This window comes from Cottoperca gobio, chromosome 15, assembly GCF_900634415.1.
Source record: "Cottoperca gobio chromosome 15, fCotGob3.1, whole genome shotgun sequence".
Classification (NCBI taxonomy): Eukaryota; Metazoa; Chordata; class Actinopteri; order Perciformes; family Bovichtidae; genus Cottoperca; species Cottoperca gobio.
The window spans coordinates 16403843-16548021 of NC_041369.1; the positions used below are offsets into that span (position 1 = coordinate 16403843).

General features: G+C 42.5%; 2 protein-coding genes across 6 annotated transcripts; one reads left to right on the forward strand and one right to left on the reverse strand.

Moving 5' to 3' along the window:
- Nucleotides 1-4805: 4805 nt before the first annotated feature.
- LOC115019850 (transcription factor COE3) lies at nt 4806-72397 on the forward strand. Of its 4 annotated transcripts, none has more exons than XM_029449507.1 (16): nt 4806-5669; nt 5958-6114; nt 6398-6461; nt 6755-6810; nt 8682-8755; nt 10471-10539; nt 44568-44649; nt 46729-46846; nt 51413-51543; nt 51713-51839; nt 62495-62583; nt 67596-67661; nt 67882-68053; nt 68453-68638; nt 69066-69233; nt 70480-72397. In XM_029449507.1, exons 1-16 carry the CDS (start codon nt 5539-5541, stop codon nt 70509-70511), a joined length of 1722 nt encoding a protein of 573 aa, XP_029305367.1. In that variant the 5' UTR covers nt 4806-5538; the 3' UTR covers nt 70512-72397. The 4 variants fall into 4 exon arrangements, with proteins under 4 accessions (XP_029305367.1, XP_029305366.1, XP_029305369.1 ...); XM_029449506.1 differs by having other exon boundaries at nt 4807-5669; nt 51410-51543; XM_029449509.1 differs by having other exon boundaries at nt 4807-5669; nt 69066-69155.
- Nucleotides 72398-80328: 7931 nt separating this feature from the next.
- On the reverse strand, nt 80329-100290 carry LOC115020073 (methylated-DNA--protein-cysteine methyltransferase). 2 transcript variants are annotated; one of them, XM_029449952.1, is made up of 5 exons: nt 100183-100290; nt 97634-97782; nt 88487-88647; nt 83909-84048; nt 80329-81204 (listed from the first exon to the last, which is right to left on the reverse strand). In XM_029449952.1, exons 2-5 carry the CDS (start codon nt 97768-97770, stop codon nt 81076-81078), a joined length of 567 nt encoding a protein of 188 aa, XP_029305812.1. In that variant the 5' UTR covers nt 97771-97782; nt 100183-100290; the 3' UTR covers nt 80329-81075. The 2 variants fall into 2 exon arrangements, with proteins under 2 accessions (XP_029305812.1, XP_029305814.1); XM_029449954.1 differs by having other exon boundaries at nt 97634-97779; nt 100183-100275.
- Between the last annotated feature and the right edge of the window lie 43889 nt (nt 100291-144179).

Consider the following 144179-nt stretch of genomic DNA (forward strand, 5'->3'; position numbering starts at 1 on the left):
ACTGGCTTGTACTCTAATTCATTTACTTCCTCTTTTCCACCTCTTTGTTGCAGCAAAAAGGTCCCTTGCCAGTAGCACTCCTCTGCAGGATCATACTGTACTCTAGCTGGCATGGATTATTTTTAGCTATTGCTGTGCAGCTTTCACCTTGACTCTCTACGTCTTGACATCATAATTAACATTTCTGTTAATAGTAACGCAGTTCAATATTAATAAGGATCTCGGACGAAAATCAAAATTCAGTTGTGGAGTGATTATGAATTGTACTGCATTGCTCATATATGCAAGAGACCTTGCCAATCACACTTTTTTTTTATCACCTTAAGGATGGCAATCCCTGTAGCAGTAAATTTGAGGCACTGATGCAACATTTAAAATATATGCATTTTTGATGTGAGTTACTTGAGAAGGGTTGGACTCCTGCAGGTGGGGCAGTATCACTAAAAGTTGGCAATAGCTCCATCACAGGGGTCAACAGGCAAATTAAAGTTCTCTTGAGTATTGAGGGAAAGGCTGCTGCCTGTGTGGTCATGCACATGGGCTCTAAAAAAAAACATGAAAAAAAAAAAACAAGGTTAAAGCTGATGCCTCCCGTTTTGGAAGCCACATTGCCCGATGCAACATGTGCCCATATCATACTTACTGATGAGATATTTAAATGACCTTTAAAGTCAGATTTTTGCAACCGTTTTTTTCTGAGTGCACTCAGTTTGGTATTAGGTCGCCTATATTAAAAGTTAATATGTTCCGATTTAGAGCTGAATAATCACATTTACCTCACTTCCATCAATGCCACTGAGAAATGTGAGGCGGCGTGATAACTTTTTTAAATAAGGAATTTTAGACAGGCCTATAAAAGCAATGATGGACACAATCAAGACGGGGCTGCATAAGAGCGAAGGTATGCTGGATATTTGGTCATGTGTATTTTGGTCTAAATTTCCAGGGGATATTTTAGATGTTAATAGCCCTGAAGTGGTCTCGGTTTCTTATTTAATTTCTCTCGCCTTCTTTAAATGTAATTCGCCCACAGACTGCGCCGCGAGGCTCTAAACCGCGCAGAAACTCTCTCATCATTTCCACAGCAGAATGGAAATGCAAATTGTGCGCACGGGCAATGCCCTTGACAGAACTCACCACTGCACACAATTAACATGAGCACTCTGACAGAAGTTAGTGACGAAATGTGAGGTCACACCAGCTGTGTGAGTGATAATGTGCTTGTGTTTTTATTTCAAACAGTCCTACATTAAACGCATCAAAAAAGATACACATGTGGACTGCATTGCCTACTTCTAATAATAATAGTAATAATAATAAAAACAATAATAAGGCTATAATAATAAAGATAATAATGTGGCTTGTGTGACAATTTAATTGTAATGATTTTTTTTACCGCGTGGAATACAATAAGGTTCCCTTCTTCTTAATATTTAGCTCTATAAATATGTATTTTTATTTAAATGTATTTGCTAGTTTTGTGGTCAGATTTTTTTTATATGTATTTCTCTCGCGTAATATTGTTTATTATTGGAGATAATTTGTTTTGAACATTAACAGCCATATTTTGGCCGCTCGTGAGGACGGGGAGGGGGTGTTAGATAAACCTATGTTGAGATTTAGCTATCTTGTCACTGAGGAACACAGCTGCCTCATATCGACACAATGATCTCAAGTGTAACCAACGAGGGGCGCTGTCCGTCTATCAGCTATTACTACTTGACACGAATAGCCTACATGATTGATCTCATCACTCTTGGCCATTTGTGTTTTACCCCTATAATTAAAAAATAACGTGCAAACTGTATTTTAATATGATATTTGAATATGTCATATCAAGTGTCGCACGTCCATTTATTAGGCCTATAACGTTGATAGCTTCTGGAAACAAAGTTTGCAAGGAGGCTGCCATTGTAATGAGGTATTAAGCATTTTATTAATTCAATTAAAAATATCTAATAATAATAATAAATATTATCTGATTTTCCCCACTTATGAGAAAAATCACAATACACAAGTATAAAAGTGCACTTTAAAAATAAAGTGATGTGACATTTAAAACAAAGACTGCACACCTCAGTACAGTAAATGTGATTTTTTTTGTTGCGCGGCATGTCACACAGGCTAAACCTAAATCAGTAAATAAATATAATATATTAAGTTTAACGACACAAAAAAGTATATGTCTAAACAATGGAATAATATTGAGTTGCTGTAAACAATAAGTGGGCTGACTGCCTATTTGTTCCATATGGAGTTTGGAGTGATGCGTAACTGTAGGCGTATTTGATTAATATTTAATCGAAAAAAAGATCACTTTAAAACAACCTCTGTGATAAAGCCGTGAGCGAACTTGCTTGGTGCGTGCTAATAAGATTTCTTTCTTCCCCCTTTTTTGCCAATCAATTCATTAGGAAACAATGCAGGTGAGCATAATGAAAGTGTTGTCCCAATAAAGTGCATCGATGGACAGCTGGGCAGCGGCCGGCTGATTGACTTTGCCTTGACATCTGGGAGGCCCGCTGGCCCCTGGCACGCGTATAGGCTGATGTCGCCATTTACATGCAAATTTAAGGAGATCATGAGGGCCTCGCCCCGTAAATTCACACAAAAAAGAAGACGTCACCCTCAATACGGGGGAGGCTCGTCCCGTCGAGACGGGAGGTCTTCGAAGTCACCGTGGACATTTTTATTGAGAGCCACGCGTCCCGAGGACTTTGGTTTTATATCAATGGTCAGGCCCAAATCTGTAGGGGTTCATTCATTGTGGCCACTGAATAGAAGAATGAGATAACAGCCCCCCGTGTCATCAACCGGTCATTTAAACGAGCATTCAGCCTGGTTCAATGCGGCCAAGATGCAGAGATGAGGCAAACAGTGTGCACTTGTTTCCCTGCGTCTCAACCCCCCACTTACCTCCTGCGTGCAGTTAAGAAATAAGCTTTTTTTTGTGTGTGAAAAATTTGAAAATGTGACTATGATCCTTTAATTCCACGCCTGTGCAAAGTTTTCATGCATGCAACGACTAAAACAAACGAGGATCAACATTTCTTTTATTTTGATGCTAACATTTCACCTAATGATGGAGAGCGCATTTTCCACGGTGTAAGCCCACCACGCAGATGATCCCACAGAATGAGCTGAGACGGATTCAGGCTCCGCGCCTCAGTGTGTGGAGCAGCTGACTCCCTCTCTCCACGTCCAGATGGCTCCTGCACACAGATTTGCATTCATTTTCCTCTAATATCTTCTGAAATAGCGGGGCAGCTGCATTTGTTGTCAAATACGGTTTAAAACTCCCTTTCAGGACAGCATCGTTACCTACGTGACGGGTGTGGAGATCCATTTTCCTTCTCCAGTCAACAGTATCAGATCTAAGAGGATTTGTCTCAAAGTCTCCTAATTTGATAATCAGATTTAAATCGCCTTGGTGCGTGTAATCAGGGGTTAAGTTCTAATAAGCGACTTGAAACTGCAACAAAAAAGCAGAGTGAGTTCTGTGCAAAAAAGATATTTGCAATCTCGGTAAAACAGACAAAACATTTACAACATGCGTCTCGGTTTGTTTCACTTAAGAGTAAAAAGATGTTCTTTAAAAAATAATTGCCCCTTTTGAGTTTTTCCTCATTTTTTTTCCTCACAAATTGAAACTTGGATTTCTCTTAAATAATAAAAAAAAATGTAGAAAATCCACACCCTCATTTTGTAACTGGGCAATTTGGCAATAGATTGTGTAGAGGTGAAAGCAACAGCTTATAATTCACTTATCTTTGGCAGCAGCTATTAACCCTCAGCACCAGCTAGATAGATTGCTCAGGATATAGCACACATCTCTCTTCCTCGCACCCTCCCCTCTCTCCCTCCATCCTCTCCTCCTTTTCACCACTAATGAACCGAATTGCTTGCTTGCCCCTCTCGGACAGAGTTGGACATGTAGGCAGTTGGCTCTTTAAAAATGATTAAGATGTTTCTGATTATTACTGATTTTACAAGACGTGCATGAAATAAAGAAGACACAAAACCATGGATTTCCTGAAGTTTGTTTAATGTCATGAGACACTGTGGCTCGGATTTTTAGCCCATAAAAAGAGGTCAGGAGATCTGACTTAATCTTCTGTAAATGGCACGGCGAAGTGATTGGTTTGTTTTCACATTAATAATATGGATGCTAAGAAACTCATTTTCAAACTTTGTTCATATGTCATGCTTACCGCAATAAATAAAGAAATCCTGTGCTCTGCCATACACAGCAAAACAATTGAAAGTCAATCATCTGTTGTTAAACATTCTCAATGAAAGGTTAATGTAAATTAATAGATTTATAATCATGTCTGATTCTCTGAAATCAGCGTTAGATTAATTACATTTTAATTGCAATAAAATAACCCGCAGCGTGGAGTTAAAAATGCACAATAGAAATATATCAGTTTTGTGAAGAAACATGATCTGCCATTATTGAAATATGATTTATGGCCTGTATTCATACCGCTTTTGAGATGCTTTCGATGAACAAACAATCTCATCAACTCAATTTGTAATAATAACAAATTTAATAGAATAAATATGTCAAATACTATTAATTTTAATCCAATATAATGCAACTAATCACGGAAATTGCAATCATCAGGCCAGCTAAAAATAATAAGCTATGAATCCTGATTTCCGAGTTATTATTATTTATATTTTTTCTCATTATGTGTGATGGTTACACCCGGTCGAATTTTCCATATCATTAAAAAAATCAAACTCACCACATATAGGGCCTAAGCAAGAGGAAAAGTGGAGCGAATGAGTGTTCTCAGGCTGCTGCACTATAGGGCTGTACCCGTACAGAGGAGCGCCACTGCTTGACAGGAACCGTCAGAGCTCCATATTTGGGCAAAGCCACGCCTCTTCAGCGTCATATTCTGACAGCGCCTCTCCCGTGGGTTTAGAGTTTTGGCTCCCGGGAAAGATTTCAGTCCTCGGGGAAAGAGGGCTTAGTTTTGCATGTTCCCATCCATCCTGCACGACGCGAAAGGGCCCCTTATCCACCTCTCCTGTGTACTAGGAACACCTCCACTGGTGATCAGCCTTTGCCTGTGTTTGTCTTGTGGAGAAGCAGCAGCACCTTTTCAGGAGTGGGTTTTTTATTCAACAAGAAGTCCTGAAGGTTTTGGATGCGGTGCTTCAGGGATGTGGGCACTTTGAGAGCAGCATCACCCACAAACACAAACAACTGCCATCGATTTTTCTGTGAATAGCACAAAAAAAAGAAAAAGAAAAAGAAAGAGGAACAATCGCAACACAAAAAAAATCTTGTCTATTGAACAATTCACTTTTCCAGTCTGTGGATACCGCTCTAACTAAGTACAGCACTTTGAGAATTGTTCACATCGGACGGACTGAAGAGGGAGGCAAGACCTGTGGACCGGGTTTTCCCTCGCAAGTGTGAATCGGCTCTCGTTACCTAAAAAAAAAAAACCCTAAAGGATAACACGCTTGGACGTTTATTTCTCTAATTTCGCAGGAGGCTCTTTTTCACGCAAATTGTCCTAAATGTTTGGAATTCAGGAAACTATACCGCGGGGTGGGACGACGATGAAGGAGGAACCGCTCGGTGGACTGAACTCGGTCCGCTCCTGGATGCACACAGCTGGGGTGGTGGATGCAAACACAGCCGCCCAAAGGTACGCATGCCAAAAGCATCTGATTTTTCTCACGCATTCCCTCCTCATCATATCGACCCCTCAATCCCCTGAATACTCTGTATCAATTACGGTCTCCCAATAAATGCCCCCCCTTCGGCTTTCCCTTCTTTCATTACATCAGATTATCCATTATTGTGACAAATCAAGAAATCTCCCCCGTACTCAAGCGTGCTTCTGCATCTCCAATGTTTCCATCAGCTTCTCCATCATCTAGTATCCCCGGTGTCCGGTGCTTAACCGACATGGTCTCTTGTTTTCTCCCCGCAGCGGTGTCGGCTTGGCACGGGCACATTATGAAAAGCAGCCCCCTTCCAACCTCAGAAAATCCAATTTTTTCCATTTCGTCCTGGCGCTGTATGACAGGCAGGGTCAGCCCGTGGAGATCGAAAGGACAGCTTTTGTGGACTTTGTGGAGAAAGATAAAGTAAGCGTTGTATTTTAGAAAATATGTGCACTCCTGTACATAATCAGCACATGTATCGAAATTATGTTATCTGAAATGGCAATGGGTTACTAAGGGGAAGTCACATGTCATATTGATTTAAAAAAAAAAAACTCAATTCGTTGATGACAGAGAGTCGTTTTAAGAACTAACGCTGTTTCTCTTCTTATGTACAGAAATTATACATATTTTTGTCAACGCACAGACAAGTGCTGGTGATGGGCATGTTGTTCTGTTGATTTTCACAAACTGTTATCTTCTGCAGGAACCAACCAGTGAAAAAACTAACAATGGGATACATTACAAACTACAGTTATTGTACAGCAATGGTGAGTTAAACTGTCTTTAATATTTTGCAAACACGTGCAAACATATCACATATGAGTTTGTCTGACTGCATGAAACCACATATAATAATAATAGTAATTGCTATTATTATTATTATTATGGTATTAATAATAAAAGCAGTCTGATATTTTTCTATAATTGTAATCACTGTCTGAACACTCCTTGTATTTTTTATTACATGTTGCTAAACTTATTTTTTTGAGGGCTTTGTTTTTTAAATGTATTGCCCACAATTCCTAATAACTCACAAGTGGTCTTCTTTTTGTCTCCCCAGGCGTCAGAACAGAACAGGATCTTTACATACGGTTAATCGATTCCATGACGAAGCAGGTAAGCTGCTGTTACACTTGTTTCTACGCACACAGTGCAAACCCTGCTCACATCCATGGTTCACTTGTGCAAAACCTTAACACGCCGTGCAAATTGTCACCCCTGAGATACATGCAGCACACAGTTTTACAAAAAAAATAAATACAAAAAATCTGCTTGCAAAATGGAAGTTGTGGCACAAAACAAAACAAAATTACCGGTGTAACAAGAAGAGACAGCTTCCATTTTAACTGTTTACGTTTTGCCATATCATATTGCAAGACTCCAAAGTCAATTTAACTCTGGCTGAGTTAGGCTTTTCTGTAGGCTCACATTAACATTTAAACACTACGTCTGCTCCATGTGATCTGATTTGACTTCTCCTGCAAAGAGTCAGTGGTGACCATATTTTAAAAAATAAAATAAAAAATGCGTCAGTTATTATAATTATAAATATAAATGTAAATATTTTTGCTGAGGATTGCATTTCACTTATCTTCCTCGCAAACATTTGAATGACTTTTAACCCAGAGCCCAACGCGCAAAGTGTATTTATTAAGTCTTAATGCACATTTCAAGCCAACGCAAAGATTTGTGAAGTTAATTATAATTTGGTGAATAAAATCAGACATTTTTATGTCAGCTCTCCACCTCGTATTTTGTTATTAAATCGAGGGTTTAGGTAGAGCCTTCTGAATAGAGCCGTGAAGCCTGGACCACTGCATGGTCACAGACTACATTCCTGTGCGAATGATCCGAGTCAATGACGCAGAACAAGCAATTTATGGATTTCTGTTTCTACAGCTGCAAACACAGCCATAAATCAAACCAATATAGATAATCGCCCGGTTCCTACAATATAAAAAAAAGAAAAAGAAAAAAAAATACATCAGGTCAAGTAGGACAGCTTTTAAAAGTGAGAGAGTGATGCGACCTGGTTCAGATATGTCACTTTTTCAAAGTCACTCTCTCATATTGGCCTCACGCGTGGCAGAAAAAAAAAAATCATGAAAAAAATTATTAATGGCATCAAAACACAAAGGAAATATCACGCGGTTATTTTAATTTTATTTTTTGTTATTTAAAAAAATATATATTTGGTCGATAATGTGGTGCTTTGCCTGCGTTTACACTTGGTGCCGGTTCAGTATACGAGGGAGTGAAGTGTCTATCCTTAGAAATGGAAGAAGGAGGGAGGGATCGAGGGAGGGAGAGAAGAGCGGCAGAACTGATAGCTCCACGCCATCTGTTTCAGCCAATGCTCAAAAATTACTCAACCGTACCGCCAGACACCGCTTTTTATCCACAGAAAGATCATTGTTAGCGGCTCAAAATAAACAACAGATTGCCCATTAACACTTTCCCCCAAATATCCCCAGATTATAAGCATATTGATGACACTTCTATTGGATCTCTCCTTATGAAAATCTCTCTGTCTGTCTCTCTTTCTCTGTCTGTCTCTCTGAGCCACAGGATATTGTCGAGATTAATAAAAAAGAAATACAATTTATTATTACTAGCATCTTAATCATTACCATTAATTTTATAATTAGATTTTTTTTTTATTGCTGCCACTAGAAACATTGTTCTTGAAATTCTTATTATTAGTTGTAGTTATTTTTGTAATTGTTTATTTAGGTTGATGTCATTGATGTTTATATTAATTAATATAATTTATAACACTGGGATATTGCTGTGATTATCTTAACCATATGCACTCTTCTAATATATTCTGCTGTCCTAAGATTATGTGTATTCATGCCCTGATTTATTTTATTAAGTGCAAAAATAGCAAACATGTTAGTCTAATTATTTGTGAATTTATGTGACTTAATATGTGTTTAAGAGATGACTGTGTTTTCACTTTATTTCCATCTCATTTCCTTCCAAAGGCCATAATTTATGAGGGTCAAGACAAGAATCCAGAAATGTGCAGAGTTCTTCTTACCCATGAAATTATGTGCAGGTAAGCATTATTTTTTGCTCTGTCCATTTTGCAGATCCAGGCAAAAAGTAATTCCCTCCCCTTCAATAAGTTTTGACACTCATGATGTGATGCAGCAATCCAGACTGTCCTGTGGTCCTTCAGCAACCTCAGAGAGAGCTGCTGTCATTTCTAACTTTGATATGCTGCGATTCAGCTTTGATATGAATATGAATATGACAGTGAAAATAACTGTCATTTTCAGTGACATGAAATTGAATGTACAAATAAACAGTCAGTGACACAGTGCAAAAGTTACATTTGCAAATCTTTTGCCATTATTTTTCTATCCTAAGAATTATATTTCATAATCAAAGCCTGCCAGAGACTATGTGTTTTCTGTTAAGTTATGCATAGGCGTTGCATGCCATGTATCAGTTTTTTTGTTTTTGTTTTTTTTTATTAAGCACAGAGTCAGTTCTCGGTTGATCTCACCTGTCAACAATGATCAGCAAGCCTTTTAGCCTCATTTAACCACATACATTTTAACCTCTCATATTGCGCTGCTATTCAGCGGTGTCATTGATACTAAAAGGAAAAACGCCTTTTGTTGTTATTGTTGAGCTCAGCATGAGCTTTGTGAACATTGAATTCGGATACTGTCGGTTAACCTCTCCTTTGTTGCACCGGTGCATTGTTCAAGTTTCTGGTTGAGAGCAAGTGCAGCATGAGAGCTGAGAATGATTTGTCTTTTTCCATGCATAAACTCATCACTCACGCTCAATTTATACATGCATCCATCACTTATTTGTGACACGTTGAATATGCTCATGCTCTAGAGGTAATATTTTTTTTGTCAAGAGGAAGTGCGATTTGCTGCTGAATAAAGAACTACTTTAACTGCTGCCTATTATCAGATAAGAAGATATACATAATAAGAACTTGTATAATAAGAATAATCTTTTGATATCTTATCTTATTATATCTTATTTTGGCATGTCATACATATAGTTTTTGAATTATATTTTTGCTGTAATACACTGCAGCGCCTTAGCGATAAAACACATCTTTATTACTGCTGCTAGGAAGTCATGTAAATCAGACATATTTAAATAACGTGCGGTTGACTGACAGTAGCTTTGCACAAAATCTTTGTTTTTCTTTCTGCACCATATGGTATAAATCAATCTTTATTCGCATACAGTATGTTTATATGTTTTCATTTCAAATGGAAGCTAGGATGATGTATTTGTTTATTTTTGCAGTTTTGATTCAAGTCCCAATCAAAGAAGTGAAAGGCAGCTAGCTATAGGCTTAGGGAGGAGATGGCTGAAACATGTGGTGGAAGATAGATTAGTGCTTTTGAGGCCATAATTGATAAATGCCCTGCAGAAATATTGGTTGAGGGTGGCACCTTGCATCTCCCTCAGAAATAGCAGCTTGGCAATTAGAGGTAAACAAAAGCTGAAGCTGTGAAAAGTGACTCCCCTGCCTCCTGGCCCAATCCCCACTCCCCTCCCCTCCAACACTAAGCCAAACAACACAACATGTTGTTTTCACCATTTTTATCAGCCATCAGCATCAATGGAATGGATAGATTGAGTGAAGGAAATCTCATGGCAATATTTCCTCCCCGATATCAAAACCACTCCTAGGCACTTAATAAATGTATGTGATTTTGTGTGCATTATTTATTTATTTTTATTTATTTAGCAAAGTATTGCTTGTTCTGAAACACACTGTCTATGTTCCTATAGCCGATGCTGTGACAAGAAAAGCTGTGGAAACAGGAACGAGACTCCATCAGATCCCGTGATCATTGACAGGTAGGGCTGTGTGCAGCTTCTTCTTCTTCTTCTTCTTCTTCTTCTTCTGTGTTTGTGAACGGAGAGCGAGTGAGTAAGTGAATGGGTGAGTGTCTGAGTGACTAAAATGGATGAGTGACTGAGTGGATGAGCAGGCACATGGATGAACAAATGAGTTCCCTCCCGGTGTGCCAGACGGCCCAGTTGGGCTGACTTGCATCTTACAGACCACAGTGTGGGAACTGTGGGTGATTCTGTGTGAGCGGCTGAGGGGCGTCTTTCCCAGGTACCTGTGCACCGAGGGGCGGTCACCACCTGGATAGGGTTTGTTCAATCACAGGTGGTTCAATCACTAGAGGATCATGCTGGGAATACACCTAATTAGCTTAGGCAACTTCACATTTATTTGGCTGGCTTCCCTTCTTTGTTTACGACAGTGATGCTTACACTGTCAATAGTTGTTTTTCATTGACTGTTTCCTTCTCTCAAGTTAGCTGTGAGCTAGATGCCGTTAAATTTTCGTTTTAGAAGGGATAAACATTTTATGTCTGCTGTCTTGTTCTGCACCTTCAGGGAAGTAACATCCGCCACATTTATAGTACCTTCATCACCTTCTAAAGAGGGAGAATAAATGGTTCTTCTTTCAGGCATTGACATTTTTCTCACACCGTGAAACTATATGTCCTGGTCATTGTGAATATGTTTCGGCAGTTTAGTGTATGTGTGTGTGTGTGTGGCGGCTACATGGGTGAGGTAGGGGGGTGTAGTTTAAGCGTCGATCTCAATGTAACTCTCACCACGTAGTAGGGAGAGACAGCAATGCTAATGTTTGACTAGCCGGAATCACTGTTTGCTTAGTGGAGAATGCCTGGTATCTGACAGAGGGGACAACTCTCTTATTAGTAATCAAATAGGGCTGAGCAGTTGTTGCTGCCACTCCACTCCAGCGGCTTCTCATGCATCAGGAAGTAGGAGCTGACTGCCCTGGGAGCCTGGATGGATTACCAGAGCTACTGCTGTCTGAACTCAAACTCACACAGACACACGTAGATTTACGCACAAACGAGGACACAAACACGACCTCCACACACAAGCATGCACATCCTCAGACGCACGCATGCTGCTTGTATATTTATGCTTGTATGCCTGACACAGTGCATACAAAAAAAAAAAAAAGTACTGAGGTGTTTAGGACAATGTCAGGATAGAGCTTTTGATAGCTGTATCTGATACCAAGCAGACTGCTTAATTCATCAGTCAAGTGCATTTGTAAGTGAATGGACGATAGTGCGAACATTAACATATAACTTGAGACGTCTACTTTGCTTAATTTCCGCTGCTTTCATGTTTGCTTTGTGTCGCTCTGCTGCCTTTTACTGCTTAGAGTTTCGCACACCATTGTTCTTCAATCTGCGGGACAAAACATGTAACATAAGTACAATAAGCAAAATGAATGCATGGAGAATTAAAGTCAAGAAAGAGGGGTGGGAAAAAAAAAGAACAGGGAAAAAAGAAGCGGATGGATATTGTAAGCTCAACTGGCTCAGGGAGGGCTCGGATTTTCATTGTGACGACTCTGAATAGGAGTAGAGTATCCCTTTCCTTGCACAATGAGCGGCTCTGTTGAAACACAAAAGCATATGTTCCTCATTAGACCCTCCCATTGTCTCCATGTCGTAACTATGAGCCCGTCAGCTCACCCTAACAGACCCACACAGGTTCCCAGTGACTTGCAGAGAGGGGTGCTTGTGAAAGGTTGCAGGGTTTAGCGTGAGTTACGGACATGGACAGAGCACACTGTAGACTCGCTACACAAGATTATTTACCGCAATTGCTTCACTATTCCCGACGTGCGTATGGATGAACTTTTAGTTAAAGCTTCCATGTTTTACAGCCATTTCTGTTACATCTGTCATTTTCTCATGCACATCATTACAGGCACCTGTGCTGCGGTCGCTGCTGGCAGAAACTGATTATTTCCAATTGAGTAGAACATAGTTGAGTGACATAAACCAAGTTTTGATTGTTGAATCAGGCATGTCTCATCTGTCTACAATTACAGTATTTAAACCGGCTAGCACTGCCACATTTCCGAGAGAAACAGTAGCATGGCCGAACCTTAAGAAACAGATTTGGAGTGAATCATTGATGGCGTTCATTCGCTGTAACATTTTCCCAGATGGTAAGAGGGGAAAGCGCACACAGCTAGCTGGCATCTAGCAAGACATTAACTGGCTTTCCCATGGATCTGGCATATCCAACGGAGTTTGGGAAACTTATCATTCCAAATGTGTCCTATTTTCCTGCGGTCAAGCCAGACATCTGTTTACCCTATTTTCTCTCAGAGTTTTGATACAGATTTTCACTTAGATTTTTGAAGAGGAAGGATTCTCTTAAAAAAAAGTTGGTTAGATATAGGCCCAACAGCTGTCACAAAGTTTCAGCACTGCTTGGTCTTTAAATATTTCAGCAGTTACATTTGATGCCTTTGCATTATTCATACTACTTTTTTGGATGAAGAAAGGGCTGTTTCTGTTGCATTTGTGTGAGTTTATGTGTCTTGTGATTCAAATTTCAACATCGGTTGGGAAAGTCAGTACATATTGTGCGCTGCAAAAAAAAAAGAAGAAAAAAAAAGGAAACCTACTGTGTTTCAAAAGTAGGAGAAATACTTTTCAAGAAAATGCAAAAATTCAAAGTTATTCGGAGCTTACATTAAATAAAAAGGAACAGTACATTTATCTCCTGAATAATCGTAGCACTTTTGCTATGACCGCATCGCTTCGCAGTTCGACATAATTATCTCTCCCTTTTATAAATCCAGCAGTGCTACAGATGTCACATTTATAAGTTAATGATGCCTTAAAGTAAGTGGGGGTGTAGGTTTATTCAGTCAGTAATTTGAGTCTTTAGAATTATAGTGATGAGGTACCCAATATCTGATTAGATGGTTTCCCCATTTACAGTGCATGTAGTGTAAAGCCAAACATAACTCAATTTGCGATGACTCTCCTGGTCCGGTATCTGTCTTCACTCTCTTGCATATTGACTTTGTCTTCTCTTGTGTAGAAGATTAGATACATTGTTGAGGCTTACACATGGATTTTGTAATAAGACAGCACATGTTGTTGAAAGAGGAGAGAAAATGACTCATTCTGCATGTCAGGGTTCAAAGGTCACATTTTACTCGAGATGCAGGGGCAATTTATGCAAGTGGAATTGAGACAGACGGAGAGAGAATGTGTTATCAATGTGTATTCTACCCATATATGAATTTTGGATTTAATGTATGTTCATACAGTTTAACATCTTGTGTCAATTTACGCTGCCATTCACAAACGGTTTCTGGACCAGAACTAAACATGTCAGCTCCATTTATTCCAGCGGCTACGGCACTCCCTTTCACTTCCTGTCACAAAGGTCAAAGAGCACTGACCTTTGGAGTGCAGCCCAGCCACTGAATAATTCATGACATTGACTTGTTTTTTCCCTTATTTTTTCCCCTTGTCTCTTTTTTTGGTCAGCACACATGGTTGTGCTGTGGGAGGCTTTTATTCATTTAGCTCATTTATAAAGGCCTCACCGCACCTGTTCGTGTGTTAATGTGATTAAATTTTGGCCTAATGTAAATTTTGCTTAGCTTTCCGTTATGTCCCTCATTAGTGAGCCTGTATTTTCTAAATGACTTTGCGTTATCGTTCATTTGTGGAACACCTACGAGGTCATTTCCCAGAGTGCACTTGACTTGTTGTCAAGTTGTTTACCAGAAACAAAAGACTGCAGCCTTAGAACGTCTCGCATGTGGTTCCCTCGGCCTTCTAAGAAACAAATCGGAAAATTTGTGTGCTCCCATCTGGTTTTTGCAAAACCGTGATTACCTCCAAAAGCTGAACAAATGCCAGTATTTATAAGGTCAGCCCTTTATGTGGAAATGTGATGTAAATGAGAATCAGCGAAAGGGGACATTAAACAAAATTAAATTCATTGTCTCCTTTAATGTCATTTACATTTTTGGCTAAGCCCTGGACTGTCAAAGAGGATTTCTAAAACCATTTTAATTGCACATCAGCATTGGAAAAGAGGGTGTGTTTTCACTGAGCGGCTGTCTTGATAACCTGCAAAGAGAAGTCTGTTCATGAAGTACCTAAATGGCTTGTTTTCACTGCATCTGTAGAGAGGCAATTAGGATGGCATTCGGTACGCAGTGTTAATCTAGCATTGTGCTTCTACCATCCATAATGAAAATAATGCAGTGGATGGGGGTCACTGTTGTTGTGATAGAGAGTTGATTGCTGCAGGTGTTCCTTCTGGATTCTTTTTACATTATACCATTGAGCCATGGGACCTGCACTGCGATGTGTTTTTAGGCGTCACAGTGAGTCATTTAAAGCTGTTAATGTGTGTAGGAAATGATCTCTTTCTATGTTTACACACGCATGCAAACACCTGCACACACCTTTTTATATGGCTTAACAATACATTCCATCTCAGCGTTTTATTTTATGGCTGTGTTTGGTGTAATTCATGTGACAGATGTGAGTTTTTTGATGCCCATTGAGAAATTGGAGAATAATCTGGCCACCCCTGCCTCAGTCGACATGACGTTTGAGTGAAGCCTGTCTCCTCCCGAGCCAGAGTAGGAAGAGCAGGAAGTGTTGAGAGCGAAAGCTGTACTTGGCAGCTTTCCTTTGGCTCGCACTTGCTGAAAAATGAAACCCAGACCCTCTCTGCAGACTCAGAGCCAGAACCTCTTTCCCAGTGCTCCAACATCCAGGATTGGGTAATACTGTTCACTAAGCAAAACATTACCTCAAATTATTCTCCCCCTGTTTTCTATTCCCTCCTCCCTCATGTCGGTTTTATCGCAGTTTGTAAATGTCAAGACACGTACAAAGACGCACAGTATAAATGATATTTTCCAAATTATGCTCACATGTTTGGGTTCACATGAGTGGCGGCTGAACGTAACGTGGTGCCTGACGTTCCCGAGGGAGACCCACCTCACTAGGGTAGGATTCCCCAGTGGCATCAGCTAATGGCAAGACTTGACAACAGCAGAGAAGCCGGGGGTGTTGTGTTTTACTAGCGCTGAGCAGGGGTGATGACTTTAACATGTGTGCACAGAAAGACCGAGATGTTTGTGTGGCTTGTGTGTGTGTGTGCACGCGTGTGTGTCCCTGCGCATGCATACGCTCGCATGCAATGTGTGCGTGTGTGCGCTGTGCTAAAGAGAGAGGTGTGCGGTACGAAAGAGTGGCGCGGGCCAACAGAGCGACGGATTCGGCTCCAGCTTGACGGCAGTGAAAGACGAAACATGGTTCCACATGTGTTGAGAAAGAGCAGTCCATCTGTCCATGGAGACAACCCCTCCCCCCTTTACCACCCCCTTCTCTTTCCTTCTCCTCTTCTCCTTCTCTTGCTCTCCTCTCCCCCCACTCTTTACTCCCCTGGTTCACTGCTGACAGAAACAAGGCCAGAGCTGGGGTGATGGGATGAATGCTGGGCCAAGAGCAACACTGGATGTTGTATATACACACAGTTACACACACAGAGAGACACACACACATGCACATGCTGAAAAGAAATAAGAAAATGTTATCAAAGATTTTTATTTTTTTTGCTCTATATGTTGTTAAAGTTTACTATCTTCAGTTGCATTCACTGACTTGGTTTAGCGCAGCGTTAATGTGATTTAAATCCGACTGTGGAGCAATGGAAGTGATTTATTTTGATATTATGAAAGAAAACAATCTATTAAGATTTATTCACTTCTCCCTGACACACTGCTGCAATAAGCCACCCTAGTGAAAATCTTACATTATTGAAATTAAATCTGAAGTAAATAAAACATGCCACTCTTTGTCAAATATTTAGCAGCTCTCCTTTATAATTAAACTTTGTAGCTGTTTTGAAGATGTTGTTTGGTTTCTTAAAGCATTAATGACGCAAGAGCTTTGTCAAACTGCTCCTGATTCTGTGAATCACATTTAGGTCACTCGAGTGTTATTTTAGCCATTTCTTCTCTTGAAAAAGGGTCTCCTTTCTTTCTCTTGGCATGTTCTCACTCCCATTCAATCCTTATTAGGTTTCCCCTAATTGTCAAACAAACTGTTGGGTCAACCTCAGTCGTATCTGGCCGTAAAACAGCACATTAGGCCCTAGTGAGGGATATATGTGGTATTTCATCGGAGACGGAGTAATGCTGGGGTTTTATGGTTAAGTACCAGTTCACGCCCACGCCATTTGTTTCGCATTAGAGTGGAGGTTTTGTAAATCAGATCAATATGTGCGCTGAGATGTGATTCCTTGTCGGGATCTCCCGAGTCGTTCTTTCCTCAAGTATTTTTCTTAGGGGACTGGTTGTCGATGCACACTCCTCCGCTCCCCCTCTCCTCGCCTCCCCTCCCATCCTTCCCTTTTCCCCTACCTCTCTTAGTCCCTCCCTCCATCTCCACCTCAATCTATTTCCATTTTCTGAATGTAGCAATTTGTAGTGTGACACAGGCAAGATTAGGATGGGAAGCAGTCTGAAGATTTCATCGGACATGGTCCTGCTCCCGCTGGTGTGAGGTCACAGGACAAAGATGGGGGAATTCAGGGATAGGGTCATCAGTTACCTCGGGGAAACGAGCTGGTCTGCTGGCTGCTCTGTTGGCCCCAGGGGTGCCTGGGATGTATCGGAGGAGAAGCCCCAGAGAAAGAGCCCTGAACCAGTGTCATTTATTAAAAGTGACAAGTTATTTCTAACTATAGCTCTGTTTTTATTGTTTTACAATGCTGCCATTTGGAACAGTGCCCCTCTCTTCAGGAATCACAAACAAGTGATGAATGAACGAGGTGACCTGCTTTTTAAACATATACACACATGCTCCATGCACTTTGGCCACACATGTGTGCCGTTAAAAAAATGATATTATGTATTTGGTTTCGGTGCTTGAATTAAATAAATGTGCAGGTTTAATAAAGATCGAGCGCATGATAAGTGTAATGAAAATATTTCACCATGCATCAGTTTTCTCCAGGACATTTGTTCAGTAAATTAATAACAGCTTACAGTATGAATCTCGAGCTGACCTCCGCATAATCAGAACCAGAAGGTCCACAGAACATGACCACACTGTGGCGTGTGTGTGTGTGTGTGTGTGTGTGTGTGTGTGTGTGTGTGTGTGTGTGCATCGGGAGTTTTAGTGGTCAACTCTGTTGCACTTCTTTATTTATTCTGGAGTTTCTTTATTATAAAAACACAACATTCATGCTAATAATGGAGTATTTATTCAATGTTTGACCGGCGCTCTTCATTTAGGGTCACTGAGGTACTCTGCTCCCCCTCTTTTTTTTTACTGCCTGCCCCAACTGCGTTAATGATATATGACAGAAATTTCCTTGAGCTGGTTCAGTGGCAAGAAAGGTCCTGGCTAGTCTATATCAATCCATCTGACTTATGTTCCCATGTCTTGAATTACCGCTTGATGGAAACCTGCTGCGGGCTTCTCTTGCCAATTGAAATCAGATCTCCTCCACAGCCTGGTGTGATATTGATCCATATTCAACACCCAGGCAGCCGATCGATCAGTATTGATTTACAATAAAAAACACTCCTCTGCTTGTTCAGCACTGCGATCGATACTTTAAAGCAAAGGGGGGAAAAATATTTAAAAAGAAGAAAAACAGGATTGTGCTTTTTACCATGCGGAGACCAGCTGGAATATATAAAAATGTGAGGAGATGTTTCATTTTCATTTGAGGAATATGAGTGTAAGTGACCAAACCTTGACCACACCGGCAACCAGAAACCATGTCCGCAGTGAACAATGATCCTGTCCCGCCATGTGAGACAGACCAATGAAAATGGTTTAATGGGATGACACTTCTATAAGGACTCATTTATTGAAGGAGGTGGGTCTGTTTCTGAATTAGTGGCACATCTGCACTGCAATGGGGAGTGCTAAAACTGTCATATCAAATCTATCCGAAAATTGAAATAGAATGCTAAAAGTGGTGGATCAAGCCCGAGCACTTTAGCTTGATTTCGGCGTGTTAACAGGATGACATGATTTCCTGTGGTTTTGATATTAATTTGTCTCGGTCTTTATCCCGCCCGCAAACGCACCCACACATGCCGGGCCTCTGCCTCCCACGCGGCCATCATTAGGGCCCTGTACAAACTGGAACAGACTAAGGCGACCAGTCAGCTCTAGTCCAGATCCACTTTTCTCCCTGTCACATCTTAGTCCTAATCTCTCGGACTTCCTCCTCTCTGCCAAATAACCGTTCCCATCCAGCAGGTCCCAGCATTGGCTTGGGCTGCCAGCATCTGAAAGTTATTATCCACAATCTCTGACATCCAGGAGTTTACAGTTATATAATGATGGGGAAAACCACATGTCCCCAGAGGCAGAGAACATTTTTGAGATGCCTCCCCATCTGTTTTGGGGGGGCTTCCCATTTTGGGGCCAAACTCAGAATGGCAAGCAGATTTTCTTTGGTAATTTTTATTTTCTACCACTGGAACACGCCAGTCTGGGAATCATTATATGGGGTGATAAAGCAAATCCAATTGGGTCAGGTTCCTCTCCACACAGTGCTGGTGGCACCAGCTCTCCCTGCCTCACTGCTCGTCCCTGACTGTGTAAGTGGTGGTTGTTTGTTTGTCCTAGAGAGGCTGGGCTGGGGGACTAATGCGAGCCCGGGGGCCAGCCAGGTCGGAGGCGACGGCAAACCCGAGCTGCCTGGTGTAGCAGTGCTCCCTCGCTGCTGGCTCGGCCTTGTTTGGACTGCAGCTCCGGTTTGCTTTCTTAGAGGGAAGCTGAGCCTCCGTAATCATTGAGCCTTTCGCTCGGGTGGGGAGCACAGCCGAGACCAGAGGGAGTGATGACATAGGTCCGCAGAGGCCTGGCCCGGTCCACCCCTGCTGCTCTTAGCATATTTATTTTCTCTTCTCATTGTAAGGTTTAAGTCACACCATATTATGTTCGGACCTTATGCACGTGCATAGGCACTCAGATGTGATGAGGTGCTTGGCGTAAAGCTGTAGGCTTTGTTTTTACTAATAACGCCGGGGATTAGTGACTTGCTGACCTCAGTGTAATCTTTATTAGTCTGTTAACCATATACTCTAGTTATGAAGCGGCCCTACCTGATGTGAGAGCAGTGACACAGAGTTAGACATGCAGTTCAGGACAACACAGAGGGGGAAACTAACCAAATGACATGCTGTTATTAAATCAATAGGTAACCGATTATGCTGCGTGTAGATGAAACTATGTTTCTGCTAAAGTGTTCCAAAATCTTACAGATTTGGATAATTTAAGGCCAACCAGCTTGCCCCCTGGGCACTCCTCAAAAATGTTTTATTCAACATCACCACTCTGTTCTGTTTTGTTACGTTATTGAAATGGGTTGTCGATTCGAATAGAGTCAACCTGGTGGGCCAATCTCATTGTAGCCAGTGGAGAGTGAAAGCCATCTCAGCAGCATAGCCTCACCAGAACACACACACAGAGATTGGACGAGGGGGGCAGTGAGAGCGAGAGTGCCTTCTCCAGATGGAGATCCCAGATATGGAGGAAAATGTCCGGGCCATTTTCCAGGGTTTCCATAATGGGAATCTACTCCTTGCTTGCTTATTAAGTTGTGCACACAAGGAGGAGTGAGGAGAGAGATGGAGAGGAGAGGAGATAAGGGCAGGCGAGGCGAGAGATGGACAACCTGCACGCCGTCACCTCTCTGTTGTAAGTGTCAAGCAGACCCTGTCGGAGAAATCACAGGTCATGTGGATAGATGATTGTCAAAGCACCACATTGATATAAGGGCTGTCTTTATTTCTTTGAGCCGCGGAGGAGCATGATAACATTTGTTTTTGTTTTCTGTTGGACAGAGAGAAAGTATGACGTTGAGGTCAGGGAGGTCGGCTCTAGGGGTCACAGGGTCACAGCCTTTTTGGTACCTGAGTAACCTCACATGGCTAAGCCATTTCTCAGGCTCTCTGAAATGATGGTAGGGTGTGGAGAGGAGGGGGTAGGTTGAAGGGGTGGCCAGGAGAGTGATCTATCAGCGGCAGCAGCAGACATGCAGACAGAATGGCAGCTACTGCAGCTAAACAGAGTGAGACAGATAGGCAGAAGTCTCTCATACGTAACACCAGGAGCTTTAAGACGACAACACTGAGTGTTATGGATGCTTGACATTGACCTCTTATACAGACATGGAGTATTTATCAAGGTTGTAGGACAATAGTGTATTTGTTTGTAAATTATTTAGTTCACTGGGTGAGATCCTACTTTCCTCAAATAACACTTGCCACTTTTGTAAAATAAGAACAATCTGTTTCTATTCTCCCTTTTGCGCACCTTGTTAGATGTTTTCGACAAGAATTTAGGTGATCATATTTTGAAGACTGTCAGTTCTATCAATTTGAATCTACTTTAAAAAGCGAAGAGGAAGAAAGCTCTGAAGCTTACGTTTCTCTCGAAGAGAAATATTTGTGTACAGATAGGCCTGTCATTCTGTGAAACAACATTCATGATTCTTTTATTGGTGCTCAGCCATCACCCCCTCTCTTCCTCTGTTGAAAAAAGGGTTAGTCTACAAAGTGGCTTTTTGCCGTTTGAGAGAAGTAAACTTCATCAGGTCGACGGCGAGGTGTGCTTCACATGTCACTCAGTCGAGCTCCCTCCTAATGAAATGCTGCATACAGATTTCTGCCCGCGGGCTCAGGGGGATAAGACCGTGGTAACAGAATGAAACAAACCCCTTCCCATTCCCTTCACTCACACACACAACCACGCGCACATGCAAAAGCATACACAGACAAACACACATTCACACAACTGCACACACACACATTTGCTGGAGAGCATCCATGTGAGGAGATCCAAATCTGCAATTTATTCAAATATTGATATTTCTACTTGTCAGGAGAAAGGTGCCTTGAAATTTCCTCTGAGTACTCCTGTCAAAAAAATAGCAGGAAATATGTCAGATAATTCATAAATGGAGTTCAGCGCTGCAAAGTCAGTTGGGAACAGCAAAAAATATATATGCTTGTCAATGAAGAATAGGAGCAATATTACAGAGCCTGCTGCTCATTCTTCCATCATGTCAAGCAAACAGCTTTTGCAGGCACATAAGTGTATGTATCAGTCTGTGTGTGTATTTGTGTATGTGCGTGTATATTTGTATATGTACATGTGTATGTATATTTATGCATGCGAATGTGTGTGTGCTTTGGCTATGTTGTGACTCCTACTTAGATGTGTTTGTTATCTTTTTCCATCAAGACACCCCATTTCCCATCTTGAGGGAGCCAATGGGAATGTGTCCTTTTTTTTTGCAGAGGTCCGTAACCGGACGCTGGTCTCCATGTGGTTTGAATTAGGGCCCCCGAAACTGTGAAGGACGCCTCGAATGACGTGAGGCACTTGCAGACCAAATTCCATTCTGCTGAATTGTGGAGAAAAGAGCTCTCCGGAATCCTCTGAGATTTTTTTGGCTCAGACCCGCCAGCGATTAAAACAGGGCGGAAACCAATAACTCAATGAATCATGGGGCAATGTCCCATGAAATCTCTCTACTGCTCTGTCACACCCTCATTCAAACCCAAATCGACTCAAACTCTGCTGATTAGTATGTTTTCCAAAGTGAAAAAAAGAAGAAAACATGAGACAAAAAAGTCTTGTTCTTTTCTCCTGTTTATTGAACAGAACTTTCAACACATGGGAGTGAAAAAGGCGCTCTCTCCTCTGCCTCCTCCCCATGTTAGTCACCTCCATTTTTGACAAAGTGTGGGCTTGCTGATGATGCATCGCTTGACCATGTTGTGCCAAGGCAAGACAGAATAGGACTCCACATATCTGCTGCGGTCATGTGATGCCATAGTTCATAGCTGTTGATGAGATGCAGTTTGGCACAGCTTGGGACCCATCTGGGAGATGCAGATACGCAGACAGGAGAAGTATTTTACAGCAATGCATCTGCGCGCTTGAAGAGCTATTTAGCATATGCTGCTATACGAGAGAATTTGCGTTGCTGTTGCCAGCTGCAGATTAGTCTTCATTTCTCCAAAATCCGACAGAACAGCTGATCCATGGTCGTAGTCGGCTAGCATTGACCAAATTAATTTTTTATGTTAATGCGGCGTGTTATTTCATATTTCACTGAATTACTTCTGCATTACGTTGAAACACTCTGTTAAAATAACACAAGAAAAACAAACTCTATTTCCAGTTTTTCTTGTATCAACAATAACAATGTCAAGCAGTGCAGTAATGCTGCTGCCAGCACTGGCCGGTTTGTTTCTGTTAGCTCTAGCAGAAGTCAAAGCCCATGCTGCTGCTCTAACTCAAGTGGCTGATATGTTAGGCCATCTAGGGCATGGCAGGCGGTTGACAGTCCATGCAGCCTGTCTACCCACAGGACATCTCCACATAGTGTGTCCACAGTGGGGCCAGTGCTGTCATCTGGGCCCACTATGGACCACTGCTCTGCTGACAGTGAGAGGGTAAACGTTTACCACCTCAATCCCCCATTAACTCGGTGAAGGCGCTTCGATCCTCTGTGAAAATAATGATATTGATTGGAGCTTGGCTCTACAAACGAAATGGTTGCAACTAAAAGAGGGATGGGCCCTTGCATTAGAATATGGGATTTTCGAGGATAAAAGAGTGTTTGGATCTTGTTATATTTTTCCTCTCCTCCATCTCCCTCTAGCTTTCCCCCATCTCCTTGTCTCCTCTCTTTCTGCATTTTTATGTGTGCGCATGTAGTGTGAGAGCCGGCGTGTCTCCTAAGATTACCCTCCGCTATCCCCACAATCAAACAACAAATGACAACATCATTGCTCAGGCCTTTCAAAATACGACACAAAAAGTGTGTTGTAGCTACATTAACTTGCAACAACCCCCTAATAGACCCTTGTGGGTTTCGTATCACTCCCCCTCTCTCTCCTCTCTTCTCTCTGCTAGGCTGTCACATATCCACCCCCCTCACAGTGCGAGCCTCCGAGCCTCGGTGGAGATCAGGAGCTCCCTGTCGGAGGTGCTTTGTCACGTAGCCCAGGGAGCGTGGAACTCACCCAGAGCTGTTGAACAAACACAAGCACAGGGGCTGTCAATAGCAGCTCCGCAAACTAATTGCCTGTCAAATGAACCACCCTCGTTAAGCTGCCCTCACACACACACAGTCGTGCGTGCACTGTGACATTCATACGCTCACACACACATGCACACACACCCACACACAAAGCCGATTTGATTCAAAGAGTAGTGATACCTTGTTAGAAGAAAAGACACACGAGTGGCACTTCTCTGTTCGCCGCCTTGTATCTGCAATCGTTACTGGCGTGTGTAGTGCAGTCACCGTGAGATTGCCATTTTGTTATTATTAAGGGGAACATAGCATTGTATAGTATCGCTGATGTAATCCAAACACATCCCACACCCTACAGTATATCAGCTGGCGTAATATTTTTCAGTTTTTTAAAAACACTCATTAGACGGTAACAGAGCTCCATACGCCAAATGTTATTGTTTTTGTGTTTGTTTTGCTTTTTTTTTTCTGTAGTCATTAGGCGGTAGCAGTGGAGTGCCCAGCGCCTTGTCTGGGTGCCTGTAACAGTGCTGTCGGATTGACACAGCTGGGGAGAGCAGCTTGAGGCTGCACGCTCAGGAATACACAGGGGTGTTCAAAGCCCCTCTCTGAATCCTGATCAGAGCGCTGCCCCGGCCAACTGATGGCCTATTAAATATACATGCGCAGAGGTCAGAGCTGGAGGTCCCGGCTTCCTCCCAGCCATGTGCACTTAAGCGGAAGGGCTGGGCAACAATAAAACCTCCTCTCGCTCCAGCGAGCTCTCCCCTGACACCCTCACCTCCAGTGTGTACGTCAAGTACAGTGCTCACCTAGCGCTATATTACAACTGCCTTTGTGAAAAGGCCAAATGATGCATTTTTTACATGGTTATTATATATTTATATTCAATAACACCAAGGACCACTCTTGCGTCTGTCTGTCTCCCTTTTTGTTTTCTATTGTCACTGATAAATAGCCTTGCTCGATACGAACGCACACAGAGTTTGAAGTGAGTCCACATCCCTCGCCTTTGTAGTTCGCCAGAGATTGAGACAAGAAGGTAGAGGGAAGAGCCCCATAATGGCCAGTCATGATTAACATATTCAGAGTGACACTCTCTCTGTGTTCGTTCGTTAAGCCCGGTCTGTCTGACTAATGAAGTGGAGCGGCAGTTTATCAATTAACCCAGCACTGAGCCATTTGTGCTGAGGATAACACTCACGCTGGGTGTCACGGTGATCCAGTTTGGTGCCCTTTAACCTTTGCGAGTGTCCAACAAGGCAGGATTGTGTGACAATGACAGCAAGACACACAAGACCACAACTGGAGATCCACTAAACAGGATTTGCTCCTGCTGCTCGCCGGTAAAATGCAGAGAAAAGGGTGTGGATTGATTGGGTAATAGGATCATGGAAAAAGATCTCTACAAACTAACATTGGGGGTTTTCAGCATTCTCAGACTTCGCATAGATCATAGCAAACAACTTAGTGCTGTCTCTATTAAAACAAGCCCTCCCCTGCCATTATCTTTCCCCCCACTGCTCCTTCCTCCATTTCACATTGTTTGTGTTCATTAAGACATGGGCGACCTGCCTTATCCACACATCAGACCTAGCTCTCAAGAGTAATTGCGATGGTCTCACAGAGGATAATGTGGTTTAAACTCAGTATAGCCTGTCTATTAGGAGAGACATGATGGCAACCACAAATAATAAAGAACTATTTATTCCTCTCTCTGTGACGCTAACTAGGTAACATATCAAGCCAGCCCCACTAAGGGTCTCTCTTACTGTCAGATATGGCACCCTTCATCCATTCCCAATGGCCCTTGCCTCGACATCTCTGCTCTTCATTTTCTACATGAGCTTGGTCATAAATGCACACACACCTCATATATATTTGATAGTTAATATTTATCCTCGCTAGGGAAGTGCACTTTACATGTGGTAACATACGATTACCTGCAATTCTTATAGCAAAGAAACAAAATCGATATGGATATATAATTCATGGCAGAGGGGCTATCAGTTTTTATGGCTCTCTATCCAGGCTCATTAAAGTTGTATCATAATTGACTGCAAGCAAGAGTTTTTAAGGCATGTTTCTCCCTCACTTTCTACCTTTAATAATTAAGTAAAGTTTAATTGGTTGTGTTTTGAAGCACCTAGTGGATGGTAGGAGTCTCCCAAATCCAGAACCATGAATTATAGAGCGATATGTTATGCATTAACCTGTCAGTTTGTTCATTTGTTAAGGCAGGAAAGTATGGTCCCAACCCCCCAAATCACATCCACAAATCGAATAAATGGCCGGGGCCCTTCAAAAAATTCCTTTTTATGTCTTTCATTGCTGTGTTAATGTAGTGACATGACGCTGTCACTCAGATTGCGCCCATCAACCGCCAGCCCCGAATCGACTCCGCTGATTGGTGGTCAACTTGTTCTCTTGAAGGGAGATTGACAGACGGAAAATTGCACTCTCAGATTTCACCCTTCATTCGTTGCAGTTGTTCTTCCACTCGTCAACTCTCCGCCATGCCTGAGACAGACAGAGGCTTTATCCATTAGCTGTTGGCTTGGCGGGTGGGTGGGCAGATTGAGGCAGGATGGAGGAGGAGATGGGGGTAGGAAGACAATCCTACATTTGAGCACTCTGAGGGAAAATCAATCATGTCATCATAAGTGAGAAGTATGGATGAATTTCATCAGCTGGTTCCTGTCCTGTTCACGCCGCTGGCTTTCTGACTGGCCTGTCCCTCTGATTGGCATCCTCAATGACCCTTAAATGCGAAAAGGGAGAAGATTTGGAAAACACTTTAATAAGAGAAATCGGACAGTAGTTTCAGGGTCACAATTTCCCACTTTTCCTGCTGCTACACCACGGGAAACCTCAAGTGGTTTCTCTTGACAAAGTGGTAATAGATTTACCATATGATTTTGTGCCAAACCAGCATTAGGCAGTTTGAAAGAAAATGTTTCTCAACTCTTTTCCGTCCACAGCAGATATGATGAAGTGTTACAAAGGGCAGCGGCACTCTGCCACTGAAAATTTATTTTTTTATAATTTTCCCCATCATCTCACAAGGTCACCGATGAGCGCTAAACACATCAGAGATATAGGGTGTGAAGCAATCAAAAATGGATGAAAGTGAAGACATGGAAATCACAGATGAGAAATTGACAGCCGTTTACAGCCTTGTTGTTGATGTGAGTGACAGAGCGAGGGAGAAAGTGAGAGGGAATGAGTGAGGAGAGTGAAAAAGGCAGAGTTAAAGTGGTGATAAATTTAATGGAAAAATCAAATACAAAACAAATTCATTCCTCTAAACTTGATGCTTCAGTCGTTCTTTTCTTGGCCTGTGCTAAGCCTTAGAATAAACTGTCACTCCTTATCGATCGCATCTGAATTGTTACCGAGATTTCTGAAAAGTAGTCTTGACACACACCCCGCGAATAGTAATCTTATGAGATGAGAACATCCAGACTGAACAGCTAACACCCCTGACTTAAAATAAAAGAGGCTTTTCTTTTCTCCCTTTTTTCAAATCCAAGCTAATACACTTTGGCGAATTACAAATTCAGTGATAAATTTGTTGCGGTGAAAGATGTGCCCCGGTTTGGATTTTATTGTCTTTGCTGGTAACTGTGAATGAATGGGCGGAGGAGGGGTGGAGGGGTTGGGGGGGGGGGGACGAGCTTAGTATTTTGTCATGGGGAATGTTTATAAACAGCAACCGAGCATGAAATGTTTGTACACGATTTGCTTGCCATTTGTGATGGAGATGACATGATCAAAAAATCAATTCACTTCACATTTGATTTCCAGCAAGCGGTTAAATGACTACTGTCGACAGCACCCACTGAAATTCATGTATCATGGTATGGTTCATTATATTCCGATGGTGTATTAATTATGGCTATAGATAGAGAGCTCTGCTGTGAGCGGTAGCCTAGCTGCTATGTGCCAGGGGGAGCTAGCCTGAGGAGGAAAGCTCTGCTTGTATCCACTCATCCCTCAGCTGACAGGCTTGCTCCAGGAGAAAAGGATTTCTCCGGATTGAGTGCCATTTTCTCTTCTTTAACAAGGAAATTAGTGTGTAAAGGAGATCTGTCAGGATAAAGTGCAGCTTGACTGCTGCTGCCCTCCCCTCCTCTCTGTCTTTCTTTCCCGCCCTTCCTTCCTTTCCTCATCCTGTAACTCTCGCTCTCCACCTCTCCCTTGCTTTCTCTCCTTCTATCTGCCTCTCTTTCTTCCCCTTCTCCCCCACTCAATGGCTCCCTCAGGGGATCTACTTTGAGCATTAGCAGAACACATCCAATGTCCCAGCTACATGATTTCATGATATGATTTGTACCGGGGATTTGCAATAATCCGCAAATAAAGTTGAAAGTGAATGACTCTCAATAAGAGACGCAGACAAGCAAAACCAAACCCTTTAAGATTTTCTTTATCTTTAATGGCATGAAAAATGAATTTGCTTTGCATTAGATCACAACAATTTAGCAATGGCCTGAGTATGTTGTTTTGTCTTTGGCTTTTATGATCATGATTAATTCCAGCACAGGAACCTCGGTGATATACATAATGCATCATTCGCTCATTTAAATGTTCAGTTCCTCTGCAGTTGCAGAGAGCTTGGTAGCTCATTACACATTACCCATGTGTGCCTGGGAGTTGGAGGGTGCCAGGTACTCACTTGTAGTCAAAGATACAGTATCTGCTGCTTTAGCAGGATGTCACAAATTGACAATGGGATTAAACTCGGGTGTCATCTCCACCACTCCAGCTTCATTCACCTCATGTTAGTTAGTCCCTTTATTTTTGCTCCAACATTAGTGAGAACTAACTTTTCACCTCTACTAGACAGACAGGGATGAGACCCGCTGGCACATTTTAATAAGTCTGCTTCAAAGGTGTAGGGTGAGGAAAAGAAAATCAAAACATCCCGGGTTAATTTGAAATGTACTCTGCATCTGTGATGGGAAACAGCCTCACAGGTAAGTAAGGGAGACAATTAGGGAATATCCGTAAGTGCAGGAGCTGCATACTAAAAAACGCAAATCACTATTTCCCCATCTGGCCCCTACTGTGCCGAGAACTGCAGCTGAGGTCCGATTTCACCCGTCAATCACGGCCGCTTCGCTGTGGGGTGTGTGTCCTGGTGAGAGAGCCTACCCCCAAGTCATTAGCACACACAGTCAAACTGTACTGAGAACTGCCCTGCACCGCTCCGCTCTGCACCAAGGTTTAAATATCCCCAGCCTGTGACAGGATCAGTTTAGCGATCTGTAGGATTGATCTCCTCTTTAAAGTTTTGCCTGAGGCGACTCTAATTGGGAACGAGGCTGCCTCCCACTCCCCTCACTCCCTTAACTGTCAGTCTTGGCTTTGTTTACTGAGGACATGCCCAAACCTATTTACTCAATAATGAGGAGACGTGGTGGGGATGCTGCTGATCACATTGAGGCCCCCAGCGGGACTTCTGCATGCTGGGAAGGGCGGGAACATCATTTTAGACTTTTTGAGCTGGTGAAAGTTAGCCTACGTCGTCGCTACAATGTAGAGCAGTGAATATTTTCCCCTCCTTGTTTTCTCATATGACTCTCCTTCCTTGATTTGCAGAACACTTGTCTACCTTTGGGAATTTATTGTTTTTTTTTTATTGTCATACCATTAGCTAAAATAGAACAGCATTCAAAAGACAAAGCACATAAGTAGTACCATTTTACACTGGTAAAACACCCTCCATATGCTTTATGCCATCTAGAAAGAATGAAAGCAGACTGAGAACCCACTCCAAACATTTGAGGTATCGCCAATGTCTTGCTGTGGAGTGGACTATTCATGACTGGAGTGCTTTGGCCTATTGGGCCATTTCCTTTTTCTCTCAAAGTGAATTCCTCAGATTCTCACTCTCATTTAGGTTGTTTTCATTTGCACTGACTGACAAAGCCTTTGGTGTGGATAGCAAGGCTATAGAGTCCATTGATGCCCATTGGGATTATGAATGATGAAGTGGAGAAGCTGCCGCTATCAGAGGGACACAACACTGCTCTTAATAGAAAAGCATTTAGAAAGGCAGCAGGGAGGAGGTGGTGGTGCTGGGGGCTTTCTGACACTCGACTGATAAGAGGCAGCTCTTCAGAGGTGGTAGTGTGTACAATGAAACACGCTGATGGGGATACAATGACACACATGTTGCGTCTGACAGGCGGTGATTTAGACGTGGGCTAAAAAAAAAAAAAAAAAAAAAAAAAAACCTGGGCCACACAACAGAGAGTTATATGACGCGATACTCTCGATGCAGAATTTTTCTTGTGAGGCCGCCTGTGCATGTTTCTACTTATTGGTTTGATTTGCGGGAAAAGGCATTGTCATTACTCATATCCGGCCGTGACAGATTGAAGAAGAGCAGGGAAAGGGAGAGAGAGAGAGGAGGTTGTAGTGTAGTGGCACGGGAGCGAAAGAGAGATATGCAGAAAGGGAGAGCTGTCAGTTTGAGGAATGAGCCTGATAAGAGGAAGGGACTCGGCAGATGGGCAGAAGAAACCGGCAGCACACTTCTCAATTAAACATGTAAATACCAAAAGCAGGCAGCGACGGAGATGAGAAAGTTAAATAAACACAGCACCGTGCTGTGATTACAAGCTCAAAACACCACCACCTTTGTCACTTATTATTTTTTTTTTTGTTCCTTCAACTCTAAGGAACTCTTTAATCCAGCTAAACTTCTGCTTTTATACATTATATATATATTTTCTTCTTCTTGTTTTCATCATCTCCTGTGGCTAAATTGATTCATGCAGAGTCAGATTCTTTGGGAAGTTGCACGCCCACCAGGAAATCTTGATATAGATCTAATTGAGCTATTCATCCATTCACTTTGTCCTTTGTTAGAATTTCTCTATTGTAATATTTCTTCTAATAATTGTTGTCCATCATTTTTACATACGTGCCCCCCCACGTGCACCCTGCTGTGAACTACAGGGAGTATCTTAAATACTTCTGTAGGCAGTGTCCCTGACATTAATAACAATGAGCTTGGCATAACCACAGTACATTCTTAGGGAAGATTCACAGTTTGACATTCAGCCCAGATGCTATCGCGGAGCCTTAGTGTTTAAGACCGCAGAGAAGACAGACATCTGTCACTTGTTACCTTTGAAGTGAATAAGAGAGGGACGCAGAAAAACACAGTGGACAAAAGGCCATTCTGACCACAGACCCTCAGTGTTTACAAACGGAAAGGGAGAGTGACAGGAGAAACTCAAGATGAATGGATCACTGCTGTTGATCTCTCCTTCTCATTCCATGTGCTAAGTTATTCCGTGGCTGCTACCCCAGTGGGGGGTGGAGGGAAACAGGAAGTTGAGAGAGGCAGGCAGAACGCCTCAAGGACTCTGGAGGAGCAGAGCACTGCAGCCTGCATGGGGAGGAAAAAAAAAACTTGCTGTACACTTCTTTAACCTGAGGTATCAAACATTACAAATGTGAACATAATCCACATTTTAATGAGTAGATGATGCTATATTAGGGCAATATTTGCAATAGTGTTGATTTGCCATGTTTGCCAAATAACAGGATCTGTTGCGTTAGCTGTTATTTTTGTCGGGTGTAGATTTAAGAATAAGTGTATTTTGATATAATTATTAGAACAATGGCCGTATTCATTTGTCGTCTGTCATGTCTCCTCAGACCTGTTTCTATTTCAGGTTGCACGTCAAGTGAGAGCAGCTATATCTGGCTGGCAATTAAGCTGGTCCTGCCTCCCCTTGATGCTTGATTAGTCCGATTGATGGAGGAGGCCATATGTGGCGGTGTCAAAACTTGGCAGCCAGGCTCCATCCTCTCAAATGAGAGGCAGGCAATAAAGAGGCAGGCTGCCCAGAGTGGGTGCACGTATGTGAGGCCTGCAGCGCCATGATCCGGGGCCCCTGATATGTAGCATTTTCTCTGGGGGTCTTCGGGGCACTGACCACTCCAGCCAAGTTCTCGTCGGGGCAGAGGTGGCCACCGGCTAGGGGTGTCACTGCACTGAGGCCTCTGGGGCACAGGCTCCAGGCAAGGCGTGGGGAGTGTGTGGTGGTGGTGTTGGTGTGTGGGGGGAGTGGTAGATGGGGGGGTTGGGAGGTTTAGAAAGCTGAAAGATATGGCCCCCTTCCCAATCTCGCTCGGAGACAACAAAAAGGGAATGCTTGAGAAGGGGAAGCAGCGGGAGGAGAGCACAAAGACAAAGGCGCGGGCAAGGTCAGTCTAGCTAATGGGCCTGAGCCGTAGGCTGCCTGGGGCTAGGCACACTTCTGTTCTCTCTCACACACTGGGCCTTCAAAGACCCTTCAGTCCACCCCTCTCCTCTCTTCCTCCATCTCTTCCACTCCTCTTTTACTCTTTTCCCCACTTCCACTGGTGACACTACCTCCCTTCAAAAGATTCTGCACAGGTGCCTTTAAAAAAAAACACATTTTCCACTAAACACCGCTCAAATTCTCCCTTTTGTCCATCAACAATTGTGATGTTAATGACAGAAATGATTTCGCACAGCGTTTCCAAAATGCCTGAGAAGATATTTTCTTTCTTAAACTCAGAGGATGCAGAATTCTTCAGGTTTATCTGCTGTCATCGACCGTCATTAGGTCCAGGATGGGTTCCCTGGAAGTGCTAAGAGGAACTGTTGGAAATGAGGAGGAGGTGGAGTGTTGTTGTCAGGTTGGCTGGCTGGCGTTGCTTGGCTCCACTCGAGGGCTCCTTTAATGTGCAGCGGAGTAGAATAAGTGAGTGGCTGTGGGCACCAGCTGAGCTCACTCTCGTCTTCGCCTGGTAGCTGAGGGGTGAGCCGCTGCCACCTGACACTGGGCACACGGCTCAGGGCTCCTCTTGGCAACGTGGCACAGCACACATGTCCCCTCATTTGGATGGAGATTCAGACACAACACACAAAAGCTTTACCCCCCCCGGTCCTCCTCCTCCTCCTCCTCCTCCACCTCCTCCTCCTCCTCCTCCCGTCCCTCCCTCCCTCCCTCCCTCACTCAGTCTCTCTCTTTTTCCCCTACTGTTTTTTTTTCTTCCCTTCCTTTAGTTTTTGACGGCATCATAATAATCTGCGTATCTTCTTGATCATGCCCCATGTTTTTTTTCTTTTCTTTTCTCCCTCATCTTCTTGGAGACGAGTTTGAAATTGCCTGCGTCAGGACTTTGCTAATTAAAGTCATACTTTCAAAAATGCCATAATAACTGTTAATTAGCTTGATGCTATTTTCAGCATAATTTGCTAATTAGTGGAAAACCTGTACAGCGTTTCTCTCTAATTACAGTATGGCTTCGCACGGCGCATCTGTGCCTTGACTCCAAATGATACCATTACAAAGTCCCGTATTACGCATTCTCTCAAAACAGTTAATTGCCTCCACAGATAGTGAGATACTTCAGTCAGCTGATTTTTATGGTAATAAATGGACAGGCACAGACACAAACCTCCCTGGTTCATATTTATGAAATATGAAAAAGGAAAAAAAAGCTCCTTATGAGATGCATGGAGTTAGGAATAGTTTGGAATATAATCTGGTTGGCTCTGTGATGATTTTGTCCGCTCATGCGTTGAGTTGCCGAGACTTTTAATGAAGTTTGATTTTTTTCCCCTATGTTACAACCTCTGAGCGAGTAAGCCATTACGTTGTAATTAAAGCGAGAGATGTAGACAGTAACGACATCAACCTTATATGAAAGGTGAAGGCAAAGATCTGACGGATTGTACTTTCCGAGGTGCATGTCATGTAAATACAAGTAGCAACATAATGTGCTCCGTGCCACAGCTTATTACTGAAACTGTAACTACCTTGTCGCCAGGCCAGTTATTTTCATGTAGTCTAGCAAGGGGAGAGAATTATGGACATGACCACAGGTTGACCCTAATACATGTGTATACTAGACACAAATTACGACTCATTAAGTGTGGTGAGGAGCGTGATTGGCATGACCTGTGACCTCAGCACGTCAGCTGTGCCCATCCTCCGCTTTGCCCTGCTTTTGACAGCCACCAGTCTGACAGGGCTAGCATCGGCACTGGCTAATTAATGCACCACTTCAGAGACCCTTTCATTTATGGCTTCTGAAAGGCATTATTAAATTAATTAAACCACCAAGAGTTAGTCATTATGAAATCAGGAGGTTTACATGGATGACAGCGTTTATGAATTAAACATCCCCAAAGTTCCTCGCAGGAGATACCCCGAGCTGCGTGTGGGTACCTAGCGCGACAGATGTTTGCCCCCCCTTCCTCAAGCTAACCTGTATTGCAAGCGATTTAGGTCTCATTTGGGGGTTTGAAAACTGAAAGCAGGAGAGAAAGAGGTTCAGGATAGCTAATGAGCAGAGAAAGAGAGGGGAAAAGGAGGTCACTAGCTCTGTTCATCTGTAGACAGTACAGATGGTTCTGTTTTATACAATACAACAATGGCGTACATCAATTTGTTGATCGCTAATAGATAGCTACTCTCAGATGAATTGCAGACTGGGATCAGTTGTCTGTGGGTTTTAGCTGAGAACTCTACATTTATAGCCTCGAAACATTTAGAAAAGCTGTGTGCTGTTTTTAACTCATCATGTGATGTGAAAACTACAAATGGTTCACGAGATAAATCCCATAAACTTGGGCTTAGCTGGAGAGCAGAGGGCAGAGATGAGTAGCTCACTCAGGAGCCTTGACGATAGACTCCTTTTCATCTGCGGACTGAGATTCACAGATTATCTCAAGAGGCTCTCTATCTCTGTCCTCGTCTCTATTTCTCTTTTTCTGTTTCTCCACCCTCCCTTTCTCGCCCCTCGATTCAGGAAGTTTGCCAGCTACAGTCTTTGTTTACAATGCCAAGGGAAAATGTCAGAGCCGTTGAGAAAAATATCCTTAGAATCTTTTTTTTCATCTTCTTAATCTAACAGTTTACTGAACTTGATAAGTGTCCTATCAACATGCTAATCAAATTACTTCGGAACCAAAATTGACAGTTTTCATTAATTATACAAGATTATTCTAATTGCAATTCAAATTTATTCATTCCGAACAGAAGGTATTCAGTAATATTTTACAAAATTTGCATATTAAATGGAGGGAGTTGTGCATTATGCATGGTAATGTATGCAGAGTTTCTTATTTTTAACTTCACGGCCATATGTGGTGTCGTTGTAGGAGCAGGTGAAAAGTCTAAGTGTGTTTAATTTGCTTGACAAACATTCGGCTGGAGCTTGTCAAGGAGAGTATTGTGAATGCCAATCTTTATTCCCTCTTTATTGATTACCCCAAACTCTAAACATCTGGAGGTAAATGGCACTGAGAGAGATGAACTGAATCATGGGATTAGTACCTTCAATGACTGAATCACTATCAATTACTTCAATAGCATAATTCAAGTGTACTGCATAAAAGCTACAGTACCTTGGTTTGAGCCAGGATTAATATTGCAATTTACCGTAACAATGGAAGCATGGGAATGATATGGATGGCGTCCAACTTTTTCACATTGATGTCATAAAGCTAATGCCGTTATCTAAATACGAATATATTTAATTCCTAATTTAGGCTTTGTTTGTAAAATGAAAAGGCTGAACGCATTAGGCACATGTTTTAAAAGGTAATGGATTCTGTGAGTAAAACAACCTTATTTATTCACTGAGACGCGAAACCCCCAATTTGCTCTTTGTTTTTATTTCCTAGAGCGGGCAGTGAAGTGCAAACAGCTTACTGGGAAGCTGTTTACTACTGTATATGACAAAGGGCGTGCGTGCGTGTGTGCGTGTGTGCATGTGTGTGTGTTTATGGCAAAGGGGGCGGCTCTTCCAGCTCCACAGGCAAGGTCTTGTGTTGTAATGTAAGCGTAATAATTATCAAACAGCATCGGGGGCTCTGGGTATGGGCTTTAACAGGGGGAGAGCATGTTTGATATGTAGAATCAGCCCATAGTGCATCCATAGAGGGTGACTAAATCGCACGGTTCATGGATCACATTAGTATTGCTCTGCATCTACCCTCGCACTATAGGTGATTTCCATTTAGACACACATTTCCACATGAAGATAAATATGACTTGAATCGTAATTTCCCTGAAGTAAATATAATACAAATACAACATAATACAGTGTCAGACCAGGCAGGCTAATAGATTACTAGCGTGTTTTCCATTTGTATGGTAAGTGGTGAACCTAGGTGGTGGTCTGGCGAGTAACAAATTGAATGTTTAATCCATCTCAGTGCAGATTGAGGGTATCAGAAAGATCGGTAGTCGTATGAGTTCTCTTGTGACTGGTAGTATATTAGATATTTTTACTCTTCAGGGGTTTGAGGAATGCTGTTGGATTAACAAGAGGTGCAAAGTGGTAGATAAATGCAATTTCTTATCTTTCCTGAAGTTGTCTGTTATTTTTCAAATAGGTATTTGGATTTGACATGCAGTATTTCCAGTCACTCAGTGGTGTAATCTCTGATGTCGGATTACAATAACATCAGCTCTGTTTTAGTTCGATATTTCACCACTTTTAATTATAGAATTCTATATTGTATTTTGTATTATAATATCTCAGCAGTTACACATGTGTAAGTTATCACTTGCTTCATTATATTCTCTTATTCTTTCACAAGCTTCTCCCCATATGTTAGAAATACCATTGTGGGGAAACTGTGACAGATGTGCAAAAGATATGCTTCCTTAATGTTACCAAACATACTCTAAGTACATATTTAAATCTTTAATAAATGTTTGCTCTGGCATTTTGGAGAAGCAAGATTAGCGTCAACTGCGCAGCATCTCATATAAAGTGTGACAAATTGATATTTTTATATAGCTTAATCTGTTTACTATGATGTTTATGCGAGGAATTATTACAAACTAATTAAAGAAATCACTTTGATATAATTAGTCAGATTTCAGGAAGCTCATTAGTAGTAATTTGCATGAAAAATAAGCCCTGTAGTGGTGCTCAGACCGAGCTATTCGATCTGTGTTTTATCTGGTTACACATCAACCCCCATTGTTTGTTGTTTGAGGTTGTCTGAAGTGGCCAACAATATTTTCAGTCATTGCCCTGAGAAGCGATGGGGTATCTTTTAACAAATGCCTCCCCTAAAGCAAGTCAACCTGTATGTGGAAGCAGACTCATGCCTCTGTGTGCATAAGGCAGGAGGAGTGAGCGGCAAAACACTGTCTATTTATCTGTCAAGTCCCTGACAAAGAACTGAGCTGACAAGTAAGGGTTTCCCTCAGCAGAGCAGGGGGGCTTTATTCACCGTACTTACATGCCCAGTCTATGCCCAGAGACTCATGTTATTTGCAAATCACATTCTTTGAAAACTCACAAACGGGGCGAGACATGCCACGCTACGGGTTTGTCAGCTGCCTTCACAACAGCTAGCTGTATCGCTAACAGTGTGCGGTTCGGTAAGGAAGCAGCTTTCTCTTAGCATTTGCCTCGCTGTCACTTTTTCCAACACATGCGATCTGTGTCTTCATGCTTGGGGTCTCTCCTCCCTCAGAGGGTTGCCATCTTCCCTTTGGACTGACAAATAAAACGCCCACACTCCCGCTGAAATAAAAAGAGGAAGAAAAAAAAAAAAGAGACACCCCTGGAATTACATCATTCTCTGCTGAAGCAATTCCTTCCAGAAATTGATGTGAATATTATAGTCACATAATAAGATCAAAGTAATGGTAATGATTTAAAATAGAAAAGCTTTTTTTCTTCTTTCTCTCAGGAATTATACAGAGGGGTTTAAAATGCAGGTACAAAAACAGGACCTGTTTATTCTCTATACCCTTTTCCCACCATGGACGAAATCCTTCCCTAAACATCCGCACAGAGAAGCACTTGTGTGGCGCTGATGTCACAGACCTACCTGGCCTCCCTCTCACAAAAGCTAAGGTATCATTAGCTTGGCCCACACAATGGCCATTCAACCAAGCCACTGCGCTCCTCAGGACTAGGGAACAATGTTATTTTTTGTCTCAGAATTATAAAGACAGAGTTTTGCAGGAAACCTGACAGACAAAACCCTTTAGAGGTAAATGCTCCAGGCGGCTTTTGGGTTTAATCTTTTCCCATTAGCATTTTGCCCCCCCCCCCCCCCCACCCCTCCCTCTTGCTCACACACAAAGACCATATTTACAGGGTCAAAAGTAAAGGCTCTGAGTCTCTGGAGACTTCTTTTTGTATAGATCTTTTCTATATATTGACAACACTTGCTTTTATTTTTTCATTTTCTGCTAATGTATTTCAAATGGGGCTACTGAATACTTTACCACAATCTTAAACAGGTATATTGGTTTCTGGCGGTAAATAAATTTCTTCCCAACAAAAGAACAAATCTCACACGCTCCCTCAACCCTTAACTAAATATTGTGAGAAATCACCAATGCAAGCATATTAACAATTATTAACCCACAATGCAGGGGTTTATATAATAAAATAGTTATATTGTCAACAATACGACACAGCTAAGGGTTCATATGTGCTACCTTTGTGTGTGTGTGTGTGTATTTGGGTGCAAGTGTGTTTACGTGTGTCCGTGTGCACACATTCACTTATGCTTGTGTGTGTGTGTGTGTGTGTGTGTGTGTGTGTGTGTGTGTGTACGTGTGTGTACGTGTGTGTACGTGTGTGTGACTCCATGTGTGTGATTCATTCCAGGGCAGTTTTAGTCCTTATAAAATATTCATTTTGGTTGTGCAGGGCCCTGTAATTGCCATCTCTCACCCTGAATTATTTATACCTCGCACAGACTGACAAAGCTTTGCCATACGGCCCCAGATGAATCAGAAAGCAGCCATCTCTGCTGCCAACAGCACTGGGCTTTCACACAAATATGGCAGCCACGTCTCTCTGCCTGGCCTCTCTTAATTTGACATTTTCTTTTTCCCCCTGCCTTTGTCCTAGGTGCACAGAAAGGTTACCTGTTAGCTTTAAGCACCGACCTGCTCTCTGTCTTTCTGTCTCTATCCCCCCCTGCCTACATGACAGTCCACAGTGGGTGTTTTTTTTTCCTTCTGCGAACGCGTTAATGTGGCTGCGATGTCAGAGTGGCTGCCTCATGTTTTATGATGACTGACCAGTCCTGACAGCCACTTTAGATGTATGTATTATACATTAGTAATAATATGATGTAGAAATACACTCGCAAACATTCGAGCATGCATGGACAGAGAGCAAAACCACTGGCTCACCGACCTATATATAACACACACACACACACACACACACACACACATACACACACATACACACACACACACACACACACATGCAAATAAGCCCCCACTGGCCCGCTGGATCCAGCATGGCTGTCGGTAAACGGTCAAAGCCCCCCTGCTGGCATTGCCTGTAGAGCTGCGTTCCTCTGCGTCTCGCCTGGGTCTGATCGCTCCATGGTGCCACAGGAGAGAGACGGCGCTGTATGGCTCTCATTGTAGGCTGGCTCTGGGGCCATCCAGAACCCCACGTCCAACACCCTAAATACCACTATTCACCCCGGCCAGTTTCTCCAACATATGCTTATCTTCCATCTCGCTAGTGCAGAGAGGTGCTGACTGGTATTTCCTCAAGGCCCCGAGCTCCAGTACTGACCAGTAATCAAAGCAGCGTATTTCTCCTCCTGTGCAAAACATAACCTGGAGACACCTCTCTGCCGTCCAGCTGTTGAGCAGAGTAAATATTCCCCAGAACTGCATTGTTGATGTACGTGATTATTTTTGTAATGTCAGCAACCTCACGCCCGACATCGTTGAGACTGTCGTAGTCGTGATCAGTAATCATCATCACACGGTTTTTATGGTGCCGGTGATGATTCACTAATATTTATGAATTCCACTTTGGATGTAGATGATGTTAGCTCTATGGCTGCAACCAGTGTTTGATTCGTTTTTACAACAGGGCCACGCAAGACAAAAACAACGCAGAATTATTTATGTTTTTGTGTCTTATTATATTGTGTTCAAAGTCCTGGTAGAGAAAAGGCGTATTCAGAGTAAAACAAAGAGCAGCGTGCAACAGTACACAGCCTCAGCAGTATCTTGATGTGAGGGGATGGGAGAGGCAGAGAGAAAGCTCGGGGCTAAACATGCAGTATGTGGCGGGCTGGAGCTAAAAGCTGCATAAAGCACACAGCCTTAGTCCACTGTTAGCAAGTGATGGATAGTTAGCAGGAGCTCCGAGTGTTCGTCTAATCTGTTACAGTAAACCTGTGCCAAAGCCTGAAGGGAATCAGTGGGGGCTTGCTAGGAGTGGGTTTGACGTGAAACCATTTGTGAAGACGAGCGATTCTCTTAAGTAAGAAACTAACAGTGTCCGGAGAGAGAGAGTGAGAGAGAGAGAGAGAGAGAGAGAGAGAGAGAGACGGAGAGCGAGAGAGAGAGACGGAGAGCGAGCGAGACAGGAGGTGAGGAAAATGAGTGAGAGTACGAGACAGAGAGAAGGAGGAAGAGATACCATAATGAGTCCTGTAGCCATGGAGTAAATGAAGAGGGATTGACAGAGTGAGGGATCCTCAAGTGAAATAATGTCAATGCCACTCTGCCCATTAGAGAGAAAGGGGGATGGTGGAGGTGAGGGTAAAGAGGGATGAATAGAGGGACACAGCTACATCTTAGGGTGCAGAGGAAGCACATAAATTATTTGTGACACCCCCGCAACACACACACCACCAACAAAAATATGAAATATGAAACAACAAAATCAACTGACAATAGCAGCTAAAGAAATAAAAACAAAAAAAAGGCCTTTGGAAATACCCAATAAATTCTCAGAGACATGTAGTTGCGATATTTGATGTCGAACAATAATAATCACAGTGACATCTGCCTTGCTGCTCTCGGAGGAGATGGGCAGAGCCCGTGAGTGGAAAGGGTTAATCTCCCAAACCCAATAAGGCTGGATAGTGAGGCACTTGTTCCCTGATAAAGAAGTGATAGGATCTGTGGGTCTGGTCCCTCGACGCTTGTACAGGGGTAGAGCAAATATTGTTAATGTGCTGTGGTTTACTTCAGCTAAGGCGAGAAAAACAGCTCTGCTTGACGAGAGAAGACAGCGGTGAACCAGAATACGACAGAAATGGCCGCGCAGCTCGGCTCGGGCCTCCCAGGGACTTAACTGGCATATATATCCAAGACCACTCAGTTGCATAAATAAGTGCTCGGGAAGATTAAGATCTATAAGTGTCTCTATTTCTCGTTTTACCTGCTCCGTCTTGTCACAACAGGGATCTGAATGCAGTTCAGTGGAGTGCCTAATAACTGGAGCAGTAGGTAGGGAAGGCAGGAGGCTTGACATTAAGACCCCGGCGTTTTGGAAATCCGATACGCTATTGACCCGTGTACTACTATCTCAGCGTAGAGATCTGGTGTCAGCAGATTGTAGTCTGACTCTTACAGATACTGTGGCCATCTGTCAGTGTATTGTGTAACGGCCTAAACAAATAATGGGAAGCTCTTTTGTACAATAAGGTGTACAAGAACAGAAATATACAGCGTCATGTTTGTTATTTAAGGAACCAGCGGGCTGAAAAGAATTTCAAATAATTCAGAGTTTACATTTTTGTCATTAAAAGCTCATTGAAATCTGGAAATGAATGGATTCAAAGAAATGAATGAAATTGACAGGAGAGCTGGCCTTCACTGTCGATGGAGCCTCCTTAATAATACAACATTATCCTTATTTGCCCTCTTCACTCAAATCAAAGGGATGGACATTAATGCGTGAGTGACATCAACCCTGCAATTAAGTTGGCCATTTAAATGAGAGAAGGCCTTCTTCACCCTGCCTGTTTGTTTTTTCTCTTCTTTTTCTTCTATTCCCCCTCTGTTTGATGATGCGAGAGGGTGAGCTAGAATTAGGGCGATGGGTCTTCCTTTGAGTGTCAGCCTAAAATGATCAGAGTAAAGATAAGAGGGTCTAGCAGCCCTCAAATCAGTCAAAGTGCCAAAGTCGGCCTTTTTCTCCTCAATTACCGGGTCTGTGAAGCCAGGGAGTGGAAGGCACCGAGCCTGCTGCATTACTAAAGAGACAATCTATTTCCCCTTTGACCAGAGGGAGAGAAATCATTATGGCATGATTAGTAGCTTCGGCAGCGGGCGAGCATGGAGGTAGTACGGGAGAATCGTATTAATTGCCTTAGACCAAGGCATGAGCAGGATTGTTTTAACGTTGATTTGTGGACCTGTATGACTAGCTGTCGGAGATAAAAGCTGATGTCAGGTCTTAGTTATACTGGCAGGCTTCGGGCGTGCAGACAGAGAGGGTTGATGTCAAAATGAGCTTCCGTGGCTGCCCTGGAAGTCTTTTTCTATATGCCTGTCGATGTCTTCCTCTTTGTCTTTCTTCACACTTCATAGTTTTCCTTCACGCCTCCCACTATCCCTCCCTCTACTCCCCCCTTCCCTCAGATGGACTGCACCCCACCCCTTCCCGCACTCCCTTTCTCCCTCTCCTCCAACTGATAGCTGCCTTGGCCGATTATTTCATCCAGTGCGGTCCACTGAGAGCCTCCTCTCCCGGCTTTGGAAGAGCTTTAATTAGCCATGTTAATATCCCCTTCATTGGCCTTAATATCACTCAACACCTTCCTCCATCTCAGCGGCCACCAGGGTCCCCCTGTCCTGTCAGAACAGCTGATTATTGAGAAGGATAGCTTTAATCAAACCTAATTGCAGTTCATTCTTTCTCTCTATCCCCCTTTGCCCTCCATTGCCAACATCTAATGGCAGCGACGACTTGATATCCCATTAAAAAACAATTAAACAACCTCCTTTTGTCTCCGTGCGTGCCAAAACACCAGCACAAACTTCTGTAGATATTTAAGAAGTAAAAGAGAGAGAGAGAGAGGGGCCTTGTCTTAATTGCTCTCCTTCTCACCAAGGACCAATTTGCACTGTGCTCATGGAGAATCTTAACCAACTCAAATGTAATGGATGCTATAGCACATCCACTGCTGTGGACTATGAAAATTAAGCTTATCTTTTTAGAAGAGAAATTGTGCTTAATTGCCTTCATAACAGTAAACATAAAGGAGCCACTTATGATAGCGTGGGCACTCAATTTCTTGTGTTTATTGTTTCTTAACTTTTGGTTTCGCTGTAGAGTATGTAAAAGCATTAAAGTATCCAAGAAAAGAGACAAGACTAACTCCGAAAGTAATGTGTTTCTTTTATGAAGTCAATGCATTGCCTCGGAAATGTATTCTATCTCTTGCTCCGACATAAATTGTCTACCGACGGGTTATGCGTGTACATGCACATGTTCACACACACACACACACACACACACACACACACACACACACATACGCATGCAGATGTGCACGCACGCACACACACACACACGCACGTGTAAAACACACACACACTGGCCTTACCCAATCTGTATGAGAGGCGACAGACAAATAAAAGTCGTATTTCAGGTCTGCTTTCCGCAGATGTCTGCTGCTCTACATTATGACTCTTTGGGGAAATAAAAACAGGGTCAGGGAATTAGAGTACATAATGGTCATTTTGATGATCAGCCAACAGATGCAACCCGAAAACACAGCGAACACAATCAAGCGAAATGCACTAATGACAAGTCAGGTTTTTTATGGCCTCGCCTCACACCGACAGGCAATCAGCATTCTGGCATGGGTTAAAACGTCTTTTATTGATGTCCAAGCCAAAGCTCCTTGGATGTGGAGTGAAAATATTTTCTCACCTCTCCTCTCCCTCCTGGGCCCTCAGTGAGGCACGAGGTATAGGAGTCTATCGAAGAACGCTTCTAAATGACCAGTGCATGTGTTAATGTGGCCAGGGTTAGAAGGGTCATTTCAGACTCTGATTTATGGCCTGGCCAGGATCCCACTGTGTGAAGGAGAAGTCTTAAGTGTTGTGAAAGCGTCTTCGCAGGCCACACAAGCCACTGTATTTAGCGGAATGAAATGGTCATGCAATCTATGGTGCAATCTATGGTAATCCAATGAGCCGCTGTGATTCTGTGAGCCAAAGTTGTATTACAATGGAAACCACAGTATTGCATATAATAACGCTAGTGCAATGTGATAAAAAATAAATATCTTGGCATGGTATTTTTTTTAATGAATTAGAGAAAGCAAAGGCACAATCAGTCATGATTCTTTAGGGAGAATTTACAGAAACAAGTCAATTTCATTGTTTATTCTTTGCGGTTGTGTACGATTTTGCACAATAGGCTACATCTGAGACAATTGTTCTTACTGGCCCTGTTGTTAATCTTCCTCTTTTTTTAAACTATTTTATGTCTGTGAGGCCACATCCAATATGCAGCTCTCAACACGAGGCTTTATCAATACATTTTGCGAGACCTGAGAGAAGGACAGGAAGGCAGCTTACAAACTAACCAAGCCCAGATCTCACTCAGACGTGACATTTGTTCAGAGACGATTAGCCAGGTTGTAATTTGTGGCATAATTGCCTCACCCACCCACAAGTGCATGGGTGTGTGTATGCGTTGTGTGTCTGTGTGTGTGCGGCATACGGTGGTCCCAGGAGTGTCCGCCTAATTGCCTGACAGGACTATAAGTTTTGTGGCGCGCTCCCACCTTGTTAGGTCCTTTATCCCTGATGCTCTTCAAACAAGACCTGGTCACAGGTGGGCCTCATTTGCTTCCCTATTGAACAGGAGTACTTTAATTGCACAGGGGGTGTCCTGGGATTAAAGAGGTGGGTGGAATATCAAGTGACTTCCTGTATGTTAGTGGCAGATGGGTGTTGGGAAAGACCCATGAACTCAGGTGAGGGGATGAGATGACAAAGAGACTAATGCTCTTGATTTTTTGAGGGAGTGATAAATAGCGTCCAAATCGAAATAGTGCAATGTCATGTTTGTTTCTGATGAATGGATCAGTGTGGAGAATGTTTGATAATTCTAACTTAAATATTCCACAACTTTGTCTTTTTAAATGGTGTAATTAATCGTTTTTTCTGCTTTTGTTTTGTCCTCTCTTTCAGATTCTTCCTAAAGTTCTTCCTCAAGTGCAATCAGAACTGTCTGAAGAATGCAGGGAATCCACGAGACATGCGCAGATTCCAGGTGACTGAAGTCTCACACAAATTCCCCACATCATCCTCTGTCTGTGACAAATGTACAACTACACTACACTAAGTCAAATCGACACACATATGAATACAATTCTATTATTGGCATGGAGGAGGCAAAACCCAGGGAAAGAGAGAGCGAGGGATTTTGTGTCCTGTGCGCTCTGGACAGAATATTTATTAGGGAATGCCATCTGACACAAATAAGGATATAGGATTTAAGAGTGCCATCAATTGTGTTCCTGACAGCTTTCTGAGCCTCAGCGCAGAGGGGAGGACGATCCAACCACATGTAACAACAGTGTTAACTCAGGATCTGTCTGGCAGCGGAAACGCATACCTTCTTATACACACATATGCGCAAGCACGCAGACACACACACACACATATGGATGGATGCCCATACAAGCTGGAGCTGATATATTTGCTTTTTCTACATCCCTCTCTTACTCTTACCCACATATGCATACACTTAAACTCACACATATGTAGTTCACTGTAAAGCCAATGAAAACCATCTTACGCCATCTGAAAACCATCATGATTCTGATGATAAAATAATGCGATCTACACTGAAAGGACATGACCGTGGAGCACTTTTACGGCTTCTTTAACCCTCTCGCTCCTAATGTGTCAAAGAGTTGAGCCTTGAAATTATTGACTCCTCTGCTGAGCCATGTATCCAGCCATCCATCCTTTTTACCCAGACACTTTCACCTCAAGCAGCCCACTAGGTCAAGGTGAGAGAGTGAGAGTTTAGTGTGATTTGTCCTTATCAGGATAGCGACAAACTACAGGAGGGGTCCGTCACTGACAGCACTGTTCTGTGATAGACACACAAGCCAGCATCCTCCAGGAGGAATGAAACATGAAACAGACAAGACAGGGTGTCCCCTCCTGATGTCACCATCAGACCTCCCCTGCCTCCTCAAATCTTCCCTAAGGGTGAATGTGGACTGATGCATGACAGCTACCAAGAGGGCTTTCACCTCTCACTCCCGTGTGTCGAAAGGAATGCAAGAACTAAGTTTCAGCGGGGTTTTTTTTTTGTCAAACTAAAACATGAACATTAACTCTCAAACAACAAGATTTGGGGGTTTTTTTTATGCTGATGTTCAGTCCTTGTCTTCAGTCCAACAGTTAGTATGCCATTTCTCCCCAAATAGGTTTCCCAGATGCTCCACCATAGGTGTTTCTCTAGCCAAAGTTGTGTATTCTGCATGCCTTCCACTCCACTTATTACCCCCAAAAACCAGCTGGAGGCCAGAGAGGGCCCAATCCATCATCCTCAGCTTGGCCCAGCTCTGAACCTGCTCACAAGAATGGAGCTCTTTCACTTCCCCTTCTCCCCCCCCCCCCCCCCCCCACCTCCTCCCCCTTACACCCCCACCTTTCCCAAACCAACCCAAAAAAAAAAAAGCACCCCCCTAAATTCCACTGCTACACCGAGGTCACTTACCGGCGAAGCAAACCTGAGAGGGGCTCTCTGTTTCCGGCTCAGAAACACTTTGGCCATTCACATGCGGCTCACTGTTTGGAGATGTGGTTGCCAAAAAACAACAACAAAAATAAGCATTATGAAATATGGAGTGTGGCTTGGAATCCGATCCTAGTAAAATGTTTGTTGAGTAATGGGATGGAGCACGGTTCGGTTGCTAATGACTCCAGTAATATTTTAAAAGGGAGGCCTTCCATCCTCAAATAGATGGACAAGCTAATCAATAATTCTGAGCTTCGGCTATGATGACAACAAACGGAAATGGTATTTTAGTGATTGAAAAGTCAATTAGCTGCACACAAATGCAAGACACTAAAAAGCAAAAGCAAAATGGCTGAGAAGCAGGGTAACTGTAATGCGATATGTCCAAAGAGAACAACCACTTCAAGAGGTTTGACAATAGTGATCAATAGCACACAGGCATGTACCGGGGACACAGCAGAGTTTCTAAAGCATTCGTGTATCCCCCTGCACCCCAGAGCTTTACTGAGAATGCCTGTAAAACTATATTTCTTAGTCTTCATTTTTATCCTACAATGTATTAAATCGCATGTTTCACCTTCACTTCTGTTGCAGGTTGTCGTATCGACGACCGTCAATGTGGACGGCCATGTCCTGGCTGTCTCTGACAACATGTTCGTACACAACAATTCCAAGCATGGACGGAGGGCTCGCCGACTGGACCCTTCAGAAGGTACGCCTCCTGATAGCACATATACATGCACATTTTTACATCCTATGATTTGCTACGCTCCTTTTTTTACTTAGTTGCTTTTTAGTTCCTTAGAATCTTTTGTTCCTCCGTCACTTTCTTTTTTACTTTTTCGCTTGCTTTTTGCCTCCATTAAACCTATTGCTGCCTTGACTGGAAATTGTAGGCATTACTCTTTGTATTTATCATGTCGATATCACTAATGATGAGGATAATACTCACGGTTTAAAAATGTTGTACTACTTCCAGTCTCCTAATGCACCTACATTTGTCCTAAAAGCCTACGTGAAACATGATCAAATTGCTTAAGAATTTGGCTGTGAGGTCAATTTCCTGTCATTGGGTTCTGCAGATTTAGCTGTGAGTGAGCTGAAACAGGGGGAGGAAGGAGAAAGAGAGGAAGGAGGGGGGATGGAAGAGTGGGTTGACGGTGTGTGTGTGTGTGTGTGTGTGTGTGTGAAGGGGGGGGGGGGGGTCTATGAGAAAAACAGAACTTACTGTTTTTCTTCCAACTGATTCCATATGATAGACTGATTGCCTGCTCAGCCAAAAGAGAGAAAAAGAAAGACCACCAAACCATGGGAAATCCAAAAAGTAAAATGCACTAAACATAACCTTCTGACCCTCGTGGCCTCCACTCGCAGATGGGAGCACACGCAGTTGAAAGATTGTAAGAAAAAAAACTGACTTCGGCCAATTGTGCAAATTGCTTATCTTCAGATTTCATGAGCCAATTATGGCTGGGCAAACAGTTTATATACACCACTGACTAAAACAAGCTTCTCTACACATTAATGGGCATTAATGGTTCTATCACCAAAAGCAAATGTAATGTTTAATACAACAACGACTAATAAAAAAAAGACTAGACAATTAATATATCTCGGTGCTCTCCAGTCCTGGTGGGGGATATAGCTAATCTATTTGTTTTTGTCTTTATTAATGACTCCTCTACTGGAGAACAAAATCAAATAATTAAAGTCCTGCCCGGAGCACCAAAGTCATTATGTTCGCTGACGTTCTGTTTGTGTGTTTCACGTTTATGACACGATAGGTGTGGATCGCCTAGCAACCAGTTTCTTAATGAGGGGAGCAATTAAAGAGGTTGAGCCCTCGCCTCCATGTTCCCCCTCTCCCATGGGATTCCGTGTGTTTTTGTGTGTCTATGCATGTGTGTGTGTGAGTGTGTGCCTGTGTTCTTTACAGGTTACCCCAACCCATCCCTTTCTTCCTCTCTTCACCACACTCTTCAAAGCAGCAGAGTGACGCCCCGTAAAGCAAGAAAAGAAGCAATTGTCAACCGCCCAGTTGAACATGTCTTTGTCTAATAACTTTAATACACCTTCCCTCTGCTTAACCGCGTGTGCCCTCACAAGTTTAGATCTTTTTTCTTCCTTTTTTTTCCCTCTCTCTCCGATGCTCGGCTCCATAACAAACTAATTTAACATGCATCAACAGCGGTTGCCGGCTTTGTTTGAGTCACCTTTAACAAACAGAGACGTGAGAAAACGAGACCCGCTCATAAAATGTAATTCCAGCCATGTCTTCCATAGTGCTCTGACAACTAGCAGGCAGACAGACAGCATGCTTTAAATTAGCAACACATTCTTCCCCGGGAGTTCACTGGGCGAGAAGCCTCAGATATGTGGCTGGCTGACTGACTGCCTGTGTGGCTGAAACAGAGAGGCATCCTTCCTCACAGCTCACACTGCACTTGCACCGACTTGCTCACATTGATCAAGAGGTGCTGCCCCCTATTGGCGCAGAGACGGGATAGCCTGTGGATGAATTTCACCATGTGACATTTTTGTTCACTTGTGTGTACTGTCACACAACAAGCATATTATGCATTCAGACACGAATGTGCTTTGTGGCTGCCTGTCACTCAAACATGTATAGATTCAGGCTCAAAGGTGCATAAACATGCTCACAAATAGCCAAGTCTTTCACACACAGCATCACTCCCCCCCCACACATGCAGACACACACGAACAGCGCAGCACCGACACACACGGACGCTTTCTCTCACTCACACACACACACGTTCCTTAGCTCAGTTCCACCATTATAGAGCCCCAGACAATATAGGAGACTCAGCATAGAGCCTGCAGCGCCTGCCTCATTTGCATGCCAAGTGGCTGTAATGCTGTTAGGGTTTATGCAATAAAGACAAGTGAATCCAGACTGCTGGGCCTAAGAGGAAGAAAGAGAGGGAGAAAAGAAGGAAGGGGGGAAAAGGAGAAAGAGAAGGAGAGAGTATGAGAGAGAGAGAGAGAGGTTGAGAGTGAGTGAGAGGCAGAGGGAGAGAGAGACAGAGAGAGAGAGAGAGAGAGAGAGAGTCAAAGGGAACAGATGGCCCAGGGAGAGGTAAAAGGTATAATCCCATCAGCTGCACTATCAACCGACCATCTGGACATCCCACAGCACAATTACAACACATTTCAGCAGGCAGAACAAAGGACGGCTTCGCGGGGCCACATCAGACCTGTTTGAGTGTCACAATACTAGAGCTGAGACCTCCTCTGCTCAGATCTCGGATCAGTTTTGACGTCCTCTACGGCTAGCCCTAACCACTGAGGAGAAAGATTAGGAAGGATCACAGATCGGCTGCCTGAGGTCATTGCACAGCAAAGTGGATCTTGAAGTAAAATTCAAGCACACAAACAAAATGGATAGGGCAACAATTCAGCACACGAAAATAAACAAAAAGAAGCTACGACATATGAATTCAAATGGAGTGAATTTCCTCTACTGTAGAGCAAAGTTTGCAAAAGACTTAGTGATGCAACACTCTGACCGGCAAGCCGGCTCTTTGCATCCTCATCCGTCCACTCCTCATGATGCCTATCATCTGCTGAGGGGGCATTGTGCGTGTCTGTCATCAGATCGCCTGCGCTGACTGTGTAATCCACTTCGCCACGGTCCCCATTCAGCACATGCTCCCCTCTATGTCTGTGCATTGAGACATATGCAAATTTTTAGGCAGAAGGGTGGACGGCTTAGGGCCTCAGTCGCTGCCTCTCCATGGGTCCTTCTGTGTGTGGGAGGGGGCACTGGGATTTCCGAGGTGGTGCGTCTGTGTTTGTGTGTGTGTGTGTGTGTGCGCGTGTGTGTGTGTGTGTGCATGATTGTGTATGCCTGTCGTAGGTTTCAGGCTGCAGCTGCCCCCCAACAGTCGCCGTTACCATCAGGCTCTTTTTCTTGCCTCCTCCTCCTGCCTGCCCCCCTCTCTCATCCCCAAAGTCAATTTGTTTACAGTAATTTTGAAGGGTGAATTATTTGCTGTAATCGTCCGCACTGATGAAGGTCAGGCCCTTAGAGGGGGCCCAGCATGCCCATAGAGGGTTGGTCCTCTTTCAGACGCTCCGCTTCGCAATTAAGGAAAGCAAATGTCACTCCTCCAGGCCTCACAAATGAAAATCTGTACGAGGTGATTAGCATGAAGTCAACAGCGCCTGTTAAAGTCAGATTCCCTGTAGTACCAATGTGTGTGTGTGCACTTTATGGGCAGGGAGAGAGAGCAAACATGACCTGAACAGACCCAACAGCAAGGCAAACAAAGGGAGATGTCTTGTCGGAGGTGATCCATACAACAATGGCCGACTGTGATTTACTTACTGGATAGAAAGGATAATAGAGGTTTAGAAGTGAGCTTGTAAAGAAAAAAGGAACTTGCTGAAATAGTTGCTCATATTTTGAGGAGTCGGAAAAACATGCACAATTCATAGTGTATTAAAAGATATTGATGGAAATAGATTAAATTTGATATTGCTATTTTATGGCTAGCTGTCATGCTATTTCTGTTGTAAACACGGTGTTGTGCTGAACACCATATTAAGGTAATGCATCAAATGACAGTGAATGTGAGGCACCAGATCACTCAAATTAGATTATAATAACAACCCAGACTGTTGATGAATGGCAGAGCTACGTAGCAGAAGTCATGCCAGATGAAAAGCATTGTAATAAACAATATGAAATGGATTGAATCGATCACAAAACAAAAGGAGAAAAAAAAACACAATCTGAATAATTCATGAGTGCATTTCACGTTATGAAACCTGAAACTACACTCAGTGTGCCTGCACTGTACTGCATATGCAGACAAAGGTAATGAAATCACATGAACCAGCAAAGCTTTAGCTTGTCATTTCCACTTTAACAGCCCGTATTCTTGACTCATTTAAGATGTGTTCAACTTTGAAATTTTACTGTACATGCGGGTGCATGCTTAATCAATTCTGATGGCTACATTTGCCCTGACACATAATTTGCTCCATCAAATCATTTTCCTGGCGAGCCCGGCGTTTAGCCTTTGTGAAGTGGACCATTTGAAGGGTCTGCTTAACTACACCACTCCAGCGCGCTGATAAATGATTTTGATTCTCATGCCTTAAAGGACAAATCCATCATTTTTTTTTTTTCCAGGGGCAATTTCCATGATATGTCTTTGTGAGAGAGACGCGAAGGTGATGCAGTAATGTGTCTGTATGGAGAGACATAGGATATGGTGCTGAATATGCTCTTCTCTTTGTCTTGGATAAGCAGCCACCCCGTGCATCAAAGCTATCAGCCCAAGTGAGGGATGGACCACTGGAGGAGCCACTGTCATCATCATAGGGGACAACTTCTTTGATGGCCTACAAGTCGTGTTCGGCACCATGCTCGTATGGAGTGAGGTATGATGAAGAGTTTGTAGAGTTTCAGATTTGTCTGAAATTCAGTTATAGTATTAGGAATTCAGCTAGTTCTATTGAACTTTCTAGCCAGTAGTGTTAACAGTAAAGGCTCTGTGGCTTGTTATTACAGAGGGCTCATTATTATTTTTTCTTTTCCTCTGTAACGCAGCTGATAACTCCACACGCCATCCGCGTCCAGACTCCACCTCGGCACATCCCCGGTGTTGTGGAAGTCACGCTGTCCTACAAGTCCAAGCAGTTCTGCAAAGGTGCCCCTGGGAGATTTGTCTATACTGGTGAGTCAAAACCTTCTTCTTCCTCTCCCCCTTTTCTACAGGCTTCTCTTGTGCCCCCCCCCCCCCCTCCCCCTCTCTCTCTTCCTCTGTCTGGATGGAGCCTTCAGCCCCAAGTCCAGGCGCTAATAATGAACTAACCAGGGCCCTGCTTGCTGAATCTTAAAAGTGTGAGATCTGCACTGCTAGGGAAAAGGTGTTTCATGGTGGGGCTCCTACAAGTGCAACTCGATCCCCCTCTGACCTGCCATCATACAAGGGCGCTGCCAAGCTCTGTTAAACTCAAGCTGTCAGGATATCTCATTCTGCCAATTCTCTTTATCTGCCCTATTGCGAGACAGATAATGCTTTCTGCTAATTTGCTGATTTTGTAAAGCAAAAATGTGGTTTCATTTTTTTTATGAATCAGATTAGAAAAGCAATATCCAGGTTAAGTGCATGTCTGCAGTTATTCAGAAGTGTGTTGAATATGAATTCATGGGAGAAAGAAATGTGTGCAAAGAGACGAGAGAGACGTGTATGTGAGGGAGAAAGGGTGTGTGTGTCACACTATAAGTAAGGGATCTGATTATCTTGGCTAACAGAAGGAAGTGGTGGTCTTATCTGTCATCATTGGTGAGGAGACAGAGGTTGCGGGGGTCAGAGCCCGTCTGACCTGGAAGCCTCTGTCTGTTCTAACTCTGATGGGCAGAATGTAACGGGGGGCGCGTCAAAGCACTCTCACTTCCCCCAGCACCCCCAGGCCTCTAGCACAGCCCTGGCCTTGAGCATAGCAGAATTGCAAAGTGTGGGCCTGGACCCACCAACCCCCCCCCCCCCCCCGTCCCCGTCCCTCCCTCGGAAACCCCCATCCAGACCCCTCCATCCTGGGGCAGCTGTTTCTCATCAAGTCCCCCCTCTCTTCGCTCCCCAAACCACCGCTACCACCCCCAGCCATCCGTCCCCTTCTCCTCCAACCGTGCAGTCTGGCCCAGCTCTCCTGCATTTAACCTCCCTAGCAGGAGCGGAGCAGAGGCCAACAAGGCACCAGGATAATGAAACAGGAGTGTAGTGTGGCTGCGTGAGTGTATGTGTGTCTGTTTGTGTGAGTGTGGGCGCGAGCGAGAGGGAAAAAAGAGTGTGTGTGTGTGTGTGTGTGTGTGTCTGTGTGTACATGTGTTACTGCACAGCCCTGAGAAGGTGTATAAGTTAAGACATTAATGGCTTCTATAGCACCCTGGTGAAAGTGCCAGGTCCCTTAAGAACAGACCCCATTAGTCACAGAGGCTAAGCGGATTGGGATGATTACCATCAGGTTTTACTGGGGAAACGTGTCCCCTTCTCTCTATCTTTGTTGATTTTTCACCCCCCCCCCTACCCTCGCATCCCATTCTTCCTCTCTGTCTTCCCTGGGTTCCTACTCACTTCCAGTTAGTATAAAGATACAATTACCCCTGAAGGCAACGGTGGTACAATTGATTAGTGCGTTGAATTAAAAGAGAAAGTCACGAATAGACAGGTCCGGCTCCTCTGCTCTGCTATTCCCTGTGTGGCTCACCCTGATTGTACAAGGGTTGATGCTTAAAGGAAAGAAACTGTAAAAGAGAGCAGAATGCATAACGCTACAATTAGGTACTGCCGAGTCCATATATACTGTAATTGCTAGGTGGAAGGATGTTAGCTACTTCTCTCAGACATTAAAATGGGAATGGGCTGATGCATTGAGCGCACGAGAGTGGATCATGTATTTAAGAGCGAAACATTTCAAACCGTGGCTTTTCTTTCCGTGTTACAGCACTTGAAAAGAATTGCCACTACACGAGCAAATAGGTTTTGAAATGACCTGGAGTCACAATAGCAAATTACCTGCGCTGAAAAGGGCATGTAGTGACACAGTGCTGTCTGAAAGGCGCAGTGTTCCCATGTCATATTGGAGAGCAACATGTGCATATCAAAGGTCTAGTTATCAAAGCGTATGGCTTCAAGCTTGACTTGAGAGCACGGCTTGAGAGGAGTGCCTTTTTAGACTTCGTGTTGACTCTTCTTGCACCACCACCCTAATTGTGGAGATTTAACTCGCTCAATTTAAGAAATTATCACAAATTACCAAGAGTCAACACAGAGGAGACTGCAGCCAATTCGAACAGCAGAGGGACACGTCCTCACTCGGGTTAGTACCCTGGAACGGCTCCAAAACTCACAATCCATTCTCAGAAAGAGAGCACCCTGTAATGTATGTCAAATAGTCCTGTTGGCATTGACTATTGAACGTTTAAAACACTAATGAGACAAACAGACATACTATATAAAACTTTAGTAGGCTGTAGTTTACTGACTGCTTCAAGGAGCTTATATTTGTACTTTAATTGGCACACTTTCAGAGGAAAGACATGTTGACCATTTCTGCTATTTTATAGTACACCTTTTACCTTCTAACAAAATGTTTTCCCTTGGAGCTTGCTAGCTTGTCCTCTGTCTAATCCATGTATTGGTTATCCATTGGTCCAACTGTCAGCAAGGTTGTAGAAAATCAAAAGGAGAAACTCCTGGCTGTACTTGAGGTCAATACTTTATTATACTGTACACTCTATTAAGCACTGCAAACAGTATTTGCTGATTTGATCAGATGCTTTCTTCATTTGCAGCATCGTAACCTCTTTGTTTCACTGCATAGTTACGGTGCTTTATGAAAGGGTAAATCATAAATAAAAACTTTGAGCGTACAATTCATCCAATTTACCCTACTAATTGCATCAGAGCTTTTGGTTTTCTATCTTGGCCAAGTTTCCACGAGAGCTCCCCTCCAGGGGCGATGATGCAGGCCCTTGGTAATATGGTTCTGCAAGCAGTCCTAACACACTCAGCCACTATTTATCCTAATCAGTGACATCCACATAACCAGGATTGCTTAAAATGAACCCCTTCCGCGCCCCAGAAAACGCACATTTACCGGGACCCCATTTGTCATGGGTAAATTGAGGGTCAGTAAACTTCGCCTGTATCCTCCAGTGGGGATCCAGGACATGCATCATAACGTTAGGAGAGAATGATTGGCGAAGGCGAGCTGTCACACATTTGTCAGGGGGAAGGGAACATTATTTGCTAATTTCCCAAGCTGGGCACTGACAGGGTGCTTCGTCTTCAGACCTTTGGTGACCAGCATGGCTTCTCAGCTATTAGTACAAGTCAAGTGTTTTTTTCTTTCTTTTTTTTTTTCCTCACTGTAAAGCGGCAGTAATAAGAGCCATTCGTTCGACCTCACAAGATCGCAGCACACTGGGTGAAGGATTTTGGATGGAGTAGATGCCCCATACAGTGAGCTGCCTTTGCCAGGCTGTAGTTGAGGCCAGACAGCCTTGAGGGCTGATGGATCACAAACTTTCCTCGTCAAGGTGACGCTATCGACTCCACTGCACCAAAATCTGACAAAATGGGTATGAGGCAGTCATTCATCAACATAAGGACAAAGGGGTCATGTGTGTTTCACTCAATACTGGTGGAGATCAAGAAATGTCAGCTCTGTAAAGGATAGAAAAGGAAGATGTTCATAGGGCAGAAGTAGGATCTCTTTTTAGTTAAGTTTTGTCTCCGATTTCTTACTTTATGAATGTTTGAAAAGTATCATCACTTCTATGTCTTCACATGCGCGTGCGTCCACCTAAACTCAACCAACAACCTAAGTGCAGCAGATCCGACATATACATAGTAATATCCAGTTCTGGAATCCAAAATTAAACTCACTTCCTGTTCCACTCTTACAAAAATGTTATGAAGTCTTGGACCCAAAAAAAATTAAATAAACAAACAAGGACTTCTTTATCGCAGCACATCAGATAGGGCCCTGTGCTGCTCGGCCTGTGAATCGGGCCTATCCTTACGTCTCCTCTCCACCCTGCCGTCACTTTGAAGTCCCAGACTCAGAAGCTGATCAGATGGACAGCTTCCTTTTCATTTCCTGTCCTGCAGGGTTGGGTTTGGTACTCTGGCGGTTGGTCAGTGATGGGGTGTGGCCTACAGCAAAGATATGCTATAATCAAAGGGCATTCAGAGAGGTATGTAAACAGCTTTAGAGGAGGACTTGCAAACACACACTAAATGCTTCGTACGAGCGTTGTGTATTTTAAAAATCCTAAATCGATTTGAGTCTATTTTGAATTCATCCGCAGATTCCGTCTCTTAAATTCACCCTGCAGTATGAACTTTTGCAAGGAAGGATGAAATAGGAATTTCTAAATGTCATCGCCACAGTCAAGTGGGTTGTAACCAGTTGGCACAACAGTTTTAGCATGTGTCAATGCATGTTATCCACTAGCCATGTCCCCATACCTGCCTGTCTCATTACAACTGTGGTATTTAGCACCAGCTCCACAGGAATGGAGCAGACACTCGTTGCCAAGTTAGATGGGCCCGGTTTGAAGGCCTTGTGAGTTTGTGTGGAGCGCGACAAGGTTCCGCGGAGGAAGGTCCTTGTGTCCAATTAGAGGGCTGACGTGACACGTGCTTGCTCTCCCCCACTGTCAGGCAGCTTGTCAGGTAGGCTTTGAGAAGCACACTGTGGCATTATTCCACAGCGTGTTATCAGCAAGTGACCTGTGAAATCCAGCTCTAGGAAATTGATTGAAATAAGTACTTGCAGTTGAGCATGTATTTCCCCCCATTACACCTCTCTGTGAAATGTATTGTGGGTATCTTTCAAGAGAAAAATGAAAGTATGGCTGTGTGTGTGTTTTTTTTCTTCTTGTTCCAAGTAAGGATGGAATTCATTGATTTCATTTTAATTGGACCCACTTTTTGTCCCACACTATCGTTAGAGGTGTGTTTGTATGTAATGGCTCTTAAAATGGATTGTCCTCAGTAAGTCACAGCATCAGTCCTCTGCCATAGAAAAGACAGACAGAGGAAGCAGGGAGGGGGGGGGGGGGGGGGGGGGATGGCTCTTGATAGACGAGGATCTTTCCCCTCCTCCTTTCTCTACCTCCTCTTCTGGCCCCATTTTCAGTATGATCCACACCCAACGGGCTTTAAAAGAACTCCACCGCCGCCCCCGCCCCCCTCCTCCACCGGTGCCGCATTTTGATTGAAATTCATCGGCAAGTTTATTGAGAAATGAATGAGGGAGGCAGCATGGTATTGACTTTGAGAGGAAAACACAACTCATCTTGAATGAGGGGGAAAACGCGGCCGTAATTTAGCCGTCATCGATCTGTGCCCCGTCCATGTATTGATCTTCATTTTACAATATTAATTTGCGCTTGCAATCAGCTGTGAAGGGAACCCATTTGATTTCTGTTGGCCGGTAATGTGTGAAAGTCCTCCGACGTCCTTAGAGAAGTGGCACACATACTTTAGATGTCATCTAAGAGGATTGAACAGGTGTCTTTGGCCCTTTCTAATAATACAACCGATATGAAGGGAGTCTGGAATTATGGATGTGCAATCTGTAACATTGCTCCCTTTTAACCGTGTTAATTACATTTTATCTGTTGCAGGAGCAATATCTGCTGGAGACTGTAACTGTCTAGTTTTTTTTCATCTGTATCGGCTCAAAGTTCATGAAATTTCAATGAACATTGATCTGTCTCCATTGATTTATCCTAACTGCAGATCTTTGAAATTTTAATTTCCTGTTCATCTTGAGACTGCTGGAGATGGAATCACTCAGTGGTAACTGGCTGCAGTGGATGGAGATGATATGGTCAGTGGTAAAACAGATGAGGTTTGCTTTGCGTGGGTTTGCTGTGACAATTCCAATTTGGCTTGGTTTGGTTTTTTATTCTTTTAAAAGATGGTCTCTACATCTGCATGCGTGTCTTCTATTCTCTCAATTTCTCGAACATGTCTACTGTGAAGCAGTAGCATGACTTCTGCATTCTTTGTATGCACAGAATTGCATTTGAACTCCTTACAGTAACACTGAGAAGATTTGTCACTCTTTAAATGTCTCCAGTAGACCAGAAGAGTGGTGAACATAAGCGGAGACGTGGTCATTATGTGTGTTGATGCTGTTCCGATCTGCATCCGCAGGTGCCTAGAAGGCTTCAGTTAGACTGTTTGACAAGTCACAAATGCAATAACACTTGAATGAACTTCTGCCTGCGCTGTTTATCTGTCTCCCCCTTTCCAACTCCCACTCCACCTCTAATTTGTGTTAAGGGGAAAGAAAAAAATAACTGCTCAATGGTGTAGGAGGAGTGGAGATAAGCTCGAAGCAGTTAAGTATAATTAGCGAAAGTAATAGCTGGCAAATGGCAACAAGGCTAGGTTTTTATCTCCTGGAAAGATAGAGTTATCGTAATAAGCTGTAATGGCTGGCAGGAATGCTAGTACTCTGTGCAAGCTTCCATTCAGGCTCATAGACTTAACAAGGAACAATTTCCCTTAAATTTACTGCTTTGCTCAAACATTTCCCCATGTTTATACCCAGATACTGTAAGTCAATACATGTGTTCAATCCACTTCCATATAGACCGAGGGCACACAGCAGTATTGCCATGTAAGCACTTCTGGCTGCCAACGTCGGCCATGTTACAGTGTTCCTGTAGAGCGGTTACTCATGTCCTATTTCTAGAGAACATGGAGAAGGAGCAGCAGACCACACTCAGATGCCATGTACACGCCATCCACTCTACATTTTAAGTGAAGTGACTAGCTGGGGCGGCTAAAGGAGCTCTCAGAGAAAATGTGTTTTAGTAGCGTGAAAGGACGGAGAGATTAAGGCGTCAGATCAAAATAAGATTGGGAAGTGCACATTCCAGGCAGAGGAATTCCACTGAAAACCTGCCACCAACGCTAGTGCGCATGCGTTCTGTTGAAAATTGGAATGGATATGGTCACAGCTGCACACCGAGTCATGCATTCCTTTTCTTCATATTCGGAAACATGATCATTTACTCTCTAGAGTGCGAAAATTACTGAAACATTCATAAAGGAAATTCTTCTAAACCTCCATGTGGAAGGTTTTTTTTGTCAAGAAATCAGTTAACATGCTCCTTCCAATAACTCTTTTAGTTACCAGCCGTTAAATTCGAAACATATTTGCTGTCACTTTGTTGTGTCATTACTTGTGATACATTCTAATCATCTCTGAGCTAAAAGCATGGAAACAAATCTATGAACAATTATATCCCTGTGTATGTACCGCAAGCAGGGAACAAGATATAAGTGTTGTAATTGAACAAAGCATGCAACCTGTCTAAATTTGAACAGAAAATGAGAGAAAATGAAAATTCTATTAGTCCATAATGTTCCCTTGGCCCCCCCTTCCCATGTGCTCTTCATCGCTCCAGCAAAGTATTCAAATGCAAGCCCTGCCTTACCTCCCCGTGTCTCTTTTTTCTCTAATTATCCATGAGGTCAGTAAGCAAAATGGGGAAGAAGCCAGGAGATCAATACAAATTATCCCTGAGCAAACCAGTGCTGACAGTTTGAATTGCAGCATATGTTTACCCAAAATCAGGCAATTTATCTTAATATCAGGCGAGTAATGCAGCAGGGGTGAGAGGTCACACAATCTCTCCACCTCATAATTACCCACCTCTAAAACAGGAAAGTGGTATTGATTGGCCGCGAGCCGGGAAGCAGGCGTGACTGGAACGTGCCAGCGCCCCCACCCTCACCCCGCCTTCCCAACCAACCCCTATCATACCTCCCCCCCAGCTTCCTCGGTCCCTCCTCCCCTTCGGCTAGACTCCCCACCCAGTGCAGGATTTATGGGATGTGTGTGGAGGGTTTCATGTTTCCTCGCAGCGACTGAGACCCCTTACAGGAGGGGTAAAAGGGACACACACACACACACACACACACACACACACACACGCTTCCACTCCTTCCACACCCTCACCCCACCCTTCTTTCACCATATTGTGCTGGAGGGACGAGGAGGGCCAAACTAATTCTGGCACGCAAGGGAATCACAGAGCAACTAGATTTGCCTGTTATATCTTTAGAAGAGAGTAAAGTTTACGACAGAGTGTGAAGTCGGAACATAATGATGTGCCAAGGATTAAAAAAGACATAGGGTGAAGAGGTGGGAGTAAAAGGGGCGGAGGGGTGGCTACTGTCAATGTGTGTGGTGTAAGAAAAAGTAAGAAGAGCGGTCCCGATGACTCTTGTAAAAGCTCAGCAGATGAAAGAAAATCTTTGCCTGGAAGAAGAAGTGTGCCGAGCGATGCGATGAATACACACATAACACATTTATTGTCCGGATTGAATATAAGTGCTCAGTATATATCATCAGCAGCTCTTACAGGATTATTGACATTGTCTGTGTCTGTCTGCACCAGTGTACATGCTATGACTACAAAACTGTCAACTCATCAACTGACAGCACCGTTTAGCGCTAATGCAAGTCTCCATCAGCTGTCAAAAGCATTTGCATGAAATCAATAGCAGATGGCGGTCTGTGTCACCAATTTCATTACGCCGGGGTTGTTACAAAGATCATCTCCATGATAGATGAGATGGCGACACGTCGACATGTGGCGATCATGCCTGACGCTCGGACGGCGAACATTGAGCCATGTTTTAAATGTAAATTTTGACAACACGGAAATTCCACCATATGTAGGCATTTAATAGTGTGTGGAAACTGTAGAAAGCGCTGATACACACAGGATAGCACAGGAAACTCTACCCTCCAAATCGCATTCCTCATAATTCTTAGTCCGCATTTACAGTGGGGGCATCATTATCATTGGAAAGGCACATCAAACAGAACACCTCTCCCAACCTAGGGCTCGTCCTGTACTGTACGTCTCTCCGGCTGTGTTCCCAGCATGCCTGGCGGGTTGTGTAGGCCCCAGCTGAGGCAGAGGACAGGAGAGCGTGATGTATCACCCTGAGAGAGCCCACTGACAGCCTCTGATGATGGATGGCCTGATTATGGAGTGCTTTTTACACATACACAATTTACATCACACTGAGCAGCGGGGTCTGGCAGGGCTGCCGTGCACATACACTCTCTCAGCCGGGCACGTGCACTTACACACACACACACACACACATACACTTATGCATGCTCCTGTGTGTGTACACATGTACGGGACTGCCAGAGTGCATAGATAAGAAAGGGGGTGGAAATAACAAAAGAAAAGGGGCAAATTCCTTGCTACAGCCTTGTCATGTACAATCAATACGGCAGATCAATCCTTTATTAAGGAGAAGATGGCGTTCCACCACATTCCAAAGCGGACCTTTGTTGTTCCGGGACGCATGATGACATGTCAAATCAGATTTCCAGCAGTGTATGTTGTCGTGGCGTGGGGTTTATTCAGGTGTGCCTGGCCAGTAGGGCTGAATACCACTGTATCTGCAAGCTAGATCCTTGCTATCGATTAGCACCTCGCATTGTCCATGCTTGAACACATAATTGCTCCATTTGATCGCGGTCGAGTTGGCAATTACTGCATTCAGGTTCTGGCAGAAGTGATGCATGTGTTTGATTGTACCTATGTGTGTTCGTACATGACTGCTGTATGTATGCGTGAGCAGGTACAGTAAGTGTGTGTGAGCATGCTTGCGTGTGTATTTAGATGAGAGGGAACAAAAGAAAAAAGTGAGACACATGAATGTTCCTTTTCTTGCCGTGACTCCCCGGCTCGTGCTTCAGTGGCCCTGCCTGAGAGTGTGTGTGCGTGTGCGCGTGTGTGTGTGTGTGTGGGGGGGGGGGGGGGCGTTCGCTTGCTTTCACATTCTCTGGTGTTCAGCAGGTTCAGCGAGCTGTGCGGTGTTAATGCTGAAATTACATGCTGAGTAATGAGTGATGGGCCAAATTACAGGCTGAACAATGAATAGAGGCAGGCAGCTCTTATTAGTCTCCATAGAAAGCCATTGATTTATGAAGCGCCTTGCGCGGCGGAGTTACTCTCCTGAAAATGATATCTACATTGAGAAGTGATGTTCTCTATTAAGTCGTTCCTTCCCCCTTTATGCTGCTCTCCTCCTTTCCTCCCCTCCTTCTCTCCTCTGCCCTCCCTCCCTCGCCTTGTCCTGCCTATGAGTGTGCACATGATTGTTTAGAATCAGGCGGAGCTGTAAGGAAGCCTTCAATTACCCATTAGGACTGTCAGACATAAAACGCCCTGCTCTCACCAAAGTCTGGGTTATGATTCATTTACTTTGTGCCTCTGATTCATCGCCCAATATGCCTCATGCCCCAGATTACTATTTGAGGGGTGGGAGAGATTAATGGCTCCATGGGATCTGCTGCCGTATTTCACGGGCCCAGTGTTGCAGTACAGTTGGTGCAGAAGGGTGAAATGACAGCAACTTACACTAGATCAATGTGTGGACAGCCTTTCACAGATTATTAAAGCTCGGTTAGATTAAAAGACCCCCGCTATGTAGTTTGCTGTAGTCAATATTCTCAAGCAGATAAAAAGAGGGAGGGTCCCTCTGAAGGATTCTCAGACTGATGTAGGTCATCACGGCTGTTAATGGAATAACACTCGATGACACGAGTGTCAGAGGAACCCGTGTCAGTTTCCATCACTTGCCCCCCCCCCCCCCCCCCCCTGGATGTTTCATAAAACATTCTCTCACCCCTGAGGTCTCTTTGAAATTAGGCATTCTGAAATGACTTTTTGTTCTGTAAACTCCAACAGATTTCTCAATTAGTTTCTTCCTGTCTCTGGCAAAATTAGCCCCTGAAATGGTTCAAATGTGTTCATCTCTCCTTCCAGCCCTGAATGAGCCAACCATCGACTATGGTTTCCAGAGGCTGCAGAAGGTGATCCCCAGACACCCCGGCGATCCTGAGAGGTTACCAAAGGTGAGTACAGCGTCCCTGCAGCACAGACAAACACAGTGCAGCAAAGACATAGAGCTGTCTGGGTTATAATGCCTTAACACTCTGAATGTGACAAATAAACAAAACAACTTTACGATCAAGCCATAGCACTGTGACCCCAAACCGTAACAGCTTCGCTCCACATATGTGGCTTACCCACTAACCAGCGTGGTAATGGTATTGGTTTTGTGTGTGGAGAGAAGCGTAAACTCTCTGTGTGGCAAAATAGCTCAATCAGGCGTTTTCCTCTCCAGTAGTCTGTGGAGATGGTAATCTGGTCAGAAACGACGTCTGCACCCTCATTACCCCACTCATGTTTTCCTTTCATTTTCTGCAGCTCGATTTGGTTTAATCTTTTGTTTACAGAACCCTGTGCCGTAAACCCCCTCGTCTTACTGCAGCTAATAGACAAAGACTGCATGTTATTATGCTTTGGCTTTCTTATTGTTTTCTTTTGAACCTGGGTGATGGAGTTGAAAGCCACATCAGTTTTAGACGCACCGGTGTGGCACATAAATAGGATGCCATGTTGAAAGACCTAATCATGAAAACTAAGGTGCACATGTTTTTTTGTTATTTGCCTCCTCTGCAGAAACTCTTTGATTCTTTTACTCTTTTCATTCCCTTTGATTCTCTTACTCTCTCCATTTCCTATTGATAAAATCTATCTGTGTGTTTGCACTAATTGCCACCCTGCCAGTAACCATTTCGGTGACTGACGTTCCAGATGTGTCAAGTGTAATAATATAACTGATTACTACATTCAAAAGCCCTTGGCATGTGGTGATGTGGTGGCCACCTCAGAGTTTTAATAATACTGTAAAACCTTTAAAGACCTTATCTATTAAATCCCAGCATGCAACACAGCAATATCATTAACGTCCAACGGACAATTTAATAAAGAACAGACTGTGTGGTAGCTATAGACGTTTGACCGAAGCAATGTGGAGAAATGGAACATCACAGCTACTCCCTGGTTCAGTATATGAAGTGTTTCAATTAGACTCAGTCCCCGTGGAGGCCGGAAACAACACCTAGACATGAAATGTTACTCTAATTTCAACTGTAAACGTAGACCAAAAGGTAAAGTACACTTACCTTTAATATCCACATGGTTTTCAGTATCTCCGCAGGCATCACCGGTGCATCTAGCTACACTCTCTCATGTGTCTTTGTGCAATCGTCAGAACAAAGGCAGCAACAATGTTAAACACAGCTTTATTACAGAGAAACCTTACTTCTTTTCCATGAATACAAAGCGTTATTGGCTGCGAGATAGATTTTGACACTGAACCCAAGATTAGTTTCCTGGGTGTGCATATACTTAATATAGCACGGTCTCCCAGCCTTTGCATGAAACAATCACAGAGTGAGATGAAACCCTGCACTTCCAATAAACAACATAAATATTTGATTTGCTCTCTAATGGACCCAAATATGGGGTTCAGGGGGCATGTAAATGATCCCACCAAGTGATTCGTCATTGTTAAGCTTGCCATCTGAGGGTCAGCTCACGGGGTCAAAAGCACATTCCCAATAAAACAGCCCGCGGCGGGCTGACGCTGGCATGTACATTTGGAATGAGAACAGAAAGAGCATATAGAGAACAGCCATTACAGGGTGCAGGTGAGGTAGGGAGACTCTATAAAAAGAAGATAAAGCTGGAGGACGCGCGGTGTGCATTAGCAGAAAGGCAAATCGACACCAAGTCCACTCACCGCCTCTACCCCCCCCCCCCCCCCCCCCCTCCCATGACTTCACCCTCCAGTTGATAATATTACTGCGCTATATTGATTTCCACCAGCCTTCTCCCTGGGACCAGTAAGACACGTGGTAATTGTAAGGAGACAGAAAGCCAATATGGGAGTGCTCATGGATAGCAAGGGATGCACGCTAATATTGTTGCTACACAGAGAAAAAAAGGGGGGGAAGCTGCCTCTGATTGAAGTTTACCTCGTAATTCTAAGACAACATCGTAGATGACAGTCTGACCCTGTGGGAGGAGTGGAGATATAAAAATTCAATGCAAAGTCCAGGGTGAATATGAAAGTAATAAGTGTGAGCAGTCAAGTGATGAGAAAGGAGATTGGTTTGCGGGCATCGCGTTAAGTGAAGAGAGACTTTGGAATTCACCCTCCTTTTTAAGATCTTGTTATAAAACAATTTTCTATTCATAATATAAAAAAGACAATTTATAATACCATTTTGTGCCCTCTGGCAGTAATGGACAAATAGACTGGATATCACATTATATCACACTCAATTTCTCTCTTCTGTAACAAATTAGATTCATTATGAAATTAAAAGTGGAAACTCAATATTGTTTTATTATTAAGCTGATTGCTTTGGATTCCTTTCTTTCCTCCCAAAATGAGCATAAGCCCATTCTTTTCCAATTCTTTGTGTAATCCACAAGGAGAAAATATTACAAATGTGTTCATGTCAAGCAATTACCCATGTATTTAAATGAATCTCTCTTCCTGTGCTCTTTGAAGTACCTTCATCTAATGGCCCTATGCTTCTAAATGCATTCATTACCTCAGGCTAGAGCTAACAGAGTAATTGCCTTACAGTTTTATAATGGCATTAGCACTCCAAGCTACATAACCTAGGCCCTCTTTTATTAACTGTGATAATATAAATACAACATCCATGTTAATCTAGTGCTTGAAGAATCACATTCGGGCCGTTTTAGACCACTTCTCCTTATTGTTAGATATTCTTTATAACACATCATTTGTTATGGCTTCCTTTCATTTTTTTTCTCGGCAATAACAAAAAAGAAAAAGAAGAAAAAAAAAAAACGGCCTCTAAATCTGAGGTGATCTGTCATCTGAGCAGCCCCATTTAAACAGTTGTTGAACACGAGACCTTTATGCAAAGCATGGCAAACAATAGCAGAAATCTGTCACGCATTTGTCACAGAACAACAGAAATCATTTGAGGCCTTTAATTGTTTCAATTTAACATGGTGTGTTCTGATATGTCTCCATGACAAGAAAGCCAATTACACTTATGCTGGAGTAGTATTGAGATTTACATGGAAATGCCCTCAGAACACTATTCTGTGTTAATCGTATTCACAGCGTGAGCTGATATGCATGAAAGCGTCTCGTCAGAAGAAAACAAACTTCTTCCTTGATTGGGTGCAGCACTTCTCATCATCCTCGGATATGACTAGGTTGCACTTAAGCATAGCCTTGCGAGTCAGCTTGGTTAGTTAAGACACCACGCGGTAAACGACAGATTAAGGATGAGAGGCAATATCGTTTTCTCTCCTCCTTTTTCCAAGCTGTCCTTATGTCACTGCTGCAAAGCACCATATGGACAAGGAGGGAGAGGACGTTTTACAGAGAATGAAACATGGCTTGCGAACGCGACAGTCTTAATTGCTTTAATTGTTGTTTAAAATTGAGAGCCATGTAGGAGATCTTGAAATATGATAGAATAGATTATTGGTAATTATTAACTGCAGACAAAAAGAAAGAAAACCACTTTATCTCACTCAGCAAGAGAGAGAGAAATCTGTTCTGCCTGATGAGAACACATCAAGACAGCTGGTCCTCTCATTTAGTCTACCTGCCTCATGACAACCATAATTCTTTATTTGTATGCAAACTAGATGCATGCAACGTTGAGCATACACACCAATTTCAGAGGTAAATGCCCATTCTAAGAGCCACCCATCCGGTAACTTGGGGTGGATTAAGCGATATGTTTCTATAAGAGAGCATGGCATACGCTGGAAGTGGCTTCTACAGTGATTCATCTTGATAAATCAAGGACTGTGGTAGATATGCTCCTCAGGATGAAAGGGCCCATACACACACTCCGTAAACACTACATACGCTGTGCCTTGGAAATGCAGGCCAAGTCTTGGAGGCCGCTGTTTGAAGGCGCGAAGGCTGTGTTTACATTCATTTACGGCAGCTGCCGTCTTAATCCCACACCGCTATTGCCAAGTGATGGAACACTTCAGACAAATTACCAAGGCCCGCAAAAGAAAACACAGCGAATGTGGGAAGAAAACAAGCGCCATCTGAGATGTTTCTGGTGACAGATTTGCATTGCTTTTAACCAGGGTTCTAACAGCACAGTCGACAAATCTCTGCTCTACAGCAGGTGACAACAAGCAAGCATTTTAAAAACACACGCAACAGTCATGTCTGCAATTTGCCTTTGTCAGATTAGATGCACTCGAAAAAAGAGAAGAGGGTTTTCATAGAGCATATTGCCGTCTGTATTATAGAAAACAAAGAGAGCAGCCTGGTTGCTTGAGAGGGATTTAATTGTAAGTGCTGAATTCAAAGAGCAGATAAAGACACCCGAACGGGCCAAACCCCACCTAGCTGGAAGCCCGAAACGGAGTGGGGGGAACAGGATCTGGGGCCAACTCATTTTCAGTGTTAAGAGCCAAAGCAACACAGCTAATCCGCATTGTCAAGCGGGGGCAAGCATGCAGACATGGATAAGACCACATCCTGAGCATCCGTGTCCCCAAGGCACAAGCACCCAGCTCTTGCTGGATGGGAAGTCATTTGTGAAGTCCTTTGCAACAGCCAGTCAAAGAGGTTAATTGAAAAATTCCTTAATGTCATTACAACAGAACTAGATTAACCCAGAGCTAATTCACTTTATTGTTCTGAAGAGAGGGGACTCAGCGCTGAACTCCAGAGCAAACGTGAGGCCCAGAAACAGGGGTGAGGTGTTGTTTTTAAAGGACTATGCCAGTTTAATTAAGATAGGGAACATTATTCACTGCTCTGCATGGTTGGAAGGAGCAAAGTGGTAGTGCTGTATAAAAACAGCGCCGGTGCCTCTTAAATCAGGGTGGCTTTTATTTAGGCGGTTGAATATGTAAACATTTCTAAAGCTCTCCCCGACCCAGCTGCGTAATGTTGTTTTTGATATTGTTTGTTACTGTATGGACCACTGGGGTTTCAAACATAATCTGTTTGGGTCTTAACATTTACTCTTGCTGTTTTCCTCATCAGGAGGTGCTACTGAAGAGGGCGGCTGATCTCGTCGAAGCCCTGTATGGAATGCCCCACAACAATCAGGTCGGTGTACACGCCATGCTTACACCCTCTGCTACATAAGGAACCATTGACAATGCACTGATAGTATAACCAAAGGGTATTCTCATCACTATATCTGGAAACAATGTAGGCTACATGCGCTGTGAGTTAACCATATAGCCATGAACCGTGCATCAAAGCAACAGCACAGCTATAAAAACACCATAAATAACGAAACCTCTGCCTTCTCTGCGCTTTTCAGGAGATCATTCTGAAGAGGGCAGCTGACATCGCCGAGGCCCTGTACAGCGTTCCCCGCAACCACAACCAGATCCCCTCTCTCGCTAACACAGCCTCCCACGGCATGATGGGAGTCAACTCCTTCAGCAGCCAGCTAGCAGTGAATGTGTCTGAGTCACAAGGGAATGACCAAGGTATGTGGTGTTTAGGGTATTGCTCCATAACTCAGTGGTTCTCAAACGTAGGGTCCTTGAGGGGATTCCAGGGGGTTTCAGCAAAAATGAGAAATAGTTAAATTCCGCTCTTTTTTCTCACTCATTAAAATGAGAAAATGGATCGAAATGATGTTTTTGAACACCGGGTTCACTACCCCCATCCTCACCTGTAGTACAAGGCAGTTAAATGGTCCAATTAAGTTCTTCTCTTATTAAACTGGCTTCTGCAGTATGTGCCGATTATAACAAATGTTGTGTTTGCACCTGTTAATCCCCGTTATCATGCATCGTAATCAGTGAAACACGTTCTGATAAGCACTGTACCCAAGGAAAGAAATGAATGAATTTCTCTTTCTATCTCCCCCACATGTTTTTCAGTTGGCTACAGCCGGAACACCAGCAGCGTGTCCCCCCGGGGCTACATCTCCAGCAGCACCCCGCAGCAGTCGAGCTACAACTCCGTCAGCAACAGCATGAATGGCTACGGCAATGCCGGTATGAACCTGGGAGTGCCAAGCTCCCCCGGGTTCCTCAACGGATCCTCTGCCAACTCCCCATATGGAAGTGAGTAGCTTGCCACTATCGCACGCTGTAGTAGCACTAAGCTGCTGCTGATTTAATTCCAGCTCCCACATTCGTTTTCACTTCTATGAATCACTCGTGACAGGGTTATAACATTATTGATGGTGATAATATATTACTATTCATTCACAGGGGCTTGTTTAGTTTTAGTACTTCGGTGAACACACATGTAGCTCAGAGTAGCAGGAATATTCTTTTTTTATTTTATTTCACCATGTGCCACTTGTATTTGTTCAACCGGACGAGATGTTGATGGTAGGTGGCCTGTGAGTACTGATCGTGTATCCCCCCTGGCAGTAATACTATCCTAGCCTTACCTTAACTGCCCTCTCCCTCTCCAGCACTACTCACAGCACGTTCTCACTCTCACCCCTCCTTCCTTCCTTTTCCCTCCCTATCGTCTCTGCAGTTAAACAAAAGAGCGCCTTCGCCCCTGTGGTCCGACCCCAGGCCTCCCCACCCCCCTCCTGCACCAGCGCCAACGGCAACGGACTGCAAGGTGAGCCCCCCTCACCCCCTCATCCCTTCCCTACGGACTACTGGTCAGATACCGCTGCTCAGGCCTCTGTCCGGTTTGGTGAGGGATTAATCATTACAAATATATGCATTTTGACAGGCCAATTTACACCTTTCAGTTCACACTCACACACACACACACTCACACTCACACACACACACACACACACACACACACACACACACACACACGACTGCCAGTGCCGTTTCATGTCTGCGCAACGCAAACATACATCCTTGTTGCCCTTTCATACAAATGATCCGCTCCGATGTCGCAGGAAAAGACCTTCCCCGAATTGTTTTAGTAATTATGTTTATTAGGTTTTGTGCATGTGTCATGACCAACATGATTACTTTGAAAACAAGCTTAGCCGTAGTGTGTGCCCCAAGATTAATAACATTGGGCTTAATGAAGTGGGAAATTAAAGTTCATCTTGCTACACGTTCCATACTTATTAATACATGTTGTGCAGAAATTAATGAGCAATGCCTTGCCATCATCTGCGCTGGCAAACTTAAAAGCATTTCAACCATGACTCTACAAATATACTCAGAGCATTATAATAATATATCATCCCAGCACTTCACTAGTCGCCTAATTGTTAAAACGTGTGAAAGTAGTGAATATATAAACTCTCAGGGTGAGGTACAGTTGCTAATGATATCCTAAGCAGATGGTCTTGGTAAAATAACGGAAGCTACCTTTGATCTAGCCTAATCTCTCTTAGATAATGACGCAGAGCGAAGACTTGGGGAATGTGGAAATGTAGGACTAATGCGCTGTACAGTGCTGGAGAGCAGAGGATAAAGAGATGAGAGGAGGAAAGGAAGCGATAGAAGGAATCTGAGGGGAGTCTGAGGAGCGTCTAGTACTGTAGCATTGTGGCATTGTGGGAAGTGACCGTGTTGTTGCTCTGCCGTCACCACGGCCGCGTCTCCTGGGAGTCTGGGCCACTGTTTGCCATTACCCCAACGCCAGGAGAAATATCACACATAGCAAGACTGGCATGCTGGGGGCTGAAATGTCAGAGCAGGAGGGAGGTTTTCAAACTCTCCCCGTTAGGAGGACGTGCAGCAGCAGGCTGGCGGACACGGCAAACACTCACAGGCACATACGCAAACAGGCACATTTAGGCGTACATTCACACACTTGTGCAGTCAAGATGGCTGTACTCACACATGCACACACACACTCACACACATACTGAATAACACAATTATAATAAATGTTTAATATTTATATCCATACCTGTTTTTTTGGCCAATAAACTAACCTTTTTTCTTTTCCTTCTTTTTTCTTTTTCCAGCCATGTCCGGCCTGGTTGTCCCTCCAATGTAAATGCACTTTCATCATCTCAAGCACCAGTCTACACATTACCACTTCACAGGAGCACACAGCAAAGAAACGCTTGTGTAATGTATAGTCAAACGCTTGTTCTGTTTTTAAAGATGAAGAAAAAAAAAATGAAAAGAAAGAAATTATTATTATTTTTCTTTCTTTTAAATGACTTTCGCAAAAACCTGCAGAAAAAAAAGGATTTCAAGAGGAACAATATTTTTTTTTCTTCTGTGGGACTTTTTTTTTTTCGTTTCGCTTTAATTTCCCCCCCACATTTGATCACCCTTGAAGAGGACACGGGATGATGAAGGGTTTATTTTGTACACCTGTCGGGTTGTGCTTCGGCCATGGATATGTCCAATCAACCACACATTCAATACCGGAAGGGACTCTGTGGACTCACCACCTGGTTGTAAAGTAAAAAACACTGATGTACAGTACATTTGCCAATGAACTTCAAGACATTGTTTTTCTGTTTCAACTCTCTTTTAATAGATTCACAACAGTTGTGTGTCTTTATAATGTGACTTTTTTGTATTTTTATGTGTGAGAAAAATACACAGGGGCCAAGACAGTTTGCATTTCAACTGGAAAATATATGAGATATATAATGTAGAAAAATTGATCATCAAAGTACAACAAATACGAGTAAAAAGGGGAGGGGCTGGGTGGGTACGGTTGTATCATGTTTCATTCCTGCATTTTAACTTAAATTTTGTAATTTATTGTAGCTAGAAATCATCTTCAAAAGTAAAAAAAAAAAAAATCCTCTTCGATTCAACAAGCACACTGATGTGTACAAAACACTGCTCTGTTGATGAATATGATGTACTTCCATGTCTAGAGCTTCCTTTTAAGCAAGTGTGTTTTGCCATGTTTTTCAACTTTTTTGCTAGCACTGTATATTAATGCATTCCTAGGCTACTGTGAAGTCTGTTTCTTGTTGATGAGGAGCAGTCTCCCCCTTCTAGCTCCAACTCCCTTATGTGTTTTATATGTGGTTAACAATTGTAGACTATTGTGATATTGCCAAACTTGTGCTAAATATTTATACATCTGTCTTTTTCATGTTCTTTTAGATCAACAAAAAACATTTAAAAAACAAAATTAAAATCCATTGACAATGTAGGAGTATAGTAGTTCATCGTCATATTTCTGTTTCAAATACACACTTGCGCTCACTGAGGGAAATTTTGTAACATATCAACTATAAATAATGTATTTATCTCTGAAATTTTGTATATTGCTTTTCATTATGTATGTATTAATCGTCATGCCCTTAATATAGTGATGCAGCACAGATAATTCAGCCAAGAACTGTTGCCTTCATTTGTTTTCTTTTTGTATTTGATGAAATGCAATGTGCATATATTTCACGTGTATCCTCAAAAACATTTGTGTTACTCCGTCAAGACTCTCTGTCCATTTTTTTTAAAGGGGAAGTCAAACTTCATTGTTTATTTTTATATTGATTTTAAATTATCTATACAGACCATTTTGGAGAAAACTTTGTTGGTTGTATTGTCAAATAAATTGTTTGTGACCCATATGATAGTTGTTAAGATCCAATAGAGACTAATGTGCATGAGGGACAACCTTGGAGATAAAAAAAACACTCCATTTGTGGTTGTATTTTTTTCTGTTTTGTAGAATGTATAGAAGTCATTTTTACTCACCACTTATGACTCTGCCACATAGCTTACATGTGTTTACAGGGAAGAAAATTGAAAAATGTCAACATTTGGAATGGAAACAGAAATGAATAAGTGATGTTTTATTAAAAGTTTTCAGTAAAAACACAATAGCTCCTCAACTGTGGACTTCTTCAGTTTAAAAGTGCAGTTTGGCTGGCAGACAAACTGACAATCAGAACAAAGAAAAAAAAAGACAGTAGAAACTTCTGAAGACAAACCTGTGATTCGTCTGTAAGTTGTAGTGTTTAGACTTTGCCATAGAGATAACTGTTTGAAACCTGTGGAAAAGTGTAACATCCATAAAAGATGAAAACTGCTCTTTACTCATATTCTTTCAACTAAGCACTCTGACATTGTGACATATTCCTACTGGTCTTTGTATCAGCATATCCTACATCTGTGGTGCTTCAAAGGTTCATTGTAGTCATTCATAAACAGTGCAAGCTTTTTATTCAAAGCACCCCAAATGGGGCTCATTCAAATCCCTCATTTCATTGCATTAAGCCACCTAGTTAATAAAGAATCAATACATTGAAAGAGCAAGGTTATCCTTTGTCTATAAGGGCTGGTATCGTTTTGAACCTCTTATAGTTTGAGCGCTGAAAGGGGGGCCGCTGTGAAATCTATACTCATCAAGTGGGTCAAACAGAAGGATAGAAGTGTTTGAGGGAAGAATGGCGGTTCTCCCTAAAAACAACTGCGCATCTTATCTGGCATCCTGAGTGGTCACGGAGAGCAGGTCACAAAATGTCAATTTCTCATCAAGGCAACATTGTCCGAGGCCACCTCTGCCTTTAATGCACAATTAAACGACGGCAAACCTGAGTGGCAATCAGCATACCACAGCTTATTATGTCAGCCGGCATGCACGGAATCTCGCGGCAACGGGAGATAGTCCAGGAGCTGCTGATAGCGCAAAGGACAGATGCACTCAAAAGAGCGATTTAATTTTCAGCTGCGATCGCCCTGTGCTTCAAATCATTCCCTCGATAATCCAACGTGTCTGATAACAATTGCCACACATCTGCTTCCTGACATTGCATTATCTGTTTCAGATACACATACACAGGTTTGGATCTATCGCCTTGCTCACTGCTGTCTGTTATTCAATGACAAAAAGCTGCACCGAACCACATTTATTTAGTCTTAAATGACCGGTACATGAAACCCGAGGAAACAGTCTGTCATCGCAGAAGCAATAACCGACTGAAAAATAAATAAAAAGCGAGCTAGAGAGAGAGAGAGAGAGGCTAAAAGTACAATCAAAAAAACGACACGTTTGCTCAGTTGTTGCCAGTTTTAAAAGCTCCGAAGTCTGGCAGCGAGGCTCGAGGTACAGTATATTGTCTCAGCAGGTTTCTCTGTACCCAACGACCGGCCACTAGCTCTGCCACACCACTCAATCATTGTGAGAGCCTCTTTATTGGAGAACTCTAATGGCCACCCTCCACCATGATCTTAATGTGTGCATTAAATATTTATAAATCCTGGGTCAATAATGCCCCATAACCAGAGCCTGACAGACCCCCACCGTACCATGTGGCTGCCTCCCTCTCAAACACAGGCAGAGGTCAAGGGGTCACGCAATCAAAAGAGAGCGAGGCTCGCCACATCCATATGTTGCCACTCTTATCAAGACTTTCCTCAGTACTGGTTATCTGTCAAAGGAAAGAAATATTGAAAGCAATATCGATCTTAACTAGCCTTGTGTTGCCGAGGGCCACGCTTCAAACATCTGCTCGTGCATTGTTATATTTCAAAAACACCTCCTCTCAATAATATAAGCCTGAGCGGTAATATTGAGCATCTCTGTCTGACGCAGACTGCCCGAGCATGACTAATAACCACGTTATTAACAAGCATCACCGGAGATTTTAAAAAAGTTGATATACGGGCCGAACGTTTCTTAATTAGCGCCGGGTTAATTGTGCAGCCTGGCGTCTACACGGGTGACTCAGTAGCTTTACGTGACCACATCCAGGCTGCTCTCCTGTGCGGTTCAGGTGAAAGATTGTGCTCCGGTGATAGCACACACAAAAGAGCGGCCGGACAATGAGCCAGTCAATGGAGAGCTCCAGTTGAAAGAGCCACAATGGCCGTGCATGCTGGGAATTGGGCTGGATGATATAAAGGAATGAAACCTTCAATGAGGCCATGGAGGACAAGCATTCAGAAAAGAGGTTTTGTTTGCTCTTTATCAATCTGCCGTTTCCCATGAGAAAAAACAATTCAAACTGACCCTAAAAAGAGAATATTACCTTACGCATCCGCTGCCTATGTAACTCTTATTGCGGGGGGGAGCTTATACATTCACTTTTAATGGACGTTGATGTGATGATACCTTTGTGCCAATTTGTGTACAGTGTCAAGACAGGCCGTAAAACTAAAAGGTGGACGGTAGTTTATCTTCTCTGCTCGATGGGCAGTGCTGAGAAGTACTTTTTAAGGATTTGCTCTCGGACAGACAGGATTTGTGTAACCGCTGAGTGATGTGCTTTATGTGGGGAGGGGGGGCGCAACTGCAACTCTCGGGAAGTTTCTACACGAGCAGGGTAGCGCTGCTGCCGTGACTCGTGAAAACCAGAGATCATAACTTTGAGATGACAATGAATGAAAATAGGGACTCTGACCTTTTTTTGTACAATTCCACATTTAAATCAAATCAAAGAATCCAAAGCCTTTTTTCTTTTTTTTTTTTTATACTATTTTTTAAACAGTACCACATTAGTGCAGTCTCCCGTCTGCGAATCGCTACTTCAGATAAGACACTGCTCCCCTGCTACTGTATACCGGGAGCCAGCTTTGCAAGGAAAACTCTAGATCCTCGCAAAGATTTCCACTTCACTCGCTGCAGTCAAGGAGGATGAGCAAAGTATCCCACTGCTTCAAAAATCCATTAAACTTGTATTTGGGTGTCATTTGATACGTCATCAATGTTTCAGTGCAATTCAAACCCACAAATGCTGGATTTACCCGTGGCAGAAATACAGTATTCACTATATTTTCCTCCTATGAACTTCACTTATGAACCAAAAATTAAACTGTAAAGATTGCCTGGTCAGGGAGTGTTAGGCTACGGTGATAAAATAATATCACTTGAACTGTATTTCTGCCACAGTCTCCACCACATAGAGCTCCTTTCATAGTACCCCTCTGTAGTGCTTTGTCCAGTAGTTCTGGATATGATATCATCTATTAATAATGTATTGGCAATGGATTACATAAAAAGGGAGCAGAAATAACATCCAATATTCATGCCCCCAGAGCTTGACTGTGTCCAATCCGTTTGGCCCATAAAACCTTAGCCCCATTTCCATATCCGCTGTGGGTCACGACAGGTCTGCCGCACAAAGGCTCACAGAGCAGCTCAACTCAGGAAAAGGGCAGTAAAAATGGGGTGGATTTCTGAACCCTTATGAAACAGCCCCCCTTTGGAAAGAAAGTGAAAAAGCCCTTTTCCGATTTCAGCGCCTGTGAAAAACCTGGTACTGTATTTCCCTCTTTAATTGTGCCACTTGAGAAATTGACGTGCCTCTGAAACATGGCATGAATCTCACAGTTATTGCAGTCCCCTTGGCAGGGAATGTTGATACAACATCTGCATGCTATAGAAAGTAATGGAAGTAGCAGAGGTGGCAGCTGCAACTCTACAGGAAGTGTGCCATTTTCAGGCAGTGCTGCTGTGAGAACCACTAACTGCCAGCCTGGTCTTGCAGGCAGCTCTGATTGCCAGGACACTATGACAAACACGCAGGGGCTGGGAGTGTTGCATCCTGGGGGATGACAGCTTCTGTTTGATTGTCAATAAGGCTCATTAGCAGAAAAAATGGAGAATGCGAAAAGAGATTAAATGGCTTGAGACAGGGTCCCCCTCATGTTTCATTACAGAGGATTTATCAGAGCCTTTATTTCATCAATTCCACAAAAAAAATCACTTATTGCTTCTCCCAAAAAAAGTTAAAAGCTACATTTATATTTGTAAAAATCTATACATTCCAGATATTGTACTGACGCACAAGCTATTCCATCAAAACAGACCCAACAAGTGCTAATTGAGCCCTTTAAACAGCATCCACACCTTACATAAAGCTCTCTCCTCGCTCCGAGCAACTCTCATCTTAAGAACAGTGGCGGATGTTTCCTTCCATCTTAGGGAGGAACGGCCAACAAAGCAGCGTGTAAGGGCCTTTCCCTGAAGAGTCCTTGTCACGCCGCGCCAAACCTCTGTGATTATCGTTGTTTTTGCAGAGAGTGTCCATGCCTGCCAATACCGCTGTTCCATAAATGAATTTGGCCCCTCGTCAACGAATTACCTAACACGCAGAACTGTGTATGTGTCACATCCAATTCCAACTCACCGGCTTTGGTGGTGTGTGTCAGCTGGAGGACTTAATCATCAATCGTCAATCATAATAAGCGAAGCACATTGATAGGGCTCTTTTTTTTTTTTTTTTCTCCAACACAGTTAAATAAAGTGTAAAGGGAGAAGTTAAAACTGACCTTGTTAAATTGGGACCACAATTTATATTCCTAATTTAGTGTATGGATTAATTAGTTGTGTGTGTGTGTGTGTGTGTGTGTGTGTGTGTGTGTGTGTGTGTGTGTGTGTGTGTGTGTGTGTATCAGTTTCCATGTGGCGGAGCTTAGAAGCTATATCCACTTCATCAAATAACTGCTCGCTTTCATAAGGAAACTCTGGAATGATATCTGTCAGTCTAATCTTGATGTTTTTGCTCAGAACGGGCTTTGCATATTTTTAGCAGCACACTTTTAATTAATGCCTAATTGGACGATTTACAGAGAGGACTTTTCCAACATTAGTCGCTAATCAATAACCCCTATCTCACATCATACAAAATTAATCACTATGACCTGTTATCAGGCCTTAATGCAACCACACACACACACACACACACACACACATACGCACAAGTAACACGCTAACTGGCTAAGCGTTGCATTTTGCACAAGGCTGAGGAATCTGGCTCATATTTTCCCTCTCCCTGATCCAATCCACTCCTCTCCCCCGTCATATAGATCGGAGTCTGCGGGGGCCAGAGGCGCTGACAGAGCCCAGATGCTCCCAGTCTGTCTGGGGGACTGGGGAGACTGGTGCCATGGGGTCCTGGAGCCTCTGAAGTGCCGCCCCTCCGTCAACATGACCAAGGCTAGACCTGCACTTTCTCCAGGCTGAGACACTCTCCTTACCACGCTGACAACCGCGCTGCATAGTCACAGATTGATACATGCAGGGCTACGCACTCACAGGCACCCGCTCTCACGTTATGTATGGTCGTTCATCAGCCGTTCCTAATTAGAGACCCCCAGACCAACACTTGAGTTCAGAAGGTTACAATGACACACCGATACAAGGTTACTAAAACACACACACTCGCACGCTGAGAGCTCTCAGGGTTTCTTTTACTTTCTCATTTAATCCTGCTCTATCTCATCACCACTGTCCTAAACTTGCTCATGTGGAGGAGGGGGTCTCTTTGTTCTAAAGAAACAAAACAAAACAAGAAAAAGGCACCGTACCAATCCTCCATCCTCCCGCTTTATCTCTCAAAACACAAAGATCATTACAAGAGCATCAAAGTATGCCATGTTTGAAATGATATTTCTCTTTGTAGTTGTGGCGTAGCGTGGAGTGTGTTGGTATTAGATGCTGCTGTGGCAGCTGTCGTGGCTGGCTGCGTGGTGCCTCGGTGTCAGGGCCTCCGAGGCCAGGCTGTCCCGGCAGACAGACAGAGGGGGAGGAAACCTGATAGCGCAGCCAAGCCCCAGTCTAATGTCTGTCTATCCAGCTATCTATCCCCGTGTCTGTCTGACTGACTGTTGGACACTGCCTATCTGCATGCCGGATACTCCTCTGGCTCCCAAGCAGCAGCGCAGTGCTTGCAGCTGAGTTAATATGTTTCAAAAAGTTTCACAGCTATTTCTTTTTTTTTTAAGCACACAAACTTCTTAGGGAAGAATAAAAGCAGCTATTTATGCATCACTGATGTGGCTGCGGGATTCACTTCTGCAGGGTCCCTACTAAGCTTGAGACTCGCACCGAGTGGTGCAGGTTGTGATAACAGAATTATGAGCTGACATGTATGAAGAGCAAGAGATGGAAGAACAGAGTGTGTTTGTATTTGATGTGGGGGCAGACAATTGCTCTATAATGAGGAGGGGTGCCAGGATATGAGATGGGAAGTAGGGAGTTGGAGACAGGATATAAGTTATGAGAAGGAAACTAATGTTAGGAAATGCAGAGGTTGTTGTTGCAGTGGCTGTATAAGCTCAAATGTATCTCGCTACTATCGGTCATGATTAATACAGCCCGGCCAGGTTAAAACACCGCACTAAAGCTAAGGATGCCACCAACCATATCCTCGCTTTTTCTGGGGCTCAAATGAGTGTGTGTCGTATGTGCGGGAGAGAGTGTGTGTGAGGGGGTTAATAAATGTTGAATCACACGCCGCACGAGACACTCACACTCCTTAAGGGTTGCCCATTAGCGGTGTGTGGGTGCATGGGGAGTTTATCAGTGTCTGGGTGATTTATGAAGTCAGACTCAATATCATCCACTTCACCCACACACATATGGACATACACATGTGCACACACAAACACACATGGCCACATGCTCAAACACACACACACACACACACACACACACACACACAAACTCACGCGCGTTCAGCACATGCACTCGTGTAGTCTCTCTCTCTCTCTGAAATGGAGGCAGATATTTGGCCAAAATTAAAGGTTTCACAGAGATTAACAGTGCGGATGATGAGATCGTCTCAGCCTCTTTTAATCTAATTCCTTTTTTATCTCCGAGCCAGCATGATACGGATGTGGTACACATGGCGAAAATACCATCGCAAAAATATTAAAGACATAATAATAATAATAATAATAATAATAATAATAATAATAATAACACTAATAATGCTGATAAATACTAAAATCCCATGAAAATGTAAAGATGGAGAAAATAAAAAGGTGTGAATTATTTTTTAAGAGATTCCTCGGGCACCTAAGCAATTACATGGCCAATTACTGGCGGCACGTTTGAAGCTTTGATGCTGGACTTGTTTTTCCAACATCAGTCACAGACCTCTACAGACATCAGTATCTCTGGATGCTAAATTCATAGCATTCCATAGAATTTACTTAGCCACCAGAAGAAGAAAAAAAGGAGGGTGCTTACAGTGCACTTCAGAGTGCGCCTGGCTTAAATGGGACCCCTTGTGGCTGTGTCACAGCTCCCTTCGTTAGGGGGCTGACTGTAGCCTGTAGTCACCACAGGCATCATTAGCCCTCTGTGAAACCACAGACTGAGTCTCATTCTTCATCTGCCTGTCTGCTGCCTCAACATCTACGCTGCGATGGGGCTCCAGCGGCAGAGTAAGTGAGTCCAGCAGCACGGCGAAGACAGCCACACGGAGCTGATCGGATAAGAAATTCAAAAATGCAGCAAAGTTCAAATGTATTCAGCGAGCGGGCCACTTGAATTGGTTCCGTAAAAAGGTTAGAGCCGAGGTTATTTTAGGAGGGTGGATTATTAGGCTACCTGGGCTGAAGAGAAGACGAATAACTATGGACAAGTAAGGGTCACTCTGGGGCTGCATGAGATGGTTAGGAGAATCAAAAACTTAGGGAGAAAACGGACTAAACTGTCGATGTAACAACACATCATTGTGAGGAAATGAAATAAATTAAAGTGCAGGACACATTCAATTAAAGCAACTGCTATTTCTCAACACACACTACCACTGCTGCCCCTCTCCATATGGTCTTTTTAAGAGAGAATAATTTATCCCAACGGAATTAAACTGTGTTGTGATGGAAATAAAATAACATATAAACATTTAAGTTACAGATAAAATGTGCAGGATGAATTCAAGGTTGAAATGTTGATTTCAGTTTCCCGTTCTGTACTGCCCTCTAATGGAAAACACTACTCAGAAAAAAAAAAAAAAAAAAAAAAAAAAGGAGCTCTGACATCCAGAGCTGCAGCGAGGAGAGAAGACATACAGCATAATTAATTATGAGCTGAACTGAGTGAACGCTACATGAAATCAATTTTTAAATTAAATACAATTAAAATGATGAAAAGGCAACATTTGTCATTTTGAGATGTATTTATTTGAACATGTCTAATGTTATAAAAGTACAGTATATAATGCATAAGACATCTCCACTGTAGGTGGATTGTAAGGCGAGAGCAAACAATGAGATCTAAATGAAGACAAAACAAATGCTTCACTACAAAGCTTTGTAGCAGTAAAATTCAGAGCCTTTATCACTGGATGTTGAACAAAGCATTCACTTGGCAGGAAATTAAAAAACCAACGAGAGGTACAAAGACTAATTCTGCTTAGGAAAAAAAAACAACAACAACAACAACAACAATGCAAGAGACATATTTTTAAGGGAATAATAATTCTTTAGAAAAACCATTCCAGCACTATCTGGCAAACGCAACCCAGACCCACGGGAGCATATGTTTGTAATTCCTACTGTTCTCTGTTTAAGTTATTTTTGTACATTCTAATTCTGCAACAACTCTGTATCACATTAACTATGCAGCATCTCTATTCTTAGAATTTTTTTTTTTTTTTTAAAGGAGAATAAACTGAATATCTACAAGCAGCAGTTGTTCCGCAGAGTGTTCCAAGCACGCTAAACTTTATGGCCCTGTTTTGTGTTCTTAAAAAAAAAAAAAAAATCCCGGCCTTGTGTGTGTGTGTGTGTGTGTGTGTGTGTGTGTGTGTGTGTGTGTGTGTGTGTGTGTGTGTGTGTGTGTGTGTGTGTGTGTGTGTGTGTGTGTGTGTGTGTGTACTGAATGAAGGACAGTTGGCCTCTGTCATGCTTTAGCCTTCCCTTCTCTGCCTCTCATGGGTGAGCAGCCATTGTTTGAGATGGTCGCCCTTGCCGCTCATGTACGGCCCACTCTGTCCACTGCTAGAAATGACTCTGTGGCAGGGGATGAGGAGAGGAACCTGGCAGCGACAGACAAGACACAGAACAATTCAACTCTGAGGAAATAAACATGTTGGAAGTTCTGCAAATTAAACAAGAACATTTCACACGCAAACAGAGTGACTTTCAAAAAATGTTTGCTTCTACTTTTCCACTTTATGAATTGAGAGAGGAAAGTAGCAAAAACACACATTTTCAGAATGCAAGTTTTGAACTTGAAAAAAAAAATATAGATTTCATGAAGCATCAGCACAAAACTAATATGTGGAAGAAGAAAAAAAAAACAGAAATACAGATTAGAGCTTTTCTACTTTCTTATTCTCAGGTTGACATCTATTGTCACAGCAACAGTCGGAGGTGTTGATAGTAAGATATGTATTATGTATGAAAGAATCTCTGATTTACCACATAAATGCTGCGACTTAAAAGTAACCAACATGCAGAAAATATGAATGTGCACTTTTTTTTTTGTGTTGCTTTTTATGTTCACACACTGCATGAAAACAAAGTGCCACATCCGAAATGTCTGGTTTGATCCTGCACAAATCCACATTCAGGGTGATGGCTCAGTCTTTGGGTGTAAATGTTTTTTACTCTTTAATAGTGTAAAGCAAAGAAGCAATCAAAAATTAATGGGCAAAAACACCAGCAGGATGAATATTCAATCGAGAGGGTGTCAACATTAAGATCTGATAACCCTGTGATCATTAAAAAGAGGAAGTCGGTGGAGCGTTTACTCTTGTTGCAGACGACTGCCAGGGGGGGTCCCGAGTTCTTTGTAAACTAAATGGCTGGAGAAAGATTAAACAAGCAAGCCTAAAACACTTCGATCATTGTGAATTCAGAACAAGAAGAGTGGCAATAGTTGGAATGAATCACAGCAATTCTTTCCTCTTTAAAATATTCCTCATATTGCTCACATTGTGTTCTTGTTACACTGAATAGAAAAAACTCCAAACCGCTGCTGCACTGTGACTATATTTCCGCAGTTATCCTTTTACGTGATGGCTGCACCTCCAGCCTTTTATATAAAAGTTGGACATGCAGTGTGTTTCAGTTCAAATCCATCATTAAACCCGCTCCCATATCAACAGCAATAAAACTTTCCGAGCCCCAGATTAACCTTGCAGACAGAGAAATACTGCTCGAGTATTCGGATCAATACTGTTCCCCGGGTTTGGAGGGAGAGCAGGGTACCCTCAAGGCCTACGGATCTGCCTCTTCACTTGGGGGGAAAAGAGCACTACACCAGGCTTATCAATACTCAAATCCTGGTGAAGAAGAAGTGCCACAGAGAGGCGAGGATCGATCGAGCACACTGAGCTTTTCACAGTTGAAGCCCGAGTGGAGCAGCGCTACTGACAAGTAATTGACACTGACAATCTGACTCTGGATCTGTATCAGGAGCTGAGGGCTCAGGCTCCCAGCCTCCCTGACGAAAGGAAGGAAATGTGTGTAAAACACGAGACTGAGAGGTATTATACTGCCATCCAAAAGCAATGCCATTGGCTAATGTAATATATTAAAACATATATATAAAAGAAACTAGTGCATAGGGTTAAAAACACATTTCTTTGTGTGGTATATTTGTATTTATTCTGTGTTTTAAATGACTTTTTGTTTCCATTATAAATTACTTGTACTGTCTTTATAAATGAATTTCTACCTACTGGAGCAACAAAAGCAGTGTCAGAGGAAAAAACACAGCGCTGAGATGAGGACGTACACAATCTATTTCAATGCACTTACGAGGGAGAGAGCATCTCACCGGCTGCATTTGTGCACAAGAAGTGTTCTCTGCCTCACAGAGCAGACCGGTGGTGCCCACAGCACTACATGGGCAGAGCTAAACGGGCTTTGATCAAAGGGTTTGATCAAAAGAAGACACACCACTTGCCCTGTAGCCCTCCATTTTGTACACAGTGGATTCACTGGGCGAACTGATGCGGGCCAGGTTTTCCTACAAGAATGGGAGATTTGCAGCGAACATCTACAGCAAAGACTTGAGAGAACAGGAACAAAAGGTGTGGGCTTAAAATGTGCTGTAGGTAGACTTTTTACATCTCCGCCGCGCTCAAAGCTGAGGCGTTTATTTTGCTTTTGCACATATTCGAAGACACCTACAGTTTGAATTACATATCCTGCATCACGAAGATATTTAAAAACGATTCTTTTTGGGTACATAAGTACTTTGTTGTGGATCGTGCCACAAAACAGAAAGACTGAAAATCCATGTTATGACTTTTTATTTATTTTCAATGTCAACTAATTATTTGAGGATATGTTTCGATGTACTCAAAGAAGAGATTACATATATCTATTTATGAATTTGTTTCTGTATTTGTATGTACTTATTCATTAATTCTCCATTTCATTCATTCATTTAACCTTTTATATGTAATTACAGCAACATTGTGACGCAAAACCTTTAAATATATTGCGATTGTTTCACATAATCCAGATTAAATCTTTAAGAATAAACGATTACTAGACCATTTCAATAATAATGATAGTTTTCAATCGTCTAATTGATTAATCGTTGCAGAAAATTACCAATTAACTTATAACGTTAGGCAGCTTTAATATTTGTCCACTCATCATGCCGGTTCAGATGCACTACTCATCAAAACCTAGTAATAATCTAATAAAGACGATTACTCTCCCTACCTGACTAAGTAAAGTAAGTAAGGGAAAAGCCTGTCAATCAATGTCAGCCACACTCACCGGGTTCCTCCTCATGGCCCCTCCCACCGCTCGCGCCGCTCTGGGGTTTCCCGCCATCTCAGCGAGGCGTTTGTACGAGACCGTCTCTCCAAACTTCACATCCTTCAGAAGTACCTGCAACGCGCGGCTGGTGAACGCGTCTTCCCCCACAAAGCAGAGGACGGAGAGCAAGAGACAGAAGGAGAGAACAGAGGAAGAGAGTTCCTCATTTAATCAGACAGCTGCCTGAGAGGCTGACGACAAGCAGACAACACTTTAGTACAACGTTGATTTGCTTTGAAATAAACGGGTGTTTTGTATTTAAATCAAAGTTGGAGACGTGATCCACTTAATAGTTCTTCCATCGCGTCCAACCACATGTTTGAGGTCCAATTCCTCCTCCAAGGGGCTCTGTAGGACTCCCGTCTTTTTTCTACGCAATACTCATTAAACAACTAAATACATAGAAGTCCCTCAATTTGACCTTAGAACTAGTATTAACACGCTACAGAAGCTGATGTGAGGAAATTATTTCTGTGGCAGAAAAATCTAGGTTATGCTTTGAAAGGTCACAGCTAAAATTAAAAAAGTTCGCTCCTTCATTTAAAAGGATTAAGAGAGGCCAAAAAGACTGCAAATCTGCTCCAGATTTTTAATAATAATAATTTGAATGTTGCACACCATTTGTGGCAGTGGGATGACTTTGAGGTTAATCAGACCAATTTGTCCTTTTAATTGCTTTCTATTCAGAGTAGATTCATTATATCATCTTCACTTAAATGGCGGAATTCTTCAAATCATCCACAGCTTAACCGACCACATTAACGGCTCTGATTTCATTAGCACTTTAGCAGTAGCATTATCTTTTTTTTCTCTTCTGGATTACCAGGCAGTGACTGAGAGGCATGTTTGTCTAGCTGCGATAGCTGGAAGAAGGGGAAACGCATTTGAAGCGTTTCGAAAACCTTAAGACATGGACGCGGTGAGCTCGTGTGTGCAAGCGAACAACACTTTTCTTTTTTTCCCCCCGCACAGAGAACAAGATGGGGAACAATAGTCTCGTTATCAAGAGGGGGTGACATTTCTTCTAGTACATACATGTACTCAGTCATGAAAATTCAATTAGTGATCTCCCATTCTCTCTCATTTATATGGTCTAAGAGAGCACATGACAAGTGATCTATGAGAAATCCTTCTAAATTGGCATTGTGTGAAAACATGTCACACCCCTGTCTCTCTTCTACAGAGTGAACATCCTTTGCTCCCCAGGCTCCCTCGCTACCTTATAGTCACTCTCCGCTACACAAAGCCACGCGAACAAGGCAATTTGCCTAAACTGGGGGGAATAAGTGTAAAACCTAAAGGGGATATATTTGATTGATGCGCACCCATGTGAGTTCTTTGTCTTGAACAAGGCCCGTAGGTACTGTTTAATAATTTTTCAGGTAATAATCACGCTGTCAACGAGATGACGGGCTCTTACGCAGACAGACTTAATGTTATGAGGAGATAAGATACACCCCTGAAATTTCCTTTATGAATTATTCTCCCTCATAAAGCTCGGATTTGGCCTCATGATGTGCGTTGTTAATATTGGTATCACTTTGTCACCGGTGGGCTGGATGACAACTTGTCCAGACTACAGCTTTGACGAAATCCCCGTTGAAGCGAACGCTATTGACAAACAACCAAAGTCAGTGTCACGCCAGCAGACGCCGCCGAGCACTTTCGCCTACGAGCAGCCCGAGCAACAAGCTACGAGGCCGTTTACACCTTTTATAAATCCTGAGCAGCTGCTTTTCCTGGAAGGTTTCTCATCTCCAACAGTTCTGGCCAAAAACAAGTGTCTGCGCTTTTATCTGCCGGCGTAGAGGTTAAAGAACTTTGCCCTCATCAGTGGCAGTGACAGAGACTTCATGCGGGTCACTCGAGGTGACCAGCAATGATTTGGAGAGCGGTCCCCCAGCCCCATACTTCATAAAGAGCCTAATACGCTGTGTCTGGGGTCAGGACCCTCTTTATATCGGGGTGCAGTGATGTCAATTGTTTAAATAAAAGTTGAGAGGAACCACTTACATGTTTACAGACATCCCATAATTATGTCACAGGCCATTACCTACCATGAGGCCAGGTGATAGGGCCACTGCAGAGGCAGAGACAGATTAACCCGGGGTAAAATCGAACAGATCCAGTGATTATGAAGGTATTGACATATATGATTGATTTGCTCATAATTTTGTATATGAGAGCAATTTCAAAGAAGAAAAAAAACAAAAAGAACAATAATAACCTGAACTCCATCAGCTCACATAATGATAGATTTGGAGAGAGGACTTCCAGCTGACAGGCACCTCATATGTGATTGCGACAATAAAAAGACAATAGTGGAAATGCAGCTACCTCATTATCCTTTGTGTCTAATGGGAGGGAAGACTTTGACTCCCAGTCAAAGTGTCTCTTGAGTCTTGAGGGATCTATACTTTTGAAGGCTGACGGGGTGCCGCTGATTCTCTGATTATTCGATATTCTGAAAACGTTCATTTCCCTAATTCCTCTCCACATCACAGGGGCGAGTCCTGGTGAGTGTCTCATCTCGCCCTGTGCTGTGCACAGGGGGAGGTTCAGCCTCCTGCAGGAACACAGTCATTTGGGCTTTGAAGAGCGCCCTTCCCCCCCTTTGCCAGGCCCCCTCCCTGCATATTCCCTGTGCCGCTTACCGAGACTAAGATCCTCTCGTCTGTTACATATGGATGTATAATTAATGAGATAAGAATATGCATCGTTTTAAAAACCTATGATGGTGCCTTGTGTTTTTCGGAGGGGGCGATTGAGAGTGCTCGGACGCACATGCAAACATACACAAGCTCATTGCGCACGGCAGACGCACGCACTCGCCATTCCTCTACCTCTGACGACCGAACTTGATTTGCGTGTGATGTTGCACATGACAATCAGTCAGGCAGCACAGAAAACGGCACCTCGCATCTCCTTTCATGTCACCTCTGTTGCTCAGGTATATCGTGACAGCTAATATGAAAAGTGGCTTGTTTTGTCAGAAATGTGTAAATAAACATGGCAACACTTCAAGTGAAGGTCACAACTCAATATTACATGACAAGTGCTGCGAGAGCGCTGTCACGTTCAGGTTCTCCCACAAGATAACTGAGCAAACAAAAGTTGGTTGTCACAGATTGTAATGACCTGATTAAACTTGTATTTTTCTCCCATGCAGGCAGCAGCTGCATGACTAGATGGAGAAGGAATTTAGTACAGCAGTGAGGCAAAAAACAATCCTTAATATTTGTGAATTAACAAGCGAAAAAAAAAAAGAGAAAAGAAAGAAACCTTCTATTTTCCTCCCTCGAAAGACAAATACTCCTGATGCTCATATTTAACATTTTTATACAGGCATGGCCTATGGTTCTGACTACTGAGAGCAATCCAAGCCTAAACCCTGTATTTACTGAGCCCCAAAACAACAGGCGAGGGAGAGAGGTGGAACACAGCACAATCACCTATTCAGATCAGGTACTAATGAAGAATTCCATCTATCCTGAAATTTAATTAAAACCCCAAAGACTTCAGATGAGATGCGATTTGAAAGAGCCTGGGGCTGGTACACAAGCACTTGGTGGCGAAGGGAATCACACTGAAAGTTGATATCGTAATTGGTCCTGATGTATTTCTGCATTGCCTTTGCGGGAGCGTGGGACTCATAGCTGTATACAGGGTCTCGATGGAGTACCTGCTCATTGAAAATGCCATCACTCAAGCACTGCAGATCTGCATGAAATTAGAGAGCAACTAAGGCCTGATTGCAGGGGAAGAGAGGCACAATTGTTAAATGCATATATTAGAGGGTATTTTCTTCCCTGTGTAGGTGTGCTTCTGGGTCTAAATGAGCAATTCGGAAAATCTTTAAGTTAAAATGCAATGAGCATCTCAGTGGGACAAAGAAATAGCCTGTAATTGTTTTGAAAGCGGCACAAGTGCGATAAGTTTATGATTTCACCAGTGAGTTGTCAGCCTGCGAGTGCTGTGTGTTTCCTCCAAACAAAAGCGAAAGGGATAATTAATTCCTCATTTTTTGTGCTCGGCGCCCTCAATCATCCACTCTGCGGTCCCAAGTACCAGTTGAAAGGACACTAATTGTCCATTTTTTGGGGTGCTTTCATTTTACCCGCCCTAGGTGACTGGTCAAGCCAACAATAAGCTCATTCAAACTTTAGCACCATTCACATGTTGTCATTGAAAAAAAAAAAAAAAGGCTTCCTGTCTGAAAATGTCAAGAGTGGAATTCGATCAGTTTCAAAGAATGTGCCAAGAATCATGGAAAAGCTTGCCAAGACTAACACGCGTGGTAAGAGCTGCCACAGATTACTGAACCAAGTTACAGCTCTGTGTTCTGTTCTCTCTCCTTTCACTCACCCACTCACTCGCTTTTCCTCTGCTCTCGCTCTCTCCCTCGCTCTCCCTCTCTCAGCCATAAAATACTTCATTATAACACAGTGAGCCAGTGAGTGTAAGTGATGTAACTGACAATTAAGAGTGAAAGCCTGATCCCAGTCATGGCTCTGCAAATATTTATCCATGACAGACCTCCTTGCAGGGCGGGGTGGTGAAAGGCAGGGAGCGGGAGACTCCCAGTGGTCTGCGGCTCACTGAAGTACGCCTGGAGCCATTCAACGCAGCGCTGCAACTCCGGGCTCGTTTCTGCCGGGCTGTCGTTGACCACACAGCTCAGGGGGGCCTCGCCGCTCCTGTGAGGGATATAAGGCAGGATGGGGAGTTGAGGTGGGGATCAGAGGGGCGATCATAATACCCAATTCTTGCTTGAATAGTGCTAAAATATGTCACCCGAGTGTAATAACATGCCACGGATGACACAGATGCAAGATGGCATCTTTGTGCTGAGTGAAACTAAAGTTGTTAATCAAGACGTGTTTAAAATCCTAAATGTTACATTCCGACGTTTGGGCTGTGACAAGTACGAGAGGTGTGAAAGAGAGAAAGAAGCTCGAGAAGATATAAAGACAGTAATCCGGGCATTTGTTCCAGTACATACACAGCGTTTTTATATGAAGTGCAGCATTATAGAGTATGAAAGGAAAATATTGTCGGGTCATAAGGAACGGCGCTAACAGTTTATTTCAAACAACTTTAAGGAAGCAGAACGAGTTTCTGGAAGAAAAGGGAAAAAAAAAAAAAGGGAGTTTTCAAAAGTCTTGCAGCTGTTATGGAACAAAGTTAAGAGCACAGCGTTAACAACAGTTTTAACTCTGCTTGGGTCTAGTTTATAGTTCATGACAAGAATAAATGGATTTTTTTGGCCAGAGCGGTGCTGGCCAGCAAAGCACTGCACTTGGACGTGCATCTTAGCACGAGTAGATGCTTGGAGGAATTTGCCGATGGTTGAGTTGGCATCACTTAACAGCTGAATTTCTCTCCGCTGCTGACCACCCCCCAGGTCAATGCAAGCAAACTGACCCATATTTGACACTTAAAGACCCTACTGGGAAGGTCCTCTCTTAGCATGTGCATTACTGCAAAGTGGACCTCAAGCTGTGTTGTGGATCTAAAGCAGGCCGCCAATTCCATTAACTGGTGTACGGGACTTATAAATAAATAATATCACCATTTAAGTGCCCCTTTTTCAAAATTGGCTTATCCTGTATGGTATTAATAATAGACATTTACTTTGTTAAACACACAGACCGTCTCTCTCCTGCCCGCCGTAGCAACACGGCCCTAAAGTGTTTTTACACTTCTGCAGGTCACAGTTTGAGCCACGTTTTATATTGGACATGTGAAGCTGAGGTTTACTGGAGTGTTATGACTGAGCAGGTCAGTTTTCAGCGAACTGCTCTGCCTGCTAGTTTGTGGCTGTGTGATGAAAATCTCCTGGGTGCCGTTTAACAGTGGGTGTAAATACAGTAAAAGGTGTAAATACTCTCATTTCTAAATAAACCACACAGCAGTTTATAGTTGAGTGGTGAAAACTCGGAAACCCACCAGCGGGTCCTGTGCTGAGACCCGCTCAAACAATGGCCATGGCTCATGGCAATCTCTGTCGGCATGGGTGAGTGCCCAGCCAGCCCCTACTTGTCATTGTCTCTCCTTGCTATCCCCCCCCCCCCACCCCCCGCTTCCCCCTCTCTATTTCTCTATCCTCCCACTCCAGCTTTTTTGGCTCCCCACCACCTACACCCCCAGACACACACCCACCATCCCCCCACCACTCTTTCTCTGTGCAAGGATCTTCAGGCCACTGTTCCCTCTCCACAAACCCCCCTCCACCCCCAGCGCCTCCTCCCACCTCCACCACCTCCTCTACCCCTCCACAGCCCCTCTTTCTCTCTGAGAGGATGTTCCAGCCGGTGCACACTGACAGCTCGGGGATATTGTGTGTGGAAATGTTCCTGTTGGACCCGCAGGCCCTTACAATCTACCGGACAAAGGCTAGAGCACCTTTGCTTAAGGCTTGGCACCTTTGACCTCCAGCTCACACTTCAGAGTTGTCACCGTGGCTAATTTTTTTCTCCCCTCAGCCCTCCGTTATGGATGCGCCGGCTTCAAAGGTGTTTTGAGTGATACTACATTGACAGTAGTAAAAGTTAATGCAATGCAGTACATGTTATGGCCGGTAAACAACGCCAAAATAAATAAATAAAAGTAGAACAACATCAGTCGAGCTGAAGTCTGTCACCTCGAGGTGCAATGGGGGAATGTTTTTGAAAGAGCATGTGGGCAGTGGAGATGTAGCTCCTGTGCTGGCAACATTTCCAGTCGCTTCAATGAATTACAAATCAAGCAGCATCATATGATGTTTATAGTGTCCAGACTGGCACATTAGAAACTCTGGCCTTCAATGACGGATTAGAGATGTGTGATAAATGTTGGGCTTTTTTAATCACAAAGAAACTCTCAAAAGGAGGAGCAATCTTTCTATAGTCTCACATTTAAGTAATTGCCATCTCCTGTAAAAAAAATAATAAAAAAAAAAAATAATTATAATTAGTATTGATCATAAATAGTATTTCAATAAGCGTGTTTAAATCTAAACAAACAGTTCAAATTTGGTTAAAGCAAAATTGTTATTTATTATCTTTTGACTAGACAAATTCTCATTTTTTTTTCAATGTCCTTCAGGCGTATACAATTTCATCACAGGTAAGGAAATAAGAAACTAATTCCAAACTAACCAGGATCTGCTGCACTAAAAAGAATATTTCCCTTGATAGAAGATTGTGATTTGAGAAAATTTCTAATATTGTGCTCCTGTCACAATCAATTTCCAATTACCATAAATCATTGCTGCGTAAAGTGGGACTCATTTGGAGTTCTACGTATTTTCCAACTCTAATACAAAGAATGAATTGAGCATTTATATAATGTTGGAGGTTATTTCATTCATCCTGGAGGAAACAATCAAAAGAGACAAAGGAACAAAACAAACAAAAAAGAATAGCTGGCATTACATTTGTCGATTTCCTTTGGCATATTCTGTATCTGTAGTTGCGCAAGACTTCAGTAAGACTTTTTCTATCAGCTGCAGACGTAATAATGGAACAGGTTAACCACAGGATCTAATTGAAAGGAATCTGGCGAAGGGTGTAATGGTATATTGCACAAAAAGGGGAAAAACTCAGAACTCATGCCTCCATCCTGTGAAGCGTGATGGCGCTCATCCTGACTCGATCGGCTGTCACTTTTGACACAGCCTGCCAGAGTTCTCCTTCACCGATCATGGGTAACATGGCGGGTCAGAGGATGAAATAGAAAAGGCCAAGAGCAGTCCAATATTTTCTTCAGCCTTATAGCTGCAGATACTTAACTCAGAGACGTCAAAGACTCAAGAGAGCATGAAAAAAGCCTAAAATGACTGTCTAAAAAGGGAAAAAAATACAGCATGTCTCTATGAATGTCAAGATCCTGATGGTCTCTGAGCCAAAGGCTGTGATACAATTGTAAGCCACTAGCTCAATGCAGCGCGTTCAACCATTTGAAGATCATTCAGATGCCTATCTAGCTACTGCAGCACTAAAGTCGAGAGCTTTTGGAGTGGTAAGCTGTAAGGAATGCTTCCCATTCTGTTTTGGGGGGGGGGGGAGGGGGCGCACGTTTTGTGCTCCGCTGTTTCAAAACAAAAGCAACTCGGCCGGATAAACGGCTCTCTGGATATCCAACAACTCTTATTAGCGAATGTCCACCAAAGAGGTCGCAACACTCAATCCAATACATAAAGGTGGTGGTAAAATAGTGCAGAGTTGGCAACAAAGCACACAACAATTAGGTCTTCTCCCAACTGGCTAGCCACAGGAGTCAGTAAAGGCATGTATTACCAGAGCCTTAACTCTTACTCCATTATGTAGTGTATCCACACCTCGACGCAGCAATGTTTATCTACAACAGACTACTGAGCAGTTTCAAATAGTGTTTTTAGCCTCTATTCTCAAGTGCCAGAGTAAGAGATTCCAATTACCCGAATGGTAAGGAGCCAGTGAGGGAGGCATAAAGTACATTAGGGATCCCCTGTAACTGCAGGGACCTTTTAGAGCCTCAACTGAAGAGGGCCGAGAGACTGGAGGGACAGTGACCCTGCATGGATAGCCTCTGTCAAAATTTGACCACGTCAAGCACAAAGGCATTATGGGAATCCAGTGTCACCAAGTCCTAATTACTGTCTGTGTTCAGAGCAAATTACTGCCTTGTTCCTCTGATTAGCGAGGAGGCTAATCTTCACCTGTGTACGCCAGCACTGCTGAGGGCCCTTGAGTGTTAGCGCTTCGTCTTCTGTAATTTATTTTTAAATCAGTGCCCGCTCCCAGGAGTTTTGAGTGTTTTGTTGTGAACCGCTTACCATGATCCCCACCACCGCCCCCTCACCCCTAAATCCTTGACTAAATCCTTGTTTGGTGCCGCAGGAAGATAAGCAAGAACAACACTTGGGCATAATTGACTCGTACTCCTCTCCAAGATGTCAGAGCGGAATCATCTCTCTGCATATTGCCTCAGTATGTCACACACTGTACACTTCTGCATGTTGCAGATATAGAATCCAATCAAGTTCTAAAACAAACCAGCACAATCCTCGTGCGGGAAAAACTTCCCGGTCGACAGCAGGGAAAAAAAAAAAAAGGGGGAAAAAAAAACAGCAGGAGCTGCTTTTAGCTGCATCTCTACAGCGAAGGGTAACTCTCGCTCGCCTCCCGTGCTCACCCTGGAGGTTCTGCTTTAGAAACCACAACATTTGCAGATTTTCATCTGAGCGAATGTTAGTGTCTCGTCTGCGTGGGGCGGTTTACAGGTAGTGTGTTACACAGGTGTTGGTTTACACAGGAAATGGCACATGCAGCCTGATTGGGACGGTCCCGGGAGACGGAGGCATAAACGTAGAGCACAGATGGGTCCAAGGGCCAGTGGGAGCAGCACCTTAATGAATACGCAGCTGAGTACTACACTTCATAACATGCAAAACAATATTCTAAGGCCGCAGTAAAAAATAGAACAAAAATCATCTGAATATCATTACACAATGAATTATTCATACCATTTCTAAAGGGACTACGTCAAAAAGTCTCCCCCCTGCTTTATTGATGATTTCATTCAATATCTCAGCAGATGCCTGTTTGTATGACAAAGCATTTTAGTTACAAATGTAAGCAGTTTCTTTAGCACACAGTTGCGTCTATACAGCTAGAAAGATAATATTTTAAATTGATTAAAAATGATGTGTCAGACTAAACATAAGAGAGAGAGAGAGAGAGAGAGAGAGAGAGGAAGAGAGAGAGAGTGACAGAGGAGAGAGAGAGGAGAGAGAGAGAGGAGAGAGGAGAAGAGAGAGAGAGGAGAGAGAGAGGAGAGAGAGTGAGAGAGAGGAGGAGAGAGAGAGAGAGAGAGAGAGGACAGAGAGAGAGAGAGAGAGAGAAGAAAGAGAGAGAGAGAGAGAGAGAGACAGAGAGGAGAGAGAAATTCTAGTGGGAAAAAAAAATAAGTTGTTGATATGGTTCCCGTTGTGTGAGCACATCATGTAAACAGGCCCCAAACAGGGAACACATTTACCATACTGCTATTCAGTGTGAACCAGGACATTGATTCACAACACTACATGAGTGTGAGAAAAACGATAAATGCATCACCTCAGATATTTCACACTAGCGTTGGTAGTGAGTAAAAGCTGTTGTGACAGCTTGGGTATTAGGGCTAGATAGATGGAAAATGTCTGGCTGCTTATGAATGCCAATGTGAGTGGGGTGACGGGTTTGACACAAAAACACTCCACCTCAGAACAATTAGGCTGTTCTCAGGCCCCATCCAGTGTTGTCAGTGATAATGGAAAGCTGTGAGGATAACTGGTGATAAATAGACTTTAACACCCTCCTCCTTAAGACCAATGCAGTCCTGCAGTCCTCTCATATGCTTAACTAATCATGAGCATGGCCAGCAAAATTCATACAAAAGACTAATTACTGTTGTACTTCACTTCAGTCTCAAAGGCCTCTTATATAAGGACTTGGGGGTTCTATTGCCTTTTTTCTCCTCTTGATGGGTATTTTTTTACAAGTAGGCCTCGTGCTAGACAAAAGCGTTTAAAAATTGGTGATTGCTTTCATCCGCTTTAATTACATTCAGAAATGGCATTTCTGCCACATAATACACCCCTATTGTTTCAGAATTATCTGGCTTGGGGAGTAAAATCTACAATATTTGACGATGCTCCCGAGCTAAATCGCCTCTTGAAATTGAAATATGCAGCTGAAATACAAAATAAAAAGCCAGCCTTTGCTGCTGATATACTGGAAGCTCCTTGGCTTTCTGCAGAAGGCTATTATTATGCATATCCAGGTAGAAAGTTAATTAACCCAAAGCTTAAGCTAATTATGGTAGCAGAATGCTATCAACCAAACGCTTTCAGTCAGACAGCTGTCCAGAATTTCATTTGCTAATCATTTGTCTTTTGCCGGAGCATATGGTACATTTCCCCACTATCACAGCAACAACAAACAGATGAAAATCATTAACTAAAAACAATGTGCAATGTGAAAAATTAGACACGGATTTATAAGGCTTTGTGTTAGAGAAAAAAAGGCGGATTTATGGCCTGGGAAATATAATGATAATTTTTGGTTTTAGCCACTTAGGATTTTAGGCAGACCACGTGACTCAAGTGTGCTGGGAATTCAGATGCACAAATATATTGTTTATATCTATATGCAAATGAGACTGAGAAAGAGAATGTTTATCCGTGTAAAATTAATTACAATTTTCTATAGGAGCATTTGCAAAGAGCTTGTTCTTAACAATTTTTAGCTTCTAGCACATTTTGTGCCTATTTTTTCCTACACAATATTTTTATGTTGTTAAAACTAGAAATCCCTCAGCTCAGAATTAAATCAATTATTTTCCAAGAAATGCTTCGTGCATTTTTTTTTTCTTCTTTTCTTTTCATAAAAACACATCACACCGGCTGTTAAAGGGTGATTGATATCAGCATTGCCTCGCAACATTATCAGGCAATAAAGGCTACTCAGGTTCTAATGCAACATGTCATACACAGGCTCCTGTAGTACATTTCTATTGAGGACCTCACAAGCTAAATTGCTTTTTTCCTGCTCCCCCACATCTCAGCCAGCTTGACAGACAAATTGATCAAAGCATTGTAAAATAATATGCTCACAAAATGTCTCGGGGCAGGAGTCCAGCCCTTTTTTCATTTTTCACCCTAATAAAAAAGTACTCTATGATTTCCTCTGTATTATGTGTCTGTGCTCTGTGTGAAAGAGGCACGAAGCATCATATTTCAGATAATAGTAATCTCCTGTAAACAAAATGCGTATCATTTTTCTGTGAACGCCGAGGCCATGCTAAAAACTAAAGGGGAGAAAAAAAAAAAAAAAAAGCTAAACAGGGAGGCTGGTGCGTAGGGCCCCAACAGGGGTTGTTGAGATGTAATGAATTTGTTCATCTGATGGTGCCTTCAGGGCTGTCGTTAGACTGGCAGAGGAGGTTGATTTTAGGAAATGTTCCTAAGATCAGTTAGGAAGCAAAAGGGGCTTGAGACGTTTCTATTAGAAAGAGCTGACGGTCATGGTGTGTAAGCAATACTTCAAGGGCGTTTATGTAGCTATAATGGCATTTATCAATAACTATCTATCAATGCCACAAATGCTTTTGTTGCTGCACCGGCTGTTCAACACCAACCAATAGTGAATTCCAGAAAGAAAAAACATAGAAAGCAAACACAGTCGTATAAGCCCGCAAAGCTTTGACTCGCTCACAAATATACTAGTGTAGGTCTTACTTTATGTTATGCATAGATGCTATCTATTTCCCTTATCCAAAATATGCTCTTAGAGATCATTTATCACACTGACTTCCTAAGCCCGTACCACACCACATCCAAAGCTGGAAAGAGCCTTGTTTAGTATGTCATAAATAAATCAATGGAAATGGCTGATTTGAACTATTACTGCTACAGGCAGGCTTTTGTGAGATCTACATGTAAAGCCGGTTCCAAAGATAAGCCTATATTTTGTCACTTTATCTTGCCTCCCTTAATGCCTGTTTACATTGTGTTACTCCATATATCTGAGGTGGCTCTAGTTCCCCTGTCCTACGACAAAAACATCGTATTCAACTGGTCGTGATAAAATCTAAACATTTTGTTTAATGATTTCCTGCTCACACCTTTGAGAACACGCAGACAGCGATGTGATCGGAGCATCACTTATGACCGACATAGCAAATGATATTAAACTGAGAAATGATCTAGTGATGCGAATCATTAAATTAATTTGCATATTCCTACTGAACCTGAACACACAAATTAAACCCTGTTCACAAGAAGACGGAGAAAGGTGCTTGCGCATGGTTATAGGACATCTTCCATAATCAAAATTCCATATTATTAATTTTCTCACTTCAACTCATTAACAACAAGTGGAATGTTTTTACTGCTTGATGAATTTTGGGAAATAGCAGACAGTCGAGAAGGAAACACATGTTGAGGTATAATATACAAGGTCATTAATGGGTTTCCATAAATTAGAATTTCAACATACATTTTCAAAAGGATAACTTCCTATCCGGCTCAATTGGAAAATGGTTTAATTTCCCAAACCATTCGAGTTTGTCAAATGCGAATCTGCGATACATGGATATTTAATTTCAATCTAATCAAAACTAATCTGAGATGTAGGATGTGGACCTGTAAAAATAAGGAATAAGTACTTATTAACGCTGAGTTTAATCAGTTTCAATCGCTTCAGTAAGGCTGTCAACATTCTACCAATTTTGAGGGATGGGTAGGGCATGAAATGCAATCACATATTACATTTCTGACACTCAGAACTACTGCATACAACTTGCAGGGAACATAAATAAACAGGAGCGAACAGTCCCTGCTCCCCATGGCCTCTGCTGACCCTACAGACATCAGCTCTAATCAACTCCCTTGTGGGTAATAAACAAGTTATTTTTCTGAAATTTCAAATATACTGCGGGAAGAATCACAACCACATGCCATCAGAAATCTAATTTCAAGCCCAACTGTATTCTAGTGCCCCTCATATTTCTAGTGCCTGCTCATATTTGCCCAACTTTCTCCAGGATATTTCTTGTGGGATCTACAAAAATGCCCTGCTTCCAATGAGGAATGGTAGCACTCCATCACAGGAGTGGATTCTGTCCGCCTGTAAATTTCACACCTTTGTTTATCACGTCACCAGCCTGGCTGTTGTACAGTACCTTTCAGCAGGTGCGACATCCATTAGGATCTGGATGGTGTGCACACCATTCTCACATCCACTGACTTGGATCGTCCCCAGGGGGCTCAGCAATGAGATGGTCTTCTGAGTGCACTGGCTCTCCCTCTGCTTCTTCATCTCGCTGCCCTGCTAAGGAAGCACAAATTACACTCCGTTCATTGACATATTCATGTGGCAACTTTCACAATTTCCCACACATATTTGCATTGAATGATCTATTGAAAACCTAGCGGGCCACCAACAGATGATGACTTACATATTTGAACACCTAGCCTCCAAACAATGTCATGATGTGACTTGATCCCTACATTACTATCCAATATTTCTTTTGTGCATGGAAAAGAATACGCCTATCTAACCAATAAATCGCCCATTTTTTCCCCTCTTTCTGTTCTATATATCACATAAATGAGAAAAACAATGCAGTCTGTTCCCTTGTCTGGTGGGGGATTCCCAAGATAGCTCGACATTATTTTCAATCCGTCATTTTTGGTTGATGGTCGGGATGTTTTTCTAGCATTAAATTTGTTCCTTAGGGTGCAACTCCGATGGGATTCTGGTTTCCAGCCCTTAACAACAGCAAAAACGTGCAGCTTTTCTGACGACTGAGATGGATACTGGCAATAACCAGACAGCAGTTCCTTTTTTATTTTTACTTTGAGGGAAGGAGAGATGATTGACTATGTTATATGTGAGTTTTTGAGAGATGGGGGTTATAATAAATAAAGGTCACATTGATTGCAAGAGTTTCAACCAAGGAAACCTTTCCTTCCTGGAACCTTGATCTGAAAAGTGTCTAAAGGGTACAAATACAATATCTCTCTCGGTCGCTTTTTCATTTTTAATAGTAATTCACATTTATATAGTTCAAGTCACACATTTGTTGAGCGATGTGCCGCAACTAATGATTATTTTCTGTATAGATTATTCTGCAGATTATTTTCGATATTAGTCAACTAATTGTTTATACTATAAAATGCCAGAAAATAGTGAAAAATGTCCATCAAAGTTTTCCAGAGTACAAGGTTATATATTCACATGCATCTCTTGGTCCAAAACCAAAAGATATGTTTGACATTCACTAGATGCAGTTTTGTAATTGTATCAAGCAACAAAAAAACAAACTGGAACTGAAACAAATAACTAATTAATTGCTACTGGCAACTATTCAGATAATCAATTAATAATTTTTATTTATGTATTCTAGAAACAAAATACAAAATATTCCCTAGTTCCAGCTTCTCCTATGTGAGCTCTTTGTCTCAGTGATGGTAAAGTGAATTTTTGGGGGATTTTGGCTGTTAGTCAGACAAAGAAAAGCAATTTGAAGATTTCGCCTTGAGCTTTGGGACATTGTGATTGACATTTTAAACTATTTTCTGACATTTTATATACCAATGAAAATAAAAAATATATTTTAGTTGCCAGCCTAAAACAACAAATTAATAAAAAACTAAAACACTCCGCAGCTCGGTGCAGCCTGCACTCTTTTAATTTAACAATGTATGTACGTGTGTGTGTGTGTGTGTGTGTATATATATATACTATAGATTTAACAATGTATGTACGTGTGTGTGTGTGTGTATATATATATACACTATAGATTTAACGAAGGTTATGTGATAAAAAAAAAAAAAAAGTGGTCATGCATTTACAGTATTTCATTTAGACTTTCAGTCTCCCCCACCTTCACACACACACACACACACACACACACACCACCACCACATCTGTCATGGTATGCGATCACAAATGCGTCTGCTTCAACTTTCTTGTTTCTACTCTTGCAGCTCTCACTGTATTCATCGGGGGTTTGCCTGAACTGACAATAAAGGCGAGAATTTTCTGAGCCAAACAATGGTACAGTGCACTTTGGATAAGCGCTGAACACACTGCCTACCATTTAGCAAGCTGGTAATAGACTCATAGATAGAATAATGGACTTTGGCAATAATGGCCTTGGCTAATAGTCTACACTGATTAAAAATAATGCTATCATGTTTGTTTTGTGCCGTTTTTGGTGCAGTACTCTAGTCTAAGTGACTACTTGAATGTTTGGATGTTTACACAGCTCTTCACGGTGAGGAACAACAAACAATAAGCAGCTTGTGTTGTTAAAAATCACTGGCAGCATCCTGGTGCTCGTCAATCATTTGACTCGTTTCTCATTACACTAGTTCCTGGTCAAACCTGCGTGATTAATTGAGTAGAAAGCGCTTCTGTGACTGCGCAAATCCAACATGTGTACTTATTGTGCGATTGTATATTAAACTAAATTCATGCCGAAAAGGAAACGAAGATTGCCGTAATTCTTTAAGTGTGCAAGTGTCTTTCAAACTAGTTAACACACATCTTTTATATTAAGTGTGTACTTAAAATGTCGAAAGAAATAAGTAGAGGTTCGTAACTGATGGCGTACACGAAGAAAGCCCTCGGTAGCTTGAGACTATACGGTTAACTTTTGAAACGCAGATAATGTCAGGTTTTGTTAGAGTAACTTAAACACAGTACATTAGCCCTGTAGCTTACAATGAAGCCTTCAGCATCCGTACGGTGTCAGAACGATGTCCGCTTCTCCTTTCTCTGCAAAAGAAACGTGACAGAAAGTCTCTTCCTGTTTCTCCAGACTGCGTGGTCGAGCCGGCCAATCATAAGAGGCAAAAGTCAGCTCTCGCTCTGTAATTGGCCGGTATGAAGTCCCCGCTCCTCCCCCTGCCAGGGACAGACACACAAGGCTTGTCTAATGGGTCTCAAATTGGGATTTGGGGTCCTTCAGGGGGTCCCCAGTACACTGAAGACTAGTAATGGTAGTGATTTAGATATTTGATTTGCTTGATATTTTTACAGCAGGAAAAAAATATGATAATGCATATTTTGAGCATTAATTTCAAACACTGTTATCTTTACACTTATAGCTGAGACATTTCTGTATCTCCAGTGACAGTGAGGTCTTCAGGGTCCCAGACATAATGTTTGTGTATAAAACACCTATGTGACTCCAACAACCAATAACATCTTATGTATTACCAACTAATAAAGTCAGCATGATATTATGAACAACACATGCAGTGCACTATCCATTTTTCTTTTTAGTTTATGCAGTTTAAAGGAGAGGGAGTTGCCTTGTGTTGCCTGGAGCAGTCATAGATTTAACTGAAGTACATATTTCAGTCATTACGACCAAATGTGTAGCATCAGTCATGTATTGTTTAAAAGTATTTGTTGTCCTCTGAAGCTTTATTTTTTATTTCTGTGGTGCCTTCAGCTCTCTGCATGCCTCCGTTTGGAATGTGTAGGCCGGTGTGGGCCACAGCCCACACCCCATCTCAGCGGTGAGGGTGGGAGCGGGGGAGAAAACGCCACCCCTGCAGAGACCATTTTGAAATCTGTGAGGATTTCCGTGCCATCTGGACCCGCTGCCAGTCTGCCCCAGATAGTAAGGGTTGGCAACGGTACCCGACGGTGCAATATGGCTCTCTCTTTAATGAACTACTAACTGTCCCCCGTTTTAATTGATGTGACATTTGAGCCATTTATCTCTGACATTTCAATGAAGGATGATTCTCAGCCTTGCCATTTACTTTTTTGTGCTATTTTCTAAGAGTCATTTGCATTTTTCTGCTCTAAACCTGCTTTTTGTCTCTCATTAGCTAATTAGAGAGCAACATGCACAATTAATAAAAATGAACATAACCTAGTTTGATATAGGCTTGATGAGGGATAATCAGAAAATCACTGTTTTCTTAATATTCATCAAAAATGATGTGAAGGGCTACCTGTGGTAAAAGGTGACGTCCATAAAGCCTTGTAACCTTTACCCACATACCAACATGTAGCCTACAGTGTGGGACAACTTATGTTCGCAGCATGGGGAGAATCAAGCTCAATTAATCAGCATATGATTGCAGTAAGCAGCCCCCTCTGCTGGATCTTCTGAGCCATACTGTTTGAAATCATTTTAATGCTGCATTCAGTGGCCAGAACATGATCATATGTGGCAGTCAGGGTGGATGTTTTTTTTGCGTTTGCTTTATTACATTTAAAGAGAGAAAAATTCTCAAATGTGCAAATTTAAAATGATTTAAAGACATCTTTTTGCTATTTGTCATCCTATATTTATTGTATATTAATTTTAATTACTGCAGGCACATCAAAGCTGTTTTGCACATTTTATATTTTGTTTGTACAGTCATGTATATTTATTGTGATAAGTGCAAATAATTTATTTTAAAAAACAGGAAATACTTTAGCCATGGTGTGTTGAAATAAATAGCCTGAAGTGCGTGTGAGTGACATAACAATACGAAAAGGTTCCAGCCTCAATTGTTTTCCATCATGACACATATTTTCAATCTTTTTAAGATATCCTTTAAAAACACGGCTGCACTGATGACGACTGTTCCTTTGATTGTGAGCGGCATCATTGCCAAGGTGTGGTGCCCTGTCTGTGTTGGCAGCCGGGCTGATATCTTTTGTTTGAGACTCAAAGAGCTCTTTTTCCTGTTCAGTTTCCCTCACTATTTTTGTTTGTGTGAGGTGTTGATAGACTTATATGTTGCACAGTTTCCTTTTAGTGTACAGCACCAGATGTTTGTGAGAATAACAACCCTAACCTTTTTTTCATAATGACAGAAATTGTTTATTAGCCGTTTTGTCCATCCGGTAATGTATGATTGTCATAGCTCACTCATATACTCCCTGTCTGTGTCTTGCTCTCTTTTCCTGTGTTCGCAATCTCCCTCTCATGTTGGCGTGGGAGGAGTTGAAGTCATTTATGATATCAGATATTCTCCAGGAGAGCAGGAAAGTCCTGACAGACTGAACAACCACCATCCTCTCACACAGTGGTGTGTGTGAGTGTGCATTTTAATCAGGAGAAATGGCTCTGTGGGCCTCACATTGCACATCGAGGAGGTCTGGGTGTTCTCATTGTGTAAACCCAGCGTACAGTAGATGTTATGTCTGTTCCTCTAAATCAAACCATGAAGCAGGAACCAGAAAAGGCAACCTGTTATTTGGTTCTTTTTACTTTGACACTGTTATTCCGCTCCTCTCAAAAGAATTAGCCTGATCATCATATAAGCAATCACAAAGACGTGACAAAATTTCTCTGTACCCTCTAGTGCCCACTTATTTAGTGTGCCTGTGTGCCTCTGTCCCTCCATCTCTGATATGATGTGGCTTCTCTATTTTACTGTTGACATAGTGCTATGAATGTCTGAGCACTTTGCAAATGAAGAGGCTTGAACTCCTGACAGGCAGTGTCGCCGGCACCATGACACACTGGCCCGCACATGCTGTGCGGCATAATGATGACATTAGGATCCAGTGATAATATCAGGACGCACTTCAGATAAATGACTGATAAACCAGGGGTTGTGCCTCTCGTATTACACGCTTGACAGAGCAGCTAATCAGTGTCCAAGTGACTGCTATTACATAAATCATGAGCTCGACTTTGATGCATATTCCATCAGTGTTCCCTATTCATCACGTCATCTGGGGGAGACTCTCTGGATGACTGGCTGCCGGGCCAACACACATTTTAAGAGCACATTATGTTTTCATTAGAATTTGATATGATCCATTCCAGTGTTGATTTGATTTTACGTGCTCGGGTCATTTGATAGGAAACTACCAAGGAGAGGGAGTGTATTGTTACACTGTGTAAGCTGTTCGGTGGTGTCATTTTACTCTCACCGGCCACATTTACAGTAAAGATGCTCGTTGATAAGCAGCATTTCTTTCCTTCATTTATAATCAGATTTAATTGAAATTTTCAAAATTATCTTTGTATTTTTATTCAATTGCTTTCAATGCACATTCTTGGTTAATTTACACAACTGGCTTAAAATGAAGATTTCTGCATGGAGAGGGGTAAGCGGTGCATTATTGTTTTGACTTTGCAATAAAATCAAACACACTCAGAGATGAAGTTGGAAGGGAGATGTGGGGTGTTGAAGTGAGTCACCATGTATGTTTTATTCTCCAGTATTGGGGTCAGAGGATGTGAAGGTGGGGGTGTTAATTTAATCCCCATTCTTACCCAGAGCATGGCCACACTCTCTAAGGAGCTTTATCTCTGACAACTGTGTCAAATTAGAGAGGCCACGAGCCCCTCATAAAGAATATGTCTGTCAGACTACATTGTTCCTGGCCTCTGAAATATACGGCCGAGAGAGACAAAAATAGAAGATAACACCGTAGTCCCACAGTTGGACTTGAACATGATGAAATAATTTTCAAGCCATGTGATCCTGTCAGTGAGACAAACCGCTAATAAAACTGACGTCCACACATTATTCTATACCTCCGGTGCTTTGCTATTCATAGATTTCAATAAGTATTGTTGTATGCACAAAGCCTACCTGTTCCGGCAGATTTATGTGTGGTCTAATTATTTTTTTTATCTTTTATGCTAATAAAATGCTTGAACAGAGTTATTTAGAAAACTTTATTGGACATTAATTCATTGTAATTCTGCCTGGCTGCGTGTAATTGATGGGAGTGTTACATTCCATTAGCCATGGTACATAACTCTAGGTCAGTCCAGTCTGATAAGTGCCTATCATTTATCTCCTCGGTATCATCACTGTCCCACAGTCAAACATGTAAAACAACTCTTAATGTTCTCCCCAGTCCCCTATGGGTGTTTCTCCCTGTTATCATCATTGCCTCTATTCTTGGGGGACTTCCTCTGGAGACAACATTTTCATAGACCTTTGACCTAAACCATATTTTCCATTTGAATGGTCTGACTAGTGAATATTTACAAGCATGTTTAATGTATAATAGATCTCATCTGTGTGTATCAGGACTCATTTTCTGCTCAGTCAGGTTCTGGTGTTGGCCTCGGCCCCCATGCTTGAGGTAATATTGACCCCTCTTAAAAACAAAATGACCTGTGCCTCATTTAGGCCAAGTAGTATGCATACATATTGTACAAGTCCTAAGGGCATACATGTTTATAACAACCAAAGCTAGTGGTCTCGAATGTAAACATCTTAGCACTGTAATATTATTGTATCAGTAAAGTCCCAGAAGGTGGTAGATTTAATAATGTGGGTGGATTATATAAGAGAGAGAAATAAAGCAGTAATTTGAAATTGTTTGGGGACCTTTTGTGTCAATGGTTATGGAGGCTAAGGGACAACTTCATTCCCTCAGGCCACTGTTAAAAAGGCAATGACTTTTCTTGTACATGCACAGCATTTTGGAATCTACATGCGTTACTAGCACCACAGGCTTTTATCATGTGATTAGTAATACATAATACATTTGATTCTATTATCACGCATGGAGAAAAAAAATGAATGAAGATGGTGAAAGGAAGAGCACGTTGATGATGAATAACGTCTGCAGCGAAGTGCTTGAATATACATTCAATAGTGAAACAGATCTCGGTTTGCTTCTCTGGTGCTTATACAACCACAGGGTTTTTAATCTCTTTCTTGCCGATGAAAGTCCCAGTAATTGCTATATTTCCCTTTTTGTTTCAAGGACCTTTGATGATCCCTTGGCTTGCATCAGAGGGCAAAGTCATTAGTGGAGAAATGAGCTCAAGTGAAGAGAAAGAGATTGCGGGGCTCCCAGCATGATTGGAAACTTTGCCTCACATTGCATCCTAATTTGAATTCAATTTTCAATGTATATGTGATAGATAAGGACAATTAGAAAATTTGTACTTAGAAAAATTGCTTACTTAACCCCCCCTATTTAGCATTTATAAACAGTATATAAACATGTAATAAATACAGTACGGTTCAAAGCTGATATATAGACATGTTTTAAAGGTTTATTAATATACAGTATTTGTCAGCAATTATAGCTTCCTCTATGAAGACATACTTCATATTATAGCAAATCGTTTACAGTGTCGTCATTCATTATCTGTTTGTAAAACAACCTCCACTTATGGGTGCCCACAAATATATTAATACGCATTTATATCTGTTTACAACTACATTACAGCGTGTTATAACCACTTAATAAATGTTTGCACACAGCCTACAAATGCAGCACATGACAACTATAACTCCTCCTGTGGGCATCCATAAGTGGATGCAGTTGTATAAACAGATAATGAATGACAACATTTTAAAACACATCTGTAATAATATAAAATATGTCTTCAGAGGGGAAGCTATAATTGTTGACAAATACTGTATATTAATAAACATTTAAAAACGTCATTATATTGGTTTACAACCATGTGTTATAAACAATTCATTACATTGTATTTCCTGCTTATAAATGTTTAATAGGGGGGGGGGTTAGAGTAAAGTGTTCCTGAAAAAATATTGTTTTCTTTGCATACAATACATGTTTAAAAAAGAACCCTACATTTATTTAAATGTACACTAACAGTTCATTAATTGTATTATATTTTAGACAAACAGACAAAAATTGCCATCCATATGACATGCTAAATATATATAGAGGAGTAGCTGAACCGGCAATATGTTCTTATTTTATAATGCTGCAATCATCATCAAGTTGTTGAGGGAGGGAGTAGGGGGTGCAGGGACATGTGAAATATGAAATGCTGTCAATCAAACTGCGGTATACAACACACTGTTGCGGTTGGGTGACAGTGGTTCTTTCATGTAAATCACAGACATTAGAAATAAAAGACAGGCCTGTTGACTTGTTTCATGCTGGGAATCGGTGGCCCAGCATGTGTTGCTCTGTCTGTGCTTCACTCTCCTGTGGAACCGCTGTCCCCTGGGTCCTAGCACTGCTCCCTGGGGTGCACTGCATATAATTACCCACAATCCACCCTGAAACAGCTCTCATTTACAGTAATCAACAGTCTGCACTTCAAAGGATTCACGTGGCATCAGACACCAAGAGCCAGTGTGTGTAATTACAAATTGTTATTATTGCCTCACAGTTACCTTTATATACTGAAGCTGATCACTGTGGTAACTAAGGAGACTGTGAGATTCCTGCATGTTATTATTATTATTATCATTTGTTTGGCCCATTAAGGGCTGATGAGGGCAAAGATGATATCTTATATGCTGTTAACAACTTCAAAAGCTGCCTTAGTTCAATATAAGGTCTGAACAACAGCAGCAAAAGCATCAGATGTCTAATATTATACAGGAGGGTGTGACGAGAAACGGGGGGTAAGCTTCATCAAGGGCTTAAATTTACATGACTAACGAATTCAGACTGCAAGTAAGAAATGCAAGATCATTTGATCATTTGGCAGACATGATGGTGGTCTGTGTGATAATGGTCATTATCATAAACCGGAGCCATCATTAGGCTTGATTTCAGATAATGGTCAGTGTGGAAACCATTTTATACAAAGAAAAGCCTCTCTCCCCATTAAAGACATATTAAGTGAATTAACTCACATCATGAGTAGGGAACCACTGTGTGGTAGTGCCTGGAACATAATGTGCTTATAATGTGAAGTGATTTCTCCTGACTGGAGACAAGTGAGCCAGTTTACATTCATAATAATTTGCTTTAACCCGGGAGCATTCAGCCATTTCACTACAGACAAAAATACTTCATTTTTTGTATCCATATAAATATGTCATATGTATTGCTATTAATAATGCAAATGATTTGTATCTGAAATATGGGAAACCTGTACATTTAAATGAACATACAATGTTTTTGTTTCGTCACAAATTGTCATATCAGATTTTATATGATGCTGCATATTTTGTAATATGGATATAATAGTATTTCAGTCGTCCATTTTATTTTTTTAGTACAAAACAAATATATGGTACTAAACCAACATAAAGCTAAAAGTGTGAATTATTAATATTATTATTATTAATAATATTTATGTACGTTTAATAAATTGGCCACAGTGATACAGAACAAAAAATGTAAACACTGAATGTTCATAAATGAAGTTTATAAAATGCACATTTCGCAAAATATATGATTTTTTGCAGATTTAATTTTTAACATGGATGCATATGTGCATGTGTAAATATACAGTACATACCTCAATGACTCAGTAATTCAAAGATGCTTCTCCAATTTACCTCTTGGTAAAATAGCTGCTGTGCATCCAGAGAGACCACCTTCAGACATGACATCCTCGGCTCTCTAGTGGGAAGAGCAGCGTCCTCCACAGAAGCTGCCTCTGACCCGCTGGCACTGCTGGGCCTCATCATTGCCGGTCCATTAGGAATGCTGGAGCAGGTCTCCAAACGGGCACTGCTGCACCACATTACTCCTACCCCTCACTGCTGGCAGGTCCCCTAGGGGCCAGGTCATGTCATGGCATGGGTGCCCTGTGAGTGAGCTTGTACCAGGTCTGCCCTTGACATGCCCCCCCCCCAACTCCTACTCCTCCTCCTCCTCCTCCTCCTCCTCCTCCTCCTCCTCCTCCTCCTCCTCCATGGAAAAGGGAGAGCAGACCGTCCGGATGGGGCACTGGGGGTGCCAGCTGGTGCCAGCTGCGTGGGGAGATATCCAAGGTGGCGGACACCTGTCCTAACTCGCGCCCCCCAGCTCCCACAATGCATCTGGTGCGGCCCCGCAGACCGATCGTGGGGAAATGAGGCGCTAACCTTGAGGAGAAATGCTCTCAGCGTCGCATTAAGAGAGGCCCTAATTGCTGAGCGCTAGCACTGCCAAATGACATTAGGATGTGCTGTCGTTTACTTTAACATAATGGCTCAGCGTGTTTTTTGGCTAAACTTCCTTTGCTTCTCTGAGGTGTTTCACCACAGTGGCCATTTTGGCCCTGTCATGACCAATCAGCAGAGGTCTTGAGGATGATAGCGATTCTTGAGGACAATAATTCTAAAGACATTTGAGAGTTGGGCATTCAGATGTCAATTTAAGCTCTGCGGTGGGAAAAAAAAGTGCAGAGGGTTACATGACTAGTCCACACCATGAACTCACTATACCGTGTAAATGGCTGCCATTTGTGAAATAGCAAGTGCATTAACTGTACAAGCTATGTTGAGTGATTGTATTATTTATTCCCTTTTTTCTCAAACCACATGCTTGTATGGCTTTGTCGTTTCAAAGAAATACTAACACAGTCCACTCAATGTGATTAAATTACACAAGCACGCTCATTACATTATGCATACTGTAATAAGAATAGCCCTGACCGGTCTGTAGCAGTATAGCAGGCTCCACAGAGAATGATCACATGTTTCGCTGCTGCACTAGATTTTTGGGGCACCCATTAGCAGAACAAAAATCACCTTTGATTTAATGAAAGGTCCTCATTTGCTTACCGGCTCCCCTCACTTACGGGCACATGGTTAAATTAAGCACCCCCACCACCACCAACACCCCACCCCCCATCCTTGCCTCCGTTCGAAGGAGACACCGTCCCCTCTCCTGCAGTATAATGCTGTGATGATTCTGTGATATGGTGTTTCAAGTCTGCAGGAGTGTCAGAAATCCACTGCAAGGTGCTTCTAATTGCAGATACACCTCAGCACTTGAAAGTAATGAATGTGAGCATGGTTAAACCTCCAAGGATCAAACGCTAGTAATACATCATCAGTTCTGAAAAGGGTAATTCGTTTCCCTTCGCCAAGCAAAATATTAGAAGTTCAGATAGGGTTTTTATTATTAATTTATTCTTCCCCCAATACATGATTTTGTAATTGAAGGGCTATGAATAAAGTAACCCATATATCTTAGCAAGCCACTATGCATCCGTTGACTAGGCGTGGGATTTGAGTGTGTAAATATTGTCTGTAGCGAGTCGCAACAAGGATGATTCTTCCTCAAACACACTTTGGTGATATGTTTGATTGGATTTTGAGCCATGTATTTCCCAAGATCATAACAAATCATACTTTATTGTGTCTCATCTTAGATCTATAGAGTTATTTACTGTACTTCTAGCGAGCTTAACTCCATGATTTTGTTTGAAGTTTTGTTCAGATAAAGGCTCCTGTTGGCAAGTCTTTTTTAAATCTTAAAGTCTTAAATTGAACAGATCTCTCTTTTTTTATTTTTATTCAAGAAGGTATTTGTAGCATTTTCCATTCCCATACACTCAGCAATGCGCATGCATAGGCCTGCAATCCAAATGTTATTCATAAACTTTGCTTCACCTGATCCCTCCGAAGAGTATCACCTCCAGTCGCCATGGGGTAATGGTGCCACAGGGACCCAGTCAAAACAAGTCCGCCAGTTCACTATAAGATGGCCTATTGCTGCTGGCTGACCCTTGCGGACACCAAGCTGTTGACCCCGGGAATGCAGGGGTAAGAAGTTCAAAGCCCAGCTGTCCGTGCGTGATCTCTTCGTCTAGGCCACGGTCGTGCGCCGCGGGGCCACTTCCCCCGCTGCCTAAAACCGGTCTTCACTCAAACAAAATCAGGACATGCTATGCTCCTTCAATGGTGCTCTAAACTGCCGAAACTCAGTTGAGCGCAGAGTGTTTGTGTGTTCGCGGGATGTAATTTACGGCTTTGTGTTGAATGCGAGCTACCAGCCTTGTGCGGGGGACCAGTGTTGCGGCTGCTCATGGCATCTGCTCACACGGCCACTGAGGAACAAGCATAACAATGTGCCATTCACGGGCCAGATGATGTCCAACTGCGAAGAAGAGCTTGGACAGGAAGGGTAGGAGAAGGGCAAAAGAGACAGGAGAGGTTGATGGACTTTACAAGAAAACTAAAAAAAAAAGACTAAAATCACAGTAAAAAAAGAAGCTGGACATTTCCATGAGAAATCACAGTAGAATGAGTACAATTTATTTCATGGCATATTTATTGCACACTTACTGCTGTACAGCCTGTCTCTAGAATACTTACATAATCAATTCATTGTTATATTAATGGAGAGACAAATCAGAGTTGTGGTTTGCAGTTAAAGCCAGATCTCAGCGACCTGTCATCTGTGGTGTACAGTTAGGAGGTGGCTAACCCCTAGGGGGAGGAGAGAAAGTGCTGGGGGGTCTGAGGTGTAAAAACCTAGGAATTTCAAGGGCTGATAAATGAGCCTCTTCCTAACTGCATATGGTATGTGTTTTAAACTGACTCCCCCTCGGCCCTCCTCGTAGCCAGCCATCCTTCATGAAGAGTTCAGGGGCCCTCTGCTGTACATTGGGGCCCTGTTTTGTTGCCAAGACAGGCCCCCTGCATAGGCTGCATATGGGACTATATGACGTCTTGCTTGGCCGGCTTTCATTGCTTGTTATGGTGGTGTTATGAAGGATTCACATTGGGTCATAGTTAATTTACACCGACTTTGTAAGCTATTAGTTTTACAAAGAAAGTGGTTTGTCACTCAGGATATACACCTGCTACCTGAGAATAACAGAAGTACAATTACAATATTTCTAAAAGGAAAACAGCCAAAAGGCGTAGAATTAAATGACATCTGTCTGACAGTTTCTTAATGTGATCTTGAAGTAGGAAGAAAACAGCTTTAACACCACCTTCCTTTAAATAGAGTCCACATATCCAAGAAGCCTCTCTCAACACCAAGGGCAGGAGAGGAACATAACACTATGATGTTTCACAACATCCACAGCGGCACTTGTAAATTGTAACTAGTGACAATATCGTGACCTTTTGTAGTGCAATGAGCACTTAGTATAGGTGATTTCTGCGCGTTATAGCCGTCTATTGGCCACGCTGGTTGCTCACCGTCCTGTTCAGTAGTCTTTTAACCAGCCAGCCGGACACATATGCCCCCCGGTTATTTCACTGGACCTTTACCTCCTCTCTTATAATAGCTCCCCACTCTCTCAGTCTTTCCAATGTATTCTACTCATTGTTTACTGTACATGCGGGTCCAGAGTAATAATAAATAAGGAGCGTGTGTGCCGTGCCAACATGATTGATTACGACAGGGAGGCAAGGTCAGGATGGAGGAACAGGCTAGGGCTGTCCGACTCATTGAGTTAACACTGTATCCGTATTGTATGAATGTCACCAGCGATCCTGTGATTTATTACTACAGCCACTGCTCAATTCTCCTTTTCTACCTCCCCCTTCTTTTGGTACCTGACCGAGATACAGGATATGAACAGAAGTGTAGACAAAATCCAGCATGTCAGTGAGCAGTTTACATCTGTATTGGATATATTTTAGTTATTTTCTGATTAAATAACTTCTTTGAATTACCAAAATATTTCTGGGGAATGAAGCAGAAAAAGCAACAATTTTGCATATTTCCAACAAATGTTAATTTATATTTTATGCAAATTTATTTCAGGATTTATATTTTGGTATTTCAAATAGGGTATTCCCTTAGAAAACCTAATGTGCATATGAAGCCATGATATAAAGAAGAGCCCTACATTATACCTGCACACAGCGCCTCTGCACAATAACAACAACAAGAAAAAGAAATCTGAAAGGACTGACTGAATTGTTTATTTGCTTGAATAACACAAAAAAAGTCATTGTCACTTTCAACAATATATACTGAACTACTCTTTCCTTTCAGAGGATCTAACCTTTCGTCTTGGACTGAATACACAATGCCCCTCTGGACCTCTGGACTGCTCACTCTTTAGTGCATGTCAAGAAGACACCAGTCTGGACTATTTCCTCTGGGAGGTGGGTAAGCAAGCGCCACGCTCTGTCAGTTAGCGTAAAATGTTTCAGACTGAAGATGGATGGAGACGACGTGTCACTATGGCTCAACCGGGCTTTCACTGCTGCCATGGCCATGTCCTGGTCACATCAACCCAAGCGACCGAATCGCTAGGACCTGTCCTTCCTTTTGAGTTAGCATATACACTACATGACAGAGCTTGTGGCCTTCACTCACACAAGGCAGCAAAAAATAAAAAAACGTTTTTTTTTGGTACGACAGGTCGTCTGGATGAAACAGAATACTTTCATTGATTTTTTTTTTTTGTTTCAGCACACTTTTACTGTTTTGATAGAAAAAAAATACTGTAGCATGTCAACAAGAAGTTATTTAAATTTCAAAAGTTCATGTGCGAGAGGCGCAGTCAGCAAGGATGTCACAGATCCTTTTGATTTCCAATCACAGAACATTCCATTTAAAACGAACCAGCGGAACTAGAACAACTTGTAAGAGTCTGATGAGGGAGGACCTTGACATGGAAAGTCTTGGAGTGCTGACCTCTGAGTTTGACCTCCCCAAATATGTTTCCACAGGCAATTCCATAACTCTCCAGCCAACATTTAAATGCTTCCTGTTTAACAGGAAGTTCCACATCACTCTGTGGGACCAGAGCTAATGCTCAACTATGCGAAACGGCAGCGTGCAAAACCCAGAGCTAATTTATATCATGTCTCATCACCTTTTTGTGGAAGACTGCACCCACACATGTACACAATCAGGCAGAGACAAACATTTGAGCGCGGGGCTTTTTTGGTCATCCTGCTTGTGTGCAAACTCACACACACTCACTCTCTCTGGACTGGTATTGTACCCCCCATTTGAGTCAAAGGTACAGTATGTAGTGGCCATACACACTTGCTGAAGTAAAAGTCTTTGTATGACAAGATATTTTTTCTCACACTTTTACTCTCTCACCCTCCTTCTCTCTCTCTCTCTCTCTCTCTCTCTCTCTCTCTCTCTCTCTCTCTCTCTCTCTCTCTCTCTCTCTCTCGCTCTCTCTCTGTGTCTCTTTCTCACTCACTCACTATTTCACAGTGTTGTTATTGGAATGTGTGTGTGTGCTGGTGCGGACTGTGAAACTGATGAATGACCAGCCATGGCAGATTCATAGTCCGGATCCTGGTGCAGCTGGAGAGGAAACTAATGGCAAGCTGGGACTATGGAGGTCTCAGAGCTAATACCTGTCTCTTCCATCAGGAGACCTGGGGGCATTTTTTTACACCCAGCCAAATAAGAGCCACCCCCCACCACCACCAGCACTCCTTCTTTTAACACCTTCCAACTCCTCGCCGCCATCCCCTCAACATAAACCCCCTCTCTCATGCACATACATACACATGTATGCAGGCTGCACGCTTGCACGCACATACAAGCAGTCAAGCACACAAGCATGCAGCCACACACAGATGGACACACACCCCTGCCGAGCCCCCATACTGTCCAAACTGTGGGGTGCTGGGGGAAGAGTTTAATAGTGAATGGGTGGCCTTACAGGTACTGGGCATCATCTGTCTGAGAGTAAATGTGCGGCAAAAAGACAAGGATGGGCACTTTACTGGACATTGGCTTTTGCTCCCTGATGATCAGCCAGTCTATGAAACGCTGCTCTTTCTTTGTACGGGAGTTTCAGCCATGCAGTTTGAAGTTGTACCCGTGGAAATGTTGTGGTTGTACCCATTTCCCAAGCAGCCAGGTTTAATATTGAACCCATCTCTCAATACATATATTAATGTTTGCAGTCCTACGCCTCCCAATGTTGTCCTCATTAGTGTTCTATACTATGTTCATCCTGAAAGCAGGCTGTGAAATAGAATCAGAGCGCTAGTGGAAGTCATTAGTCAGTTTTGAGTGTGCATATGTTCAATTGACCTGCAGTATGTAAATTCCTGCAATGCTGGCCTTGCATATGGGCCGAGTGCCTCACTGGAGGCCCGTCCAGCATGGTGCCTCATTACAGAGCGGCTTTCCAGAGTCCTCTCTGTTAATTAGAGAGCCTTTGTCCGTCACGTGACTCCGCTGGTCTGACACTCTGAGGTCACAGCGAGGACTTATGGATCTTCCTCCTGCAACGTCCGTTTGTCTATCTGTCTACTTGCACAGCTCTGCGAGTGCGTTCGCGTCCACATTTTTCATTTTTTGGTGTGTATGTTGGACAGTTCTTCGATTGAATGTTGAACTCATCCGTCAACTTTCATGTTCTAGGGTTCAAAATAATTCAGCAATTTCCAAAATCAATGTTTTGGTGAATTAAGTCTGTATTTCTTTAATCCAGTTTTATTTCCTTGTTTTATTCCTACCCGTGAAAATGTCCCTATTCTTCTCATTTTCTACCTTTTCACCTGCTTGTCAGACTTGCAAGGCACTCAGTGAAATTATCTCTAGGGCAACAACAAAGCACTGTCAAGATCCCCAGCATCCTGCGGCTTAATTGTTATTAATTTACTGCAATTAAAATGTGTCTCTCTGTCTGTTTTTTTTCATGCCTTGACAAGCATGGATATTGTTTACACGCAAAGAGAAACTGTTGAAGAACATTTCCAAGCAATGTCACCGTCTATGCATAGCTCTAAGCAATTCCGGCACACATCGCGATAAAGCCCATATTTGAATAGGAGCGGATATCAAACACATTCATTAGGTTACATGCTTCACTTGATTAATTATATCTGAAGAAAATTGCGGGCACTTCGGATCTTAGTCTGGTAGTATCGCCATGTGCCACGGATCCCTAATTTCCAAAAGAAAAGGGAGGGGGGCTGAAGGGGATTTTTTTTTCTCCCAGTCTATCCCGGACAGCCTGCCTCTCTCCCTAAGGAAATGAACGTATTCAAATGTATCTCCATCAATGAGCACAGTAATTATGAATTCAGCACTAATTAGTAGATACACTACTTTCCTTGCATATTTGATTTCCACTGTGAGATGTTAATAAGGGAAGTGCCCATTTTTGTCCTATCTCATAAAAATTCCAGAGTGTTGGAGAGGGGGGAGGAAGGGTAGGGTGGAGGGAATAGGGGGGTGGGGTGAGGGAGGGAGGGAGGGAGGGCATGGGGGGGAGGTGGAAGAGGGGGGGGGGGGCAGATGGCGTGAGGGAAACAGGGGATGCATTAAGTATGCATGGAAGTCGAAAAAAATAAGTTTACAGATAATTGGCGTGGTTACTGGGGGCTAAAACAACACTGCTTACCTTAGTTAACATTCTGCTGGCTAAACATTCCTTTTAAAAGACATACACACATTGTATTACTCTTTTCTCGTTTACAAGACAAATAAAGGCTTTGCACCAGGAGAAAAAGGACCCCTAAATACAATAATAGTGTGTTGAATTACTAATGTCACACCCTTTTCAGGGAGTACACATTAGCATATGAATAATAGACAACCGATGATTTTTTTTCTTCAAATTTTATATCTTTGTTCAAATGTCATGAAAAAATAAAACCCGAAACAGTTTTGCTCTCTTACAACGCCAAGGGGTAATTACAATATTTTCCCTAAGAGAGAGAAATAAGAGAAACCCTCCCCTTCTTTGATAATGTTGCTGAAACATATTTACAGTGCACCACTGCTTGTGATTTATTAATATTAGAAGACAGCTTTTGTTGCAATGTTTTCATAGCCAGTGATTAGCACAGCGAGCTACACTGAATAAATTCATAAGTGGATTAAATTATCAAAGTGGAATAAATCTAATAATATAAATGTTCATTGGAAGTGAAGGACTTCATATTTCCAGCGCTGCAGATTAGGGAGCAGATGGTCACCCTTATGCCAGTGTTACTGTGTGAACGCTCATGTCAGAGGCCATACCTTTACCAATAACATGAACATATTTCTGGACAACACACAATTGCATTGGATACAGTGGATTTATCTAATTAATCCAATCATCTCTTTTGAATGGGGATTTCTGTGCCCATTGGTCTCCTCCTTTTTGACTGAGATTGGCGTCTTTGTGCCAGGCTGCCAGGCTGCCAGCCTAAGAGGCTGGTCCCCTTCTCAAGGAGACTGTTATGACCATGTGCTGTTCGTGCCAACCTCTGGCTGTGGCGGGGAGATAGGGAGCGCACAGCAAAAAAATAAAAAGGAAAAAAATAAACACACAGAGGCAGAGCACATTAGCACATACATAAAGAAACAAAACTGTACACATATACTGAAAGATGCACTTGTAACGTAGATGTATACATAGATATAAATACTGATTCACACACACACACACACACACACACACACACACACACTCACACACAGACTCTTGGGCAGACGGGCCTGCCACTCTAAAATCTACTTAATCTGTGATCAGATAAACTACAATAAAGGCAAGCCTGGCAATAGAGGGCATGGGCTATTATGAATGATCTGTATGTTGCTCAACCACACAGACATGCATAAACACACACACAGTAACAAACATGAGGACAGCCATACAAACACACACACACACATACACACAAAGGCGGCCCCCTCACACTCTTATTTGACTTTGTGTGTGCTTCGCTGGGTTTATTATGACAGGCTGAGCGGCGGGGAGGGAATTAAACTGTTAAGCAGACATCAGAGGCAGTCTAATGTTTAATGCAGGAGCCGGGGCATGTGCTGACTGATAATGAATACAAACAGGCCAACGTCTTATTTGTTGTGCTTTTCATTGGGAACGACTGGGGTGCTTGACATCCACAGCTAATGTACTGTACGGGGCTATTGTTCTAACCCCCCTCTCATCCTTCCTCCATATCTCTCTCTGTCTCACTCTCTTTTTTTTTCATTTCACTTGTCTTCCTTTATTGCGCTGATTCTTCAAAGCTGTGCTGTCACTGCCATCACACAACAAGCCCGTCTTGGGCTGGATGTGACAGGATAATGTTGTAATTCTCGTGGAATCACAATCTCCATCATGATAATGTGTTGATGGGATGTGGTAATAGTTGTTAAAAGGTCACCCAGTGTGCTGTAATTGGCTCTTTCATACTTCACTACGTTTACTACGACAGAAGGCATGACCTCGCTGGCAGAGACGGTAAATATGCCATCTTGAGAGTGTAATTATACAAGCCAAGCCTTCTTGGATCTTTTTCTCCCGCCTCCTTTGCCCTCTCTTGCCACTCATTTCCTTACGGTCTCACTTTAGATGTCCAAATGTAACTGTAAGTTGGCATGATAAATGAAGCGAAGCTGCAGTACAATACTGTACGTATGCCATGATTGGCACATGTACAGTATTGTTAGGAATGGACAATTGTAAAATGAAGAACTTATTTGAAGAGGCATCCATTTTAAAATAGATATTCAGATTTATCATCTCCATGAAAAAGCTTTCACTTCATATTAATGTAGACAAAGGATACAGTGAAAACAACGTACAAAATATGTTACAATTACTGATTTCTTCATAATGGAAACAAATATAAATGTGTACTTAAGTATGTACAAACAGTTTAATCACATTAGGATTCCATCGTGACAGCCCAGGGAATAAATAATAAAGAACAATCCTACACATTTATTTTTCAAAGACAGCAGCTCCACGTTTGCTCTTAATTAGTTCAAACACACAATTAAGTGGGAAAATATGATTTATGTTTTTTGGGCATTAGGTGTTAAATTGAATCAATACTGTAATTAATACAGCGATACAAAGAGCGACTATACATAAAAGGTATAATTGCTCAAGATAGTAAACACATACAAGAGACAAGGAATCTTCCAGGTAACTAATTAGAAGCTTTTTTTAGGGTTCAGTATTTCTATATAAACCTTTTTTTATTATCACACACATAAATATTTTTTTTTATTAATACTTAGTTTGAATATTAATAATGTCTTTTTAAAGCTTATATTAAATAATTGTCTTTGCTCCACAGCCCTTTCCAATAATCTCAAATACTGTACATGTATATAGAAATACACACAGAAAAGACAATTGAGATAATGCTTTAATTAATATTATATATATAGTCTTTACCTTTGTTTAATTTATTATTATGTTGTAATAATTTCACTGCTTTTTTGTCTTAAAGATAAGACCCATTCCTTTTATTTTTACCTCACGTGAAATGATACAATAAAGGTTAGAAGCTTTTCCTTTTTATCCTGCTTCTAAATCATTTCCTGCTTTATATTATATTGCTGGGTTTTTTTTTGTTTGTTAAATGAGTGCAACAAAATGTGCAAGTAAAACATGATGTCGCAGATGTTGAAAATGTTACACGTTTGGTAATTCATGCATTAAAGTGCATGTGCTGCATGTAATAGGGGATACAGATCCATAGCACCTCCCTGTGGTGCTGACCATCTCATTGTGTGTGGTGTGAATTGGTTCCACTCTCAATATCTTATCTCACATCTCCTCCACTTATAGTCACTTTATCTACCTAGTGAGAATTTCCCCTCCATTTTACGATTACGCTGTTAAATTACAACATCATAAAACATTAGAAAAGAGTGCTTCTTTTAGAAAACTTATCACCCGCTCTGACAATATGCTTCATTCAGTTTAGGCGGCTATTGAAAACTGCTGCCATCATTGTAACATTGTTATGGTAACTGCTTGAGTGAAGTCACCAAATCTTATTGTAAGATCTCCTACAATATCATAATAACACTTGGAAGCGGGGGCAGCAGAGTTTGACAATAATATATCTGTGGAAATCTTTCCCCCTCTCTCCAGCTCCTCAGTGAGAGGCACATCAGAGGAGACATTTGCGCTTTATGAAGTGCATTCATTTGGCCATTTGCCATGTTTCCTCACCAGAGGACTGCTATGATGAATGAGAGAAGAGAAGAAGCAGATTTTCTCTCCCACCTCTCGGCTCTCCCCTGTGATTACTAATACAGAGCCCTGCAACCTCCCACACCATATGAAAACTGTAGGCTTGCTCTCATATCCAGGGTAATCCTCAATTTCCCAGAATCATTAAACTGAGACTAGCATCTCTGATGGCTTGAGATACTTGACATATTATGATTATTACCATATGAATACCTTGTTGTTACCTAGATAGTGGTGAGGTTGCCTTAAAATCGATGTGGAAGACTGGCATAATAGCCTTTCTAGGTTGTTGCATTTGAGAATAAAAGCCTCTTTTTTATTTGTATAAGATAAATCACTGGGATTTTTAGTCCTCAGCTGTCGCCATGATGGACAAAACAAACATACAGTTTAATGAAAAATCTCCAAAGTTTTTTCTTCCAGAGGCAAACTTTCTGAATTCAGTGTTACGGTAACAATTTAATTTTATTGTTGTTCGATTTGCCAAACGTCACGGTTCGCTTCGCAGGCTCGTCCATGCAACCACCAGGAATTTAAGCCCATGTCTCCGACCGAAACTATCCGGAGGTGGATACTCCCTAACTAGCAGAGCCACCACGGACTTGTGGTATGGAAACACTAAAACGTTCAAATGCATCATTTACTGTACATATAAACTCACATTTCTGATTATAAATGCTACCCTTAGGTGAAAAGGATGAAATTTATTAAGTCAAAATGCTGAATCCAGAGAATTAAAGTCGGCTGCTTCTGTGTTAAGGGGGGATACTCTGCTGTGGAGGGCGGACCAGGGAAATTTATGTGGGAGAAAAATGTATGTTCAGCGGATCGGCTCCAAACCAAACATATTATCTCTTGCTATGCCCTCCTCTTCATAGCCTCAATCAGTTGTTCACAGTGTGTAATTCGCTGACATGTTCACCATGCAGAGACTTAGGAGAACATGCTCTCTCTCTACCTCTGAGGGGAAGGATACGGCGCTGCTAGTGTAGCTAACCTGGCACCTCTTCAAAGATTCAACACAGTTTACTCATGGAAGAGGATATTTTTTTTTAAAGGTAACAAAAAAAAAGGAAAGAAGCTAGAATAAAAAACCGAATTGTGTTTCTCTTCATACCCACTTGGTGCACAATGTACAGAGTGGAAGGTTTTGTAAGACTTAAGGCACTGTCCTCTGCAAGTTAATGACTAAAAATGTCCAGGAGCATTTAAAAAAGGGAAGTGAGCGAGAAAAAAACATTGTAGCCCCTGAGGGTTAGATTAGCAGATCTCTGCTCTGTCTTCTGCATGAGTTCTAGTGACAATTTTGGAGGATGGGTCAGATGAAAGACAACAGAAGGAAAGCAGGATCAAAAGCCACATGCTTTCCTGTATCCCTGCTTGTTCTAAGGGGCATACATAGTGCATTGGATTCATATCAAGGTCTTTCTACAGGGAGAGTCGGCCAACATGCAGTGGCCTTATTATTCTTTACTTCAATAACAAACCCACGTCTTCCCCTCTCGCCATCAAAGGCACAGCTCTCCAGAAGTGAAAATACACATCATATATGAGTCATTCATCTTCCTTGAAATTTAAATAACTCCTTTGAACATTGTCTTTGGTAAGTTGTGGCCAAATATGTAGTTCCGCATTCACTGCAATGTATAACATTCGGCGAAGACAACTCTGTGGCCGCTAGGCTCCCCCGTCTTCGCGAACACAAGTGTAAGAAATGTGGCTTACTTTTCCTCACACTGTGAAACTACACCACATAACTTTTCATACCTTTCAATCGACTCCCATTCGCAACCCGGTAACGACGTTCACTCCTTCGCCCTGAGTGACAATAACTAAGTTGTCCACATCCATTCCACGCAGTTATCCTGCCCGTAGCCTATAAAACAGAAATAACGTGGAGGTTTACTCACAGTGAGGGGTTACTCTCAGACCGGACCTGGGCAGCCATTTGAAGTGACAGGGCCGCCCATCATGTGCCTCTAACGGGGTCAGGGGGCCTTATGGGGACTTGATCCAGAGCGAGGCCACGGGGACCGGGCCTTTAGAGAGGATGGATGGAGCCCTCGTACGAAGGAAGGACGGGCTGATTACATCATTTTTCAGACCCACCAAAAGGCCCTGTAAGGACCTTTGGGCAGCTGGATTGACAGTTGGCCTCTCCGCTAATACATTTTGGAGTGATTTGTCAAAATGAAGAAATTGTTCTTGCTGACCTATCTCGCTCAGCTGTGAGTGACTCAGTTGGAGAGACTTGACGAGACGAGCGACATATTTCTCATGCTTACAGTGAATATGTGAGAGCCAAAGTCATAACAAAGCATTCATCATCTTGAAAAACTCTAACTTACTTAAAAAAGAGAAAATCTTTCAAGTCTGAGGAAATGACATTAGGGGAAACATGTCAGGAGCGGAGTTAATCACTTCCTTAGTCTGTGTTGTACTGTAGGTGGCGTCTGCTTCTGACGGAGGGAAATGTTTTGTTTTTGTGCATTTCCTGAATATCTACAAATATTCCCCGAAGGCACGCTGCAGTGCGATGTTGCGCCACCTGTTTTCAAGGAGCAGTCGTTCCCCGGGGCCCCTCAACAAATCATCTTCCTTGTTTCTCCTGCGGGGAAAGAGACACCGTCACTCCTGGGTTTTGGGTGTCATATCAAGCTGAAAGATGCTAGAGCAAATTCGACATTTCCGTCTGTCCCAACAGGTAAAGTGTGAATCAAAAAAGCAAGAGATTGTGAAATTAGAGGAGGTTGGAAATTCTTAGCGGGAGGTTTCCTTTTAGAAATCCATCAGGCTAAAAAGTGGAAAATCTCTTTCTTTGAAATGTCATGGATGACTAGATGTTGGTTCCTTTTTATGCTGCCTTAGTCTAACAAAGGGGGATGTATTCTCCACTTTCCCTTGTTTTCTTTTAATGCATAAAACGGCATCACCACACCCTCAGCTCAGTCCTGCATCTTTGTCTCAGCAGTGTAGACATAATGACTGACCTGGATTCATACTACTGTTTTCAATCACCATCTCCCTACAAGGTTATTGGCCAAAATCCAAAGGTTGTTCTGGGATTCCACTTTATCAGAGGCGGAGGCAGAGCAGCATGCGGAGTTAATAATAATTTGGTCTGTGTTTTACAGCTGTTACACAATGGACCCTGTGTAAACCTCTTACGACAACGGGGCCTTGTAGCTTCCCATTTTAGAACTGGATCTGTCTCTGTAAGACAGTCAATGACAGACAAATAACAGAAAGATATTAGAGCAAAAAGAAGAACAAGACAAAGTAATTGGTGGTTATCTATAATGCAAACAGTCTGTTATATAGTGCTCTTTTTTGATGCTGTATTCAGGAGGCAGCGACTGTGAAGAAATGTTCCCTTAATAGCAGCAGTGTGAAACTTTCTATAGATTTTCATTACACTTTCCTCATGTGGTGTGAGAAAGCCGAGTTAGGACGGCAGCAAGTAGGTGCTGCCACACTGAACATCTGCTTTCTCCATTACAAGCCGAGCCAGAGCACATTAAAAGCTACAGGTAAGCGTTAATGCACTGCTCCTGAGCACAGAGAGTGTTGTTGTAAGCCTGCACATTCAATATAGATTAAGGCAACATTATTATAACTCGGTTCATCCAGGCAGCAAACATTGTTAAAAATTAAAATTTGGAAGTTTCATGCATTTTCCTGCAGAAAATAAAAGGAGTTTACTTATTTACTGACTGACTCGGAACACTTCTAATGATGAAACTGACGTCTGTCAACAATGCTTTTTTTTTTTTGAGGAATAATGAATATATTTACAATGTAATTCAGAACTACAGTTGCCTCCAGACAGTTGAGCTTCCCCTTCATGCACCTCTCTATTTTATTCAAAGCAGAACCTCACCAAAGGAAAATCTTCTATTATCCAGCCTAACACTGCAGCCTGAGGAGAAACACTGGGTAAAACAGTGACTTAATATTTCATATTGGTTAGATTATTCATCCACACAAAGACATTTCCCTTTTTTCCTCCCTCACATTGCAACGTCCTCATTAAAAATGGGACACTGCACATTGAAACTTTTTAAAAATTCAAATATTTTCTTTCAATCTTTAAAGAGCTTATATCTAATGAACTAAGATTTAATTTGGCATGGCTTAACATCCATTTGCACTGTTCATAATTAGGAATGCAGACCTCGGTATTAAAATGAAGGGGCAAAGCCCTCAGTAAGTTCCCAAGTGAAACAAGAATTGGTTCCACTTTAAGTATTAATTGATTGGCTTTGCAGTATCCCTTACAGGAGAAAAGTACACACACACAGACACACACACAAACACACATCCACTCCACCCACACCAACACCCACACATACACACACGCACACAATTTACAGAGCACTCATTTCTCATCAATCTGGTGCTGCTTCATTTGCCTGTCTCTCAGTCCCCCAGAGAGGGACAACCTATCTGCTAGCGGAGCTTAGCATTTGATCATGAGTGTCAATATCAAACTGCAAAGCAGGATTACACACTGCTGTCGTCAATAGGCGTAATGGTTTTACATGTGTTAAGGTTAACTCAGCCATTTAATGTGCATAGTACCTTAGAGATAATCACTCAAAAAGGACTTAAAAATGTCACACAAACCTCAACAGACCTGGGCTTCTACAATGATCACACACTATACTCAGAGGGTCTTGTTGCATTTTTCTCTTTTCTAAGATTTGACAGCTTATGACTATGGAGTAGACAATTCCTACTGTATGAAACCGGTCTTCAAGGTATTTGATTCAAATTTCTTACAAGGAATATCTTGTGTGATGTATGATCAGACTGTCTGCAGAGTCACCAGAGATACTATTATTGATCATAGGCCGACCTAATATAAAGTCTGTTAACTGTTTATTAAGGAAGAGCTTTAGTCCTGCACAAAGAGTATTCATTGTTGATCGTTTTATTTCACTGTGGACCACACTTCTGATGACTTTAGAAACATGAAATAATTTCTTGTTATACTTTTGCTCTTTGCTCTTCAAAATCTGCCTTCACTTTTATGATTTGTTATATATACGTATATGTGTGTGTGTGTGTGTGAGTGTGTGTGTGTGTGTGTGTGTGTGTGTGTTTGAGCGTATGTGTGTCCACGTGTAGCCATGCGAAGGAGACTCTAACATTTATTTTCACAAAACATAACACTCTGCCACTGTAAACCTCTGCCGGCGCAAGTGACAGCAAAAAAATCCCCCACAATGCTGTGAATTAGGAACCGGTCTATTAGACACATGATCACATGATGTGGGATTAGTGGACTGGAGTCTTCAAAGCTGCTATTACAACTCCTGAGATGTGATACAGGCTCCCCCACTGCTCTCTGCAGGGGCGTGTGGCTCTTCCTCAGAGAATTACCTGACACCGTCGTGTCTGCGCTCTGGGAGACAAGTGCTGTGGCTCGGAGTGGAACAGCCAACATCAGTCGGAAATGCTCCCTCCATGCTGCGCTGAGCCAACAAACCCTGCATTTAATCCCATGTGTGAGCTGCCGTGATGGCTACATGAGTTGACATCAGAGAAAAGGAGTTAGGGTGCTAAGGCTGGAATGATGGGTGATAAAGTGGATTACAGATGGGGAAATGCCATCACGCTTGAATAGTAAGTCAGACTCCAAATGTTAATGATAGTGATTCGCTATTTGGTGATCGCCCTCGTATATCTGGAGATAGTGTCATGTTGTTGGAATTAGGGGGGGAGATATTTCACAATTCATTAGGTGGAAAAGTTTTGACTGTAGAATAACCTTTGCTTTGGAGAGGTAAATTCCTTCCGTGGTTAAAAAAATGAAGACATTTTAAATGATCTAAACTACTAACAAAATACAGATTAGACATCTGGTTTAAGCATTTGCAGGAGGAGGAATTTTATGACTGCTCTGTATGCAAGACTTTTTATCTTTAACAAGTTTATAGTGTTGTTATCACGGTATATACTATATATCACAACAAAGAACAAAAATGGAAGAAATAAAAGTGAAAAAAAACCCAACATAATTTGCTAAAGGAAAAAAAAAAGTGGTTGCATTCTGAACTTCAAGTTACCTTTTCTAAAGCTGAACACTGGGAATTTGGACCTCCCAGCGCAAACATTAACGGGCTGAAATGCAGCTCTGGATGTAACAAAGGAAACAATACCAGGGAAGAGAGCCAAGAAGGCAGAGCTGGCACGCCTGTTCCTGGGACCATGGGAATTTGGCTCCCAGAAATAATGGGGTTGAACAGGGCCCAGCACCACTGCTACTGTAGCTGGGAAAATGGTGCACCGCAAGCCAGGCTCCATCCAGGGAGACTTAAAACAGGGGAGGGAGGGAAAAAAAGAAATGAAATATACTGTATGGGTTGCACCTCACAGTGTGAAGTGAGATGAGTAAAATAATGGAGGAAGGGGAAGCCTGTCTTATGTTTGTCCCGAGAAAAGTGATTGTAAATCAAAAACACTGCCCAGCTTAGTGGCTGGATGTGAGCTAACATAATACACTGTATAGACAAACTGCTACCTGGGCAGAAAAGAGGAAGAAAATAAAAATAATAATAAAGCCCAGGACATAAAGGGCCTTTCATGTGAGTGGTACATTGTGTGCCCAAAGGTTGAGGCAAACTCCATTGCTATGTATACGGTATGTATGTATAATATTGGTAATGTTAATGCTAGCAGCTCCTCTCCAGCCTAATTAGGACAATAAAGGGTTATGGGCTAATGTATGACTGCCATGCCAAAGCTAATGAATGCCTGGTATACCTTGTTTCCTCCCAAGCGTCCTTGGACTGTCATCTCCAACCTTTTGATGTTGTATCTGATTATCCAGGCAGCGATTAATCATGATTAAGTAAGCACCAAGTCTCTGAGAGAGAAAGCAAAAGCAGAGAGGGTGGGTGGACAGCAGGAAAGTTGCCCAGGTTCAAGCCTTAATTCTGGGCAGAACAGTCTTCTGCTTCTGCCAAGTGGACACTGGTAATGAGACAGCAAAGTAAAAATCACGATGCTTTTTTAAGTGTCGTTAAAGGAAAGATTCATTATCCAAGCCAGGCTTTATCTAAGCCATAGTTGCAGCTTCCAAAGAAACGCCTCTTGCCTTCTGTGGTAACCATCAAGTTGGACACAACTGCAGGTTTTCACATGCCCGGTGATATTTGACAGCCATTTTTGCATGTTTTGTTGATACACGGACATTTCAATATACCTCTCCGCTCTCCGCTTTTCCCCCTCTCCCAAAACATTTTCCTGCTTTGATATCAGTTGATGGAATATAAATGGGTTGGAGCAGACCTAAGGTAACCACCTATTGGCCTTCATGCATTTCTAATGTAACCTGTTCTGCCCATGCTCACAGAGTAGGGCTGGCTTCATTACTCCAAGGTGCTGAGTCTTTTGCCAGAACCCTGCCTTTTCAGCGAATAGATCACCCTTGTGACCAGGGTCTCTGATACTGTATGCACCACCTGAAAGCTGTAGCTGTTTGCCCAGGTGCCAAAATAATCAAGTTCAGCTCGCATGGCAGGTTATGAAAGAATATTAACTGTGGGAATAACCCGGCTTGACATGCGTCGCCCGCATGCATGATCAAACAAGAGCCCTCTCAGAAAGGAGTTTTCCAGGTAGGCCTACTGGCAGGGAAGTCTGGGCCTGTGATGACACCAACTCAATCATTGTTACTTTGAAGTCAGAGGGGTCAGTGTTGTAATGGGTTTGGACAAAGGTACAATGATTCTCTCTTTTTGCTTTCCGACCTTTTGCTGCTAATCCATTTAGCATTCCGCGTCTGTAATGGATTTCCCAGCGAAGAGGGAGAGTGGAAGCTGTCGTTGAAACACTTTTAATGACGTACTGAAGGACGTAGAGCAGAGGCCCACATTATTGCCACTATCAATAATACAACTGTTTAAGTGGTCCACTTGGAATATAGGAAAATAATACTTCCCTTTCTACCACCCTGCTGCCTCTCACTGTGAAGAGTATTTTCTCCAATGAGGTCCGATGTGAAGGAATTTGTTTCGAGTGCTCGTTCTGCAAACCGCACTACTGTGTGATGATGTTACTGTCAGAGTTTGTTTCTGTTAAATCGACCTACAATTTGATTTTACTTAGAGGATTTAAGGTTTCCACCTTCATGTTTTTTCTTCCCTGCTTTCCTTCAATCTTTCGGTTTTCCTCCCTCAAACCAGTGTTTCAAGCCTAAATCATGGCAACTAATGTGTGTTTGGGGTGTTGTGAAGGAAAACAAAAATAACCCCTGATGACTGTTCTGTAACTAAACATCTCTCTCACGGCCTAAGTTTAAGTGGAAAACTTCCTGACCACGAAAGCACAAATCAGCCCTCTCTCTCTCTCTCTCTCTCTCTCTCTCTCTCTCTCTCTCTCTCTCTCGTATGTTTCACTTCAGAAATGTTCAATCATATTTCAGAGCCTGTACGGAAACATGGAAAAATAAGGAGGCATGTAGTTATGTATCTTGTGCCCATGAAACACAGAGAGAAATTGAGGAGATCACCATATAATTGGTTAGAGTGTGTGTACACATGTCTCCCTCCAGTTCCAGCACAGTCCTGCAGTTCAACACAGGCTTTGAAATGTGGATTCAAAGCTAGCGGACTTCCCTGAATCACTGAAAACCCTCAGGACATGGTTTGGCCTTTGCGGAGGTGGAAGCCAAATATGAGTCTGAGAAGATGAAGCACCCTGGCCTATCGTCTGTTCCTGGTAGGTGTTCACTCCCGATAAATATTTCATTTTGGTACAAAACAAATAACTTGACATAATTCCTCCCCCTCTCTTCCGAGTAGAATGACAGAGTGGCTGATTTACGCATGGCGAGAGGTGTAAAAAGCATGGAGGCATGCCGCTTTTCTCTATCCACCATCTAATGGATGCAACGCGACGGGCTAACAACTGTTTGCCTTTTTTTTTAGACAACTGTGAAGTGAGGACACACTTGGATTCATATGAATTGCTGACTCTGATTTGTGAAAAGCTTTCTGACACTATAACAGTTGGCTAACTTCAGTATGCTGCCCTGAATATCTGAGCATAAGGCTACTATCAAAATAGTAATAAAACCCTTTTACATTTTAACCACAGAAATGACAAAAGTGTTAATTACTCCTGTAGAGGCCGTTTAGTGTGATCCTTCAAGAGGATACAGGGGCTAAAGAGTCTGACCCTAGCCAAAGCTACATTGGAGACATGAAAGGACAAGCGATTTAAACTATAAATCCACTGTGAAAGTGCATTAACCACTTTACTATTTTCTCATTTCTTTCTTCTTGAATGCTTTAGGCTGTCTCTGCTTTGTTGCATTTGTCAATCACTGTAATTTGGGCTCCATTTCCAAAAATAATTATCAGGTGAGTGGCAGCCCTTTGCCTGGAGTGCCAACTTGGAAGCGACGTGCCCAAGAGTATTAATTATGCCGCTCAAAATATGAAGTCTTTTAATAGAGAGGCTGACGTGACATCATTGTTTAGAGTCTTTCTTCCCCTACAAACATGACAATCACGGCTGTCCCTCTGGTCATCAGCAAAGATGAGGAGGAATTGTCAGAGGAAGTTATTAACAAGCTGTGTACCATGTGATAAAGTCAGTCAGACTCTCACTGGTACCATGTCTGTTGATTCGCATAGAGGAGAAGAGGAGAGCGCATGAGGAGTAAATCAACAACTTCAGTACGGCTATGAGAGATACAGAGCGAGGTGGAAATATGCAGAGCAATGACTGAGGGGGAGGTATTATGTGCAAAAAGCCTCCAATCTTTCAAATCCATGTACTAAAATTCCTGCTGAATGTAACTGTTGAAGCTGTACTCGGAGGACCTTCCAGTTTCATACAGTCGCCAGCTTAAATCTCTCTCTCTGTCTCTCTCTCGCTCTCTCTCTCTCTCTCGCTCTCTCTCTCTCATTCTGCCAATCAAATGCTCACAAACACTGATGCTCTGTAGTTGTGGTTCACATTCAGCAGTTGCTTCTGTGAAACCCTAAGAGGCAGAGACAGCTTCCAGGTCTCATTAGCATCCAGTAGCGGCTAATGCTGCCTCCCTATTACTGTCTGAGGAGCTGAAATTCAGTTGGAGATGAGCACAGCCCAGGGGGCTTAGGGTTGCCAGTTTAATTAGTGCCTGATAATTTCAATAATGAGTGACAATTCATTGGGGCTTTTTAGGTTGGCCCACTGTTTGAGTGCAAATCGATAATCCTCTGTTTCTTCCCCCACTCTCACGAGCAGATAAAGGGCGAGCGTGGGGGTGGGGGGTGGCGGGCGCTCTATCCCTTTGCAGGAATTAAATGAAAAGAATCAACTTAGAGAATGTCCCTTTGAAACCAAGAAAGGGAAGCCTATGTGATTTGATTTGTTGTTATTGGATGAGCAGGTGGGTCTTTAGTTGCTGTCGTGGGGTCCAGAGTAAAAACAATTTGCCTGGAGTGATATGGGGTAAGTAAGTGGAGGGTGAGAGGTTTACACTTGTTGTTTTCCGCTCATCCAAATGATGCCCCCCATGTTAAAAACAAAGCAGAGAAAATACTCTTATATTGACAGGATACATTTATCGAGGTAATCTGGATGTATCACCCTCCAGAGCGAAAGATCTGTGAGAGAAAGGAACATATAGTATACATAATTGTACACAGCTGTTTAACATACAGTATACCAGTATAATGAAATGATGAGGAATGGTAATTCATTCAAGTGCCCCCAGGCTTTAAAAACATGTTTACCTTGGTTACTTGAGAAAGGTGTTTGAACCCTCTGTAATTCAGTGACAGTCAACACAATCCTATTGATGCATTGCTACAATTCCTCTGGTTTTTTTTCTGCAAGCTATTTCACAGCTCCGTGTGCAGAAGAATAGGTTATGGTGAATTAAGTTTAAACAGGCATTTTTTATATCCACAGAAATAATTATGGAAGGTAGCACGCTGTTTTACAGTGTTATTGAAAATGAAGAATCAATTTTAGGTGTCGCAGGTAGTGCATTAAAACACCAATTAACCACCCAACACCCAACCTCTACCTGACACTTGCATCACAATGATTGTGGAAACAGGAAGTGGGAGCACATTATTCCCAAATACACTTCTTCCGTCTTGAAAAGAAAATGCCTGATGTATGCAAAACAAATTATCGCTAAAAATTCAGCGAAGAAAAATGGAAGTTGATAAAAAAAACACACAAAAGCAGCAGATTGGCATGGCGCCAGGCAATGTGGAGTGCCGCGCTCTCAACCTGTGCAGCGATGATAATGGTATAGCTTTATTGCCCTTTGCGACGTGTCTGCATTTGACACGGTATATGTTCCACAATATCCTGATACAATACTGAGTCAGCACACTAGCTGCCTCTATATTCAGACCTCACCATACAGCGACATAGTGAAAGTGCAGTGAGAGCACGCAGCATTTCCTCAGTCAGTTAGCCTGACATATTGTGAAGGACAGTAGCCTAATTATTCCTTGGCAGTGGCACAGACCTGCCAGTCCCTTCAGATTGAGTTGAACCACAGAGGCTGGAGTTTGATTCCTGAGTGCATGCTGTTTTGAGTCGGAAAGGATCTTGTCCACTGGAGATTTAATTTGGACATTCAGTGGTGTGAACCTGACCCTTATTACTCTATCCCCCTCATCACATGACCTATAGTCTTGCTCTATTACAGACCCAAGAAAAACAGCAATCATCGCGTTAATGCAGAGAACATCAAGAGACTATTGATTGTGGTTACTTGCTGAATATTCCCTCCATGACATGCGGTTCAGTGCCCTCTTCGTGCTCATCTGTGGCAGTCTTTTTAAATATTCATGACGAGGTTGCCTTATGGTTCTGCAGCTGAATTTCTAATTGGGCCGTCAAAAGAGATACAACATGCCCTTAAGCAGCACCGTAACAGCGGTCAGCTCAAACAGAAATTGTGTGATTCAGCCACAGGGCTAATTAGCAATTAGCATTCACTGTTTACAAAGGTTTTTACCTGTGGGCCAGGGGATGGCTGAATTGAGCTTAAATCACTCCATCCTGCCTTTGAAGCTTCAAGAGCTGCCTGTCCATATCATAATGACTGGGAGGAGAGAGGGAAGTGCTTCTACTGTGTAACAACATAATCATCAATTAAGGCAGGGAAATGGCAAGAAGTGGAGATTTTAGCTCATTAAAAAAAAGCCCAGAAGAAAAAGTATCTCTGGATTTATATATATTTTCACCCTGTCTGTCTTCTGTCAATGTCTGCCATATTTAGAGTTCAAATGATTCTGTCTTTCAAGATGAGTGGAAGTCCTGAAAATGTAATTCAGAGACTCAGAAGCAGACATTCCTAATAAGGGTTAAAATATGAATGACATTTGCTCCAAGAAGCTGGATGGAAATTGCGATTGCCACTGATTTAGTCCCTCTTATTAGTTTCCCCTGTCTCTAGATTATGCTTAATGTATTTCTTTATAGCCATTATGATCAAAATTAATGTAAGTGAATAACAACCAGATTCCTCTTTTAAAATGGATATTCTTGAAATGATTGTGGTTATTGCCAACTTATAACTAAAGTATCGCAATTACTACACCTCATACATACTACATAGCCTTGAGGCATAGCTGCTACAGTGTGAATATGGCATTCATGCAGCAGTATATCTGTAATATGTTGAATATTGTAGGTGTAGCCAGTTTATATTACCTCAGTGTACCGCACAGTCAAGGCCACCTTGTTGTTTATTTTATTTTTTGGATTTATGGTATAAACAGATAGATAGCAGGACATCTGTTAATTCCCAATATTAACTATTGCCCTCTCAATCAATGACAATGAGCATTATTTAGTCCAATATGTCACTTTTATGTGATATTTGGGGATACCCGCTGGCTAACCTGGACTCGTGTAATGTATCATCACGGTGGAGCCACTACAAGGACATACAGTAGCTCATGTCTTCAACAGCTTTCCAGACATTAAAAAGAATATCAGATTCCCTCAACTTCTTTGAGGATGTACTGCCTTTGAGAGAGGACTTCTTTTGAGCATATCCAAACGTTTTCATCTCTCTCATTTTTTAAAATCTATTTTTGCCATATAGTAGAGTCTCAACATAAACTAATTCAGGGTGATAAAACTGCTAGAGTGAATTTCCTGCCTAACAAAGTACAAAGATGGCTGATAAAGGGCTTATTAGAGAACCATCATTACTCTCACTTTGGGTTGAAAACGTTGACTGAGAAGCACAATTATGTCCTGAATTTTTCGCTGATGTGGCTACAAGCCGAGGTGATGCTGAGGCTTTCCCCGACCGTCTGAGGGTTATTTGAGCAGACCTGTCAATGATGATATCCAGACAGCAGGAACAGTGCAAACTCAGGGATAAGAGTCAACAGTAATTAGAATCTATCTAGGGAGGTGGGAACACACACACACACACACACACACACACACACACACACACACACACACACACACACACACACACACCCTTCATATCATCATATCATGATGGACTCATGTGTACAAACATTGCTCATATGCACAGTCTGCTCAAAAAGCTAAATATGTGTTTACATTAAAAAACTAAATATTTCACACATGCACAAAAATCAGGGGATATACACACACACACACACACACACACACACACACACACACACACACACGGTCACACACACACACACACACACACACACACACACACACACACACACACACACAGCCATGAAGACTCATCAAAGACATGTCCTTTAGTATGGAGATTCTGACTGTGTACTCCCCTTTTTCCTTAATTGCTCATTAATGAGATGGAAATATATTTCTGCCACAAAGTTTGAAAAAGATGCACTCATTGAAAAAGCCATGAATCTAAACATTTGAAAAGGATATAGTAATGGGAGCCCCCCATTCTTGTTCTCTGAAAAATTAATGCAGCGCATGTTATATTTATTACAAGGCCGACTGTCATTCATTTTACCCGAACTAACAGAAATTAAAAGTGACAGCAACCTCATCAAGAATGAATGCCATTGTATTCTACACGGAGCAGAAAAGACAGGAAAAAATCTGATGATAACACTCAGACATCCACAGTGCATCTGTAACAGGGAAAAGCAAAGCTCAGAGAAATGCTGTGAATGAAGGAATGAGGGCAAAATAAATCATAAAATAGAGAGCAAAACACAGCTTTAAAACTTTGAGTTCACTTTTTATTTCTACTGTAATTTTGAAGTTAAACCGAGATTAAGAATCTGACAAAAAATCCTAATAACTGACATGCACAATATAAGAAGAATAACCTAAATACAATACTAGCATGACTAACGCTGACACATTCTGCACGGCTACTTCAGATCTATTTTCAAATATTTTCCAAGTTGTGTATAATTGCCAGCCTCACTCATTAAAGGAGAGGGGTTCTAATGTGAGAATGCTGCAGCTAAATGGTCAGGTTCCCATGTGAGGGAAATAAATGAAATATTAGTTTATTACATATTTAAATCCCTCTCCCCAGGCTGTCTTCCACTCTTTTTTTCCCTGGGTTGGTTTGCATTATAATGTTCACCAAACAGTTTCCCCAACTAATGGCTTGCATCAACGTGGTCCTGCTTTCCCCCTCTGCTTTTGGTCCGGATTTTCATAACAAATTACTGTGGTGAGGGAGGGAAGGGAGAAGGCTCCAACTTCCTGAAGAGGCAAAAGGGAGATGAAAAAAAACATCTTTAAGCGGTACAAAGTTGAGCATTGCCTGTGGAACGTTTTTCACAGTGTGTGTCCGTTAAACATTGAGTAGACAGTCAACTGCAGATAATAAGTCAACGTTGTCAGCTAGATGACAGCAACATTTGGAAATAGAAAATCCATATTGCATGCTGCTTCTTGAGAAAAGCTTTTTTTCACCAAAGGGTGCAGGATTCTGATGCACTTTTTTCCTCTGACGAACAATGGTTTTATTAGTCCTGTTTGCATGTTAGGTCCAAGGTCACGTTTAAAATTCCCGTCTGCTTTGTAAATTCATAATCTAAGTCCTATCCATCAAAATGCTGATGTATCAAAACAAACAGAGGGCTGAGAGCAGAGATACAGCATGGGATGGGCCCTCTGAATAATCGTTAAGGGCAGCCCCCTCACTCTCCCTATCTCAGGTGTGTGATTAAAATCAATTAAATCACTCCTCTAGTGTCAACCGCCCCAAATCTCCTGACAAATGAAACTGCTGCTTTAGGAAGACGAGGATGTTCCTGGTCCTGTCGTGGCTCGGCTCATATTCACAAATGAGATTAAGATTGGGCTGCTGAGGGATTTCAAAGGCCTGTTTTCCATAAGAGCATGAAACAGCCTGTGAAGCCCGTGTAGGCTACATTAAGTAGACTTGAAAGTGTCTGGAGCAGAGATCAGCTCCCAGCCCACAGTGAGAGTAACTAGCTGGAAAAAACGGGGAGATTATTTACCTGCATCTACAGTACAAGACTTTTATGGAGGGGAAGTTGGCTCTGTATAACAGTACTATTTAGGAAAATAAAGCAATATTCCACAAATTCTAAAAAACCCTCAATCTATTTATGACACAGTAGTATGATTTGTCTGATGCATCCATTAATGAGTTATTCATCTAATATTAATATGTATTAAATCATGTGTTTTGAGTCAATACAGTTTCCACCACAACACTGCCTTTGCTGTGTGTCTTCAGACAAATTAAGCCATTTACGGAGCATCAATATGGAATCATTAAATGCCCTTTGTGTATTGTTCTCTATGGTCTATGGACCACCCCTCATTCCCTCTCTCTTTTTCTCTCACTCACACACACACACACACACGCACACACACGCACGCACGCACACACGCTAGCTTGGCTCGTGCATCAGATGTGAGCCGAGGTTTGAGCCCTCTGCAGGCTTCTTTATGACGACAGTCGGTGAGATCTGCTGATCCCATCTCCAGTGGGCCTCTGTAACCCCCCTTTGTAACATTAGGCAAAAGCGCTAAATCAAAGTGTGGAGTCAGCCCAGTGTGTGTGTTTAACGTCCCCCTGCTCTTGTCACCAATGACCAGGGGCGGGCCGCCACGTGTCCTTGCCCTATCCCCCGGTGTCCTATCACTCCTTTATCTGTCCACAAGGCATGGCCGCTCTCCCAAAGACAACCACACATGCATGCTCAAGAAGGGCCTTTTTTATTCATCTCAACACCCACAGAGAAAATCAGACGTCCCAAATTGTTCCCCTACAGCAGTTGTTTTATTCATGGTCGCATTAGAGATCGTTCCTCCCCCCCTTCATTGTTAAACGTATATCTATAACAATGATCATTATTTACATCAAGCAGGGAGGTATTCAAATTTTTTAAAACCAGATTCTGTATGAGGAAAACACTTCATGGAGAATTTCAAAATTTAGCAAAAACACAAACTCACACTTTAAATAAGCTGCAGAAATGTTTTCGAAACTGCAGCAAACTTATGTAGGACACTGACCTGTATTTCATTTTGAAGAGCAAAAGAAAAAAATATACTTTTTTAACTCTGAGGTTCTTGTGGGAAAACAATAACAGACAGTATGTTTATTTGCGATGAAGCTACACAGCACAAAGAAAGAGCAACCATACCAAGGGATTTTCCTGACTCTTGAGAAGGGTACAACCAATATTCCCAAACCCATGCCAGGACTTGTGATTCCGCTGTATGCTTTTTTTTTTTTTTTTCCTCCTTTATGAAGGATGATCAAATCAAGCATGGAAGTGTGTTTCATCAGTCTGTTGGAGGGTAAAGAGAGACTTTCAAAATAATCCCTTAAGTAGATGAGGCTTCTTTATGTATTGCTTTTTATTGTAAGATGCAGCATGTTTCAAGATAGCAGAGGAAATGACAATTATGTTGAGATACTATCTTCATGAATGGCAGGACCTTTTTCTGGAAGCGAGCACAAAATTCTATCGCATGTCCACACATCTGATCTAGCTGTGTTATTATTCAGTCTCTTGACAGGTCATATTTTGTCAAATGAAATGCTGAATTGCTTCATACTCGGCACGGCAGCTGAAGTGATACATGTAAGTAGAATTAAATTACTCTATAGCATATTACAGCCTCGGTGGGATTGTGGCTGTTCTTCCATTTTTAATAAGTGCTTATTTCCCCGGGGGCCTTGTTGGGCACTGTGGGTCAACAGTGTCCAAGAGGGCAAAGCTTGTTCACCACATTCTAGAGCCCTTTAATTGCCTGAGGTTATGTGTGCTATTATCTTCCTTTTTCTCTTTCATTGTGGAGGTGCAGAGGTTCGGATTGACCCATCCTCTCAATTTTGAAAGCACTCGCCACGTTTAGCGCACTTCAATTAAGTGTGCAGAGGAGTGCTGTGATGAGATTTATTTAATTAATTATTCCAGTTCTGTTTTGGCCTATGAATATATTCTTTTTACATTTTTTTCCTTGGGTGTCCCGGGTCCGCTCTTATTTATTCTGTTGTGATAATGTTACAACTGTAACAGCAATATTTTCGGTGCTCCCAGGAGTGCTTGGTCTGACTCAAACATAATAACCCACGGCAGTGTCTGTCTGACTCTCAGCCATTCTCATTCCTGCTTGCAGCTGATGCCGTAACCCCGGCCCCTTCCCTGCAGGCTGTGCTCACGGCTGGCTCAGAGCAGCCACACACACACACGCGCGCACACACACACACACACGCACACGCACACACGCACGCACACACACACATAGAAAAAGACCTGTAGACCCGCATTTGCATGGACACAAATGTTCATCTGCATACATATGGAAATACACACATGTAAGCACAAACATGTCTCTGTTGTGTCTTTTATTGCACTCTACTCTCATTTTACTTGATTTCCCCCCCTCTGTTTTTAAGTTGTTTGAAATTAAAAAAGCCACACTATGGTACACTGTTGGAGCTTTAAATGCTGATTAGTCGAAACAACAAAAGTTGCTGCAAAAAAAAAATTCTTTCCAAAGTTCAATGGTGGAAATTGTTTTGGTGTCCATTTAACTCCATAGTGTAGCACTTGCGGGCAAACATTGTTCCCATGTAAAGGATTTCACACTACAGAGCAGTGGCTTCATAGGGGGATTTGATCACTTTTACCTGTGCTGACAAGTCTTCCCTTCAGTTCAAAAGAAGGGAAAGCGGATGACTGATCAATATAAACGCAGGTGTTTGGAGAGAAGCCGTGGATTGATCAGTAATAGTCCCTCAACCCGGAAAAAAAAAGGAACAAATCACAGGAAAGAAAGTGAAAAGTTAAGTAGGACACTGTCAGGGATTCCCTGGATACAACTCTTGGAAAAACTGCACAGCACAAATGAAAAAGAACAGAGGAGAGCTGGTTGGGGAATTCAAAAAAGAATAATTAAAAACTCAAATCGGGTTCTTAACTGTGAGAAAGAGAGAGAGAGAGGGAGTGAGAGTGGGTTTTTTAAATCTACCAACAAGAATATACTTGGATGATAACTGCCTCAGCCGTAGGCTATTAAAATATTAACCACCGCTGTCCGAGCTGGGACTTTCCAAGCGGTACTGAGCAGTATCCTCCCCGGATACTGGGCCTGAGAGAAAGGCTCTGCTCCCGTTCGCTGCCCTGTGGGAGGCTCGGGCTTGCATGAGGAAGTGTTTTAATGTTTCTCAGATGCCTGGCTCACTGAGAGAGCTTTGACAAGGCAACTATCCTGGGTGTGATTTAAAGGTGTGCACAGAGGGAACCAGGTACTGGAGCTGAGGGCCTGTTAAGCTACCGGGTGCCTTTCTAGAGGAAAAGGAGCAAACTTCTTTTTTTTTATTCCCCTGTTGCTGAGCAGAACTCGGTCCCTTAAGTTTGAACCGTTATTATAATATAAAACAAAAGCTCTAATGCTGCTGCTACCTGATATTGTTCACTTAACACTTGAAAATATACAGTGAATACATTTAGAGCCTTGTTGAAAAAGATAGATATGTGAAAGACTAGATATTCAGAAAGCGAAACCCGACCACAACGTTGATATCTGAATTAATTTGGCACAGAACCAGATCTGCATGTGTGCAGAGTTTGTTTCCTTGTTATTTAGTTCAATGACTGATGCTTCCAATAGCCTGCAATTGCCTGAAGCTTATTACACTCATAATGTATAAGCAGATACTTAGTGAGTGTACATCTAAATCATTTAGTGGGACTTCGTTTAGGGGAACACATGGCAAGGAGAACACTCTTATCTCAAATAGTGCAATTGTAGAGGTTTTATTGACTCTAACAGATAACAGCAATTATTTCTCTGAGTATGCTTTCTGGTCTCTGCCAAATGTGAGCTGGCACATTATTAAAAAGACAAGTGGTTTCTTTGATAGCGAGACAAAATACAAGGGTTTATTTTTAGCAACTATAAAGGGATGCCAGCTTTGTTCAGGTGAAATTTCTGCACAGAAAATAATGTACGTTCATGTGCTGCCTGTAGCGAGAAAGTCACGGATTAAGATACAGTGGTACATTGGAAAGTTGTTGAATATTCAGAGTGGCAGGCTCTTTGAATGTTTCATGAGATTACAGAATCGTGGCTTGTATCATGGCATTGACTGGAATTGTTAAAGTAACCTGAAGTTCATGGAAAGGATGAGGTCTCTAATCTTTAATTCCCTAAACGGTACAGTAGTGTGTCTCTGTCTATCCCAGTCAAGTCCTGCTGTCCTGTATCTGCCTTCATGTTTCCGATACACACCCTTTCTTCCCCTCGGCCCAGCTCCCGCTCCGGGTTCATCCTCTGTAGCTTTCGTTTGTCCCAGTTCTTCCCGCTTCCCCCATTCAGTCCTGCTTTGTCTCCTCTGTCTGTTTGTCTCGCGTTCCCTTCTCCCCCTGTTCCCAGTAATGTCCCATCTCTCCCTGGAATCAAGAGCCTGGCTGGCTGGCAGGCAGATGGGACAGATGAGGATGGCAGGGATTGGCTAATCCCTAATCTGCTGTCTCCTTGCCACTCTGGACCACAGAGGAGAGAGGGAAGCAAGAGCGGGAGAGAAAGAGAGGGAGAGGGTGATGGAGCCAGCTAGATGGAGCCAGCTGTCAGATGGAGAGTCTTTCATGGTCCTGCGCACACAACAGCTGCACAGGGCCCGCCTGCACGGCTCTGCATTATTAAGCATCTTTTTAGTTGGTTCCAGATGCAGACCTAGCTGTGTTTACCCAGGCTTTGTGCTTTCTTGCTCCCCCACCCCGCTCTCCACCTCCACTTCCTACTTCAACGTCCCGTCATTTCCTTGTTGCTCCGCAGCTTGATGTGGTCAAAATCATTTGACTTCTCTCATGTGTCTTTGCTTAAGTGTAATGTAATGTTCAAGCACATGACCTCTGCACTCGGAGGTAGCATTAGCACCTTAAAAGTTTAGCCTCATTACGTGTTTCCAGTCCGAAGACAAGTATTTGAATCATTTAAACATGTGGGAACTTTTTCTTTTTTTGGGTTGATGCCTTTTCCTGCTTTTGAGAAGAAATGAACGTTTAGCTGTGGTGTAGCTTTTCAATACTCTGCCAAATATTTACAATGATATCTACTGACAGATGAAAATAAATCTTTAGCTGTAGAACCGATATGGCAATGGCAGAGAAGTAAAATGTAATTACAACATAGTTAAATGGTTTCATCAGTGTAATTACATACCATGTAATGTGTCATTACAACTGCACGTGTCTGCATATAGAATGTGCAAACAGGCATACTTGTTTAAACACAAATGCGCAGGCGCGTACAAACACAAACATATGCGCACACACACACACACACACACACACACACACCGCTTCACACCCACATTCCCATATTCACACAGCAACCTTTTGCAAAAGCCAGCTTTGAGAGGGCTAATCTGTGCCTCGGTCCTGTCTCTTGTCAAGTTCAAGAGGGTTAACAAATCTTTACCTCCAGAACAGCCCTCCTCTTCCCCCTTTCATGTCCACATTTGTTCGCTGTATGTCCAAAAATCTACAGAGGCCCGTCCCGACTCAGTTGGGATTGGTTTAGCTGAAGAGCTGGAGGCTTTTCAGTTGCTGGCATCTGTTGTTCCTCTTCCCAGAGCTGCTGGCAGTCAGTTAATGGCCATGCTTGGGACCCAGAGAGAGAGAACAGTGGCTGATTTCCCCATAGCCATCGCACCAATCCCGGCACACCACCAACTGCAGATGAGCCACCAGCAGCTAGAAACATTCAGGCTAATGCTCCGCTTCTCTGAGAGTTTGGGGCAGATGTTCCTCACTTTCTGTGTTTCGTCACATAACTCAACACTGTCAAGTTTGTCTTTTGATTTAGGGTACACTTCAGTGTTTAGAAATGTTGTATTCTGGGTCACTAATGGAAACAACAGCAACATGATTAATGCACATTTGAAATCTTTATTCGAAAGATACTGACAATTAAATAAGACCGCAGTCTCCTGGCAGTAACAGCTTTAGTTTAAAATAACATAATTCAGATCAACAAGTCATTTCTTACAATTTTCATTCCTATGACCAATACATGGTCGTTCTCGACTTAGTGCGGATCATGCATGTTATTATTGCAGCCACTCCAGGGCTCACTCCTCGGCATCTGCATAATACTGAAGGAGGTTGCTACAGTTTAATCAGTATCTTGTTACTCTAGAGAGTAAGGCTGGATATGTTATCACTAAGGAGGAAGTTCAAATGAAGCTCGATAAATAAATTAATGCCTTGATGATTAGCCGTCACATAAGCAATTAAAATGACTTCAAATTATTCATTTTCAAACAGGTGCAGCGAAAGAAGGGTGTGATTGTTGTAGTAATTGTCAAAATCGAACAATTTGTTTTGATGAACCTTCCATATGCACCTCCTATGAAAAATTCAAGTTGGCATGCATAAAATAATTCAAAGTCATTTAATAATAGAATCCCATATAGCATATGCACCAAGGGTATTTTTGTCTCTTGTTTCAGTGTTGCCTGCGCCTTTCTTTTGCTCTCTCTCTCTCTCTCTCTCTCTCTCTCTCTCTCGCTCACACTGCTGAATGTTCTGGGTTTTGCAAATCGCCAAGACAAAACTGTGTATAAAACTCAATCACATTCTTTTAGCAAATTATTAATTGTGACTGTCAGAGTCACAGCGTCCTCCTGACAATCTCAAAACTGCCTCAGAAAAATACTCTTGACAGCTCAGGACCCCAAATCCCACAATGAATTCGTCCTTGACACATCCTTAATGACGATCATCTTGATGATTGTAAATACATTATCATATCAGATCACGTCTGTGTTGCAATCATCACCTCCATTTCCTTTTAATTAAACAGCAAAGCTGACACCACATCTGTCAAAAAGGAAGTGAGACTTTTTGAAATCGGTGTGAACTTCTTTCTTTTTTCCTTATTCCTGTTCCACAGCAAACAATAGAGATAGGGAAAATGGCTTTGAAAATAACAAGCTCTATCAATGCCTAGCTCCTCCTTACCCTCTCTGTCTCTCTTTCTGTACCCCTTTCTCTCCCCCCCCCCCCCTCTTTCTCTCCCTCTCACACTCTCACCCTTTCTCCATCTCTTTTCTCTCTGTCTCTCCCTTTCTCCCGCCACTTGAAAGGCAGGGTAATGAGACAGCTAGAGAGCAAAGGAAGGTGTCCGCGGAGCATCAGTTGTGCATGGAAGAAGTGAAAATTTACTGCAAATGAGACGATGCCAGTAAATTCATTTTTATTCAGATTACTGTCATCATACATTACAGCTTCTCTTGTAAACATTTGGCCTCGGTCTTTGTGATGAGGTGTCATTATTTGCCAGATTACGTTATTAAGCTATTAACACGTCAAGCACGGCGGGCAACAATACAGGGGCACGCTTAAACAAGCTGAAGAGAATGGAGGAGGTGTCACTGGCTTGACATATGAAGGCACTTAATAGCTACTGCTCTGAGGACAGAAGAGAGAAATTAAATAGACAGCTTTCAGCGGAGAATGGAGAGAGCTATTCACAAGTACTCAGAGCTGACTGAACTGTCTTTACAGGGTGATTATTTACCATGCCAGTAAATAAAATGCTGCAATTTATGTCTATGGAAAACATATTTCCTCTCACATGTATGTTTATGGCACCCATTTACATGTTATTGGTGTCATTATTAAAAAGAGGCCTGTGGTTGTTTTGAATTTGAAGGCCCAGAAAAACAGATTGTTGGTTTTTATAACACTATAAATGACACAGACACTTTAAAGACTAAATAGTTTTTAATTTAAATCCGAAAAAAAAAAAAAAGTTTCTGGAGCGCAAACATGTTGATTTAAAGTTTTCCGTTTTAAAACTGTGTAACTGACTAAAAAGTTTCTCTTTGTGTGTTGTTGTGTTGAACTTTAATTTTTCATCAAATCTCCTCAAAAAATGTTAGCATTATGAAATAAACAGGGGGCCCACTGGGGACATGAAGAGGCTGTACATGGACAGCCAAGTCAGCGGTTTTGAGTGGATAAATCCATGGTAACCTATTGAAATGGTTCAACCACAGCCAAAATCAGCCACGACAGCCGATGGAGCCAGAGCCCCCCGTTCAGCCAGCACAGCAGCTTAGCAGTCTTAACAGGGAATCCACCACTTATCATCATCGGCATCCAGCACCACAACACTCCACCATGAAGAGGCTTGAGTTAAGCCGGTTAAAATAACACGAGACAATACATCAACAACAGCTTCCTCTTCCCTTTTGATGCCTGCTTAATTTGAATGGTACAATGGGCTGAATCCTGTTCTGGTGCTCGACCAGAGGACCACAGAGCTCTGTCCATCTCTCCTTCACATCAGAGGCTGCTGGAGGAGCGGGGGGCCCCCTGATACTGTGTGGGGTTGGCTGATAAAGGCCTTATTTCAGGGTCTTCCAGTAAGGGGCTGGATTCTACTCCCCAGCAGGGACGGCATGGACCGCGCCGGTTAAGGCAGATGCTAGAAACTGCAGTCAGAGCTGAAACACTGAGAGGGGAGGGTGGGATGGAGAAAGTAAAGGAGAAAGTGGAAGAAGAGATTGAGTGAAGAGGGTGAGTGAAAGAGAGAGGTGTTGCCTAATAATGGATGCTACCTAGAGAGTTTACCATGCATATGACACCTTTAAGCTATAAATTGGGGAGTTTAAAAGTTCAATCTTTTCACTTTCCCTTTTGTTTTGGGAAACTATAAATGTGGCCTCATGGTATTTGACTTTTCTTCCAGGCGCTGACATATGACTGAGGTCCCATTACTGCCAACCCTGTTTGCTATTGAGGCAAACGATACCCATTGACCGGTGAGGGCCCTGTGAAGCATTTTACCTTGGGCTCATCCAAGACTTGACACGACCTTTGAACCTGAGGAGCACAGCTGTCAAATGTCTCCCCTGTCATTCCCTTTGGAGACTCACTGATTCATCACAAGACACCACACACACTCAGTGACACACATTCTTTCATTTGTTGCATTGAACTACTCTCTCATACTCAAACACCTCAAGTAGCAAATTCAAGGTTACATACCCTGCTATTAATGAAACATGTGGAAACTTTTTTAACGCCACACTGAAATTCCTGGATTTAAATAACTGAACATAGATACGCATGAATATGGATTCACTTTTTCTTAATTCTTCAGACTATGGTGCAGTAGGGCCTCATGAATATCCTCCATCATCTTATAAACATGTACATGTTATGGGAGGAGAAAATGGGAATCACATTATGAAAAGCGGGAGTGAAAGAATCTAAAATTAGTAACAGCAAATACAAGTTTCTGTTGCAAAAGAGGAGAAAAATAAACAATTTCTCAAGCATGTCTTGATACGAAATCTAAATTTGCATCATTGTCTTCTGTTTCTCCAGCTCAGTTTGGAAACAGCTAAGAGTGTATTTATCTGAATCACAGAGAGAGCCAAGCCTGTGAATTCACTGTGACAGGAGCACCACCAACTGGTCAAAACATGCCTCCTCAACACTAAATACCTGCCTACTCTCTCTTCTGATGTGCATTGAAAGATTAGTCACATGCATCCAGTTGCAACCTCTACATTTAAACAGTCTTGATTTATTCTTAGTATGATCTGAAAAACAAGCAAGGGATTTTTTCCACCTTAAAAACCCCCTCGGAGAGGTTGACTTCATGGTATCCATCATCATGCATCTTTAATGACGTCAGGCCAGGAGCATGGGGTAAAATCACAGTAGTGGCCCGAGGCTAAAACCAGCTAAAATGAGGTTCCTCTTACCCCTTCCCACGC

Excerpts from the sequence above, each read along its gene's own strand:
- LOC115020073 (XM_029449952.1), bottom strand. The coding sequence starts at position 97,770 with ATGAAGAAGCAGAGGGAGAGCCAGTGCACTCAGAAGACCATCTCATTG. Across the intron at positions 88,648-97,633 it reads GATGTCGCACCTGCTGAAAG|GAGCGGCGAGGCCCCCCTGA; the intron begins GTACTGTACAAC and ends TATCCCTCACAG. Across the intron at positions 81,205-83,908 it reads GGGCCATGAGGAGGAACCCG|GTTCCTCTCCTCATCCCCTG; the intron begins GTGAGTGTGGCT and ends TGTCGCTGCCAG.
- LOC115019850 (XM_029449506.1), top strand. The coding sequence starts at position 5,539 with ATGTTTGGAATTCAGGAAACTATACCGCGGGGTGGGACGACGATGAAG. Across the intron at positions 6,462-6,754 it reads ACAGTTATTGTACAGCAATG|GCGTCAGAACAGAACAGGAT; the intron begins GTGAGTTAAACT and ends TTGTCTCCCCAG. Across the intron at positions 51,840-62,494 it reads TGGGAGATTTGTCTATACTG|CCCTGAATGAGCCAACCATC; the intron begins GTGAGTCAAAAC and ends CTCTCCTTCCAG.